This window comes from Cucumis melo, chromosome 12 (genome assembly GCF_025177605.1).
Source record: "Cucumis melo cultivar AY chromosome 12, USDA_Cmelo_AY_1.0, whole genome shotgun sequence".
Lineage (NCBI taxonomy): Eukaryota > Viridiplantae > Streptophyta > Magnoliopsida > Cucurbitales > Cucurbitaceae > Cucumis > Cucumis melo.
The window spans coordinates 1,607,919-1,711,505 of record NC_066868.1 but is presented as its reverse complement, the minus strand read 5'-3'; the positions used below and the strand labels follow the sequence as shown (position 1 = coordinate 1,711,505).

Here is a 103,587-nt window from a genome sequence, read left to right as displayed (position 1 = left end):
TCCTATATTCTTCTACTTGTGTTGTATTCTTGATGCTTAAAAGACATACTGATGTTGTGATATGTTGTGAGAGAGTTGATCGATGTGAGAGTTTGATATAGAATAATATCGTTTAGAGGTTTGTGATAGGGTCTCATGCATTTTGGTTGAGTATAGTATATGCGAGTCATCGAATGTTTCGAATAAGAATAGGTCAAGCAACAATTAATTAATGCATGGCTTAAGAATCATCAGTTGCCTTGAATAAAAATGATCAAGAGTTTGAGTGTTGTAAACAACGTTGTTGATGGCCTTGCATAAAAAGGTTCATGTGTCAACATATCTCATCGAAATCAATCTCAAATAGTTGGATGTGGAGTTTGGAAGATTAGTTGAGTTGATTAATTAGAGAAGTACCGTGAACTACGTGATGTGTTGGTTTATGTGTAAGCATTATCACGATCAGTACTTATTAATGATATACACATAATACTTGCATTATTGTATATTGTTTTTATGACTCTAGTTTTGCGGGTTATATTTTTTTGATTTTATTTCTTAATTTGTACTCTAGACTTCATTTTTAGAGGTATAATAATCCCAAACCGAAAATCATTCTTACTTTTTCTAAAACCACTCCGAACATGTTTTATTAGTAAATTCTCTAAATTAAGGAAGAGTTTAACTAAAATCACACGTATTATTCAAATGATATATAAATTGATACAATTATTAGTTTACTTATATTCAATTAAATAATTATATTCTACTATACCGACTTCAATATGCTCACTAATCAAATTCGTTCATTCATCGAAAATCTCCAATTTTTTCTACGAGTTATTATAATAAGTTGCAACCGTTTTAAAAAATTGCAAATGTAGAAATGTCTATAAACAATAGACATTTACATCTACAATGAGTGATAAATCGATACTTAAAATATGATTTATCAATAATAAACTTTTATTATCAATAAACGCTAACAAATTTTGGTATATAAGCTAATGGTTTGAATCTAATTTTTCTTTCTATATACCCTAAAAAACAAAACAAACAAAAGTTACCAATTTTGTACCCCAACAAATTTAAGAATTTTGATTCCAATAATATTCCACAAATTGAAAAGAGACAAATGAAAAAAGATGAAGTAAACTTCAAATAATTAGAACTTTCATACCGAATCAAACTTCACGACATCTATCTAAAATTAAACCACATATGTAAAATCAAATTTATCAAAATCAAGTCATCTAAATCTACACAATAGAAAAGTAGTTACATCGCTATTCAAATTTGAATGAAATTTAAAATTCAAACCTTACGACAAATAAGGTGAAAAAAAACAAAAATAGAAACATTTTGACAGCAACATATATCTATCTGTATAATGCATATGAATGCTAAACACTCACGGATTGTAAGTTTAGACAACGACTATGAATCCTAAACACCACTAAAAATCTTATGGAATATCTTCATAGTTCTTGCTTACAATTACAAAATTAAGAATCCTAAATCAAAACGATGAACAGTGAGAATAGAAAAATTACATGATGAATTATCCCTGAAATCTGAATCCAAAGCATTTCCAATTTACCATTTCCCCTCTTCCGTTTACAACTTGACATAAGCTGCAAAGAATTCCAACAACAAATTTCGTTTCTAATCCAATCCAAGAAAAATTCATCACAAACATTCAATACACTATTATAATATTTAATCTCAATTCCAGATTCCCACGTTATCCCTTCATCAACAACTAAGAGGAGGAAGATCAGAGGATTTACCAGAAACCGCTTCCGATCTCTTGAAAAATCTACTCCCAAACAAGAAAAAACCCAAGCAATGTCCACCAATTGCAACCAAAAGCACTCCAACATTGAACGACATCACCGCAAGCATCACTAAATACGCTAATCCAACCCTAACCGTATGCATCAGAGTCCGGATCAATCCTGCCGCCGCCTGGCTCGAATCTTCCTTAATCAATCGGCAATGTGTAAGCCATTCGACGAGAAAAGCAAGCACGAAGATCAAGATTAAGGCTAAAGCGTACATGCCGGAGCGCTCGCCAGGCCAGCGATGGAACAGAATCTCGGCGTTGGTTCCCCAAAAGAAGGTCATGTGCATCATCGTCTTGTGGTGCATCATTTCCGGGGATGCGGTGGAGGAGTCCGGTGGCGGTGTCATGCCGTGCATATGGTGGTTGTGAGCTTCGGCGACAGCGTCCATGGCAGCTACGGTGCCGGGAAATCTTCGTGTGTGGTATTGGGAAGGGCGATTGGTTTGTGATAAGTGATAAGAACGCCGTCTGTTTCAGTATTGAATGGATTTGTTCGTACACTCATTGCGACTTCTATGACTAGAACTCCATGATTCAGTGTACCGGCGGTTCATCATTTTTCATGTGTGTTCACCTCTCATGATTTGACACGTGTAGTTTCTTTTTAATTTTTGACATATTATTATTTGGAAAGTTTTCCAAAGAAAATTTTTAAATAATTAATGATGATCGGTGATTAATATCACAAATTTGAAGTAAATTTAAGTTAATCATCACATTTAAGTTGATTAGGTCGTTGGAAATAATCGTGTGTGATTATATAACCTGATCTCAGTATTAGAGTTACTGCATGACAGAGAGATGTTAAAGATGTAATATAAAGTTAGTGTTAACATTTTTTGCTTAGTAGTTTTAAATGTTCAAAATAGAACTATTGAGTTTTGCAATCGTAAATTTAAATGTTATATATATATATATATTCAACATTTGAGGAAACTCGAACTAAACTTTAATTTTAAAATATTATGATTATTTCATTGAATTGTTATTCATTTAGAAAATATTTTTTTCGAGCTTAAATGGTTAATTGGGCTTTGGTTTTGAAATTGTGTGCATAATAGTAATGTCCCTAGTTAAAGATCTTGAAAGTCGGGTTGTTATATATACCCACTACCCTCACGTGAAATCTAATGAAATCTAATACTTTAATCTCGTCAAAACACACTATTGCTTTTTCTTTAGTATCTCATTGAAGATGGTTATGTTTATCATAACTCTACCACGATAACCATGTCTATTGATCATTTTACTTTGTTGAGAACTAGTCATCCGTACATGAAAAACTCAATTTCCTATATCATGATCAAAATATAAACAAAATTTTCATATTCCTCCAATTTATTATGTGTCATGTTAACATACTTTTGAGAATAGGATGTGATCCACTGACATTAATGTGAGATCCACTAATATTTATGAGAACAAATTTATAGTGTGAACATAGAGAATATGATACTCACACATAGTACCGAAAAATTTAGTGAGATTCTTCTTAATTGCTTATTATAGATCGTGAACTATTATCGTTTGTTTATAGTAATATAATTTATGTTTGAAATAGAAAGTATAGTTTAGAATAATGACCTATAATAGTCCAAACACCTTTTAGTTCTTCATTTAAAATAAATGGTTATTTTTATATTTTATAGAGAGACATGTGATACATTATTTTAATAATTTCTTCACCTACCATGGATAAAAATATATCACATGTATTTTCACACACAGACACACACATATATATTAGCATAGTTTAACGTTGGATTGAGATCAGATATTGGAAAAAGGAAATAAAAAGTATAGTTTGTGATTTTAAATTAATAATCATTTTATTCTCTATCCTATGGAGATAAGAGACTTACCAAATGATGAAAAGAAAAAACAAGTAAAAAGGAAAAAACACTAAACATCTCATTACTAATTGTTTCTGCTTTTTATTTTGAAAATTAAACTTATAATTTCTTCGACATTCATTTATTGAAATGGTTTTTATTAATTTTTAGTAATGATTGAATTTTTAGTCAAATTTTAAAAACAAAAACAAGTATTTTAAAAAGTATATATAGGTTTCATATTTTAAAGCAAAAATCGAAAAATCAACGTTCTATTTAGTACCATTTTGTTTTTTTTTTTTTTCCTTTTTGTCTTTGTTTTTAAAACGTGATAGTGTATTGTATGTTTAATTTAAAAAGAGAAACTAAATGTCTCAAATGAAATCTAAATTATTATGAAAAAAAATATTATAATTATGATAAAAGAAAAAAAAAGACCGAGTATTAATATTAGTGTCAAATTCATATTTGATTAAGATAAGTCAGGGAAATTGGCTGGAAAATTGGATTATATTAGCCAATTTAAAGGTCCCATTTTGAAAAAGAAAAAAGAAAAAAGGAAAAAAAAGAAAAAAAGAAAAAGAAGAATAGTCAAATAAACAAATTTCTTCTTTGAAAACAAGTTTCTTTTTCTTATTCTTTTTTTTATTTATTTATAAATTTTAAAACTTGGTTAATTTTCTTTGAAAACTAAGTTTTTATAATTCGACAAATTTTAAAAATAAAAACGATTTTTTTAGTTTTCAAATTTTAACTTGACTTTTAAAACATGGATGAAACAAAAGAGATAATCAAGTAAAAAAGTTGAAGTTGGAGTAGTGTTTTTAAACAAAAGAAAAACAAAAATAACAAAATAGTTACCAAACAAAACCTTAAATATATATATATATAGTGTCAGTTGATTGATTTTTATTCATTTTGGTCCATTTTTTTTAAAAAATTACCTTTTTAGTCCTAGGTTTTGATGAATATGTGTTTGTTCGATAGTCCATGAATTTCTAAAAAACAAATTTAAATGGCCCCTTAAATTACTTTATATATTTTTGTTTTAAATAATTATATGACCTTTTAAATTAGAAGAACAACTTTTAAAATTCCTCTCTAAAACTAAGTTTAAAAATTTTAAGTATCATAAAATTATTTAAGAAAAAAAAACAAACATAAAATATTTTTAGGACTTTATAGACCTATTTTTTAAAATTCATGAACTAAAAAAGTACATTTTAAAAATTTAATAACCAAATTGGTCTATTGTTATAAACCTAAAGACTAAAAAGGATTCATTTTTAAAACTTAGAAACCGAAGAATACATATTTATCAAAAACTCACAAAATAAAAATGTAATTTTCCATTTATATACATACATATATATTATATACAGAGACATGTAGGATCGATTATTATTATATTTAGGAATAGAGATTTTCCAAACTTATCATGGGAAGAAAAAAATAGAGAAAAAGAAGTTGTATAAAAGATTTTGAAATTCATTGAAAATCTAAAAGTATAGAATGAATGCATTTAAAATTTTAAATTTTGTATATAATAATCTAAAAATAAAAGAAAGTTAAATAGTTTACTGATATAAGCTTTAAATTATAATTTGTAAATTGAAATAAGAATATGAAAATGGTAAAAATAAGTAATCTACCTCTAAATCCTAAAAATATAGATTTTAATTATGAAGTTTTTGAACCTTCAAATTCTTAGGTTAATATTTTAGTTTCTTGGAATTCAAATAGTTGATTAATTATTCGTTTTACACACTATTAAAGGACTTTCAATTAATAAGTTCTAAAAAAACGTAAAAAAAAATAAAAAAAAAAATCCCCAAACCACTATAAGAGCAATAAGGAAAAACTTCACGCTTCACAACATGATTAGCAACTTAGGAGCAACACAATAATAGGTTCCTGGAGACAAATTATGCTCACATTAAATATGATAGATAACATCACACCAAGCGGCTATACGAACCTTATGTCTCTACTTATTTTTAACCACAATAAAGTGACAAATTCAAATAAGTAATGTACCTTAGTGTATGAGGGTTCATGTGTGCCCCTTACATCCTAGCTAAAATGGCAATGAAAAAATAAATGATCCTCAACCTTAATTACACTCCACACTTATCATCATTGGGTTGGCTCAACTTGTGAAGGAACCAGATCCAAACCTAAGGGGGCGTTTGGGCGGCGGTTTAGGACTGTGGGGTTAGGGTTAAGTAACCCTAACCCGTGTTTGGCACTAGGGTTATGGAAACCCTAGTTTTAGGGTTTCCATTAACCCGATTTCTGCCTCTACCCCCTCCATTCTATCGTTTCGTGCTCTGTCGATTTCTCTCCCTCAACCCGGGTTCTTCAACCCGTGTTCACGAATCTCTTTAATCCGTCTTCACGAATCTCTTTAATCCGTGTTGCATGTCCATTCATCTTTTTCCTTCCATCATCGATTTCTTGTTCGTTGTTCTTGCTTCGCCTTCGTTCTTCTTCTTTTCCGGAAAACCCCCTTTCGACTTTACCGTTTCGACTTTTCCGGAAAACCCCTTTCGACTTTACCGTTTCAATCTCTACATCTCTCATCACCATCTCTGTGTCTCACTGTCCGAAGATCGAACGCTTTGTTGAAGGCTTGGCCGAAAGGTCTTGCCTCCAAAACGTTTCGATTTTAAGGTTTTGGGGTTTCGTTGACCGGCGGGGACCATTCCTTGCCTCCGGAATCCCCACTTACATCTTCGATCGGACTTCTCCGTGGTAATCCATGTTTGGGTTGGTCCGAATTGAAGGAGACCCCTTGCCGCTCCACTTACCGATTTGCCGCTTGGTGTTGCCCTTGCCGATTCGTTTTCCTGTCCTGATTTTGGATGGATGCTACACGCCACACTGTTTTCCGGCCAATGGGTGCGAGTGGAGCATGGTAGGGAGGTAACACTGTTGTTGTTGTATTTTGTTTATTCATTTTCAATAGCCGATGATGAGTGCTGTCATTGCTGATTGGATTTTCCTTTGTTTGCTAACACGAATTTGCTTTATTTACTTTATTTTGTACAATTTTGTTTGATAATTCCTTCAATTTTGTTTGATATTTCATTTCGGTTGAATTAGAAAAATATTTGATGTCTGTTTCTATTCATGTATTTCGGTTCTTCATTCCTTCTTTGTTCTGCCTCTGTGATGGTTTACTTTGTTCTTTATTTTCTTATTGTGTTCATGTTGCCCAAACCTACCATTTCCAAAGTGTTGTCCCTTCAATCTATATGACAATGTACTTTGTGTAGTAAATAGGTTACTGCCAATGTTAGGGTTTGACCAAATTTCTTACTTTTCATTGCTTTTACACTGTCATTTGTAGAGATTCCCTGGTTCTTTTTTTTGTGTTTGCTCATTCATATTAATTTCTCTCATCCACCCCTATATATTCACCTTTTCTCTTTTCTTTCACCACGCATCTTGGGATTTCTATTCCTTTCTTGTTCTGTCTTCTACTCCTTTCTTTTTGGTATGTAATTTTCTTCTTTGCATACTTATATCATTCTCCATCCGTGTTACTCTTGTTCTGCTTTGCTATCTGTTATGGTATTTTCTTACATTCCTTATATTCTAATTTATGTTTCTTTCCATATTACTACACCTTTCTTTTTCTATTCTGTCTTCTGTAATTTTTTTGTTCCTTATCTTATCATGTATGTTTACTTGAACAAGAGTTTTGGGGGAATAGTTCCTTATTTTGTTTTTTGCTTCTTTGTATTGATATGTAATTTTTTTTGTTTCCATATTCGCATCATTGTCCATCCCTGCACCATTCTTCTGCCTTGTTCTGTCTTATGGTTTTTTTTTTATACATTACTTCTATTGTAATGTATGTTTTGGTATAGCTTTCAGTATATAGGCTTTGACTCTCTTATGTCTCTTATGGTTTTTTTTATACATTACTTCTTTTTTTCTCTTTGCTGATTGTTCATTAGTGTTAGCATATATGTCCTCCTTTTCTTTTAGGTTATTGTCCTTTTTTTCTGTTATGTTTTTATGATCTTTTTCCTATACCTTTCTGTCCTTTACTTTTTTATCTGTAAATATGATGGAATTCCATTCATTATTTTGAATGGAATCAAAACTCTGAGGCTATTAATTTAAAAATAAACTTCTTGTTTCGGTTTCCCCATTCAATGTTCATGTTGAGTAACATTTGTCGTCATAAAAGGTATGTATATGTAATATTTATTTTTCATACTTTCTATATTGTGTGTTATGTACAAATATTAATCATCTTGTTGTCTTATGTAGGACGTTGCGACGAACGAGTTTATTATTTCAAGAGGTACTCTTGTAATGGCCGTTTGTAGGCTTTCTATACTGTATTTTTTATTTATTTATTTATTTTCGGTTTTGTATAATTTTATAATGAACATTTTATTTCGGTTTATAATATGTATATAGAACATTCAATTTAATTTTGTTAAATATTCTATCTTATTAATTTTCCCTTTTTTAACTTTTTTTTTTTTGTATATAGTAAGAACAATTTTAATTAACAAAATATGCAATTAATTCGGTAAAATATGATAATAAAGGGGATTTCAATATCATAATTCGGTAAAAATTTTAGTAATGCATATCAAAAACTCCATATGAACAACCCTTCCTAATTGTGTTTTTTTAATATCATCATAAATTTAAATATGAACAACTTTTTAGTAATAGTGTTTTTTCAATATAATCACAACTTTTGATATTAATTAAATTATATTAAGGGAATACACATTTCATAAACTTCTTCAATATGTCTTTAAGTACTATTGTTCGGTTTTTTTAAAAAAAGAAAAATAAAAATTAGGGGTGTTTTAAGAAAAAAAACACAAAAAGAAAAATTAGTTAAAAGGAATTGAGTTGAAAAATATTAAGAAAATAGGATAAACTTGTTGTCTTTATTGGAATTCTTTTTATTTTTTTCTTATATTTTTCTTTTCTTTTAACCTTTTCTCTGTTTTGTTTAAATTTTTTTATTTTCAACCAATTTAATTTCTATTTTTAAAATACTTAATTTAGAACTAAAATACATTGTAAAATTTGTTGAAAATAAAATAAAATTATAAATAAAAATTCCAAATTCCAAATTCCAAACTATTGTTCGGTTAATTTTATGTATCATTTTCAATGTTCTCGTCACTCATAATCTATTTTTTTTGTTTTATATTTATGGTTTTACTAAATACGGATATTACTAAGTTTATGGATCTTTTCACAATATATATCGATATTGTACTAATTTACTTAGTACATGTTTTTTAGGAAACTTTACATACATTGTAATGGATGAACAAACACTTATTGGAGTCCTAACTGCATTCACGTTGGCCCAACGTCAGATTTTACTAACGTTGGAGCTATTAATGAACAACAATAAGCGTCTCCCACATATACCGCCCGATACACGCCTAGAATTAGGGAGCTTGCTTACTTTCGCATGATACATGAGTCAGATCTTGTGTGTCGGCAGAGCACGCGGATGGATAGGCGAACATTCGCAATTATATGCCATTTACTTAGAAATGTGGCTGGTCTTTCTTCAACTGAGATTGTCGATGTTGAGGAAATGGTAGCAATGTTCTTGCACGTCCTCGCTCATGAAGAACCACGTCATCCAACGGGAATTTGTACGGTCCGGTGAGACAGTATCTCGACATTTTAACATCGTATTGTTGGCTGTTCTTCGACTGTACGAGGAGTTGATAAAGAGACCTATTCCTGTAACAAGTAACTACAATGATCAACGTTGGAAGTGTTTCGAGGTGGGCATCATAGAAGTTCACTATATTTCGCCTTGGCGCGTTAGACGGGACGTACATAAAGGTCAACGTCCCCGCAGGAGATCTGCCTACATTCAGAACGTGAAAGGGGATTTCGTTTATGTCCTCGCCGGTTGGGAAGGATCCGCAGCAGACTCGCGGATCCTATGTGATGCGCTTTCACGAGAAAATGGACTACAAGTGCCAAAGGGTATATCTTCTTTATAATAAAACACCGCCCTTCCTACTTACCTATTTAAAGATCATAAACAAACCATTTAATAACAGGATATTATTATCTGTGCGATGCGGGATATCCAAACGCAGAGGGGTTTCTCGCCCCGTACAGAGGCCAGCGGTACCATTTGCAAGAGTGGCGTGGTGCTGCAAATGCGCCAACAAATGCAAAGGAGTACTTCAACATGAAGCACTCCTCGACAAGGAATGTTATTGAGCGCGCGTTCGGTGTTCTCAAGGATCGTTGGGTCATTCTTCGTGGAAAGTCGTATTATCCCCTGTAAGTCCAGTGTCGCACCATTCGCGGACGTGGAGTCTAACGAGCCTGGTGGCGGATATGACAGATTTGACATGGGGGATGGAAACGAGGACTTCCTGCCCGTGTACAGCCAATGAATTGACCTCTCGCAGAACGATGTACGTGCATCCCGACCTTCTCGCGCTTCAGAGGGTAGGATCGGATCGAGTGGATCGAAGAGGAAGAGGAGAAGTCAGCGAGACTTCGATGTTGAAGCGATACATCTGGCGCTCGACCAAACAAACGAAAACTCAGGCAGATTGCAGAGTGGCCTGCACGCAACCTTGCAAATGACAACCATGTGCGTACGGAATTTTTCCCCATATTGCGTGAGATGCCAGAACTTACGAGTTTGGATAGGGCGTTATTGCAAAGGCATCTTTTGTCTCGTATGGACGACCTTCGGAGTTTCGTACTCATGCTTGAGGATGAGAGGGAGGGATTTTGTAGAGTCCTCCTACGAGACATAGAGAGATAGTTTATGTTTCTACGGACCTGGGTTGCTTATTATTTCCTTACTTTTTTTTTGTCTATGATGTTGACTATTTATGCATTTTCTATTGTAAAGAACTTATTTTGGTCATTGCTAATGTTTATTTTAAATGAAGGAAAATAGTCACAATTTCCCAAAGCGTTTTAACGACTACTTATATACGTTTAAAATAGGATGACATCGCTATCGCCGATTATAAATATTCAATAATTTTTTTGTCTTTCTAAAAAATTAATTGTAATAAATTTCTCACAATATGTTCTGAAATTCATTTTAATTTGGGCAACTGTATGTACTAATTTAATAACATTACACATACAACAAATAAAAAAAGGACAATAAGACGGATTTGAGGGTTTCGTAAAAAAGTATGCAATAATTTTTTTATGATATTTACAATTTAATTTAAAAAAAATTATACCACATAAAAAAAAATTATTAACCCAACCCATTTAACAATTTTCCCAAATAAAATTTATCACAAAATCCACATAAACCTACCCACCTAACCCTTCCCCCAAACACATTTTATCATAAAATTTCCATTAACTATTCCCACCTAACCCTTCTCCCAAACACATTTTATCATAAAATTCTCATTAACTATTCCCACCTAACCCTTTCCCCAAACACATTTTATCATAAAATTCCCATTAACTATTCCCACCTAACCCTTCCCCCAAACACATATTATCATAAAACTACATTTTTAAACCCTTCCCCTAAACAAGGGTTATGATAAAACTAGGTTTAACTTAACACTAACCCTTCCCTAAATCAACCCTTCCCCCAAACGCATCCTAAGGGTTTAAGACATTGTTTAGACTTTGATAGGATTGACCTAACCTTTTGGCTTGATTCTTTGGATCAAAAATTGTGTCGAGCTTGGTTTGGACTTGGACGTCCGTTGAATTGGCCCCTTGAATATTTATGATTTAATTATGTAAACACGCACGCGTATAATATATGAACATATATGTATGTGTATCTTTCCAGATTTGTTTTAATAAGTGTACGCTGTTGCCTCTATTCGTCCAATCAAACATACAGGTATAGAAAGTTGTGTTAAACCTTGAGGAACAACCGACCGACAATACGATTAACACCCAAGTCAAAGAAAATTTCACTATTGTTTGACATTCTAACATATATTTCCAATAAAAGTTATATAAAGTAGAGACGTATCAAAAAAAAAAAAGTGATAATTAAACTACTTTTTTATATATTGTAATTTTTGTTTGGTCCCATTTTAATCTCTATCCCTTCAAAATTTTGTAAACGTCTTTAACATTTCCGATCAATTTTAAAATTTGTCTTTTCTAAAAAATTTTAAAATTAATTTCTTCCATTAGTAATTTACACTCAAAATATAAAAGTTGTTAATTAATTTCTCTATAAATTTTAAGACATTAGTAACATTACATAGCTTTTTTTAAAAAAATTGTTAACAAACGAGAGATCCCGAATTAAATTTTCTTTAAGTATATTTAAAACGAATCTCAAAATATAAGGAATTGATTAATTGTTTTATGAATTATTGAAATATATTTCTTATTGAATCTTAGATGAAGTTAAAATGAGTAAACCGAATTAAAATTAAAATGGTACATAAAATTAATTGTACTATAAAGTCAAAATAAACAATTGGGTAAAAATTATGAAATTTAAATGATTAATATGCCATTATTTCTCATAAAATTTTCTAAAAACATGTTAATTAAAAGTTATATTTAATCTATATGTCTAGGAGAAAAAGAAACCTTCTCTAATTAATTTAATTTTTGCACCCTTTTCTAAATTAATTATTATATTTCACTTTTGTTTTTCCATATAAAAAAATAAAGCAAAAGACCCATCAAGTAGGTCATTTAAACTTTTATTTATTTATTAACTATTTTTTTATTTCAATTTATTGGTTGCAAAGATAACTATTTGATTAATTTCTAAGATTATTAAAATCGTCAAAATTAATTTTCTAACGAAAGACTTTAGTAAAGTATTTAGAATTGATGTAATTATATTAGTATTTATTGAAAAAGGAGACGAAAAACAAACACAATTTTTTTGTGGAAACTTTGGTTCAAGGAGAAAAATCACTTATTATTTTTTTATGTTAACAAATGATACGAGGGAAAATAAATAGACTACAGTAAGGATTAAAAATGAAAAAAAAGTATTCGATTAAATTTTTCTTTAGCTCAAGTCCACTAAACCTAACCGTATTCGTTTAATATTACATAAAAAGCCTAATAATATATAAACTTTAGTATTAATTAGTATTCAAGTAATGTATGGATTATTTGAGAAATCCTAACGACATCTTTTTCGCTTCTCTCTATTTTCTCTCATTGTTGTCTCCAAAATCAATCACTTTGACCAATAATTTTAATGAAATAGAAAAAACATTAGAATATATATATATATTATTAACAAAATAAAAACAATAAATGCTTAAAATTTTGAGAAGTTCTATAGGTTTAAAAATCCAAAAAATTACAACAAAATCACGAAAACTTAAAATTTCTCATCAAGTAATTTATTCCTTTTACTTCAAAATAAAATAGACAAATTCAATTTGAGGTTAATATTACTTTAATAAACCAATTAATTTTTTTTTTATCAACTCTCCAATCTATCTAATTATTTGTACTAGATGTTGCAATTTTTTCCAAGTTTTGTACTACACATATAGACAAATCACACATTACACTTTGCATATAAATAATATCTCAATTCCAAATAATTCTCCAATGAGTAGTGGTCATTATATTCTTTGAAAAGCAAACTTTTTAGCTATTTCATGGATTCATATTGGCCACTAAGGAGATTTGGGTATTAAATCATACTAAAAATTTGTATGGCTTTTAACCTAAATTTTTTATTGAAATCTTTTGCTTTTTCATTAAAACAACCAGCTTTTTCTAGTAATATTATTTATTTAATTAAATTACAAATTTATTCTTAAATTTTGACATGTATATACGAGTTCTCAAATTCTTAAGAATATTCAATAAAATGTTCAACTTTTTATTTTGTGTCTAATAGTTAAGTCTTCGAATTCTTAACTTTGCATAGGTCACTAAAAATATTTATATGTAAACTTTTGATTTTGCTTTTGATGCATATGAGGTTTTTCTTTATAAAAAATAATTGAAAGTTTAAGTAATAAATTTGTAATTTTAAAATTTTAGAAATCAAATCGATGTGGAATAATAATGTGGAATTGAGGATCGAGGTGACTAGATTTGTAATTTAATTTAATGGCTTATTAGAAGATTTAGTATAATAATTTGTGCTTATTAAGGAGACTTGTGATATAAAATTATAGACAAAATTAGCTCTATCTCTTTAAGCAGTAAGTCAAAAAGTATATATATGATAAGAAATCAAACATAGAGTTCCATATAAGGAAAAAAATGAAAAAGAAAAAGAAAAAAACATATTTAGTAATTTCGAATCTATTTGACACATTTTGCTTTATAATATTAATAGACAAATTTGTCAAATAGCTATCCTAAAATTAGGAAAATATACATAGGGAAGAGTTGTTTTCTCTTTTTTTTTTTTTTTTTTTTTTTTTGCATATTTTGCAAAAGGTTATTTCATAAATATCCTTGATTAAATTTTGATATATAAAAGAATGGGTTGTTAAAATCTTAACATTAAAAGGCTAGAATTGAAATTTGAGAAAGAAAAAAAGAATAGTTAACATGAATAATATAAAACAATTGGTTAAACATGAGGCATAACTTCCTTCTTGGTTTGTATATTAAAAACAATAAGAATGATGTTTTTATAAATTTTCTATTTTAAAAAATTATGCTTGTTTTTTTTAAAAAAAAAAAAAGAAAAAGAAAAATACTGTTGTTATTTTCGAATTTTTAGAAGTAATGTATCCTCTACACATATTATAAAATTTCAATTAAATACATGTATCTAACTTTTTCTAAATGTAATTTGTGTATATAAAAAACTTATTTGACACACAATTGAAAGTTTTTTTTGGTTCAATATAAAATTTGTCCAAACTTTTGAAAACACACATTTTTTTTTCTCTAAAAATTATTGTTTACATATGTCGACTCTCGACTCTAGTTCTCACTACTATAGAACAACAAATAAAGGTATGGGTCGAGAAGCAAAAAAAAAAAAAAAAACAAAAACCTAAACAGGTGAGAGCTAGAAAAACCTAAACCAATTGGTGACAGCTAGAAAATTAAGCGAGTGAAATTCATAAAAACTTAAATCCAAAAGAGTGAGATTCTAACCGATGTGCATGCACATGGATAATGGTCTATTGTCATATTGGGATGACTTAATTAAGAAAAATAACTTAAGAGTTGTTTGGTGGACACTATAATTAAATGAAATTGTAATGTAATGGAATAAAAAATAAGTTTAGACATTGGACTATTTGTAATATAAAATTTATTATGTTTCGATAAATTTTCGTATAATCCTCTTTTTTCCCCTGTTTACCATTTACGATATTTATTCCATCTTTAATTACTCTAACTTCCCAATACTCTCCCTCAATTTCCATTAATCTTAAATATTATTACATCTCAATAACTAAGTGCATCATTTCATTTCATTTGGAACCGAAATTTCATTAGACACATTTTTTAAGTGTTCAAATAGAATTTTAAATAAGCAAAAAGAAGCTTTAGTACTAGCAAATTTGTAGTACACTCAAGAGCTTTGTTTGACAGTACAATTCCAACTTCATTATTTCATTGCAATCCAAACAAGAAGGACCACAATGAAAATGGAAACCCACATGACATTTTATTGGGGAAAGACGGTGGAGATCCTCTTCGTCGGCTGGCCTGGTCGGAGCTTTTTCTCTTACACCGTTGCTTTAATCTTTGTTTTTCTTCTCGCCTTCACCGTGGAATGGCTCTCACACACTAAATTCACCACTCTCGTCGTTGGCAACCTCACTGCCGGCCTGGTTCAGACCATCCTATACGGTGTTCGGGTGGGATTGGCTTTCATTGTCATGCTGGCCGTCATGTCATATAATGTTGGAGTTTTGCTAGCGGCAGTAACTGGATATTCAATGGGGTTCTTGGTTTATGGGAGTGGAGTATTTAGTAGATCGAAAGTTGATCAAAATTTAAATTTAGATTTGTCTGATCTTCCACCACTTAATTGTTAGTACCATGACGAACCTCAATATTTTATGAAAGATATTTGTTTTAGATAAAAATATTTTGAGAAAAAGTCTTAAATATGTCTATTTTTTAAATTTCCATGTAAGAGAGAATTAATTACTTGAATTTCTACATTGAGATAATCAATTAACATTAACTAATTAACATCTAAATTTCCATCCCTCCAAATTCAACCTAGTTCACTACTACAACTTCGTGACTCACATACCAAAACAAAATTACACAGTTTCATCTTTCTAATTTTTGGACTTTGTCTCCTTTTTTCTCTAATGTCACGGATTCACCTCCAAATAAATCCAATCAAATTCCTTTGCCCACCTTCCAATATCCTGTCTTTATTTTAATCAATCAAATCTTATTTTAACGCATCAAATTTTCTTATGGGATAAAGAAATAAAAATTTTGTCTTAAAATTTTCAATTTCCTAACAACATCATTCAAATTGCCTCTTTCTAAAATGACTGGTATGTTATTATTTTATTATGATTCATAATTTAACTTCAAAAAATTATTTTAAAATTAATCATCTTATAATAAGTATTTGTTTAGTTTTTCTTTTTAAGTACTATAAATACTTTTTTTAGTAAATTTTAAATTCAAACGTTTTTAAGAATATATAGAAATAGAAAGAAAATTAAATATAAAGACTAAAAATGAAATTTTAAGATTGTGATGATCTAATTTTTACTACGCTAATTAACTACTTGATTCATTAGTTGATTTTCTAAATTTTATTTTTAACCAGAATATATAAGTTTTAATCCATGTTTTTTACACCGAATAACTTTCTAGACTAAAAAATATTTCTAACCCCGTAATTTTTAATAGAAAAAAAATGCAATTTAATGCAACTTTTAAATTTATAATTACAACCATGTTTAGTCTTTAAATTTTTTGGATAATAATTTAAGAAGTTTTTTAAAAAATATAATAAAACGATAAAATATTTACAATGTATAAAATAATTCTGAAAACAGCAAAAATTCATAGGCCACAATTGATGATACCAAAAATGCTCCATCAACCCCACCATTAACAATGACATAGTATATTTGGTACATATCGTTTAGATTTATTGTTTGGTTTAGATTTAATCATTTGATTTCAACATCATTTATATTTGGCCAAACCATTTTTTTAATATTCTTTGTACAGGATCGTCTAGAAAAAGGAAGAAGAGGAAGAGAAGAAATCTAAATGATTTTTATAAAGATTCTTTTGTTTTGACGTTTTTTCAAGATCTTTTATATTTAATATAGAATCTTGAACAACCAAATAACAGTTAAGAAAATAGATTTTTTTATTTGATACACGATCTTGAACCAATTAAATAAAAATTTGAAAAAAAAAGGAAGAGAAGACCGTCTAGAAAAAGGAAGAAGAGGAAGAGGAAGAGAAGAAAGTTAATGGGAAGAAAAAAAATCGAAGAGAAAGAGTAGAAGAAAGACGATAAAAGGGGAGGACAAACCTGAAATATTTAAAAAATAGTCAACTTTATGAATTTTTTCGTTTTGTTACACGGATTGTAAATATTTTACCTGTTTGTTATATTTATGAAAATTTCTCATAATTTAATATTTCATAGTGATTTGGTTTCTATCATTTTAAAGAGCCAAAAAAGATTTTTCTTTGAAAAAAACGGAAGAACTCCTTCTTTACGATAAAAGATTCCCATATACGAGGAAAATCTTTTTTCTTCTTCTTTAGATAAAGATCAACTGATCTTTTATCTTTCCTTTAATTAACTAAAACCTTTACCTATTTTTTAAATAAAAAGACAAGATAACTCCAACAGTATATAAACTATAAACTAAAAACTAATTTGTTAAGTAACAAAAATCTACACCCAAATGAAATTTTCACTTATAAAAATCAAATCTCGTATAAAGTATAATAATGGATTAATTCGTTAAGTAACTTAATAAAACTTAACGAATTAAATTGTTACAACTTTAAAAAAATATAAAAATTAAATCGTTACCGACACACTTTTTTTTTAAAAAAAAATTCTTTTAAACCTAATTTTTTTATGATATTGAAGAAGACACAGTCCCTTTGTCAGCACCTTCACATGCATGTTAAATTATATAACAACAAGAACAAAAAACCAAAACAGCTCCTGTGTAGTGCGTTTAGGTTGTGTTAGCAGCTGTCAAAGCTCCATTATTTAAAACCCTTAATTTTGCTTCTTCTTCTTCTTGTGGATGAAAAAGAAACAAAAGAAATAATGGAGAAGATAAGAGAAGTTGCAAAACAGCGACGTTTACTACTTGTGCCATGTCCATACCAAGGCCATATTAACCCAATGCTTCATCTAGCAACATACCTACACCGAAACGGCTTCTCTATAGCCATTGCTCACACATCCTTCAATTCCCTAAACCCTAATCGTCATCCGGACTTCACGTTCATCTGCCTCGATGACCGCCTACCTGATGACCTCGTCGCATCTTTGGATATCGCCAAGTTGTTGCTCGCTGTCAACGATAATTGCAAGGCTAGCTTGAAGGAAGCCATGGCCACTGTCCTTAGAGACGTCGTGTGTGTAATACACGATGAGATCATGCACTTTTGTGGAGAGGTGGCTAGTGGTTTTGGGGTTCGGAGTTTGGTGCTTCGAACAAACAGCATATCGACGTGTATTGCTCGGTCGGTCGTTTTGCAACTTCATGCGGAGGGTCGACTTCCTCTACTCGATGAAGGTATGGAGATATTTATTATTATTCATTTTCATTATTGTACCTCTTTTTTACTCTTTATAAGTTATTGGATTTTGATTTTGGTCATAAGTTTCAAAATGTAATTTTAATAATTTTGCTCTTGAATTTTGAGTTTAATTCTTGGGCAAGTCTTCATGTTTTAAAATATCACATTTTTATTAGCGTAGTGTTCAAGTTTTATTTTGGTTTGTTTCATAGATAGGTTTAATTTTTAAGATATTACATTTTTATACCTTTAGTTATTTTCCCTGAAACCTCACTTTCCCACTTTTGATGTTAATGTATTTTTTTTTTTTTCTTTTCCTTTTGAAGGATGTCTATTATTTTATTAAAAAAATTAAATTCACTTTTACTAATTTTATGGAACTCTTAAAATTATTTGAAAAAATAACATCCGAAGAACCAAAAGTGAGCATAATATATAACAACAAAAAGAATTAAATATCAGAATACATTTATGGATCAACATGAGTTCGACTCAACTAACACCTGTATACATACCTAAGGACTAGAGATCCCGAGTTCAAATCTCCCACTTCCAAGTTGTATTACAATACATTTTCAAAAGAAAAGTATTTTTTTTTTTTATAAAAGTGGAGTCTCAAGATGTGAGATTTAATAAACTATATATGGTTGGTTTTTCAAGTTAAAAGATAAACCTCATATAGAATAAAATAACATCTAAATAAAAAGTAGAAACAGCTTAAAACTCTTTATTGAGATAGCTAGGTAGGATGGATGTTATTTCTTTTCGTTATGAGATAGTTAGAACTCTATGTTTATCTAATATGATAAAAGAAGTCGATCCCATCTAATTAACAATAGTTAAACTGGAAAAGATAGTATATTTTATCTAATACCTCTATATATATACTGAATATTTAAAAGAATTATATAAAATAATCTCTCAAATTCTCACAATAATTTAACAGGGTCGTCCATGGAAGATGAGGTACCAAATCTCTATCCTTTGAGATACAAAGACTTACCAGTCTCAGCCCATTCAGATATCTACCAATCAACTAAACTAGTTCACAAAATGCACGATCTCACCACTTCTTCAGCTGTTATTTGGAACACAATCCCATTTCTTGAACCATCTGAATTAACCCAAATCAAAACCAAAATATACAACCAAATCCCTATTTTTGCAATTGGTCCAATCCACAAGATTTCACCAACCTCATCCTCTTCAAGTTTGCTCAATGAAGACTCCGCTTGCCTCTCATGGCTTCATAAAAAACCTTCCAACTCAGTCATCTATGTTAGCTTGGGCAGTGTTGCCCGCTTAACAAACCATGAACTCCAAGAGATGGCTTGGGGGTTGGTTAATAGCAATCAACCATTCTTGTGGGTCGTTCGCCCTGGCTCGGTTCGAGGCTCGGATGGGATTGGATTCATTTTGGAAGAATTTCAAAAGAAGGCTGGAGATAGAGGGTGTATTGTGGAATGGGCTCCACAAAAGGAAGTGTTGGCTCATAGCGCCATAGGTGGATTTTTGAGCCATTGCGGTTGGAATTCTACTCTTGAGAGTTTGAGTGAGGGTGTTCCAATGTTATGTAGGCCTTATTCAGGAGATCAAAGAGGAAATTCAAGGTATATCAGTTGTGTTTGGAGAGTGGGATTGACTTTGGAAGGTCATGAGTTGAATAGAAATGAATTGGAAAAGGGTATTAGAAAATTGATGGTGGAAGAAGAAGGGAAGAAAATGAGAGAAAAAGCAGTGGATTTCAAGAGAAAAATTGAAGATTGTTTAAGGGAAAATGGATCATGTGCTCGTAACTTGAAGGAGCTTGTTGATTTCATTATGTCTTTTTAGATCAACCTCTCTCCTTGATGAACATCTATTCTAACCAAGTATGTACCGATGTGAATTTTGTTTTAAACTCATATTTCTTCAAACAATATACTTACTCAATAAACGTTTGTATTACAGATATTGTTTATAACGGCTATTAATAGCTTCAAATGCAAGTATTATTTTTGAACAAAGGCATGGAATTCCATAAAGTGCAACTCCATGGCTTAACATAAGAGGTTAGTGCACCTAAAGGAAGGACCTCAGTGGAAGGTTCCTTTGTTACAGAACCCACGTCCTCAAACCTTTGATTCGGAATGGAATCTATATATTTCTCCATGAACGAAGACAAATTAGATAGAGAATTTATGATATGAAAATAAGTCGGAATGACAAGACTTGAAGCATCATTAGATGTTTACTTCCAAGCTAATTAAGTTTTCTAGCACTCTTCACCATAGCTTTGTCACTGTCATTTATTTTCTTATAACAGTTCTCTCTTTAATTATTTGAGAAGATTAGTCCTTAAGATTAAGGATGACTTTGTAATGTAGTTCTTTATTTATTTTTCGAGCTATTTCGAATCACTCATATTTCTCCCTGAAAGATATTAAAACAAAAACATTTTCACGCGTCACTTGATATATTTGTTGATACACTTGATGTGTTTTTGATACACATCTTACCAATTTCGGTAAAAGAGATAAGAAACAAATAAAAGATATAAGGAAGAACAAATCGTAGCCTTAATTTAAATAAATAATAAATATGAGCAATTCACAAAAAAAAAAGAAGAAGGAAAAGATGATGATCAAACTCACTTATCAATTTCGAACACCAATTAAAGAAATACGTACATAAATATAAGAAAAAATGATTAAGACTTTAAAAAAGGGGGAATAAATACATACATAATTGAATAAACAAATTGTTTTCCAACAAAGAAGGAGAATAGGGAGAAGAGGAGAAGAAGAGAAGGAGAAGACGATAAAAAGAGAAATAGACAAAGAAGAGAAACCATAAAAAAAAACGATGGTGAAGAGGAGAAGAAAACAAGAAGCAGCAAAGAGGAGAAAGCTAAAAGAAAAAGAAAACAGAAGAGGGAAAAGAAGAACAATAAAAAATAACAAGAGGGCAATTATTTTGTAGAGTCAATTATTTTGTGAGCACATGTATATAACAAGAACAAAAAGACAACAGCCGACCCCAATGCGCTTTAGGTTATTAGGTGACTCATTAATATATATTGTTTTGATAGCTCCCTTCTTAATAACAAACCCTAAACCTTTTTTGCTTCTTCTTCTTCTTGATGTGAATAAAAAACAATGGAGAAGACATTGGAAATTTCAAAACGACGGCGTTTACTGCTGGTGCCATGTCCATACCAAGGCCATATTAACCCAATGCTTCACTTAGCAACATACCTATACCAAAATGGCTTCACTATAACCATTGCTCAAACATTCTTCAACTCCATAGACCCTAACCATCACCCGTACTTCACGTTCGTCCGCCTCAACGACCGACTCTCTAATGACCTCATCGTGTCTTTGGATGTGGCCTCGGTGTTGCTCGCCATCAATGATAATTGCAAGACTAGCTTGGAGGAAGTCATGGCCAACATCGTCGAAGATGTCGTGTGTGTAATACACGATGAGGCCATGTACTTTTGTGAGGCAGTGGCTAGTGGTTTTGGGGTTCGAAGTCTGGTGGTTCGAACAACTAGCATAGCGGCGTGTATCAGTCGGCGGGTCGTTCTACAACTTCATGCAGAGGGTTGTCTTCCTATAATTCAAGGTGCAGACTATATATATAACTTTTATTTTGATCAATATTTTCGTAATGCAATTAAATCTGTACTCTTGAATTTAATTTTCGAAAACCTAAATTCATACTAAAATAATTTATCATTTAAGTACAATCAATTATTAGTTTACACTCTAAAGGTAGACTATTATAATCCACAAGAACTATAATGACAAACGCTCAATGTCCCACCAAATCGTCATTTGTCTTTTCTTTTCTTTTTTTTCTGAATATGTAAAAATAGTAAAAATAATCTTTAGATACTCAAAAATTATAGACAGAAGATGCTTAGGATATTTATTTTACTTTGTAGGAATATTTATGGGGGTATCTGGGAATATTTTGATGATTGTATTCGTCTTTATGACTTCTAAATGGTATATTAAATTTAGATTACGTTTCAAAAATACTCTTATGTATCTTTACTAATTTGATGTAACTTGAACTTAGGGTTCTTTTCATTTGATCAAATTGTTTACAAATATTAAAAAAGTGATAAAAACAATTATTGTCTTTTTTTTATTTTATTATATTTATTTTGGACGATTCTGCTATTTAAAATAAATGCACTTTGGATTGATATTACATATATTATTTTTAACCATTTTAATATCTTTTTAAAATCTATGAGGCGACACCTAGGATTTCAAAAATTTAAAATGTGTTTGGATTAATTTTTAAAGTATTTTAATTTGACAAAAAAATATTTAAAATTTTTTTGAAGTATTTGATAACTTTTCAAAATATATTTTTAAAAAAATAAGATTGAAAAGCAATTTATTTTAAAGAAAATACTCGAAATCAAATTGTGAGGAAAACCAAACATTTAAGTGTTTATATTTTAATTTCATTTTAAAAAATTGTTTAAAAGAAAATATATTCTTAAAAAACATATTTTTTTCCCTGGACAATCGAAATGCATTTTTATTTTCCAATCTTGAGTGGATTTTAAAAAAGTTACTTACTGTGATTCTTTTTTCATTTTTCAATAATTCCAGTCTAAGGTTCTTAAAATTTTGATTTTGTTATTTTTTACTTGTTTCTTTGTTTGTTTGGTTTTGGTGTCTTTTGTGGTTGTGAGTTTGTTGTTGGGTGTGTTGGAGGTGCATTTTTGTGTATATATATATATATGTGTGTGTTATTTTTCTCAACAAAATAATACTTTTCATAATTTTAATTCTTTTATAAGATATAGTTTGAATATATGCTTAAAAAAGTGATAATTGAACTACAATATAACTAACAAATGTTACATATATAGAAAAAAAACGGCTAAAAATATGTAAGATGAGATGCTCTAAACTCGAAAAACTAGAAAACCATTTTAAGATGACATCCAAACTCTAGAAATACCCTCCATAAGGAAATCCTATAATGCATGGAAATCCCCATATGTCAATTACATTTTTTAACCTATAGAACAAATGTCGTAATTCAATACCGATTCCATGAAAATGTAGAATCTCTTTGGAAACGATCTTAAAGATGTTTTCAAACACATGTATAAAGAAATTATTGCACAGGAGGAATCAGTTCACAAAACTCGAAAAATTATGAATTAATATCCCCTCAAATTTTCACTATTGAACAGGATCCATGGAAGATGAGGTACCAAATCTCCATCCTTTGAGATTCAAGGACTTGCCATTTTCAGTCCATTCAGATATCTCCAAAATGGAAAAAATAATCCTCAAGATGTACAGTATCACCACGTCTTCAGCTGTGATTTGGAACACAATCCCATGGCTTGAACCATCTGAATTCACCCAAATCAAAACCAAAATTTGCAACCAAGTCCCGATCTTTCCAATAGGCCCAGTTCACAAGATTTCCCCAACCTCATCCTCTTCAAGTCTACTCAGTGAAGACTCCACTTGCCTCTCATGGCTTCACAAACAACCCCCCAACTCAGTTATCTATGTCAGCTTAGGCAGCATTGCCCTCTTAACAAACCAAGAACTTCAAGAAATGGCTTGGGGCTTGGCTAATAGCAACCAACCGTTCTTGTGGGTCGTTCGCCCTGGCTCCATTCGAGGCTCAGATGGGACAGGATTCGTTTTGAAAGAATTCCAAAAGAAGGTTGGAGATGGAGGGTGCATTGTGGGTTGGGCTCCACAAAGGGAAGTGTTGGCCCATAGAGCTATAGGTGGATTTTGGAGTCATTGTGGTTGGAATTCTACACTTGAGAGCTTGAGTGAGGGTGTTCCAATGTTATGTAGGCCTTATTCAGGAGATCAAAGAGGAAACTCAAGGTATATCAGTTGTGTTTGGAGGGTGGGGTTGACTTTGGAAGGTCATGAGTTGAATAGAAATGAAGTGGAAAAGAGTGTTAAAAAATTGATGGTGGAAGAAGAAGGGAGGAAAATGAGAGAGAGAGCAATGGGTTTCAAGAGAAGAATTGAAGATAGTTTAAGGGAAGGTGGGTCATGTTCTCGTAACTTGAAAGAGCTTGTTGATTTTATTATATCCTTTTAGATCATATTAACCTAAATTATCTTTCATAAACCTCTATTGAACTATACATGTGTGTGTTACGTTAATTTTTGTTTGAAACTCTTATTTTCTTCAAACAATTTTCTTGATTATGACAAATGTTTGCATTCGTGAATACTGTTTCATAGGTACATACGGATATTAATCACATCAAATGTAAAGTATCTGCAAGCATAAATATTTGTGTTTAATAAGTGTGTATTCGTATATGTGGCTATATTTTGTAGAAGCATTCTCTACCACCAAATCTTAAAACAATTTTTTAAAAACAAAAATCAAACTTTCTGCCAAACATGTGGTTTGCAAAATTCAATGACTGTGGATTAAAATAAAATAAAATATGGAATCCTGGAAATCGAAAAAACCCAAACGGCAAACACCAATGGAGTGAGTACCAAACCTCAATTGATGGATTCCTAAAATTGAATTCAATATTCTATTCCCCACAACATCATCTTCGTCTCCTTTTCATTTCAATCTCACAATTAACTTCAAACTACTTCAATGGAGAAAGCTAAACAAACGGAAATTCCAAAACAACGGCGTATAGTCTTGGTCCCATGTCCGTACCAAGGCCATATAACTCCGATGCTTCAACTCGCTACTTTCCTCCACACCGTCGCCGGTTTCTCCATTACAATCGCTCACACTCGCTTCAACTCTCCCAATGCTTCTAACTTCCCGCATTTTCAATTCGTTTATTTGGACGATGGAATCGCAGCGCAGGAAGCGATTCCGACGGATTTGATTGCGGTTCTATTGGAACTCAATGTTAATTGCAGAGATAGTTTCGAAGCTGAAATGTGCAAACTGATGGCAGCTGAGGCGGAGGATTCTAGTGAGGTCATCGCCGGTGTTATTCATGATGAGATCATGTTCTTCTGTGAAGAAATTGCTAGTGATTTGAAGCTGAGGAGCTTTATTTTGCGAACTACCTCTGCTGCTACTTCTTTGGCTCGAATGGCTCTTGTTCGCCTCAATGATGATGGGATGGTAATTTGCTTTAGATTTTCTATTAGAAAATGAAAGGAAATGCTGATTCCCAATTACAAAATCTATGTTACAGGATCCAATACCAAAGTTGCATCCCTTGAGATTCAAAGATCTCCCAATCTCACTAACAGCAGACTTCACCAAATACTCAAGATTGATGAAAAAGACGTACAATATGGAAACACCCACCACAGCCAAGGCCATCATCTGGAACACTATGGAATGGCTCGAAGATTCAATCATGGCTAAAATCAGAAACAAATCCACAGTCCCAATCTTTCCCATCGGGCCTTTACATCGAATTATCTCTGCACAAACGAGTGTACTCAAAGAGGATTTCAACTGTTTATCATGGCTCGACGAGCAAGCAGACAATGTTGTTATCTATGTCGCCATGGGGAGCATAGCTTCATTGAATGAGAAGGCATTTGGAGAAATGGCATGGGGGCTAGCCAACAGCCAGCAACCATTCTTGTGGGTGGTTCAACCAGGAGCAATTCATGGCTCAGAGTGGATCGAGGCATTGCCTAAAGGTTTTCGAGAGGCAATTGGAGGGAGAGGATATATTGTGAAATGGGCTCCTCAGAAACAAGTGTTGGCACATAGGGCTGTTGGGGGATTTTGGAGCCATTGTGGATGGAATTCTAGTATGGAAAGTTTGAGTGAGGGAGTTCCTATGTTGTGTAGTCCATGTTTTGGGGATCAGAAAGTGAATGCAAGGTATCTAAGCTATGTTTGGAGGGTGGGGATTCAGTTGGAAAATGGGTTGGAGAGAGAAGAAATTGAAAAGGGAATTAGAAGACTAATGGTGGGAGAAGAAAGTAAAGAGATGAGAGAAAGAGCCAAGAATTTCAAGGAGAAAATTGAAGCCTATGTCCTTAAGGTAGAAGATCAAGGCTACTCACACACTTACTTGACAGAGCTTGTTAGCCTACTATGTTCGTCTTGATCATAACTATTGATGAGCTACACCATTAAAGTTTCTTATTATATCTTTTATTTGTAAACTTTTATGATGACATTTTTACGATATCATCATTGATTTAACAAAACAGACCTTGTGCTCACCTCTTCATGTGGAATTGAAAATCTACCTACCACTATCTAATTGGATTTTCAACTATCTTTCCACATAAAATTGTCAACCATCTTATGACAGACAATCTATCAAAGTGATTGCAAGGTATTTAAGCTATGTTTGGAGGATGGGGATTCAGTTGGAAAATGGGTTGGAGAGAGAAGAGATTGAAAAGGGAATTAGAAGACTAATGGTGGGAGAAGAAAGTAAAGAGATGAGAGAAAGAACCAAGAATTTCAAGGAGAAAATTGAAACCTATGTCCTTTAGGTAGAAGATCAAGGCTACTCACACGCTTACTTGACAGAGCTTGTTAGCCCATTATGATCATAACTATTGTTGAGCTAGACCATTAAAGTTTCTTATTATATCTTTTATTTGTAAACTTTTACAATGACGATATGATATCATCATTGATTTAATAAAACAGACTTTGTGTCCACCTCTTCACGTGGAATTAAAGATCTTCCTATCACTATCGTATTGGATTTTCAACGATCTTTCCACGTAAAATTATCAACCACCTTGTGACAGACAATCTATCAAAGACTAGACTAAATTACAAGTTTAGTTATTAAACTTAAATTTTCATGTTTGTATCCTAACATGTTCATGAACTATAAGAAGTATCTAGTAAATTTATTAAATTTGTATCTAACAAGTTCCCAAAATGTTTGATAACTTTCTGTCTAACAAGTCCTTAAACTCTCAAAATGTCTAATAGACCTTTGAGCTTTTAATTTAGTGTTTAATTGTTTCTTAAAATATTTGGAGGCTTATTTAGATCATAAAATTGAATTGTCACGCAGAATCATAAACGTCCATAACCTATCCATACCAAAAATCACACCAACATTTTTCAAAAAGGAATAACTGATGTTTCGTTGCACCTCGACACTCAAGTTAGAATCAAATCTGAAAATGACTCTATCAACAAAAATAAAAAATAGTAAGTTTTTTTGGCACACCTTTACTTGTCAATAGCTTTAATATTACATTCCCTCCACTACTATTGATTTTTATTTTAACTATTATCCACTCGAGCTATTATTACTCGAGTTCTTACAAGCTTTACCCTTAAATAGGCTTGACTCTTGCAACATTACATTCCTTCCACTATTAGTGATTTTTATTTTAACTGTCAACACCTGAGCTATTATTGTTCGAATTGTTACACGTTTCACCCTTCAATAGGCTCAACTCTTGGATAGACCTCCAGGGTCCTATTAACTAACCTCCATTAAAATATGATTACGCTTTTAATACTCTTTATGTTACATATATATGAAAAACTTATATAATATCAATTTCAAAAGTTAGTTTAGCAGTAAGACTGTCTTTCCACTCCTCTGAACCAAGTTCTATTATTAATAATCTATAAAACCCGCCATTGCTCACAAATATACTCAGACATGCATGCAAACATGCATGGCCAAGCAATACCACGAATGTTGCTTACATACATGCGTCATGCCACCTGCGTTGCTTACATACATCATTTCGAGCTGCGGACAACCGAAGTGGATTTGACTCAACCGTTTATTCTCGTTTATTTTATAGACTTTTAGCTACTCTAAAAAAATGTATATACAAATTTAGAGTTAGTGCATGAGATTTTTTTTTATCAACATGATCTACGTATGCTTTTTGAAATCTAGGAATTATTAGTGAAGTGGAAGTCAAAAGACTAGATACACTACTCCAAATAATAAGTAATATTACGAACACGACAAAAGAGAAAACAAAAAAAAGCAATTATACGTGATCAACTCAAACTTACTCCGCTAACAACAATTTTATTTGGGAGTTCACTTCTCTAAAACTAAGGCCAAGATCATAGATAATGTAAATATAAAGATAGCAAGTACGTATATAATTTACGTCCTTGGGAGCATCCTATTCCAACAAATAATTACAAATTTAACCTTTAAACAAACATTTTTTTTTTCTTTTTGTGAAAATTGGAATCGAAGTAGAAAACCGTCACAAATTTTATATTGATACAAATCTACATTCTAAGATAAACATAGAATCCATACATTTACACTACCACAGCCACGGAAACATTTTATCAAACACATGGTGAGCAATCCAACTTCAAAGTACAATACCACATACAATCATAAGCAGATTCTCATCCTAAACACAACATTGAAATTCAGAGTCTTACTTGTCTACAATGGCGAACTCTACTCCCCAGTAATCTCCACCACTCGTACATCGCGTCCACTCCGATCATCTTCGTCTTTAGGAACAAACACGGTGAGAACCCCAAAATCCATAAACGCACTCAACTCCTCAATTTTCCCACTCTCCGGAATCTTGAATCTACTAACAAAACCACCGCTTTCAGTGCTGATCTGAAGCATCCGATCATCCTGAAGCTCGACGAGAACGTCTTCACTGCCAAAGCCGGGAAGGGAAGCTCTGAGGACGTGAGCGTTAGGGGTCTCAGTCCAATCGAGGCGAGTGTTGACGGTGGCTCCCCAAGAGAAGGGATCGGAGATTGAGGAAGGGAAAGGGAAATCGTGCCATAGATCTAGAGGGAAGGGGAAATTTGGGAAGCGATTGAGGATGTTCGAAGGGGAAGGGTTGGAAACACGGCCGTCTTGACCGGTGATTGGAATTATGGACATTGTTGGTCAGGATCAGAAAGCTCCGCCGGCAAAATCGAGAGTGAACTTGAAGTGAAGAAGAGTGGAGATGGGGTTAAAAGGAAGGCGTAGTTGGTGGAGGTTGGAACAGAGTCCAAGCTTCTAGGACCTTCCAAGGCCTTCTAGTTCGTGGATAATGTCTTGCTATGGTGGAAAATCAGTCTATGTGTTCGGAAGATTTCAATTTCATAATCTTTTCAATTTTAATTTAATTTTTTTATATTTAAAAATATTATCAACCATTAAATCTAAATTTAATCATCAACAATGTTAAAATTTTAAATTTTTAATAAATATGTCAAAATTAACTAATGTTTTTAAATAAGGAGAAGATTCAAAATATCTATAAACTATATTAAACAAATTTATATAAAAATAATATTCTTTTTCGAGGATCGTCCAAAAGAATTAAAATTTTAATTTAGTTATTAAAAGTAAATGAAAATAATGGTAATAAGTAACACTTCTATACTTTAATATTTAAGTATATAGTAGTATTTTATATTAAATTTGGAATTCAATTTGTGATACTGTATAATGATATAAAAATTGAGTTGAGCAACTAAAGTCATACCAACTAAGATACCTATTATCACTAATACTTACTCTCAATCTACTAACCTATTATCTATTAATTAATGGAATAGAGTTAAATTAATTGTAGGGATTTTTTTAAAAAAATAGAAAAAAGAATATTTATTAAACAAATCATCGTTTTTATATGTTGTTAATTTTTTTATTTTTAACAGTTTTTCTTGGTTATAGAAATTAAGTTGATAACTGTCATAAATAAAAAATGATTAAAATAGAAAAAATTGTGCAATTCACCAAATAAAATTTTGTTAAGAATGAATAAAAATTAACCTCCTATACTTACTCAACATCACGAGCATTTACTAATTCATCTCTAAAAACCACTTAGATTCTAATTTCTAATACTAGATATAGCTACTTGACGTTCTATGCTCTATGTTTTATATTTATATACTATACGTTATATACTAGATATTCGATCATAGCCACTCCATGGTCGATGTTTATATTTAAGACTCGGATTATATATAATTCAATACATACTCTATGTTTTAATCAGTGTTATATATGTTTGTCAGTTTCCGATTTTAAAAAAAAAAGAATGATAAAAGAAAGTCAAAACAAAAGAAAAAAACATGAAAGAATATAAACTAAGAATGATATATATAAATATAATAGTAAGGTAATTATAATGAATAGATTTTACCATATAGAGAGATAACCAAGATGAATAATTTTGATGAAGAAAAAGGCTAGAGATAGATAAAGAACTAAGAAAATATATCGTGTTAATAATAATTAATTTATAGAAAAACAAAAAAGTGGCCAAGACAGAACCTATCCCTAACATCTTATCTCCTTGTAATTTTATAAAGTTAAAATTCAAACCAAAAAAGTAGATAATTAAAAAGAAGATAAACTTACATCACCTATGCGAACAACTTAATAACACATAAGTACCAACATTCTAAAACAAATACATTAAAATTTACGGCCATAGAAATCTATCACCCATGAATTTCATTATATATTTACAAATTTTCTAAGAAGTTACTATATATGTTAATTTGAAATTTTGTACTTCAAAATAAAAGTCTATAAATCAGAAAAGAAATGTCCAAACTGAAATAGTTCTGTGTAAGAGTTTGAAATAGCAACTCAGACTAGGATTGACATTAACTTCCAAAATACTATATCAGAATGGAGATTTTAAGAGAGAATGAACTACAATTTGGCGTCTAAGCATTAAGCAATCTCAATAGAAAAAGAAAAACTAAGATTATGATTCCAAAATCACAACGCAATACATTTACATCTTCAAAATAACCAAAAACACAAAATCCATTCAAACATTCTCAATTTGTTTAGCCGGAAATCTCAACAGACTTCACATCCGCCTTCTTTTCTTCCGCCTTAGGCACCGTCACAGTTAGAACTCCGTTCTCCATTGATGCCCTAATTTCCTCCATTTTCACATCCTCCGGCATCCTAAATCTCCTCTTAAACTTTCCACTGCTTCGCTCCATTCGATGCCATTTCTCGTTCTTATCCTCTTTCTCTACGCTCCGCTCGCCGCTAATCTGAATCACTTTTCCGTCTTCGATCTCCACTTTCACTTCCTCCTTCTTCAGTCCAGGCAGATCGGCTTTCAGAACATGAGCCTCCGGCGTCTCCTTCCAATCTACACGAGCGTTCACTATAGCTGAAGTTTCTCGAGCGATTTCGGGAAAGTGAGATGAGATTGAAGAAGGAAAGTGAAAATCGAATGGATCCGAGAGGTCGAACGTGGCAAATGGATCGAAGACGCTGCTCCGTCGGCCACCGAAAAAGCTTGGAATCATCGACATCTTCTTAGGTTTTGGTTTGAAGAACTTGAAAATCGACTTGGATGGGAAATTTGATAGCGCTTCGATTGATCTTGTTGATACGGAAATTTCGATTGGTGAGGAAATCGAATAAGGTGATAATTTATAGCCACTGGCCGAAGATTCGAGAATTGTCTGGAGAAATTTATTTTCGCTCTATTCACCTTCGTGTCTTCTCTCGTTAGTTCTCGAACGATATTGTTGGGTGGCAATTTTATTTACTTGTTTATTTATTTTGACAAAATATCAAATAACTATTAAAAAGATGAAGTTATTTTAATTTGTTTTTGGAACTTAATTATTAATAATTATATAAATATATATCAATTAAAGAATTTTGGGTATTTAAGTTAGTTAATTGAGTTACAAAATGTTGAGTAGGTTAGAGTTAACAAGTTGATTAAGACGAAAAATTGTTAATATCAATTTATATCTAATCGATTTATTAGGCATAAAATTTATATTTGTATTTGGGGATCAACTAATATTTGATTTTTTTAATCTTATTAAACATGAAGTCTCGTTAAATTGATTAGACACACACTATGTTTAAGATTGATTGAGCATTAGAATGTATTTATGTGTAAAGTTCATGACTAAAGAAATTTGGATTATTAATTTTCGAGATAGAAATCTGTATTGAGCCTATGAACAACGGAGTGAATGCTTGTGCAAGTATTTAGGGTCTAAATTTCATGTTTTCTAGTTGAAGCATTTGGTTGGCTCATTCTACTAAGGCACGTACAAAAATTGGATTTGTTGCTTGGATACTTATTATGTGTAGGGATCTTGGATATGGGTGACTCGTGATTATTTAGGACAAGTTCGCCTAGTTAGCATGTATTGCATTTCCTTTTGCAGAGATCAAAGTTTTTGAAGTACAACTACTTTACAATGGACTTGTTGAGGTATTATCATCTGAGTTGCAAACTCATTCAAATAAAATTTGACCGTTTGAATGTAGTTAAACTGATCAACGAAGATAAGTTTGATGTAAACAAAGTTGCTTTCTTCCTTAAAAAGCTAAAGATTCGATGCAAGTGTTAGGTGAAGTTCCTTTTTCCCATGTTCCGACCCCACAATGACTTAGCTCACAATCTAGCAACTAAGGCCTTGAAAGAGGGACATTCTAACTTTCTACTTACTTTCCCTTATTCTACATGGTTTTTCTTATTTAAATCTTGTGAAGTTGTATTGTAATTTCTTTGGCTAATTTAACTTTAAAAAATATTGTCATATCTACTAAACTGTAAGATGAAAGATTTGTTCAGAATACATTTTCAAATATCTAAGTTAAAAACAAGCTATTAAAAAAATAATAATAATAAGTGTTTGACAACCGTTCAAAATAAATTTTTAAAAATTTTTATCAAAAGGGTTTAAATAAAATGAGTTTTCTAAGAAACATCTATTCAAATGAATTCAAACATACCAGAAATCATTAATGACTATTTGTTTTGTAGACAATAGTCATCACACAAACTAGAATTGAAAAAAAATCACTATCCAGGGAACAACTCCTTAACAAACATGTAATAATATTAACTAGGATAATTGCATTAGATAGCACTATTGAGAATAATCATTAAGTATTTGTGAAAAAGCTATAAACATATCAGTAATATAATATGATAGGTTTCAAAAATTAAATCTAAACCTTGTTATATATGTGCTATACTACTCTAAACTTAGTGTTATATTTGCAACAACTTCAACAAATTTGGATAAATATAGTACTGATAATAGATTTTACTGTATACTATATATATTAATACATGTCTATATAGGAATATAAATGGATTGAGAAGAGTTTGGTTAGGGAACATTCTCAACTCAATTATATCATTGGTTGACAATCTTAATAACTCAAATTGTATTTCCAACAAGTTAATAATTCTAATAACTTAAATTGTATTTCCAACCCAATCTCAATTCAACATTAAAATATGGATTGAATTGTATTTTCCGACTTTCAAATTTATGTTTATAATATTTGTACTTTGGATCTTTATAAACTTCATATTAATCAAGCCCGTTATAAAATGATTGGGTGAAAGCCTAGAAGGTTCATATTCATACGATGACAAAAGCGATGATATTTCAAAGAATAGAGAAACCTTCTAGAAGAAACCAGAATCTTCGCCCACTTGCTATAATTTCTCGCCTCTTTCACTTTCTTCACCAGTCAGAAACTCCAAACCACTAATTCTACCAAGATCATTGTTGAATTCCATCAAAGCGCTTCTAAGTTTCGATTTCAATTCTCCAATTCAAGTCCGATTAAGTTGTTCAAACTAAACCTACGAAGATGTCGATGATTCCAAGCTTTTTCAATGGCCGACAGAGCAGTGTCTTCGATCCATTTGCCACGTTCGACCTCTCAGATCCATTCGATTTTCACTTCCCTTCTTCAATTTCATCTCACTTTCCCGAAATCGCTCGAGAAACTTCAGCTATAGTGAACGCTCGTGTAGATTGGAAGGAGACGCCGGAGGCTCATGTTCTGAAAGCCGATCTGCCTGGACTGAAGAAAGAGGAAGTGAAAGTGGAGATTGAAGACGGAAAAGTGATTCAGATTAGCGGCGAACGAAATGTAGAAAAAGAGGATAAGAACGAGAAATGGCATCGGATAGAACGAAGCAGTGGAAAGTTTCAGAGGAGATTTAGGATGCCGGAGGATGCGAAAACGGAGGAAATTAGGGCATCAATGGAAAACGGAGTTCTTACTGTGACGGTCCCGAAGGCGGAAGGAAAGAAAACAGATGTGAAATCCGTTGAGATTTCCGGCTAAACTCCGAGTTATCATGTGAATTTGTAACTAATGAATCCATGTAAACTGTCTTTGTGAAATCTGTACAAATTACTTTTGTTTAATATGAATAAAAGAATCCATATTGCTACAATTTTAACAAAAGGACTGGCAAAATAAATTTGAGACAGAAGTCTACAATACTTTATTTAACATTCCTCTTCAGCCATTAAAATCAAAGAATTGGCAAGGAAGATATTCAAGAGGCAAAGCATAGCCAGTAGGATCTTGAGGAACTAATAAAAGAAAGGGTATAGAGACCCAATCGAATATTTTCTAGAAATTTAAATTCATAGTTAATGGTGAAATGAAAACTATAAAATTGACAAGGAATGTGTCATTATCAATGCTTTCTCGGACAGAAAAACTAAATTATTTCATGAAATGGAGAACTAATCAGACCAAAAATGCTTAAACCAAAAGTTCTTCATTCCCAACTCACTGACAATTATACAAATCATGAATCAGCTCACATTGGAGGTCTACCAGACCCGAGTAGCTGGCCGATCAAATTGGTTACCTGAAGCACAACAAATTAAGAATCAATACCATTAAATAACTAATGAGATATATATTTAGGATGGATTCAATCAGTCAACAACAGATTATGCGAGTTCCGGCGAGACGTTTTATTGTAAACAAGCTGATTGAGAAAGTGATTTTCTCTCAAACTGGGGAGGAATGAGTTTAAAATTATGTTGAAGCTTTTTTAAGTTACAGGAGAAACTGTGGCCAAGAAATAGTCCCGTAGACTATGTATGCGCCTTAATCATGTCTTTGAATCATAATAACACGAAACACAAAATAGAACTTTATTTTAATATCAGAAGAAAACTACATCAATACTCAATCGTGTTTCGAGAGAGCTCTCTCTCTCAAAGTTCAACACTGGTCGATCGGCAAGGTAGTTCCTAACTCTCTATTTAAACCAAATACATCCTTAGCTAATTGCCATTAGGATCTTGCTAATATCCTGTTGATACCCCAAATATATCTGCTATTAAAAGCCAACTGATCGATCCAAGAGTTTCATCATTGAATGAAATTTGGAACTTTTTTTCTATTTTAATTTGGAATGCTGGAGAAGGAGAAATTCAGGTTGACACCAAAACATGACTGGTTTAAACATAACTCTTGACCTAGAGATTAGTGGTTTGAATCCCTCAACCTACATGTTTGTTGAACTTTGAAAGAAAATCCAGGGTAATAATAAGAGGAATTTACCAATGGTTTCTGTTTTATCATGAGACACCTGGTTTTATTTATCAAATGCGTCATGCCCCTAAGTCAAATATAATTGATATTACTATATTCATAACAAATGTTGATTTGTAAATCGGAAGTAGACAACAAAAACACATGGATTCATTTAAATTTCATTTCATAGACTACAAAGATTTTATTTAAGCATGATATTTCAATAAGAACAGTGTGATTAAGAAGAGCTAAATGAATTCGTCTCTGTACTTTCAATCACAATAGAGAATAAAGTCTTGTGTATAATTGGATCATCACATATCTCATAAACTAAACAACAGAGCATAGAAGATAGAAATCAGCTTACATGCCAGTACTTGGAGACGCAGCGGTCAATACAACTATTTTCACCCATATTCAGCTCAGATTCCTTATACCTAAAAAAGATGGTAGCTGTTAATTAACAAAAGACCATGCATAAATCTCAAAATGAATGAGACATAGGAAATTGAATTCCATGATTAGAAAGCATACAATATGCAAAGATAGATATGTAAGACAACTGCCCTACCTCTTATCAACACATTTGTTGAAACATGATTGTGTAAGCCTGAAAGACAAAAAGACAAAGGCATGACGTTCAAAGTCTATGAAGAAGGTAGAAAAAACATGAAGCTCAGATATCTAGAATGTTTTTTCATGTTTTTTCAATGAAAAAACTTCTATGTTTCTTTCATTTCCAAATATTTTTATTAAAAAGGTGAAATAATTAAAAGAAAATGTATAAAACCTACTTGTTGAACAATTCAACTCGATATTCCATCTCCTTTTCTGCCATACCAAATATCTGCTCCAATGCAAAAAAAAAAAAACAAAAAAAAAATCGAAAAAAATTCAAGTTGAAAATTATGAATTTATAATCTAAATTTAAGTTATATCATCACGATAAAGAATCATCAAAGGCTAATAAATTGAACATATTCATCACCAAATGGACAGAGTTCAGTAACAAAACATATCAAAGCATAAAAGATCATAAACTTAAGCATGAAAACCATCTGCCTAATGAGTGTCTTTCATTCAATTAATGAAAAAAATTATCCTACAACCATCCTTCATCTCTCTCCTTCGTGCCCTAACAATTACATTAGTTCAATTCGATAAAACCCACCACAATAAAACACATAGATTCCACTATTGACCTGGGATACTCTCAAAACACTCGATCCAAGTACTAGAATCCCACATCACGGCTATAAATTTTAAAAAACAGAGTAAAAAACTGAATAAATAAATCAAAACTAACCTGTTCCTTGTCGACAGCCGATGGCATATTGTTCGGAGAAGCCATTGAAACTATGAATCAAAAAAAAAATCTCAATCCCAAAAAGGAACGATTACACACCGAATAGGAACGATTGATATAGAACAAACCGAAAAGAAAATTTCTAGAAACTCACTTCAAAATGAAATGCCAAAGCAAATTTTCAAAAACGAAGCTCTGGGTTTTTATGGGTTTGATGAATCTGATCAGTAGTTGATAGGAGAAGGCAAAACCCCGCTGCTAAATCCCTATGACGATGTAATAGCAAAGTATTTTACAACATTCTTACTTCTTGATTTTAGGTTTAAAGAGTAGTACTTTCTAGGGGTGTTCAAAAAACACCGTAACCCGACCAATTCGACTACCCAACCCAAACCGTAAGGGTTGGGTTGGGTTAAATTATGTTTTGAGTTGGGTTGAGTTAAAAAATTGAAAAAAAAAAAAAAAGATGGGCCGGATTACCGGGTTGGGAAATTAAGGGCCGGGTTGACCCAACCCAACCCGGTTTAGGGGTATATATATAAAAAAAACCTAAATTCGTTTCGCCCAATCCCTTTAGCGCATTCAATCCCCCTTCGACAGTTCGACGTTCACATTTCGGCGATAAGATTCCGGCGACCTTTACATTCCGCCGCCGGCCTTTGCACATTTAGATCGTAAGTTCGACGGCACGATTCGCCTTTACACGTTCCAATCGCAAGTTCGACTGCACGTTCAGATCGCAAGTTCGACGGACTTCACATTTTGGGTTCTTCATCTTGTGTTGTCGGGTTCTTCATCTTGTTTTGTCCAAGGTTTGTTCATTGTTCCCATCTGACCTAACTTTCATTTTTTTTCTAATTGTTTTTTTGCTTTGAAAAATACTGCCGGAGATATTAATGATTTAGAGCAATATTTTGTTCAAACCTCAGTGTGTATTATTATTATTATTTTCAGCTTATTAATCACACATAGAAAAATAATAGAAATCCAAAGATTTTTCATGTGATGAATTAGATCCAAAAACATCCTTTGTAGATGATTTTATTTGAGGGGTGGCTTATGGAATTGAATATTTAGAAGTGTTTATAAAACAGGTGTTTGGGGGAGTACGTACATGTGCACTGTTTCCTTGACTCTATTTTTCTTTTAAATTAAAGAGTAAGATTTTGGGTTAATTGATATATAGTCCAAAGTGCCATTCTTGTATTGTTACATTGTTGTTTGTTGTTGAGTGAGTGATGAGAAGACCGACCATAAATTTGGATCTTGGAAACACTAATTTTGGTCGAACATCATTTTTAAATTAAAGTACTGGATTTTATCAATTGGACAGTGCCAAAGGTTGTGTGTCATTATAAATTCATCTAAAAATTAAGGCTTTAGTTGAATAGTTATACAATCATGTAATTTTAAGTTCTAATGCTTATATAAATTTGAGGAGTCATTTTGGTCCATGGTGGACATGGGGCATTGCGGACACAAATGGAAATTTTTTTTTATTAAACTTTGAACATTTTAATGTATTTTTAGTGGAAATTATTTAATTTTGAACTTTTGAATCTATTTTTGACATTATTAGACATTATTGACATTCCTATTTTATGTGATTATTACTTTTTATATCAATTTGAATTTTTGAATGTATTTTTAAATTTTAATGGACATTGCTATTTTGTGTGATTAATTTTTTGAATGATTTTGAACTTAAATTTCGAATTTGAAAAGAATATTAAAATTTGAGTTGAAAGACTATGAAAATGATGAAAATTAAATTCTTACCAATATAAAAATTTAAAGTATAATATAATTGAAAAAAATACCAACCCGCCAATCCAACCTGGCCTAACCCGGTCACATAGGGTTGGTCCACATTTTTTGGGTTGGGTTACCCTTGAGGATTGAATCAATAGGGTTCAATTTTTCCCAACCCGGTCACTTAGGGTTGGTCCACATCAAAACTCAGGAATCGGATTTTGGACGGTTCGGTTCAAACGGACCGGCGTGACCGAATCATCAAATCAAAAGGGCCTAAACCTTAAACCCCATACAACTTCTTTTTCGTTTTTGTGATTTATTCTCTCTCCCAGCGTCTCTGCTCTCCAACTCACCGGCTGGCCGGCCACCGACCGCAACTACTTGATCTTCTCGCCATTCTTCTCTCTTGGTAATCAGTTACTTGATCTTCTCGCCATTCTTCTCTCTTGGTAATCAGTTCTCTCTCGTATATACATATATGTGTATATATATGTATGTATTTATGTATGGTCAAGGCACCTATCAACAAGTGAGCTATGCGAATGTTTGTTGCTTATTCATGTGTTGTAAGCAATAGCTGTGTGGCATTGTTGAATTGAGTGATTTTTGCAGTTTTGGTTAGGAAGAATCTAATGGAATTTATGTTAAAAGATCGGTATTTCAAGACATCTAACTCTAGGTTATTTTTTCAATGTAATTTTCTTTGTGTTTAGGGCTATGTTAAAGTATGGTGCTGACATGAACTAAAGAATAGTGAATTGATTTGGAATTTTACTCATTAGTACTATCCTATAAGGGGAACTAGAATACATGAAAGAGGCCCTATGCTGCATGCCCAAAACCTGAAAAGTGAACTTAATGTTGTATTAGTTTTGGTTCACCATATCTGAATGTTATCGTGAAAGAGGTGATGATACTATTGGAGTTAGCTTAAGATCTCCTAAGTGGTAAGATTGAAACAGATTTAATCATGCCAATTTGATCATCGGTTCTTTTTAGATTAAAAAACTAATAGCTCTCTTGTAAAAGTGATGCCTTGTAAAAGTGGTTTCTCAAGGCACTCTATGAAACTAGACATGTTACTCTAACTCTTACATTCTGTTAAGAGAGTTGCAGTCAATTCTCCCTAAAAGTGTAATTGATAGGAAAGAATGAATGAGTAGTCATATATTTATTGCTCAATAGTGCATTCAAATCTTCTTCATACTTAGACCTAACACTTCAGTGGCTTCTCTTTCTAGCCTTTTAGGAGTAACATCCATACAAGTAAAGCTTGTAAGGATAGTAATATAGTCTTGACGAAATAACTCATCAAAATTTCTTCTTCAAGCTACGTATATGTATGTGCTATAGATCATTGAGGTTCGTGGGAATAGTTGAAGAATCATGAAAGCAGTCTAGCTAATCTTACATACCTGCACTTTTGTTAATGCCCGTAGATTGATATTTCAATTCTTAAGAGTTGGTGGAAAAGAGATTTCAACTTCTTGGCTCCATTGGTTTTGTAGAATTTTGTTTTTTTTCCTTGCGTTATCAATTTTTTGCTATTTTTGTAGACTTTTGGTTTATTTTCCTTGATGTTCTCAATTTATTTGCCTTCATTTTTAATCAGGATGTTGGTTTTGTCTGGTTTTTCTTTTTATTTATTTATTTATTATTATTATTATTATTTTTTTTTTGTTAGCAATGGAACATGGATCCTTTACAGATGAGACCAAATCAACATTTTCTATGGCTGATGAAGATCATACACTTGCAAATGCTCTCAGATACACTTTGAATCAAGAGTAGGAGCTCTTATTCAGTTATTCTTGAGTGAATACTTTGAAATGTCAACGCTCATTTTTTTTAACCATTTCATCTTGCTATTAATTCATGACATTAATAATTAAGTAGATTCTTGGTTCTTGTGAACATATAATTCACAAGGTCCTTAAAGAATTATTTAGGTTCTTGGATAATCCATGAGGCATAAATTGATAAATAATGTACAGCCATTGCATGCGTTAATGTGCGTTCTTTCATTGTCCATTCAGAAGAGTTATAAATATGTTGACATTTTTTTTCACCTATTAGAGCAATAGGAATTGATCATTTGGTTGTGGTTTCTTTCCCCTGTTAAAAAAAGCTGGTTTAGATTGTTGTTATACTTTAGTAAACCATATCTGATATACTTTTAAATAACTTGCAATATCATCTGGCAGTCCAAGAGTGACATTCTGTGGGTACAGCATCCCTCATCCTTCAGATAATCGAGTTAATATTAGAGTCCAGACAACAGGTAATATTTTAGGTTGTTCGACTCTCTAATTGGTTCACATTTCGGGAATTTTTTTCTAATGATTGGATTTGTTCTATCTTGATTTTTCTTCTTTATTTACATCTAATTTATGCATTCATGAGATATATAGCTTTTGGATCCATGCGAAGTCTGATCCTTGTAAGAAATTTTTTTTTCCAACAAAGTCGCCTTTTTTTTTAGAACACATGTTGGATCCTTGTAGCTTTGCTAGAACCCCGTTATTAAATTAAATAGAACTCAAGTAGACAGTTCTACAACATATAGAACTGACCCTGTTCAAGTAAGGTCATGGTAAAAAATAAATTTTAGTACTTGAACTTAGGGTTCTATAACTTTAACAAGATTCAATTATTTGTCCAAAATTTGAATAGCTATTGTACGGAGTTCTTACCATCAACACTGGTAACTCACATTGACATGATATATGTATTCGACAAATATTAGTTGATTAGGTGTAACATGACAGAAAAATAGTAGGAAGTATATAACTATAGAAAATAATATTAGCACATAAAAGGGATTTGATACGTTGCTTTGAAAAGATAGTATATTGCATATGCTTGTTTATTTTATTCAATTATCCACTTTTTTCCGCATTACAATGTTAATAAGTATGACTACACATTATTAATTACACTTCAAAGTTTGAAAGCCATATTTAAAACTTTTTAAAATGATAATATACCTATTAGGTACACTAGATCTCAAGAACATAGTCGTACAACCTAGAGAATAGATCCTATTCAAGTAGGGTCATAGATCTATAATTTAATCTTAAACATATATGCATGCCCATTTGCAATTGTAAAGTAAAACCCAACGTACCAAGATGTTTGAGGTTGAGGCCTAAACAAATAGTGTCACGAATGAATGGTCTTTACTCTTTCTCCATGGTTGGATTTGTTGAACCCAGTGATCTGCAGTTGAAAGTAGACAAAGCTATTATTGATTACTAGGGAAAAGCAAAGCACATGGGAAAATGGTAGGGGCAATATAGCAAACAGAAGGCTATTTATTGAAGTGACTATGCATTATTAGTAGCATTAGTAATAGCATTAGTGATCACTGATGAAAGGGGTTTCTGATTGAACATGGCAGGTGATCCTGCTAGAGAAGTTTTGAAAGATGCTTGTCAGAACTTGATGGTGGTGTGCCAGCATGTGAGGAACACATTTGACAAGGCTGTGCTTGATTTCAATCTCACCAAAGCAAAAGAAGAACCTGAGGGAGACATTAGTATCGAATAGAATGGGACCTTTGTTTTTTCTTTGCCTTGTAATTTTACCCTTTTTTTTTTTTTTTGTTAGTTTACAGTTTATTGAGATAGATTTGTTAGAAAGAGATTAATTCCGTTGAATTTTGCTTGCGTTTATTGGTATCTCAACTGATGGCTTATCCCTCCCTTCAGGGATTTCATGTTAAATAGTAGATTTGGTTGATTTTACGTCTTATTAGAAGAATGCAGATATATTAAGATTCATAAAAAAGGTAAAGAAACTTGTCTGGTCAAATTAGATTAAATGTCTTTGCGAGCGATCTCTGATATTTTTAACCACAAAAGAAAAAATGTTTTTAAGTCTTTTCTTTGAGTTTAATGATTGAGAGTATGTCAACTGATCCAATTATGTGGGTTGGTGTTTTGAAGTTGTTTCGAGATAATAAAATTTTGCAATAAATTTATGTACAAAAATTGTTTGGCAGTCTTTTCAAAATATTTAAAGACAAAAAAAAAAAAAAGGAAAGTAAATGAAGATTTATAAAACTACTCTTCTTTCTTTTTTAGTAGTATAATTCATGAGGTAGTTGTTTAGGCTTTTTTTTTTCGTTTTTAAATTTGCGAAGTCTATGATCCTTATTACTCAAAGAAAGGTGGAAAAATCTATCCTTTTGGGGTAATGGCAAATTCAAACACTCAAAATTTAACAAACATAATATTTAGATCTAAAAAATTAGATTTTTTTTTCTTTTTTTTTTAAAAGACTGCCAAACAATTTATGTACTTGTGTAGTTGCTCATGTCAACCAACACAGGTTTAGAGAAACGTATTTCTATGCATTCACTACACTACAACTGAGAGATGCCTAAATAAACCAACCCCTTCAAAATAAACTAATCAAACTGAAGTGAAAATATATATACAAAGGCCTGAAGAAAACCCAAATTGCCTCAAGAACTTGGAATGCCTCTAGATTTTTCTTTCTTCATTAATTTTCTTCCTTCTTCCTAAGTCTATGACATTAACTTGAAATGAAAAAGCCAGGACATTGCAAATGCGAGGAGCATGCAAGCAAGCAGAAAGTTCATAATGCGTCGACCGTGAAAGATTGTTCGTGTCTCGACTAGAGTTAGGGGTGCTGTCAAAGCTGAGGATGCTACTGCAGCCGCAACTGCATTGCTCGGTTCATTTATTTGTTGACTTGCCACATTTTGTGCAGTTGCCCCACATATCTCGCAAATTCTGCAAGGAAAAGATTGTATCACTTGTCAAGCTAATAGTCATATAAAGGTATCGTCAAATTTTCAACCTAAACATAATTCAATTGGTTCAAGGTTCAAATTTTTTGAAATGGGCAGAATCATATACATCAACCGGCCAAAAGAAATCTAAATTTGGCTAATTGGATGTTCTTATCTAGAGAGTTAGAATGACCTCCAGCACCTTCAAGATGTCTAACGGTATTTCTACATTCGAAAATAGTCGTTTTCATACAAACAATCATATACCTCATTTATATCCGATTAATACTTTCTCATACGACAAGACATAAATTTTTGAGGATCTGGCTCACCAACTTCCTTAGTTGTTCAACAAATCAACTTTCATAAATTTTACATATTTATCGAGAAATTTAATTTTAAACTCTGCACCTCAAATACCAATTTCCTACCATATTAACTTCATATTGCAACAAACACCCCTTAGTGACAATATACTCATTCTCAATAGTGAAGCTTTACACACAAAATCAAGTTGATGTAAGGTTTCTAACCCGAATTCTAATTTGTCTGCCCAACTTCGAAGTCTCTGAATGATTTACGTTATCACAAATAAAAGAATTAAAAAAAAAAGAGAAACCGATTAGCTATGGACAAGTTTGTAAGTTCAACTTCGACACATGGAAATTTATAGGAACATAAGTGTGACACCATCATATTCTGAAATGTAAAGGAAAAAAAGGAGATATCCAAGCTTCAGATATGTCATATATCATTCTTTTATTTTATCTACATGATACTATAATGATAAATGTTAACTTTGAACAACTTAGAAGTTACAACAGATGGAAGCCACCAAAATTGAGTTGATTACTTCTAGTACAATAAGGAAAACCAAATGCTGACAGCAGAAGATCCAGCTAACCACTTAAAGTTTGTAGTTATAATGAATTTACACAACACAACAAAGAGATGGAACTGTTTGAGGGCCAATTCATGGCAGAAGACTCAAGAGAATTGCTGCTAAAAGAAGAAGCAGAGAAAGTTTAGAAATCTTTTCAAAGCGAAAAACTCATCTTCTTATCTTTCAGGAGCTTAGATTTTCAATTTATCTCCAATTAAACTACTAGCAAGACTCAAGCTAATCTAAGTCTAGGTAAAACTTCAACAAAACCATTGATAATCAAAGGATTCTAAAATTAAGAATTGGGTTTCTGACGGGATGAAAGAAATCTGATAGGAAAAATGGGAGTTAATTAGAATGAATACTTACGTGTTTCCCTTGATTTTGAACCAAGTCTCAGCACATTGCTTGTGGGCAGTACCCAAATCACCTCGACAGCAACAACCAAGCTGAATTGGAGTATCAGAATTATCTCTTCCTCCACTGCTTTCCAGCTCTAAATGACAAATTCTGCAGTCCCTTTCGATCTTCCCCAAATGCACCTTCACCTCCAAATCCCCGCTCTCCAAATCCACCTCCGACGAGCTCTCAGAGATGAAATGACCCATTTCAGCGTCCAGAACGCCCTCTATCTCGCCGGAAAATTGACCCTCGCCGTGAGATCCCCAGGCTGTGGAGTCAAAAACCGAGTGCCACGACTGGTCGTCAGAATCATCAAGTACCGACATGTCGCTGCAGCTCCCAGCAGCTGAACGAGCATCGCGAAATGGCAAGGAGCTCGGATTCGCAGGGTCGGAATCACCACGGGGAGTTTCAACCGCCGACATCCTGTGAAACCCAGATGGAGAAATGGCATTCGACTGACGAAAAACCAAAAGATATGTATTAACAAACAGTACAGGAAAACATGGCGGTCCCAGCAAGATGAAAAGATTAAGAAGGGATCCGTGGTATTTATAAGTAATAACCATTTCTTTTCTCCCCTTCTTCTTTCCTTCTAAGTCCTAACCATGTACAGTTGCAATTCCCATACAGATTTCAGAATGTACAAGTAGAACACGAAATCAAATTTTAGAAGAAAATACCATACCACAATCAAGAATATGAAATTATCATAAACACACAGTAAATTAAGAGCTCATCCCTTTTAACAATGAGATTAGTGTAAAGTAAAACACCTTGGAATGAAGAGAAAGAAAGGGCAAACGTGGGGTTATGGGCTTTTGTCTGGTTGTTGATTTGTTGATTCTCTCTCTTTAGCAAAGATGATAATATCAGGTTCGTCTCTAACAAACAAATACAGACACAAAGTGAAACTCTTTTTCGGCGTGTCAGTATCGATTGTGGTTGTTCAGAGAGAAAAGGAAATTGGAAATTGGAAACTAAAAATTAAAAGAAAAAAGCGTGACAAGAACAGTGATTATTGAAGAAGACGCAAAAGAGGAAAGGGATGCGTGAGAGCCAGAATTTGCAGCTTTTTCCGATTATTTAAGGATCATGAAGCCACAGTCCCAATCTCTTTCCCATTTTATGCACACAGTTTTCACCTCAACAGTTTCTCTTGGAGTGAGATGAACTTTTCATTCTTCATCACAGTGTAGTACACAATTTAACCTTTGAATTTTCATCTTTAACAATCCAGTTCTTTAAAATTAACTTTAAAAATTTGTAACGATTTACTTTAGTTATTAACAATGGAGTATTTATAGTTTATAAATACATCCGTTTCAACTAAAGTTACTAACGTACACATCTACTGAGATTCTAAATTTTAGATGACTGAAGTTGAAGCTAAATTTTGGTTTCAAAAAAGTTGAAGGAGGGAAAGTTCTCCCAACCTTTAGCTTTCACCTATTTCTATTTAAAAAAAAAAACAATAAGAAATCATTTATTAAATTCAGGTACATATTTATATTCAATGTAAGGTACAAATAATTCTGTTCACTCACTACCCCACTACACCCATGGAACAGAGTCGTCATGTAAGACTTAGAAGTAATACCAAGACTCGGTCATAGCTACGCTGAGGTAGTTTAGCTCAAAGATGAGCTTGTGTCTTTACATACTAATATTTCTCTTTTATCTCATCTCATTTGATAAAATAATACTATTTTTCTACGATATGTCATATATTTGTTAGAAGAGCCAATAAAATTCTACATCAATTAGATGAGGAAGTGATTGTAGCTAGATATATAAGTGAGTATAATGATCTCCATTTGCATGGGATCTTTTAATGTAAAACACTTTTGTGTGAAATAAAATACAAAGCTATGAAAGTTAATATCATATCATTGTAAAGATACGTGGAGGTTTGTTGTCCTTCTCAATCGGTATCAGAGTCTTAACCTGCGGAAAAAATCCTCATGTTCAAAATAAAGAAATTTAGTGAATCTTGTTCGTCTTTTAGATTTAGTGTAAGCTCTCAGGATTAGGCAGGAACAAAATCTCACATTGTTTAGAGAAGGAAGTGATCGTGGGAATATGAGTGAGGACAATTATTTTCATTTATATATTATTTTTTGGGATTAAACCAAAAACAAAGTTATGAGAGTTTATGCTCAAAGTAGACAATATCATATCATTGTAAAATATAAGTAGATTTGTTGTCTTTATTAGAGCTGACCTCATGACAACTTAAATAATAACAATCACATAGATGAATTCAAAAGTAAATTGAGAAGGTAAGTATGGAAATGGCTAAATAGATTTAACTTTTTTTTTTTAACATAGAAAATGATTTTGCTCCTCTCCAATTATTTGTGTGTTTTTGGTAGACAATTTTATCCATCTTACATCAATGGGGTGTAGAGCATAAAGTTGTAAGTTATTTAGATTAAGTTTAGAAGGGGGAATCTTCAATAGAGATAAAGGAAGGATGTGTTGTGATTCAACATGAGAAATGAAGCAATTGTGATTATTTCCCCACACTTGGTGAGTGTGCTTAATAAGAAAGATAGTGCTCAAATAAAGTGGCTTAGAAGAGTGTGGCTTCATTTGGTCTTAGTGAATCACCACAAGTCGTCATCATAATATAGATGAGTTGAATAACACCTGAAACTGAAAAATTCTCAAATTAATGTATGTACAATACAACATAATATATATATATATATATATATATATATATATATATATATATATATATATATATATAAGAAATTCATTCAGTGTCTTTCTTTGTTTTATTAACTTTTTAATATAAACCAAAATTAGTTTACAAACACACAAAAATTTAACTCAAATATATATTCTGATGCACTCTATAATTTTGTTTTTTATTTAAAATAATTTCTTGATGAGATGATTATCTATAAAATATTAGAATGATATGAAAAATTATTTATTATTTACAATTAATTTTAAATTATATCTTAATATAGTTGTATGCTTTCAAACTTTTTTATAAAATTATAATTTATAAAATAGGTAAATTGAATTAAACTTTTTTATAAAATTAATTCAATTCATTTAGTAATTCATCCCTTCAAATAAAATAGGTAAATTTTTAATACAATGAACTACTAAATATTTATGGATAGTTGCAAATATAGCAATTATATTCAAAATAATTAAGTATTTAATAAAATTTTAAAAAAATTGCAAATATAGTAAAATCTGTCAAAATCTATCAATGATAGGAGTCTATCACTGATAGACCATGTAGCAAATGTTGGTCCATCACTGATAAACTACAAGAGTCTATCAATGATAGAAGTCTATCACCGATAGACTTTGCTATATTTGCAATTTTTTAAAAATATTGCTACATACTTAATAATTATTCTAAAAATTGTTATCTATTATAATTACCCTAAATGTTTATGCCAAGCCCGTTAACAATTTTTTAAATATTTCTTTCTTCTTTTTCTTCCTTCTGTTGCATTTTTTATCGTCTTTCTTCTTTTCCTCTTTTTTTTTCTTTTTTTTTTCGCTACGATTTCTTTTCATGATCTTTCTTCTTTTTATTCTTTTTTTTACGTCGTTTAGATTAGGGTAACCAAATCTAAAATATTGTGTATAAAGAATCATTTAGATTGAAGTAGTCAAATCTAAACGATCGTGTATCAAATAATCTTGAAAAAATAAACGATTGTGTACCAAAAGAATCTTAAAAATTTTCGTTTAGCCAAATTATAAATGATCGTGTACCAAATTTTGAAAAAAAAAATCGTTCAGATTTGGGGTAGCCAAATCTAAACGATCATTTAGTCAAATTTAAATGACCAAATCTAAACGATCTAAATATATTATGCGCGTTGTTGACGGCGAGATTGATAAGACATTTTTTGTATTTTCTATTGTGGGCTTGTGGACTTTTTCCGTTTTCAAAATTATTCTATATCGTATAAATATTTTGATGTATTGTTATATTTTTGAAAAGACCCTAATAAAATAAACAAATATTTTTTTAAACATTGATTAAAAATAATATTGATACCTAATAATTTGGATAGTTTTTAAATATAGAAAATAAATTAAATTTATTTACAAATAACCTCGCTATGTATCAATGTCTATTATTATCTATCACAAATAAATAGTGAGATTTTACTCTATTTCAAAATATTTTTAATAATTTTGTGGTTTAAACCCTCCTAAAATTTTAATTTAATTACAAAAGATAATTTCCAAAAGATAAAGCTAATTAGAATGAAAAATTAATAAGACTATACTATTACATTTCACAATAAAATAATTTCCCGTACAAGGGTCTTACGATGGACGCTTTTTAAAAACAAAAACTCAATAGATTATTTTAAACCCATTGTGCAATTCATGAAATCACAAATATTCAATATATAAAAACTCATTTATGGGTATAAAAAAAAAAAACATTGAATTAAAATAAAACAAAAGTTTTGGAAAAAATCATTTTTTGGATAGAGAAAGATGTAGGTGTGAACCAAGTGGCAGAAGTCAATGATGAGGCCTAGTTGGAACAAGTGCTGCCAAATCTCTCTTTATGCATCATAATATGTAATACGAGGAAGTTAGTGCTAGTTTAGTGTGTGGCCGTTGTAAGCAACTCACTCAACACTGATTTAAAGAAAGGGCTAAAATAGACCATAGTGGATAAGAAAAGGCATTTTTACTATAAAAGAAAAGCAATTGTTATCAATAGAAGTTGGGAATGCCCAAAGTGCCATAAACACCCATCCCAAAAGGGGGGAACCACTTTAGTATGATACTTCACTTTAGGTTTCACTTAGGCTCTTTTTGTTTCTTTGTTTTCTTTTATTTTAGTTTACAACAATCGAAGTCAAAGATTGAAATTTGAAAAATGAACTTTTAAGAACTTGTTTTTGTTTTTGAAATTTAACTAGGAATACAACTCTTCTTAAGATTGTTTTTTTAAGGTTGCCGCTTAGGTATTTGACGAGCCTAATTGGTGAAGAAAGAAAGCAAGTTGAAGCTTGCAAGTGGCTAGAATCAAATTGCTCGAGAGGGAGTAAACGTGGGTGTAAAGTGGGAGGAATAGAAGCACAAAAGGAGACTTAACCCCGAAGCAGTATTAGCACACTGGCGGCTTGAGAAAAGTAAGATGGAAAAGGTGCCAATAAGAATCCACCCAAAAGTAGGAATACTATGTTCCCAAAATAAAGAAGATACCACCGAAAGAGTGTTAAAAAGTGGATTTGCAAACTTTATCCAGTAAAGTTGCATCGTATCAAGTAGTTGGAAGGGACAAATTTGTCCAAGCAAAGGATAGATAAAAGTTCCATTAAATGGATCTTGGCCCAAGCCTGGAGTGGAGTGCAGCACAAGAGGGTCCATAAACAGTGGTCAGTAAACAAATCCAAGTTAACTAATATTCATTAGAAACGTAAACGGTGGACTAAATAGGGAAAATTTTACAATGATATATGGTGCATTGCACCTTCACAAGAAATAGCAAAGAACTAAATTTATCCACTATGACATGCCAAGTTAAAAGCTCAGGTTTTAATATTGGCTTCGATTCTTCCACCTACATTTTTTTTTTAAAAAAAAAGACATAATAAAGCTAAAGAGTGCATAAGAAACCGAAGCCATGCATTGACTCAATTAATGCATAGTACTTGTAAGATGCTATGCTATGCTATGCTCGATTATAAAAATAGTACAATTTAATGTCGTACTATTTTGAAAATTATTTGGCATCCACCTTCCATCAAATTGACTTAAAATCTACCTGAATGGTTAGTAGACCATGTCTTCATTTGTAGGCCCATGAGTTTTATAGCAGATGATCATCGTAAATGAAGAGTGCTTTGCTATATCTTCAAATATTTGTTTTTTTTTTTATTATTTGATATCTTAGGGCTAACTTCTATCATATCCTAAAAGATCTGGGTGTCATTCGTAGAAAATTAACTTCTAGGTAGATAGTTATTATAGATTGAATCATTAACCTCTTAGTCATTTATTGAGACCAAGTATCTTTTATATCTTTTGTATCTTTTTTACCATTAAATCAATACATGATTATTAATATTTGTTTTTGTTTTTAAACCCAATTGTAATTTGTTGTTGTTATTCATATTATTAGTTAGAACTCAAAGAGATAGTTGTACAACCTATAGAACAAATTTGTTCAAGTAAAGTTGTAATATTCATGTAGGTTTATCTTGAATCTTTGATCAACTATAATTATAACTAGTGATTCTTCATTTATTTTGCCAACGCTCTTTGACCACGATATCAGATTCTTTAGCATTGGTATTCAGTTTGGAACGAAAACTTATGTTTATCTTCCACAATGGAATTTCTTGTTAGCTCACACATTAGAAGGTAATTGTCTTACCGATGTCAATCGGCTTATAGGACCTTAGTTTGACTTACCACATTTGGTGTCAGTCTTCTCCAATCTTTGTGTCAAATTATATTTTAAATTTTTATAATTTTGTTGACTACTCTTTTCTCAATTTAATATCACAATAAGACGGGCACTATTGTACATAATGTCATTCTAATTAGGTTGTCCTAGTACATCTACTACCCAATTACTTACAGAAAAAAAAGGAAAGAATAACTAAACACCTTTTTTCTTTTTTATTTTGTTATGTAAGGTTTAACTATATGGAAAGAAACATCGTCTAGAAACCCATTTTTTTAAATTTAGATTTGGAAATCAAAAGGATCATATAAGAAAATGAGGTACATGTATGTTCCAGCAGAACCTACATCCATGTCTTTCGCATTCCACCATTTCTTGAGTGCTGCCAAACACCACATCTTTTTAGAATATTTCAAGTTTTCTCATGAGTAGGCCGAAAAGTGTTAAAGTGGAGGCTGAGACAGGTGGTATCAGGTTGTTCTTTTTATGAAGGCCTGCATGGACAAATCACACAAGTTATATATAGCATCTGCTCAAACTTCACATCTGCAGAGAAGGTAAATTGGCTAAGGAAACCACCAACTCTATAGATATCACTAATAACACATTTTGCAAATAATTTTTTTTAAAGTGCAATGGAACCATCCAACGTGATTCTTTTCCAATTAAGGATCTCCAACTGTACAGACTCAATAGACAAAACGCTACTATTTCCTCCTATCCCAAAGAGGTTATAAGGAATTCAGCATTACCTTCTAGTAAGAAGCTCTGCGACCTCTGTGATATTGATGAATGAAATTATCAAGATCAATAAACCCCAAAACCACCCTTGATGGATTACAGAAGAGATTGCTAATTATAAAATAGAAGGACCTTAAAAGGATGTGAACATTTACACCAATGATTAACAAAACACATTAAACAAAAGTAAATTCATTAAGCTCTAAAAAAGATGAATGAGTAAAACTAAAGATCCTTCCATTCCTTTCACAGCATATAAATACCAAAAGAATGAACCGTTTAAAGGCTAGCCATTACGCCTCTTTAAAAGAATGTTCCACAAAAACCAAAGATGATAAATTTTGATTTGAACGTTTCTAGGCATAATCATATGCCAAACAAAACCGTCCAAGATAAGGTTCCAATATCCTTGAGCAAAAGTGCAAGACCTGGAAAGATGCCAATGAGTTTCTGACTAAATATCAGTATACATTAAGAGTTATTCTTTCATATTTGAGATTCTACACTCCCAATTTTAAGCGTTTAATCAATAAGTAAAACCTGTGGCAATGATCCGACAATAATTCCACTTTCAAGGTGATTTTATAATTGTTCAACTAAGAACTAATAGCATATCTAATGCTTAACTCGGAGTTGATTGTCCAAACGAACTCAAACTACGAATAACAACATAAACGAAAACTTTGATAAGAGAACCTTACGGATAGACTAAAATTCAAATTATACAATAAAATGTGGTTAATTCAATTCCAGAACAATTTCAAGACATGCTCTAATGAAAGCTTCTACCCTGACGATAATTATACTCCTTACTATACACAAATATTCATGTCAATTTCCAGGGAACCTTACATTCCAGTAGAATCGTTGCCGGTGTACAATACAAGTCCCTTTTCAACAATCGAACTTCCTCTACCACCATCGAGAATATCTCGGCCTTCAACCTCCATAATGGCTGAACGAACGAATTCCCTTACATGATTCAAGTTCTCAGAAAAGAACAACAAAAAAAAATATAAATACATCAAATGAGAAAATGGAAAAGATATAATAAATAAATTTCAATTGATCGTTCAAACTCTTGGTTCGGAAATCGCGAGTCATATCGATAAGCATTTCGTCATAGGCAATCGTAATCATGAATTCAACAACGAGATGAGAAAATTAAATAGGCGTTATACAGCATTAGCGATTTTCCAGAAGAGATTTTGGTTGTTGTGTACATGATTTCGGTTCGAACGAAGAAAAATCTTTGAACAGCTTCTTGTACATTTCAAATTCATGGAGAAAATACAGAGATTAAAAAATGAACACTCTGAAAACAAGCTCATCACAATAACTTGCTACCACTGGAGCTCGGGCAATGCAACCTTCTGTATACTACAGAGACCTCCGTTGAAATGGTTCTTTGGAACGGTACCTCTCCATTGAAATGATTCTCTTTTTCTTACAAATGATATTGATACAAAGAATATTAGCATTTCTAGCTATTGCATTCTACAAAATTTATGTTATAAGCAACAAAATATCATTTTACAAGTTTTAAATGGGTAAATTGTTGGAAATATTTATTGATATAACGAAAATTTATATTTTTATAAATGAGATTTATAAAGTGATATTTATCTAAACGATGCCAAATAAAAATTTTCTATATTTGTAAATAAGTCATGGTGAAATGTTTATTTATTAAATTGGTCTAAATTTCTATATTAATATTCCTGACATCTAAAATTAGATCGACAATTCGTTGCGGGTTGGATTTAATCAATTTGTAAATTTTTTAATATTGCACTATATTTGCAATTATTTTGAGCTCAAGAGAATTTAAAGGTGCTGGTAAATAGTATGAATTTTTGTGTGCTTTATTTGAAAATGCTCTTTTTCTATTTTTAAGAAAAAACTTTTATTAGCTTTTTTATATTATATTTAATGACTAATTATAACATCATTCTATTCTCATGGTTTGAGTTAATTTTTAAATTTGGTTGATATGATTTTTTTTTTAATATTCAACAAATATTAGTTCCAACGATTATGAAACTAGTAGAAGATCGAACCATCGGTAAAATATGTTTTCAATGATTTCAAATTCTCAACACCATTGGTTAGAAAAATGAATGACCAATCATATATTTATTACCTAGTCTAAATTAACAATTTTTAAAATCAACTTCCAACCAACCCCTTGTGTAAGGTGGAGACTTTAACCACACCGATTTAACTTACAATAGAGGTTTGGAAATTTCAGACCATCTACTTGTTGAATTATGCTTGATTCGACAACATGAATTATACTACAATCTACGAACTACGAAGTTCTAGAATAGTCAAAATTCAAGCAAATACCAAAAGAAAATTAGCCTTAGAAATCGGTGAAATAAATAAAGCAACGGACAATCAACGAACAATCAACATCCCTCCCTACCACCATAAATAATTTTGATATGTTCTCAAGTTACAACAAATGCACTAGACGAACCCGTAAAATGTCGAATCGACCCAAAGAAACTTTTTGCTGCTCCAAAATGTCTGATTCTGTAGACACCTGACACTACGGTCTGTGGTATTCTCCACTCGATGGTTGCATAACTTTGAGCACTAAGTGGAGCAGGTCTTGACCACTTAAAGCGCAAGCAAAAGTCATCATCGTCGTAAGCTGGGACCCAAGTATTCTTCTGGAGGATTTCAACGAGAGCAAATGTTCCTTCAGTCATGAGATCATTTCGAGGGCATCCAGTCCAAAACGTTACTTTCACCAAGTTACCTCTCTTGAAGGAAGAGTTACGGGGTACATCGGATTTTACGTCCCCAAAGCTCACTCCAGGTGGAGTCATATCCAGGATAACTGGTGGAAGCAAGCTTATTTGCCTATCAAGGAGATCAGGGGGCTGTGGCCCTGGCACAATAGGTCTACCATCAATGAGAGATTGAGCAAGCTTCTTGAACTCTTGTATGTAGGCCTCCAATGTGTGTGGACCATACAATGTGGAGGCACCCTGAGATCAAAGAACAATGCCAAATGAAAGTAAGGATATAAATTTTATTTTATTTCCATTAACTTCTAAGCTTATTCGAATTTAAGCCTTAAACATTCAAACAGTTTACTTAGCAGATTAGGAATGATTTTGAAATGGTTAAAATTGTGTTTAAAGTCATTCTAAATTAGACTTCTAACCACTCAAGGTCAATTCAATGTTTAATTTTACTCTTTCAAACCCATTTTTCATACTATTAAAATTGATTTTGAATGATTAAAAGCATTTTTGGAGTGAATCACTACAAACTTCGAATGATTAAAAGCATTTTCATCATAATAACCAATATATACATAATATAGCTTAGAATACGTGTCTGTGGATACTGATATTCAATCAACAATTACAATATAAAACTTCTCCGTGATTCAATGGTGATTGATCACATTCAACAACAAAAGAAAATTACAAACACTTAATAACAGAACACCCAAACGAACAGAAATACTCAACTACTATTCTCAAGATGGAATTACGAAATCAAGAACAATACAAGGAACGTGGACCTTCTGCTTCTCCTTCTCTCCTGAAGAGGAATGCAACCCTTCTTCTTCTCCCAAAATGCTCCCTCCTCCTCCCCTCTCTTTCCTTCTTTATATCCTATTTTGCTAACTAATTAATGGGCCCCGCCAGAGTGGTCCCCAATTCCTTTACTTCCCCCCATACTCTCACGTGTGGCATTCATAATATATTTTATTTCTTCTACTATATTTAAGTAATGGGGCTCTAACAATACTCTCCTCCAAATCCACCTTGTCCTCGAGGGGGAAGTCTCGAAATTGCTGCTTGAAATCATCACACTTCCCAAGCAGCTTCATGTGGAAGTAACCCTTTCCAGCTAATTAGTACCTCCCATTCATTCGTGGCAGGGTTCTTTCGATATCCAAACACTTCCTCTCGTTGAGTTAGCCATTCATAGTTTTCATTTAAGTAAGAAACCAGCTGATGCACTTGAGTATGATCTCCGAGCACCTTTTTCAACTGTGATACATGAAAAACAGGATGTATGGCAGCTGAACTTGGAAGTTCCAGTTTGCATGCTACTGTTCTAATTCTTTCCAGCACCTTATAAGGCCCAAAATACTTGGGTAATAACTTCTCATTACGTTTCTTCCTTAGTGACGACTGTCTATAAGGCCTGATTTTTAGGAACATTTCTCCTACTTGAAACTCCACTTCCCTTCTTTTTAAATCAACATATTTCTTCATCTTTTCTTGTGCTGCTCAGAGATGCTCTTCAAGGCTCTCAACGCAATATCTCTCTCTTTCAGCTGCTGACCTAGTGTGGAATTAGGAGTCTCCATGCTTCCATATTGTATGAGGGGGTGGTTGCCTCCCGTAAACTATCTGGAAAGGAGTAATCCCAATAGGAACCATCGTACGTAGTATTGTACCAATATTCAGCCTAGTGTAACCAGTTGATCCACTCCTTTGACTTCTCCCTGCAAAAGCATCTCAAATAATCCTCCACACTCTTATTAACTACTTGGCATCAGATTGCGGATGGTATGCTGAACTTCTATACAACTTAGTCCCTACCAATAAGAACATTACATTCCTGACAAAAACTCTATCTCTATCTGAAACAATTGATGTTGGATAGTCGTGTAGTCTCACTACTTCCTTCACAAACACTTATGTCACTGACTTAGCTTCTTGTATAAGGGTGTTTGAGGGTTATGAATGAGCATATTTACTCATTCAATCAACCACTACCAGTATCACTTCCCATCCTGCCGATCTTGGTAACCTCTCTATGAAGTCCATTGAAATTTCACTCCATATTGTGTTAGGTATTTCCAGTGGCATCAATAACCCGGCCGGTGAAAGTGCTAATGTCTTATTTCTTTGACAAAAAGGCACTCCTCACAATATTTTTTAATGTCTTTCTTCATCCCCTCCTAGTTTAATTCCTCTGTTATCCTCTTGTAAGTTCTCAAAAAACTCGAATGACCTCTAAACACCGAGTCATGATAAGTATGCATAATGATGGGCAATAAGGTAGAAGTTTTTGAGATCACTAACCTTAATTTAAACTTCAAGACTCCCTGCTACACCGTGAAGTCTGAGATTTCCCCTCCTTGTTCTTCTATTTTATTTTTAATCTCTTGTAGACTTGGATCTTTCTCCACCTCATCTTGGATTACTACCAAGTCTAATAATGTTGGTGCTGAAAGATGGTTCAAATGCACTAAAAGAGGGACCTAGATAAGGCATCTGCTACTTTATTCTCTAGTCTCGGCTTATATACCACCTCAAATGAATAACCCAATAACTTGGCTATCCATTTTTGGTACTGTGGTTAAATTACTCTTTTTTTCGGTAGGAAATTTCAATGATCTCTAGACTGTTTTTACTATGAATTCTTTCCCAATAACTATGGCTGCCACCTTTGGACTGCAAACACCACGGCAATCAATTCCCTCTCATAGACTGATCTTGCCCTGTCCCTCATACACAATGTTCTAATGAAATAGGCTATAGGCCTTTGGCTTGTGTCAACACTGCTCTACTCCATATCCCGAGGCATCTGTCTCTATTTAGGATAGGTTGAAGTCTGGCATGGCCAAAAGCGGTAATGTCATCATGGCCATCTTCAGTTTTTCAAAAACCATATTTGCTTCTTCATTCCATTTGTAAGCTCTTACTTTCAACAATTGAGTCAACAGTCCAATAATACTCCCATAATTTTGGACAAACCTTCTGTAGTAACCGGTTAGCCCCAAGAATCCTCGAACCTCACAGATATTATTTGGGATTGGCCACTCCTTAATCGCTCTTTTCAGGATCAACTTCTATTCCCTTCTCAGATATAATATGGCCCCAAATACCCCACACAGCTCTTAGCAAAACTGCACTTGCCTAAATTTGCATATAATTGGTTCTCCCTCAGAATTTCTAGCACCACTTCTAATTGCTGCAGATGTTCCTCTAATCCCCTGGAGTATGTCATCAAAGAAGACCAGTACAAAAAGCCTCATATATATATCAAGGCTTGGAATGTGGAAGGAGCATTGGTCAACTCAAATGGCATAACCAAAAGCTCATAATGACCTTCATGCACGCATAAGGCTATCTTTTCAACATCTTCTGGGTGCATTCTAATTTGATGGTAACCACCAGCCTTTAGATCTATCTTCGAAAACATGTTGGCCCCATTTAATTCATCAAAAAGTTCCTCTATTACTATAATTAGAAACTTATCAGGGATAGTAACATTGTTCAAGGCCCTATAATCCACGCAAAATCTCCAACTACCATCTTTCTTTTTTACTTGCAACACCGGGCTAGAGCAAGGGCTTGTACTAGGATGTATAATCCCTAATGATAATATCTCATCTACTAATCTCTCCATCTCCTCCTTCTATTGGTGAGCATACCAGTATGGATGCACATTCACCATATTAGTCCCCTTCTTTAGGTGGATTTAGGTTTTAGGGTTTAGGGTGGTGGTTCTTTGTGGTGGTAGTTCTTTGGGCCATTCAAACACGTCATCATATTTGTTCAATAACAAAGGAATTGAGATCTCAACAGTTGGGGTACTACCTCCTCATCATACATTTCCTCCCCAGTCAACCCTCCTTCCATTGCATGACATTCAACCAAAAAGCCTTGATCATTGGCCTCCCATGTTTTTATCATGTTTTTTAGCCTCACTCTAGTTTTGGTTAAACTAGGATCTCCTCTGATCACAACTTTCCTTCCTTCATGCTGAAATGTCAAATTCCTCCAATCCACTTTAGTAACTCCTAACGAGTCCAGCCATTCCATCTCAAGGATGACATCTATCCCTCCCAACTCCAAGGGTAGAAATCTATCCGTCATCTTCCATTCTCCCACCATCAATTCAACTTTTCCACACACATGTGCCTTTAATAGTCATTCCCGATCCCAAAATTACCCCGTAATTTGATGTCTCCTTTATAGGTAAGCCTAGTGCATTCACCCACTTTTCTGAAATAAAATTGTGGGTGGCTCCACAATCAATGAATACTACCACATCTCCGTTTTGGATCTTCCCCTTCACCTTCATGGTCCCTGGGTTAGTTAACCATACCACCGAATTTATGGATAACTCAATATTTAAGTTCTCCACATTTTCTATTTCAATTGATTTCAATTGATTTAACATCAGCATCATAGTATTCCTCCTCAATGATCTCCATTTCTTCTCCATTCTCCTTGACCACCAACATTCGGAGTTCCTTTTTCTCTTTGTCTTTCCATTGTTGCCCTACGAGATACTTCTTTTCTCTTTGTGATTGGAATTCGGTATCGGATAATCTTTTTGTTGGCCCTTCCCGACGATTATCCCCTGTTGTCACTCCTCTGAGTGTTGTCGTTCTCATTGGAAAATTTCCATCGGCTTGTGTTTCATTAGCAGTCACTGTTGTAGTATTTTTTGCATTAGGTTTGAATGACAGTTTCCCTCTATAAACACTACTGAGCCCACATTCCTTCCTCACCATCTCTCTGTTTTCAATCTTCAAAGCTAATTTCATCATCTAGGCCAACCCAACAGGCTCCAAACATTCAACCTTGGTCTTCAACCATGGGCTTAGCCCATTCATAAAGGTTTCCTCCAATACCACTGTCTGAAGAAATGCTACCAAAGCAAGTAGCTTATCAAACCAATTTCTATACTCCTCCACCGTGGTCTCCTGCTTGATGGATAAGAATCTTCCCACCGATGTTCCATCTCTAATCGATCGGAATCGGATAAGCATCCTTTGCACCAGATCAGCCCAATCTTTAAATGCTTCCCGTTCATCGCGCGACCGGTACCAATCAAGTGCAGGACCATCAAAGCTGATGACGGCACCCATGAGCTTCAGTTAAGTCATGTATCTTGAAGAATCGATCGGTTCTGAATAACCAGGAGTGAAGATGAGCCTTCTGTATCCTTCATCTCCAATGATTTCTCTCATATTATACCTTCAATATACCTTAGTATTACTTGTTGTTGTTGACGTTTTTCGATTTGCGAGTTTATACGTTTATACTCTTCGATATTAAAGATAAGTTTTCTTCCATCATCGGCAATTTCTGAAAAGTTCTTGCACAACGACCTCCATCCTCTCTTCAACCTTCTTGGCCATATTCCTCTGTTTTCCCAGGTTTCAGTGCTCTGAGACAAATTTGTAAAGATACTACAGAAAGATCGTTGTATATTGATTCAATCAACAACTACAATATAAAACTTATCTGTGATCAATGGTGATTGATCACATTCAACAACTAAAGGAAATTACAAACACTTAATAACAGAACAGCCAAACAAACAGAAATACTCAACTACTATTCTCAAGATGGAATTATGAAATCAAGAACAATACAAGGAACCTGGACCCTCTCTCCTTCTCTCCCAAGGAGGAAGGCAGCCCTTCATCTTCTTCTCCCAAAATGCTCCCTCCTCCTCCCCTCTCTTTCCTTCTTCTTCTTCTCCCAAAATGATCCCTCCTCCTCCCCTCTCTTTCCTTTTTCTTCTTCTTATTCTGTTTTGCTAACTAACTAATGGACCCCACCGAAGTGGTCCCCAATTCCTTTACTTCCCCCTATACTCCCACATGTGGCTTTCGTAATATTTTTATTTCTTCTACTATATCTAAGCAATGTTGCTCTAACAGTGTCTTAGCATGCTGACATGAAATCTATTGAAGTCATACCGGTAGCTGAAGATGAAGATGATATCCTGTGAGCCATGGGGTAGAAGAATTGACAGCAAGATAACGGCAAGGAAGAAAATGAATTTTTTTTCATTTTTAAGTTTAGATATTAAAATAGACATTTTGAAAATTCATGGACCAAAATGGAATAAATAGAAAGTTCTAAAAGTAAGAAATAAGACATTAAAAATAGATGACAGGTACACAAAAGGCTGAAAGACCAATTCGCTAACCTCATATCTCTGCATCTTATATTCTTCAAAGGTGGTGACATATTGAGAATAGGTATTAGTCAAGCCTGCTATGACAACATGAACATTGCTATTGAATTCTTTATTGGCTCCAGTAGTTAACACTGTTTTTACAGCATCTCGAAGGCGTCTCCCCGCCATTGTTGTGAACTCTGAAGGATTTTTTAACAAAATTAACCATATTAAAACTAAAATTATGAAGGGAAATTTCTAGGAGAATCTGCAGAGGGAAAGAGAGGTACATGAGCTATCTATATTTTCTATTAAAAAAAATGAACATATTTATAGCTCGTGGAAATGTAACTCAAATAAGAGAGTGATCACTTTGACCTTTCCATTCCGAACTCATATAGGAAACGGAAGCAACATTATTCTAGTTTATTTGAAGCCAATAAATCTATGATCGGCAGTGGTTTTGCCAGGACCAAAACTGCTCCCTCGAACAGTCAAAACTCATGTTTTAATTTGATTTATAATAAATTGCTTTGTGAGATAGTGCTTTTGAGTTTGTGTAATTTATTGTACCTGTTTTTTTTCTCCTTGTACATATATTTTGTCTTCTTTTCAATAATTTACAACTGAATTTCATACATTGAAGTCCCACCTAACTTTATCTCCAACTGAGGTTGCATCAAAAAGTCTAAATGGACTAGTAATCATGAGTTTGTCAACAACCTCACCCCTCTAATACTATGAGAGCCAGTGCCCAATATATTACACAAAGTGGATTTACTCCAACTTTAAGAGTCAATGCCTATTAAATTATACTAAATGGAGTTTAGTCTGACTTAAGAGTCACTGCCCATTAATTACACAAAGTGGATTTAGTCTCTCATTTACCCAATTTACAAATTATTTATAAAAGGAACTAAACTATAAGATAATTAGTTGTTATAACATTAGGATTAACCCAGCTACAAATATAGATAGATATGTATAAATAACAAGGGAAGGTACTACCTCCAGGTACACTAAGAATGACAAGCTGCCCAATGCGGAGAATTTGAATTGGAAGTATCGTGGGCTGAAAATTCATTTGAGAAAGCAAGTTGTCAGGAAAATGTTAGGATCTCAATTAGAAGAAAACAACCCTGTACCTAAATTGTAATGTCAAAGAGAAATTACAATATCAAAAATCTTTCAAGAGGATTCTCTCCCTAGAATCCACCTACTACGGACTGATTTCTATCCATATCTCCCTGAATTCCTCTTTTACCAAGCAATTACCAATTTGTCACACTTCATATTCTGACTACATTTCCAACATATTCTCCCATCAATACACTGACATAAAATTTATCAAAATAACCTTTTATCGGATGAATTAATGAGGCAAATTGCAAAAACTAACACTGTCACAATTACACTCTAAAACTTTCAATTGTAAATTAAATTGAACTATCAAACTTACAGCGGTAGAAATTGGATCCCCAAATGATAAAAATTGAACTCTTAGGCTATACAATTCTTATAATTTCTACAACTACAACAATATAAGTTTGAAGGTTCAATTTTAACGCTTGTATAAGTTTGAGGGTTCAGTTTTTACAATTGAAAGTTTGAGGGTATAATTGCAACTACATCATATTTTAGGGGTGGTTTTTACCATTTGCCCAAAAGATGTAGTCTTTAGAATAAGGGAAAAAATAAAAACAATACAATAGATTATGTGCAACCACTTACAGCCCAGTCATATGGTATCTTCATCTCGCCGGTGTCAAGCAGAATGGGCTTGGGGCTTTGACAACTAATTTGTTCGTTGCCTGGTGCTTTGAGTAAATTGCGTACCAACTTCCAAAAAGGATTGCCCTTGAATAATTAGAAAAGAATAAAAGAAAATGTCATGGAAATTGGGACCAACCATTGGCAGTGAAAAAAATGAAAACATGCACTCTACTGAAACTGAAGAACTGCTTTCTAACAAAAGTTAATAAGCAAATGAATAAGAGAAACCTTGTCATCTCCTTGCTTAAAATCAAATGCTCCAGGTCCATCAGTTGTCCCAGCTGCAAACGCAAATCCCATAGCAGCAGGACATGTTTTTACCACCTCAGCGGCTCCTCCCTGTTTAGTAAGAGACACTTCAAGGTGGGAGAAGTCTACATAAGAGTGACGAAAGTCCACTTTCCCTGTGAGATGTTCCGACGCTTTTCCGAATAAATCTACGGCTTTTCTGAATTGCCTCTCACCAATAATACGTGTACTTTCAAATTCATCAGGGTAGCTGTAAGTTAAGTACATGACAATTGGGTTCACATCGTATGCAAATGATGATTAATTCTTGAAGAAAAGAAAAGAAGAATCTTCAATGCAGAGAGAAATGTACCCCGGTCCACGTCCATAACATAGCTCATTCTTTCCCCCGCAAGTACTGTGGTTAAAGTCACATGGCAGTTCAGTGTCTAGGCAGAATGCCCCAAGAGTATTTGGGCTAACATCACCACAGTTTGATTGACAAAAAGCAGATACAAACTGCGGCCTATCAGCCTGCCTGAGAACATTTCTAACACGGCTTGAAACGCTTAGAGCCCTGGTTGCTGGTCTACCTGGTTGTGACTGAAACGATGCTGCACGTTCCAACAACTCCTGCTCTGAAATGTGATATTATCAGGATAAGAAACCTTGTCTACAGACAATTTATAGCACATGGTATTTTCAATAAAATGTAACTTTCATGGACACTAGTAAATTTACAAGTTTGTTCCCTAAACTTTGAGGGATATGTTTAATAAGTATCTGCTAGACATAGCCCTGAAAGTTAAAGTATGTGAGAGACATAATTCCAACAATTAAACCAGATAAATTTGGATTGCACTGTGCCTGATTTCAAGATAGATAGAACTAATAAAGAATATTAAGTGACAAGTCACTTGAAGAAAGTCATGCTTTCCTAAGATATGAAATTTGATGAGCAACTGAGCATTTAAACATCTCTAAACAGATCGATTTTCTAACATTAAGAACTTAGTAACTTACTGTCTTTATATACTTCAGGAATAATGTTTGAGACTCTGCGCGGAATACTGTCAGCTTCAGATTCACCAGGGTGCAAAGTTCCAGTACCCTTTTGCTCAAACCAATCTTCCATAAATCTTGCAGCAGCACCCTTGTTATCGCCACTTATTAGTGAGTTTGTACGACTCATAGAAGTTCCATGAGTTGCAAACCAATTAAAGGTACCCACAGGACCCCATTCATCATCTATGAACTTCAAAAGTGTCATTTCTTTGTCAACGTCATATTTGTATTTGCTACGCTCAGAGGCAGGATTATTTAGGTAAGCACTCGGGCTGCGGTTCACACCAGCATCGATGAGTTCTCCTGTAAGAGTATTAATTATATTCCAAAAGGTTAAAGGTTTAAGCAACAAGTTTCTAAGTATTCCAAAAGCTGAAGCTGTTTACTAATCATTATAAGCGTGAATCTATACTCTCACTTGGAATAATCAGATTCACTAGTTGACAAGTACATGCTGATGATCATACAAGTGATGATTGTGACCTAAACACATCGAAAATACAAATTTTTGCAAGATCAAGAAAGAGATAAAGAATCTATCTATAGTAGGGAACTGAACTAACACCCAAATACTGTATTGCAGTCGTTAGGAGGCCACACTTCACAACAGCCAACTGACTGTACAAAAAAGAATGTCAGATTTAGGCTCATTTGTATGATTGTTGAGATATGGACAAACTGAAGTGAAAATTTAACCTCAACAAACGGGGGATAAATTTTATGCACCAAGAGAGAGTGTTTTGATCCATTATTACCCTTATTTATTAAAATTGATCCCGGCGAGAGATTTTCATGAGCTTGTATGATGCTCTTCTCGATACCATCCACAAGTACATCAAATGACTGGCGCACAAATCCAAGGGATGTCACGATATACACAATATACTGGAGATAACCACCTGGCCCAGCATGACTATGGATTCCACTAATAGCAACATTCTTTTCAGTGTATAAATCCCCATACCTAGAAGTGTTAGGATGAATGCTTTAGTCAAAACAATACTTGCAAGGTTTATATTTTTAAGATAATATGGTTCCCGGTTAGTCAACCTTTTGCTGACGTTGAAAACTTGAGCATCATAAGAAAAGATGCTCAGTATTAACATACAAACTGCGTTAGAACCTAGAACTCAAGAAAGAAACGTATTTCAGCAGATAAGAAATCATTATCGATGGAGAAGAAGAAACATAGCACGTACCTTGCCTTCAATCTCTCAAGCACCTTAATTGTCACAATCTGTGAGGCCATACAAGCATCAAGATTTACAAAAACAACCCTTTTTCCTTGAGGCTCTGCAACAATGAACGCACGAGCTCGTAATCTAAAGTGGACTCCAGATGCAATTTGTTCTGCATTTGCATATCCCATCATATTGACATCTGCTGCTGGTCCAGTGATGTCATGGCTTCCGAGACCAATTAGATACTTAGATTCCGAGAGTACACTTCTAGTGCTTTGTGAAAGCACTAACATATAAATACACAACCAGATAGTTCCCAATGATCTCCTAACAGTAAGATTAAATAGAGAAGATAGCTCCATCGCACTCCACCGAATAGATTTACGCTGTCTGTTCTTCTAATCACCCTTCATAGAATTTATATTACATATCATTTCATAATCATAACTCAAAATCTCAACCACAATAAGCCTCTTCCAACAAATGAAAAGAGGAAAGAAAAATGACAACAAGACAGACCCATGGACTCTTGGAGAGAAATACAAAGTGGGAGAAAGAGACAGCCAAACAAAATAAAACACATATACATTGCATGTACTGGTTGAAATGTTTGTTTGCTCTGAGCTTTCTTTATGCATAAAAATACCGTGCACATTTCCTTGACGCTTAAAATTCTCTCTTAAAGACACATCAAGCAGTCATGGAAAACGTATACAACACAGACCATACCACAGAGACATAACAGAAATCTCAGAATGAAACACGAAAATAAGAAGTGGGTATTGTTTAAGTTATCTAAAATGATCACAGTATTTCCAACTAACCCATAAATCCACAATCCGAAACGAACTACCAGACCAACGTCAACAACTCTCTTCAACGCCATTACTCCAGAGCTTACCATAGAAGAACCAACCCCTTCTCAATCAAATCAGCAATGAATCGACACACAAAACTTAGACTCAATGAGAAACAAGAAATTGAAATGAAGTTCCAAATCAAACCCAGATACTAAGATCGAATGAGAACAGAAATTACAGTACCTCTAGCCAGTTGCACGAACAAGAAAGTGCTTGAACACCAAGAAAAAATCAAATCGATGGAACTGGGGTTGTTCCTTTCACAATGATGAAGATGGATAGAGCTCACGCTACGTTTATAAGTGGAGTGGGAATGAAGGAAGATGAAGCAAAAAGCAAGTAAACGGGCATTACCGCGATCAATTCAGTAGTGGGTGTGAAAAATTAGTCAATAATGAAAAGAAAAAAAAAATTGAAGAAGAATCAGAAACGAACCCACCGAAGGATTCACACTGAATGAGTAAGATGGCGGTTAGTGGGGTCTATAAAGAATTATTATGATGATCGCACTGGGCTTGAGCTGTTAGTTGGAGAGGGATTTAAGGAAAATCCATAACTAAAAATAGAAAAAAGAAAAACTTCAACAAATTCCCACTTCTCTCTTTCAATTTTACTAAGAATGATTCCCTCTTTGTCTCATTTCTAGTTACGATAACAAAGTGCTGAGGCGGGGATTTTGTTAAGACCCGTCTGGAATTTTCTATTAAAACAATGAATACAAATCAGAGATGATTTAAATTTAGGAAAAATTAAGAAAGTGACCCATCGTTCCCTTCTTCCTTATTTGTTTTGACTTTGGAGTATAAAAAATAAAAGTAATAAAAATATGAACCAACAAAGTTAGAAAAAGTTTGTTGTTCCTTATCATTTAAAATTAATAATTTTCATACTGTTCCTCTTCATATAGTTCATACTATCCAAAAACAATCATTTACATAAATAAAATCCACAATTCTTTGGATAGATTCAAGTCATCAAAACTCGAGTCTCGTCAAATTCTTTTCTAGTAAAATAAATTTAAACTATAAAACAAAATAACTAACATACTACTTATACTTTCAAATTTTATTCTACCCCACACACATATAATATAATTAAAATAGAAAATTATCGCAAATATTTAGAAAGAATGGTAAAACTTTTAGATTATGTCAAATGATAGATTTTTATCGGTTTCTAACAAAGTCATATCAGTATCTTTCTTTTTCTTTATAAATTTTAACTATATTTACAATTTTTTAAAAATATTCTATATATTTAATTATTTTAAATATAATGGTAGTACATTTAAAATAAAACTTAATACAACGCATTTAAATTCTTCAAAAGGTATTGCATGAAGCAATAAATAGGAGGCACCGTTTAAAATAAAATAAAAACCGCCAAAATAAAAGACTTTATACTTTTTGGACAGAAACCTCCTCAATAAATCCTATTGGGCTATTCTATTCAAGAAAAAATAATTCATGAAGCAATCCTATTGGGCTATTCATCCAATATATATATATATATATTTATATCACTCCAATAAATATTATTTACCTAACCAGTATTGAACAATAACTTTTTTATCTACCATTACCTTCAAAAGATCACATTTATTGAAATTTAAAATCATTTAAACATTTATGTTATTTTGTATATACATTTCTTTTTAGACTCTTTTTACATTTGAGTTAGAAATCTTTATAAACAGAGATTAGAGAGAGAAGTCCCGTAACTTTCCAAATCTTTAAAATGGCCCTTGTTCTTTCTTTTTATAGTTTCAAGTTTTCAATCCGAAAATTTAGTTAAAGATTCGAGATCAAAGAATATGTGTCTTACCCGTTGAGTTTATACTACTCCTTATCTGTTTATTAAGTGTCAAACAATCTTTGGAGAAATAAATTGCAATTGAATTTTTGGAGGAACAAATAATAAAAGTGTGGGGGCAAATGTTTAGTTATTTAGGTCAGAAGGGTAAAAGAGAGAGCACAGTTGGGACAATTGGCAAAGAAACAAAAAAAAAATTATTAGGGGCAAACTGTCTGTCTTGGAAAGTCAAATTTTTTTCAAAAGCTATCATTTAGTGGCATTATTTTTGTTATAGACAATTTATTGCTTCTCATTTTATACAAATTAAATGGGTTCTTTGATATATAATTGTGGTAATATTCAACAATATTACACAAATATCCCATAAATAAACCATGCACTAATCTTTAATAGGTTTGTTATTTAGCATAACTTCAAATATCCATGCACTAATCTTTTTATCTAAGCCTAAGAAAACATAAGAAAACAAGAAAGTTTTATATGAACATAAAAAGGACGCTTGTAGTTATACCCAACTTTAAATTATAGAAGAACAAACAATTGATGACCCTACAAAAGTGAGAATTGATTTTTTTCAGTTAATTTATAAGAACTAGGAAATTTTGTCTCTCCTTTCACACGATCGATAGCTTCAAGTAGATTTTGGTCAAGTTGATGCCTTTGTCTAAACCGTTTCTTACAAGAAAGATATAGTACAAAAATGATATAAATTAGAATGGAGCAACACATCAAGAAGGTTGTCACGCCGCTCATTAATGAGTTCACATTAGTGACTATTTTTGAATTCATGACGAGTTAAAAGGTGAATTTAAATATTAATCTTGATAATGGAAACTTTTCACAAGGTTGATGTATATTTTTCTAAATTTTACAAAATCCAAAAGTCAATATATATATATATATATATATATATATATATATATATATATATATATATATATATATATATATATATATAAGAGAGAGATACATATTTACACGTTATATTTTTTAAATAAGTTAAGAAATTGATTTTTGAAAAAAAGTTACAAAAACTTACCATTATTGTAGTGTTCACATTAGGAGTAGTAAAAAAATTCATTCGTTCTCTCAATTTCAATAATTGGACACAGAGATTATCAAGGATTCAAGATCCAACTCTTTTCAACTCTAAAATGTCAAAAATAATTGCACGAATCTGATGGACAAGCAAAAGGACAGCAAAAAATGTGAACCAATGACAGAAATGTCAACAAAATTTGCCATGCACACCGATCATTATACATCTAGGGATATCCTTTGAAAAATAAAAAACAAATCCACCACAAAATTAAGGGAGGAAAGCATATGGAAGAAAATTTAATTACGAAAAGAGGGGTAATGGTTTATTACAGGATTATTAGAAAATAAGTCCGAGACATGGTCCCAAAAAAGGTCCGAAATGGACTCCAAGATTACAAAAAAGAAAAAGAAAGCAAGGGCAGCGACACCGAGATTGAAGAGTGCAGAGATGATTTTATAGCCACCTACTAATTCATTAAAATCAAATATGTTAAAACAGTTAGTCCATAATAATCATACAAATAATAAATAATACATATCACGAATCTCCCATTTTCTCTCGTCAAAGTTCACAATTAACTTTCCTCCAAATTTTGTTTTACAGGTTGAATGTAGCTTTGGTTCAATTTCATCTACTTTTCTTTTTTCACATTTTTATGAAGTATCAAAACTCCTTGTTTTATGTGAACTCTCTAAAATCTATGACAAAATTCTTGACCAAGTTCTGGGTTTTTTTGGAGGGTCTTTTTTCCCTATTCCTTCTGCAACCCAGTTCTTTTGAGTTCGAATCTAATGCAAATCAATGAAATGAAAAGGCTAATTGAAGATACTTAGTAAAAATAGTATTAAAATCTCAAACTAGTCCTAATTGCAAAAGGGTTGTCGCCAAAGTATTCTATCTACAAATTTTTTTATTTAATTTTTTAAAAAAAACACTCTACTAAAGCTGATATGTGTACAAAAGAGTATAATTTGGCGTTTTGGCTTCAAAGCAAATTGAAAATTCTTTATTGGTTTTGATCCACGACCAATCCTCTGTAATGCCTAGGATTTTTCAACTACCATTCATGCCTTCTCAAGGTTCAAAGCCAATGTCAAAATCCCTATCCTATATAGTTTTCTACTACCTGAAATCTTTAAAAAGATGTTACAAACAAATAGTTCGCAATTTTATTTCTAGCCCAGAAAATTAACTTATTCCACTAGAAACAAATTAAAACACCTGCTTATAATGAAAGCACAACTTCAATAAATAAATAAAAACTGTGGTGAATCGTAGCAACCAAAACACAAACTTGCCAGGTATAAGTATAATGTAAACTTACAGACATTTTAACCAAAGAAGATATAAAGTTGGTTGTATTCATGTGAAAATTAACGAAAATATGATTTAAACCCCAAACACCCCCACCCCCACCCCCCCAATCCCAATGAAAGAGTAGAAAATCTAATAAAAATCATGCAGAAAGGTTACTACTGGTCAATCAAGGGGAACAAGCAGAACCAGAAAAACCATCTGAAATGCTCGATGGTTAGATTCCAATTAGGCTCACAAGCAGTAAGTTGGGGCTTGAAGTACGGCACAACTAAAGCTAATCGGTTAATTCCATTTAGGAGTGGCACACCAAGCATCGCCTAAGTCAACCGATTGGAGGATAATCTTCTTTCCTTTCTTTTTAGTTTGTTTCCTACCTAGTATATTTACTGTATTTAGTTAGTATTTAGATTTAGCCACTCAAGGAAGCAACTGAATTGGAATGGTTAATCCCAAATCCATAAAACATGGTATTTTTCTTTTATTTCATAATTCTAATTCAATTTAAGAATTCCAACTTCAATTTTCATCAATCAACATTATTTAGAAAAAAGCACTAGCTGCAATGGAATCACATATCATATAGTCCATGGTCCACACTTGATTTGGGCATTTCTGTCGTTGATTGAAGTTTGAAGTAGAACTCTCAAGATCCATAACAATCCCATCGATGGCAACGACGCACATCCTTGCCAAGTCGATCGGTGTCATGCACACAGTTCAGTTGTTGACAGCACAGCAGTGAGCAGCCCAACCAATTGACAGTGCCTTTATTAATTAACTCTTTATGTACTAATTAACTCTTTTACACCAGACCCACCTTCATAGCATCCTCAAGCGCCTTAATTCAATAAGTGGTGAACAATTAACCTAACTTACCAAACCGTATATGTGATTTGGTAGGCATGGTCACAATTACAACTGCTGGGTGCTTCAGCTTCCATTGTTTTGTTTCCTTCGATAAACATATGGCTCGACTACAAGTTTACCCAAAAACTGAGGTAAATCAAACAGCCTACAGCCCATGGTCAAGAAACTCAGACCAACCCACGCAAAAGTATTTGATAACAATATTCTAAAAATACATAAATACATAAATAAATAAACAAATAAAGTCCCTCACGGTGGCCACTAACCATAACCATGCCTAAGAGCCTGAGGTCAAAGGGAATAATATTTTGCTTATCGGGTGTTGCCATTAGGGCTTTGATTTGGGGTACTTGGCTTGAAAGAAACAAAAGAATATTTTGATGATGAGTTTACCCCTTTTACTACTTTTTGGAATTTTATTTTATAATTCTGATTCCCTATTTCGTTGATCTTCTGTATTGGAGGGTTTTTTTTTCCTTTTAATAAGAAACATAACTTTCATTATCACAAAGAGCGATACAGAAGGAAGAGGAAATGAAGTACCCCCACACAAAAAAAAAATTACAAAAAAGAAGCCCAGCTGGTATAAATTTGGGTTAGAAAACCACGTACAAGCAAAAATAGTAACCAAACTACAGGAAAGAAAGTTCTCTTCAGGAGGAGGAGCTCTCTTCTCCTGCCCCTATTTGTTGGGTAATATATTTTCCCCATTCTAATAAAAAAATGTCAATGTCATCATGGTGTAAATGTATCCAAATTCAAGGTTTCACTTCAGCTACAAAGTACTCATTTAGAGAAAAAATCACTAGCTTCGTCCCACGACGGAGGTAGTAGAGGCTCATCCTGAAATGAGTGTCTTAACTTCATCTTGTTTAGGCGAACATAAGTAAAGGACTTCTTTCTTAAAAAAACAAACAGAAAGAGAGACATGCAAGCTGTAAAGTCACAAGATACCTTTCCAAAAGTTTAAAATTGGCACTACAAAAAGCTGTTCTAACATTTTCCAAACCTATCACATCTATTTTTCCCATGCGCAGGCAATCAGCTACAAATCGACGGGTGCCAATACTAAGAAATAGCGGAGAGCAACAATTGGGCATTTGAGCAAATGGAGTAATGGCCTTGCGTAAGACGGATTAGGCAGTTTCTTGAGGAAGCTAATCAATAAGGTCTGGATGCAATATTTATACAAACCACGAGAAGATGTGTTTCACTAAAAACTCTTGAACTTCACTTCTCTAAATGATATTGCAAGGTTCATGGAACGTTTGCCAAAAAAACCTCAACAAATACTCAAAAAGAATTACAAAAGGTGCGCCAGATTTCCAAAATAACAACCAATCAACATAAGATATGGTTTTGATCTTCACTTCCTTTTGGCTTTCATAAACTGCATACGAACAGCTGCTTCTAATGCAAGCAAAATGACTTCCATTAATAAATTTCGTCCGTTTTTGTGATTACTTTTTAGATCTCTCCTAGTTGGAAACTCACAATTTAGGGGCATTTTTGTGGGCTTGTTTTCTTTTTTCTTGTATGCCTTGGATTCTTTTTTTCTTTCTCCTCAATGAAAACAATTGTTTCTATCAAATAATAAAAAATAAATAAAATTTTAGCATTGTTTACCCTTTAGCAAGATCCAAATAAACACAATGAACTAATTGGGATTTTTAGACTTCCACCGGTGTTTTAAAAAGCCCTCTCAAGCAGGCACCTAGGCTCAAGGCACAAGTCTTGTGCCCCACCTTAGAAAGGCGAGGCTCACAAAATAAGGAGCTTTTTTCATTATTTTTAAAAAACAATAATAATTCAGGGTTTTCCTTCTAAAAGAACTAAAAGAATCAAGTTTACTAAGCCTAGGGGGCCTTCTTTCCAATATTTCCTCTTCAACTATCCTCTCTTTTTAATATAATATTTTCATATGTAGTGCACATCACAACAAAAAAAAAAAAAAGACCTGCACTTCTTGTGTGACTTGCGCCTAAGCTCCAAAAGGTCATTGCGCCCTTACTGCACTTTGGGCATTTAAAAACACTGCTTCCACCAAACATTTGCACAAAAACTAGGATAACAAGAGAAAGCCAAAAAGCTTAGTGACGACTAAGGAAAGCACAAGAAAATGTTAGGATACTTCCTAACAAGAATATAAATTAAGGTTTCAAAAAACCCAATGACCCAACAAAAGATCAACCCAACCTACACAACTTGTGTTGGGTTATCAACTCGTTTGTGTTGGTTTTGGTTCAAATAAATGAAATGTTTATGGATTGGGATGTTTCATAGGTTCACATAAAATAACTCGAACCAATCTGAACTTATTATTACTTCTAAAATGTATTTTTTTTTATACTTATGATACGATTATATATTCATAAATTTATTTTAGTTTTATTAAATTTATTATTTTTCAGATAATTTATTCTCCAACAATTCCTATAAATAGTTTTTTAGCACTTCGGAAAGAAACTTTTCATTATATGTGAAGTTGAACTTTTAATCTTAATTCAATATATGAAAATAATTAAATCAACTTTTTATGTACTAACATTTTACTTCTTCCTAGAATAATTTTTTTTAAAAAATGACCTGATTAACTAGAACCAACCCAACCTAAATGTTTCAAGGTTCTGTTAAGTTTGGTTCATTTTTTAATAAAGGTTGGTTGGTTGAAAGAAATTTACAACTCAAACAATTGGATTGGACTTCCAACCCAATCCATTCCAACCCACAGACACTCTTGGTATTGAGATATAAAGATGAAACTAGAAGATAGCCCGCGTAAAAAGGCACTTGGAATCTTTCTAGGTCACTCAACAATTCTCCATCATCCCTCCAATCCCCTCCCCTATATGTATAACCAAATACACTTGCTCCCTAACTAATTACCCTTATTCACTACCATTATGCCCTCTACCCAATACCATGCTAATATCCCTAACTAGTACTCTTACAGAAAACACCAGAAATACTCCTTTGCTTCAGATATACTATTCGAAATCTGGTAAACCTTCCAGCAAAGCAAGGAACTGAATTCCTGAATTTCCACTGGAAGATTTCTTCTGGTAACAAACTTAAGACTTCATTATTCTATCCAAACCCTTATAAATTAAACAAAGAATGCTAGAAACCATCTAAAGATTTGTAAATGTAGAAAATGTTTTGGGAGCATTCGGGACAAGAATTATCCTAAAGACTATAACAACCACCTCTCATTACGGTAAATACTATTTAAAAGTCTCCAATTGACTACAATCAACACTATTTCAAAGTCCCCCCATTTGTCACAGTTTTTACTATTTTACCTAACTTTTGCTACAGTGTTTACTATTCTCTTCTCAAACTAAAATAGTTTACACCTCATACACATATTATGATAACCCAAACTAAAATAATCCACATCTCAAACACAAACTAGGATAACCCAACTATAATAACTACTTGCCCGAAACGCTCCCTTAGTTTCTTACCAAATAACTTCCTAAAAATCAGTCCACCTTCCATCACCCACTATAAAACAAGAAAATTTGTCAAAGAAACACTCCACAATAATAAGTTATTCCACCCAAAACGAACTTCCACTATTACCTTAACCTTCCAAATAAGAAATATTGTTAAACATAAAGGAAGTATCTCAAACCATTGTCGGACCGAAGTTGGGGTGTAAGAGTAACCTGACAACTCAAATAACCCGAACTACCCAACCCATATTATAAGGGTTGGGGTGGGTTTGAAAAGTTCGGTTCAGCCCAACCCAACTCGAATTAATTAATTAATTAATTTATTTATTTATTTATTATTATTAATTTATTATTATAAAGAACTAGGTTACTCTGCCCTTATCTCTCTCAGTCTCACCGTCTCCTTCAGTCCTTCACATCTCTCACTCTCAGACTCTTCACGCAATGCCACGTCTCCCTGACTCATCGACTCCTTCTCACTTTCAGACTCTTCACGCCGCGCCACGTCTCTCTGACTCACCATCTCCTTCTCATTTCTCAGACTCTTCACACCGCACCTCATCTCTCTTACTCACCGTCTCCTTCTCATCTCTTAGACTCTTCACATCGTGCCTCATCTCTCTGATTAGCCATCTCCTTCTCATCTCTCAAAATCTTCACATTGTACCTCATCTCTTTTCACGCCTCGTCTCGGCCTCTCATCTTCGAAGTTCACCACCGGCCTCTCATTTATGGTGTTCACCATCTCCTTCTCAATCTCCGACTTCTGAATGTTAGTGATTATTTATTTTGAGCTTTTTCTTCATTAAAAATTTAGTAGATCTACATTTTTAGTAGATTTTCTGTGTTTTCACTAAGAGTGGAATGATGACATTAGAAAAGGAAAAGTTGAATCCAGAAATCCTACTCTCTTTTGCAAAATCTGTACAACCCAACCCATATTTTAAGGGTTGGGTTGGGTTGGAAATATTATTTGGGTTGCCAACCCAACCAACCCGAAAATATAGGTTGGGTTGGAAATGTCCCCCAACCCAACCCGTTTACACCCCTAGACTGAAGTAGGATATGGAAAGCAGATCCATGGGAAGAAGCCTGGATCGACAATCAATTCCCTAGGGCTACACTTCCTAATTTATGTGATAGAACCTTAAGCTAAAAACAGTAAGTGAACACTACGGTGAACAAATTAAGGCTTGAAAGTTGGAGAAAAAAAAGGAAACTGACCAACTTGAAACTCAAAGAGCTTAAAGATACTTAAATGCTGGAAAATATGGGTGAAGGATCCATACTGGGAGTGCTTTTCACCATGACGATAGTACTTAGTTAAACTTAAATGTGCTTCCTCCCTCAAAAGTTGGGCTTTATAAATACAATTTGAAAGCACCAATCAAAACATCAAATGCAAACTTAGAAGTGCTTCACAAAATAATAAATCATTGGTGCTTTAATCAAGTGTTTTTGGTTTACACAATCCCCCTGACTCATATTATTCCTTGATAATGTTCTATACACATTTTTCTCTCCTTAGTTTCCATCCCTACCTTCCTTCTTATACACTTTTTCTCACTAATCTCTCTTCACAAGCCTTCTCTTCTCTCATTAACTTCTCGTGGCAAACTCTCAGCATTTTCCCTCTGAACTTTATCTTGTCGCAACATAGAACTTTCTCACACCAATTACAACATAGTCTCGCTCCCATATACTATTTCTCTTTACATTCTCTGCCTCTCCCCATTATCTTGTTGTTTTTATAAATTTAATTATCATCTCAGCAAATTTTTAGCGAGCATCAAAACAAACTAGAAATAAGAATCCCCCGGGAAATTATTTTTTAATTTGAATGATACAAAAGGTATATACCAAATACCTGAATTGTTCTTTGGTTGGCATGAAACCAAAGGAATCACAAGAAAAGAGAGGAAGAAGAAAAAGTCAGTTCCACAGACTTGGGAGGGATAAAGAGGAGGAGGAGAAGCAAAAGACAAGAGACAGACAAAAAGGAAAAGAAAGACACGTATCTAAATGTGGTGAATGAAGGACTATGGTTAAAAAGATTTGGAAGGTTGTTTATGGCAAATAAATTTGGGCTGGCCTGGCAAGAGGTTCCAGAATTCTGCTGGCTATCATTTGTTGACAGTGCATTTCATAGTTCTCAATATAATAGCGCTCCCTCTGCAGTTATATCAAGTATTGGAGTGGGTTTTCTTGTAAACTCCAATAGGGAATAAATAGATTTTGGTTGTACCTTTTCACTAAATCAATACAGATAAAAGATTCGCTGCTTCCACAAAAATTATATCTGTAAGAGAAAGAATCAGCTGGTGCTTAAGATTTTTGCAAATTAGCAATTGCTTTATGACGTCCTTTCCCACTCTACTAATAAAGTGAAATCTATGTCATACATCTGTCTGTTTGGTTAATAAGAAACCAAACAAGTTTTTAGTACACGGCCATGGATTCAAAGAAATATGGGGATTAGTGTAGAACTTTATCTTATTCCTAGGGTGCACTTCCAGAACTAAGATGACATCCATTTCATTGCTTTTTGGTTTACACCCCTCACTCTATGCACTATTAGGGTAATGTATTTCATTTTTCTATCACAAAAAAAAGGAAGATCTAAGAATAGAGAGAGAGAGAGAGGAAGAGGAGGAGGAGGAGGAGGTTCCTCCCCTAATAATGAAAATTTGTGAGTGGAGCCTAAGTTTTATGACTTTAACGTCAAAAGAGTACAGGGCAAGAAACAACCATCAGTGCAAGATTAATGAATAGAGACACAGCAAAGTGATTTCCAACTAATGCATCTTTACATCAAACACATTCTTACCACCTCAAACAAAGATGACTTGCTAACCCTTCCCACTGAACTTTCAGCATTTTGGTAGTAGTCTGCTTCGCCCAGGAAAGTACAGGTTGAATTGAAAGATCTATTATGAAAAACAAATTTCACCAAAAAATAGAAAATAGAAAATCAACTCTAAATATTGACCGTGGAAGCTTAAAAGTTAAAATGGAATAATGATCAGATCTTCAATAAGAACATAAAATTGGTAATGGTAAAGAATTTCAACAACGAAATCTTACACATGCTCATTCCAAAAATCCTACAATAACTAACAAAAGAAAAGTATCATCCTTCTTTTGAAACGCCAATTGACTGTCAGCTATAGTTCATTCTATATATAAGAAGCCACTGATAGTCCAATAAGTATTGCAAGATTAACACACTTCCTATAGCAAGCTTCTCTTCGTATGTCGTTCTGAACAACTTCGTTAAACAATTATATATGAATCTCTCTTTACGTAAAAACGTTTTGATTTGTCATTAATAATGAAAACATGATAGTTATATGACTTCTAGGGGGTCTGTTTTTCAAAGGAAAAGCAAAGGTCTAGAGTTCTGCAGTTAAGAGTCCTCCTTCCACATATTTGGAAGGAAAGAAACCATAGGACTTTTTAAGACAGGTCGAGTTAGTTGGAGTCTTTATGCAGTAGTTTACAGAAAACAACTACTTGAGGGTGTTCTAACCCTAAAAAATACTGTTGTAATGATCATCTTCTCAGGATCATTAATAACTAGCTGAAAGGCCTTCTTTTGTAGTCTTCGGGAGGGCTTTGAAATCCAGGCCCTTAAATTGTAGGCCATCTTTTGACCAATACATTATTTCTTTTCAGAAAAAAAACCACCAAAAAAGGAGGAAAAAAAAACCTTCTTGTGTATCTGCCTCCAATCGTTTTCTAAACATATGACTCTCACAAAAGAAACAGTTCCTGTTGCTGAATTTCTTTCCATTCATACCTCACTCAGATCTAATCCACTAAAACAGAGTAGTGCATATGTCAAGGGTCGGTGCTCACAGTTTCAAAAGAAACTCGTATCTTATCTTAATATATATGAGGGTGTTTGGGGAAAATATTATCCAAGATTATAAGAACCACCTCTTGCCATAATAAATACTAATTTGTACACCTCAATTAGTTACAGTCAACACTATTTCAAAATTCGTCATTTGCTAAATTATTTACCATTTCCTACTGTTTTTACTATTTTCCATTCATCATTTTTTTGTCTTTACTACTGTGTTCACAAAGGAAACAGTTCCTGTTGCTGAATTTCTTTCCATTCACACCTCACTCAGATCTAATCCACTAAAACAGAGTAGTGCATACGTTAAGGGTCAGTGCTCACAGTTTCAAAAGAAACTCGTATCTTATCTTAATATATATGAGGGTGTTTGGGGCAAGTATTATCCAAAGATTATAAAAACCACCTCTTGCCATAGTAAATACTAATTTGTACTCCTCAATTAGTTACAGTCTAACACTATTTCAAAACTCGTCATTTGCTATATTATTTACCATTTCCTACTGTTTTTACTATTTTACATTCATCATTTTTTTTTTTACTACTGTGTTCACTATTTTCATCTCAAACTAAAATAGTTTACATCTATTATACCCAAACTAAAATAGGCTACACCTCAAACACAAACTATTATAACCCAACTATAATAACCTAGGACTATAATAACCAACTCTCTGTCACAAACAGAACTTAAACTTAGAATTGGCCACCCCAACAAATAAACAAAAGAAAACTGGTCAAAGTGATACAGTTTAGAAACATGCTTACGCTTACAATAAGTTCAAACAGTACTCAGGGGCTTGCCAATTGGTATATAGCTCCTATGCCACTCAGATTAACTAAACGCAAAGATGTCTAATCTATTATGAAGGTATTTCAGCTTTTACCCTCCCTAGTTTTTCTTTCCCACCAATTAATAAAAAAAATAAAAATAAAAATGAAGTACATTATTGGAAGCGCTTTTCTAGTGAAAAATTGGTCTGAACAAGGTATACCTTTTTTTTAACATTGAACAAGATATACTTGGCTTACAATGATGCAAGACATGAGTTGTACCAAGCATAGCCAGTTCAGGTACTCATTTAAGGACTCTCCCAGACAACAAGAATCGCCTACCCTAATGCTAAAGGGTCCGGACAACTTTATTTAGCTTCTTTTGCTAGGATATATCTTTTTTTATAGGAGACAACATTATTTCATTTCAGCACTGAAAACAAAACCTACGTGAAAAACATATTATGTTTCCACGAATGTTGATAAAAGGAACACCATGGATTTAGATGAAATGGCATTTAAAGGAGGAGGATGGAAAGAACATGCCACACAATGAAGTGATAGTCATATACTAAACTTCTACAACATAATGTTGATGTCAACATGAACCCATCCCAGAACCAAATATATAACCTATAGATAAAACCAACAAACTTAACTGCCAGCGAACTTCATCCTCAAAAATCATCTCCAAACATGGCAGATCAACCCTGAAATAACAAAACTAGAATAAACCACCCAAATTAAGAAAAGAAGTATAGATGGGGAATCACCTATATCACTAGATGCAACAAGACCAAGGAAACAAAATTGGCCCCTGTAAAACGAAGTCCATGAGTGTGAGAAGAGTTGCAAATTTAATGCTTTTTCCCGCGGCTCTCAAGACCAACATTCTTTGATTTGCCATCCTCGGAGGAATGATCATTTGAAGTTCTACAAGGAAGTAATATACATCAAATTACAATTAACATGAACTCAGAAGAATAAGACAGCAGCAATTATACCAAAAGGACGTCAAACTTACACTTTATGTTTCTTTGCATTTTGTTTGATGCTCTGCACCATATCCATAGCCATCTTCTGGTGCTCTCTAGTTTGTGAATGTAGTTCCAAGCCTTCAACTGTTTCGCAATCAACTTTGCAAATCCTACACCATCCCATGCTGGTTGGTTTCCTCTTCCTTGAGTTATCAAAAGATTCAACGTCTCCCTGAAAATTTTCATTTTCAGAAAACAAAGGATAGAAATAGAAATGCAGAAAGAAATAACAAATTATAACATGAAACTTAACTGCAAAAAATCTCCCATCATCTGCAAGCCCCTGACGAGAAAAACTGCTTCTAAACCCTGGTTCACCAAGCCGAGGATGATTTGGCCTATGCCCTCCACCAAATGGCTCAAAGTTACCAAGCACAGATAGATCTCCTATCCGAGAATGACCAGGATGAGAACCAAAAGCAGTCAGCTCACCCAAGCGTAAATGCCCAGGCAAGCTTCGAGGTCCAAAATGTCTATCTTGTCCAATTAAGTCACCAGTTCTCAGATGTTCACTCATCCTAAAATTACCGGGGCTCTCAAAATCACCTCTTTGCAGATGGCTTCGAAAAATAGGAAATCTAGACTCACGAAATGAAAGTGGATCACCAAAATGACGAGGGAAGTCTTGACCATCAATTTCCTCAACACCCGTAAACCCACGACCTCCAAACCCACGTCCATGATATTCATGCAGAGGACTTCTTGGACCAAATCCATCTACAAAACGCCTGCCATAACCTCCTGGTGCAGGAAAGTCAGAATGGCCACGAGCTCGATCTGCTGGTCCAGTAGGATCTTCATAGAAAGCAATTGGTCTCTCAGCATCTGTAGGATGTAATGCACCACCTATATGACGAGGAGGCAAAACTCTTGAAGCAGCTGCACCATCAATGGTTAAGCCAGTATCAAAATTTTGCCCATGCACACCCCTGTCAAAAGGTCTCAAAGAGTAATTCCCAATTCTCTGAGCAAGTTCAGATTCCAAATGAGAAGGCCGGGGAAATTGCCTGAGAATATCTTCAGCATCTGTCTGATTAATAGGACGACGAACTGTATCCAGCGGAAAGGGATTCAACTGTTCTTCATGCATCAGTTTGAATCTTTCGTCCCTCAAGCCAAGTTTGGAAGAGGAATCAGGACCAGGGGCACCATTCAAAGGCAACACATTAGGAGGAATCCCAGTGAGATGTGGTGGATGATGTTCCCTGGTCCCAGGAAGATGAGAATCAAGTCTTGGCCTTTGATTTGAAAATATCTCAGCCTCCAAAGGATGAATGGGGCGCTGAACACCAATTTGAGCTTCAGGAGCATGCAACAGTTCCCTTGAATCAAAAGCCCCAGGAAGCTTTGAACGGAAGTGCGCTCCAACTGGATCACCTAGAGACATCTTCGAACCCCCTTGAGAAGCAGATGGTTGGCTTAGACTATAGGTTGCTTGAGAACCAATGGATCGCTCCAAAGCTTGCTGAGGACCATACTGACCTAGCCCTCTACCAAAAGATGAGGCAGAACCAGATTCTGGAATGCCACCCGGATGAAATGGTTCAGATGGATTGAAAGGTTGTCCAGGATGAACCACCAAGCCAGGGGCCCGTGGCCTAACTTGCATGGACGGATTATTTGAAAATTGTGCTTGATGATAAGGTCCTGGAGGAGGTCCTGGTAATGACGGTGCTGCCACACCTTGTTGAAGTGCAGATGACACATAACTACTGGGTGGTGTCTGATGTCTTGTGTGAGCAACTAGAGAAGCTGGATGAGAAGTCACTGCTGCGCCAATTTGAGTGCCCCCAGTTTGAGGTGGAATTTTATCTTGATAGCCATGTTGATTCAACATGCCAGGGCTACCAAGTATTAAAGATGATGTAGTAGTGGCACCTTGTTGGCCCTCATTTGTACCAGAGGGAGGGTGTGGAGTTCCACTAGTGTCATTCTGCATCCTCTTGCTTTGTTCTTCACGTAGTTCAGTGTCTTGTGATGAGATATTAAATTCTTCCTGATTTCCTTTATTCTCAATAACAAGATCCTCCATTTTCTTAGGTTCAGTGCCAAGATCTTTCTGGTCCTGAATACTAACTTCCCCCAACTTATCATTGCTTGGATGATCAAAAGTACCTTCTGTTGCTTCTGTCTTTATCTTTAGCTCAACCTGCTTGGTCTTACCACTGTCACCTACATGTAAATTAGAGTCCATCGCTCCATTTTGTGGAGTACGTTCAGTAGATGTATCAGCATGAATAGATTTGTCCCCAATAGCATATCTACCTTTATCAGCTTCGGATTTTTCAGTCTTCAACCCACCAGCATTTGCCCCCATAGTAGATGACACATCCAAATGATTTGCAGCTCTTTTGGCATCCTTTTGAGAAGATGATCCACTCTCTCGCCCATCTAGGCCTTTTTCTAATTTGCGTTCACCAAATCCATCCGGCAACTGCACCTGGTTACTATTTTTACCAAATGTGGGTCCCTGTTTTATAGTAGGCTGGTTAGCACCAGGCTGTATTGCTCTTACTGGAACACCAACCATGGACTGTGAATAAGGAATAGATTGTGCTCCTTGGTTAGGCAATAAAGGCCTTCCTTCGGAACTTTGAGAAGAATTGTGTTGCATGCCATGAGGTAGATTGGCATTGTGCTGCAAGTGCGCATAGGCATGATTATGTTGAGACAAAGAATTTGGAGGTCCAGGTAGACGCATTTGAGGTGTCATATGCAGTTGATGCTGTATAAACTGCCCTTGCTGTCCAAAATGCTGGTGTTGATGCACAACTTGCTGGGATGTAGACTGTTGCACTAGCTGCATGACAGGACGCTGGTTGGCTGCCTGTCCAGGGCCTCCAGGTTGTTGAGCATGGGAGTGTATATGTAGTTGTTGAGCAGAGGAAACATTTTGAACCTGATTGGAGGACGGCAATATTGGTGGTTGTTGCTGGTTTTGGTACAGAGGTGGTTGGGATGGGCGCATGGGAGGTGGTTGGGGCAATTGAGACTGAATTTGAACTAGCGGTTGGGATTGTTGGTGGGCCCCACCTTGCGGTGCCGATGGGACATTCTGAGGAACTCCCAACTGCATTTGCTGGTGATGTTGTGGCTGGGGATAAGAAGGATAGCCTGTTGCAGCATATGTTGGTGGATTTTGCGTTTGGGGTTGTGCATTAGGCGTCAAGGATAGAGATTGATTGATCTGTGGGTTAGGAAGCTGAGAATGGTGTTGAGCGGTGGCTTGTGACTGGGATGGTGGCTGAGAAACAGAATGGTGAGGCGGATGGAAAGGAGGATGCACCTGTTGCTGAATCTGAGCCTGGGAATGAGACTGCTGATACTGGGGCATATGTACGGCTTGCTGCGAAGTAGGCTGAACTTGAGGATATGAGTGAGGTTGAGATTGTGCTTGGCCAGGCGCAGGTGGGTGTCCTTGCTGTTGGATTTGAGAATGCAGGGTTGCAGCATGATAAATCTGCTGTTGAGGGTTGACCTGTCCGTGGTTTTGAGATTGACCAACAGCAGGTGTTTGGGCATGCATATGTAATTGAGACTGTCCAAGTGGCTGAGATAATGGTTGAGACTGTGATAGAGATTGAGGTTGGGCCTGGGTTTGGGTTTGGGGTTGGGGTTGGGGTTGGTGATGGACTGGAACTTGGGTTTGAGGTTGGGGTTGAGGCTGAGGCTGAGGCTGTGTCTGTGTCTGTGGCTGTGGCTGTGGCTGTGGCTGTGGCTGCGGCTGCAGCTGAGTCTGGGGTTGAATGTACGCCTGAGATGGATGCTGAGTGGCTACTTGTGAAGGAAGAGCATGGGATGGCTGCGAATGCTGATAAGGTACACCAGCTTGCTGCTGGTAAGGATAGTAGTTCTGGTACTGCTGTTGATAAGAATCATATCCAGGATACTGCTGGTAGTACTGTTGATACTGTTGTTGCTGCTGTTGATACCACTGTTCTGAAGTCGGCAAAGCAGCTTGAACAACAGCTGGACCCTGGGAAGTGGCGTTAGCCTGCTGATTGGGATCCTGTGCAGGAGCACTGACTCCTACACTCTGTGAAGATTGGGCTTGACCTTGAGACTTTCCCATTCCAGAAGACTGGGCTTGATCGGTAGCAGCTGCCGTCCCACTGACTGTGGTACCTTGAGCAACGTCTGCTTGTTGTGCTTGAGGCTGCTGCACACCCTGCCATTTTAACAACATAAACAAAAATCAACAAACAAGAATAAAAATAAAAATACGTATATTTCTATCTTTAGTTCTCAAAGCTGGAAGATAATTTGAACAAAAGCAACACTTCACTCACTGGACAAGTTTGTGCGTGCTCCTGTACTTGCCGGTGTACAAGTTGAATCCCACAACGATTGCATAAAACAGGGGAATTACCGAAAGCACATCCAGAACAATGAGTTACACAATCAGACAATGGCCCTTGCCAAGTGCATCCACTCCTATGATACAGGCAATGAACGGCTATTTTTCCGATGGTCTCAGCAAGAGTTTTATTTGATTCAACCAGTGGCTGCAAGAAGTAGTGAAATTGGGTGCATCAGTATAGATAGATGGTAACACGAGTACGAGAGTTCATGGCCACATAAATAACAGATATAACCTTAGAATCGGCTTCTGTAACCAAGTATCCGTCATATGGACAAGCCCTGGTGGTGCTAACCACATACGTTAAACAAGGCTTGCAATATAAGTGAGTGCACTGTGACTGCAACGCTTCATGTGGGTAAACAAGCAAGCGGCAAACTGGACAGAAATATTCCCCAGCAAGAGACTGAATGTTCAATATGCACTCGTTGTCAAACCCCATACTGAAGTTGGCTTCCTGCAGTAATTCCTAGCGCATCAACCTGAGTTCCCATGAGAAATCAGTAGAATTCGTTGTACAACATTGACAATGAATACCCAGAAACAAATAAATCAATCGATCGTATGTGATAAATAATAATGAAAGTCACTTAAGCACAAACTTTGAAAATGAACTCCACTGGTGTCCGCTGTAGACGAACAAACACTAAAGATTGCAATCAATTACAAACCACATTTTCAGAATGAAGAAGCCAATCAGTGCAGAAGACGAGTAAATGAACATAACGCGACGAAGAACGCATAAAAATAGTGATTGACAGCACAAAAATCAATCAAATGAGAGGGTCTGATCAAAGATCAAAAAACAAAGTCATACACAAATTTCAAACGCAACCATTTCGTACCCCAAGAAACAATAAACAGGATTTCAGATTTCGACAAGCGCTTATAAAATCATCAACACTGCGGAAGCCGAAAATTGGAAGTCATCAACAAGAAAATGTTAGGGTTTGGATTACCGAACAAGTCATCAAAATGGAAGGGGGGAATACAAAGAAAGAAAATCAAGAAATCAATTTGAGATTAGGGAAATGGCTAGAAATGGAAAAAAGGTTCCTTCGAGCTTGGTAGGAAAGCAGTGAAGGAACTTCGAAGAAAAAAGCTATGGCGGTGAAAAACAAGAGAGATGAGTCTCTTCAGCCCTAAACTAGGCCGTGGGCTGTAGAAATGGTATACCAAGTTCCCCTTGACCTGTTGACGGCGTTTGTGGAAATGCGGCAAATGCCCTATCAACTTAACTGCTGGACGGCGTTTTGAGATTCTTCCGTAACTGTGGTTTAAGGTTAAATCGACGAAATTAACTTTGGGATATTAAATTTATACTCAATTTTTCTATATCCTTCATCATGGTTGGTCTCATCCTAATCCTATACCATTTGGGTATCAATAAAAGTGTAAAAAATTAAATCATGGCTACCATAGATTATACTCAAATTTAAAATATAATTTTCAAAATATTTACATCCTAATATGACAAAACATGATAGACATAAATAATAGTTTATTATAGTCTATTGATATTTTATTATATTTTAAAAACATTTTGATTTATTTTACTATATTTAAAAATAACTTAATTTTATCTTTCATATATACCCTAACCAAGATAATAATTAAAAGATATTAAATGTGGAGTTAAATCCTATTTTTAAGATTTTAAATATTTAAAATAAAATAAATCTAGTTTATGGGCCTTTGATATAATTTAACTAGATTTTGAGTTTTCAATTTAAATATGTTTTTCGGATGTTTAGTTTGAAAAATAAGTTTATTATATTAAGCTAGACTAACGTTATACTTGAATAGTTTAGTTTGAAAAAATAGTTATTTTAAGGGAAAAACACGATATGCAACCACTCGAAATAGGATTTGAAATGCATTTTAGATATTTTTCATTGAAATAGATTCAATAGATATTAATTTTTTTTAAAAAAATCTCAAATCAATTGAAACAGCCTTAAACTTCACTTCGTCATTTGTTATAATAAATACTTATATTATATTAAAAGTAAGAATATTGCAACGTAATTTTATGAATCTATAGACCCATATTTGACCCAACTTATTTTGCTCGACCCACATGTCTCAAAGCTTTGTTTCTTAAGAACCTTAACAATTTCCAATGACCCAAAATTATTTTCACACATACTCTCGAGGGCTTCTTTAATTAATTTGAATACTTTTACTCAAGCCTAATGAAGTTGGTCTAACCATATATTATTAGATGAGTTTATTCCATTCCTTGTTTGCTTTACTTGTCTTTTTAAAACTTAACACGGAGTTTCTTTTTGCGGGATAGAATGATGTAGAAATAGTATGATTATTCTAGGTGAATTACCTAATTACCAAGTTGTAACCGACTTTATAAATACAAGTTTTCCTCTCTTTGATGAAACATCTAACAAACTAATTGTAAAATATTTTTTAGCCATTTATAGTTAGGTTGGGAAGCAAGCAAATTTTTCAAGGAAATAAAAACAAAAAAAAAAATAGATGTTAAGTTTGGCTTATTTGACCTTTAAGAGAAGTTTAAGTGCTTAGATTGAGTTAAAAATCATTTTACTATAACTAGTCGGTTGATATTAGTTCTTTAATTAATTCAAGTTAGTTTGTATAACATTCCTAGTTAGAAACTCTATGGTAGTACTGAAACCTCTATTGTACTCTTATTCTCTCGACAAAGGTTGTTTGTGATACTATGAGGTCTTTCATGGATCCTCCTAAATTCTCATGGACTTCTAAGGTCCTCAGGTCCATCATGGATTCTCTTTTAAGTTTTCATATGGGTTCTATTAAAGTTCATCATTGGTCTTTTGAGTTTCCTCGTAGGTCATATCCAATCTACTCAAATTGGACTTCTGACACCATAAATGGTTATTGGTTGGCCATTGGCTTAATTATCGTTGATCTTCCCTCTCAATTTATCTCCATCCTTAGATCTTCATCTCTAGAACATCTCTCTTGACCCATCATCTCGGTAAATCTATCCATACATTAATTTGTTTTCAACAAAAACGTATGTTGAAAGAGTTATGTTCAGATGAATGACAAAAGACAACCGGAGCGTGATTGTAAAAATTGAAAGATGTATTGATCATTCTTTATACAACCACATTTTTAGTTTCAACTATAAATATGGCCAGAACCATTGTTATCCTTCGTCCCATTAAAAAAAAAACATTGTCGATGTCTTTTACCACATCATTCACATTATTAATTAATAACTATGTAGTCAAATTGAACTCATGATCTTTTAGTTAGTCACTGAAACTTTGTTTTGTTTTTTTTTTTTTTATCACCAAGCCAACTCATGATGGTTTAAGGTTGGACAACAAATACCCTATCTAGCTTAATGGTTGGACGACATTTTGAGATTTTTCTGTAACTGTGGTTTAAGGTTAAATTGATGAAATTAACATTGGGTTATCAAATCTATACTCAATTATTTTTATATGTGATTATCTGGGTCAGTTTACGCACACTTCGACTAATCTCACTGCATAACCCGTCTAACCCTACATATATGTCAAGAAAACTTGTAGGAAATTAATTAGTGGCCACCATGGATTATACTCCAATTTTGAAAATTTATTTTAAATACAATTCTAAACAATATTTACACCGTTTAAATTTAGATTGGATGAATCTCACTTATGAGCATTTGATCTAATTTAACTAAATTTTAAGTTTTTAATTTGAATATGTTTTTGAGTGTTTAGTTTGAAAAATAAGTTTAGTTTGAGATTATATTAAACTAGACTAACGTTGTACTTTGGATAGTTTAGTTTGAAAAAATAGTTACTTTAGGGGGAAAATACAATGTAGCAACCACTCGAAATAGGATTTGAAATGCATTTTAGATATTTTTCATCAAAATAGTTTCAATCAAAATTAATTTGAAAAAATATATTTTTTCTCAAGTCAATTCAAACGGGCCTTAAACTTCATCATTTGTTATAATAAATACTTATATTATATTAAAAGTAAGAATATTGCAATGTGTAACTTTATGAATGTTTACTTACAGTAGCAAATGTCTCAAACACTTGTGTTTCTTTTTAAAGGTTGTTGTGGATCGACCCATATTTAACCCAACTTTTTTTGCTCGACCCACATGTCTCAAACTTTTGTTTTTTAAGATTCTTAACGATTTCATATGACCGAAAATTATTTTTCCCACAATCTCTTGAGGGCTTCTTTAATTAATTTGAATATTTTTGCTCAAGTCGAATGAAGTTGGTTTGACCATATATTATTGAACAAGTTTATTTCATTCCTTGTTTGGTTTACTTTTATTTTTAGAACTCAACACGAAGTTTCTTTTTGCGGGGATAGAATGATGTAGGAATAGTATGACTATTCTATGTGAATTCCCTAATTACCCAAGTTGTAATGGACTTTATAAATACAATTCTTCCTCTATTTGATGAAACATCTAACAAATTAACTTGAGCTTTGGGTTGTTTGGGTTGTGTGAATTGTGAAATATTTTTTTAGCCATTTATAGGTAGGTTGGGAAGCAATCAAAATTTGCAAGGAAATAAGAATAAAAAGAAATAGATGTTAAGTTTGACTTATTTGACCTTTCAAAAGTTAAAGTGCTTAGATTGAGCTAAAAATCATTTTACTAAAAATTTTGATCTTTATGAAATAAATCGAGAGAACTCTGTTTTTTTAATAGTCGGTGTGAACTAACCAATTGATATTAGTTCTTTAATTAATTCAAATTAGTTTGTATAACATTCATAGTTAAAAATTCCATGGTAGGACTGAAACCTCTATTGTACTCTTATTCTCTCGACAAAGGTTGTTTGTGATACTACGAGATCTTCCATGGATTCTCCTAAATTCTCATGGACTACTAACATCTTCGGGTCCATCATGGGTTCTCCTTTAAGTTCTCATATGGGTTCTATTGAAGTTCGTCATTCGTCTTTTGAATTCCATCCTAAGTCATGCCCAATCTACTCAAATTGGTCTTATGATACCATGGATGGTTATTGGTTGGCCATTGGCTCAATTATCGTTGATCTTCCCTCTCAATTTATTTCCATCTTTAGATCTTCATCTCTAGAACATCGCCCTTGATCCATTGTCTCTGTAAATCTATCTATACATTAATTTATTTTCAACAAAAATGTATGTTGAAAGAGTTATGTTTAGATGAATGACAAAAGACGACTAGAACATGATTAAAAATTGAAAGACATATTGATTATCATTTATACAACCACAATTTTAGTTTCAACTATAAATATGGCTAGAACATTGTTATCCTCCGCCCATTAAAATAAAAAAAAACATTGTCGACGTCTTTTATTACATCATTCATGTTGTTAGTTAATAGTTATATGGTCAAATTGAACTAATGACCTCTTAGTTAGTCACTAGGATTATATTTTGTTTATTTATCAACAAGCCAACCCATGAGATGGTTAGTTTTTATACTTGACTTGTCACATCAATATCACGAATACTAATCTAAGCAACGGCACAGATGTCTTCCAAGTTCTAAACATCAAATGAGTATATTACGTCTTAGTTGATTTCTTCTTTCTCTTGGCATGTTGCATGTCCAAGGCTCTTTTTAAGGCACTTAGCGTGCATCCAAAAATAATCCTGCTCCAATCATAATTATTAAATGTATTCCAATCATCAACAATCTTGAAAAAATCCCGGTCCACTTTGGTTCGCCTATTTTTTCCTAACAAAAAATAGCTCTATAAAGTACACCAAAGCTAATTTCACCATATCATCATCGTCACCCTCGTATTCCAAAAATATATCCTCTAAGTCGCTTACATAAATACACTCTTTATCTTTGAATAACTTCTCCAACAATCTACTATTCCCAACCAACTAAATAGACTCCTCTTTAATACCCCATAGACCCGTTATGATGTTAAACTCTCTCCTACCAAAAGTACAATCCTTTCCTTCATCTTCCACCTCCCTTAACAATAAGTAGTGGATGAGTGGCCCATTAAAAACAATATTTAGGTCCAAAAGGTGCCCAAACTTTATTTTCCTAAATAAGGTTAATTGATCCGGTTTGAGTTTGGCTTTAATATTAGTCTTTTCTAAATGAAATAAACAACTTACTAGGGCATAAAAATGATGGAAATGATTAATCTTGTACACGGGTCCGTCAGACGATGTCGTAATTGAAGCATGAACAAAATAGAAACAAATGAAATATAATTGCATAGGAGACTTACTAAACATGTCATAAGATCGTGGTGAAAGTTTGGAATGTGCAAGATGTATGCGAGATACGTGCGAGAAATGTGCGAGATAAACCATGAGGGCCTAAAAGACTTACTAAGCATGCAAAGAATCACTCCAAATGGATTAGGAGGTGTATCAATTTGATTTTGAAATAAATAGTGAAAGTTTGAAATGTGCGAGATACGTGTGAGATATGTGCGAGATAAACCATGAAGGCCTAAGAGACTTACTAAACATGCAAAGAATCACTTCAAATGGATTAGAAGGTGTACCAATTTGATTTTGAAATAAATAGTGAAAGTTTGAAATGTGCGAGATACATGCGAGATAAACCATGAGGGCCTAAGAGACTTACCAAACATGCATAGAATCACTCCAAATGGATTAGGAGGGATACCAATTTCATTTTGAAATAAATAGTGAAAATTTAGAATGTGCGAGATATGTGTGATATACGTGCGAGATAAACCATTTAAAAAATCTAAAGGTATTTTACGGTTGTTTTTTCCTTGTTATCCTTATTTCATTTTATGGATTGTTTAATTTATTCTTTTAGAACAATCCAAGACACAATTAAATGGATATGTTGATGTCTTTTGACTTGAGTTTAGTTTAGAATATGTTTATGTCTAGTTTTATGATTTGACTTTAGTTTTATTCTCCTTCTATTTATCTTTAGTAAGTAAGATTCAAACCCTTGACCTCAAACAAAAAATGTGATGTATCATTTATATTATTTTCGCATTCAATTTACAAGTATCAATTTATATAAATGTTAAAATTTACACGACTTGCTCAAATGTTTGACATTCAATTATTGATTGTGTTAAATTACCGAGAAATGATGACATTTGAAAGACAATAAATATAGATAGGAGATTTGAATCATATCTCATATTAAACACAATTGTGTATCCATTAAGTTAGTGCTCGATTTGACAAAATAAACAAAACAAATCTCACCCAAAACTAATGTAGAAGTATTCTTTTCATTTTTTCGAGAGTTTAACCTATTCTTATCATAGAGTACAAAAATTACGGTTATTCTGTATAATTTAGCCGCAACCAATGCATTGACATTTATAAAGTATTTACACTCCACATCAAAATTAGAGGTCTTTTCAAAAATATAAAAAAGCGCTAAAATATTTACACTGTATAAAACAATTCAAAAAACGGAAAAAGCCTAGAGGCCCACCGTGTAAAATACCGAAACATGGCTACAAGTCGATCGTTTAAATATGGTTATAATTTATACGCGATCATTTAGATATGGTTCAATATATCATTTAGATATGACTATAATTTATACGCGATCGTTTAGATATGGTTACAATTTATACGCCATCGTTTAGATATGTAGATATGACTACAATTTATCTTTTTAATTCAATCGTTTAATTTTGTTACACGATCGTTTAGATTTGAGACCCAAATCTAAATGATTATCTAAATGATTTTTTTTTTAAAATTTGTTACCCAATTTTTTTAATTCTTTTGTACACGACCTAAAAAAAAGACTATGAAAGAAATAGCGGATAAATCGCTTGAAGGGAAGGACAAACTTGTAATATTTAAAAAATGGCTAACTTTATGGTTTGTTACATAAGTTTCCCTCAAAATTATTTGTAATTGATATTTGTCCTCAAAGCTAGTTCTTGCCATGAAGTTTTAATATTTCGTTTTATTTTATGATTTTTTAATACAACATTTATTAGGATCATTTTTCAAATATAACAAAATAAACCAAAATATTTATAAAATACAGTAAAATTCAAATCATATACATGGATATACTTTTATCGGTGTCTATCAATATTATTTATAGAGTTTGTTAATACACTTCTATCAATATCTATAGTATTTATCAATGATATATTCTAAAATTTTGCAATAATTTTCACATTTTTTTCGTTTATAATAATTTCAACATTTTTTTTAGATAAACGGTCAAAAATAAAAAAGTTCACCAGAAATTTACAAAATTATGCGTAATAAATCTTATTTTTTTAACATTTTTTTCTTCCATAGGTATAAATAATTTTTATATATTATTTTTGAAAAACTTCTTTCCTTTTATTATTATTATTTTTTAAAGTACCCCTTAGAAGGAGAAAAACCAATACAATACATTATAGGATGTTCCCACGATACATTTCAAGCTTCCAGTGGAACGCCACCGCGCGACGTTGCGAAGGTGTCCATAGTTTTTAACCCAAGGTCTCGTCACTCCAACTCCAGCAGCAACACACCGGAGAGCAGCAACCAAATTCAGAGCTCACTGCAACATCCAATCCCTGTATTTTCTACCCACCAATTCGCCATGGAGAAGAAGCAGCTGAAAGAAATGTCCGTCCAAGAGTATCTTGACAAGTACATGCTCTCCCGGAAGATCGAGGAAGCGGTCAATGCTGCTGTTAGGGCGAAAACTCCCGATCCTGTTCTCTTCATCGTAATTTCTCCTTTCCCCTCCCTCTGTGTTGTCTTCCTTGGAAATGTGGTGGAAATTTATTTGAATTGTTTTTTCTTACAATCAATCATCGAAACTGGAGGGAATTGCGTTCAATTTATTTTTGTCGTTGTTCACTCCTCGTCTCTGTTTACTTTTTTTTTTCTTTTTCAAACAGTCGAATCATATGAAGAAAGCAATTCCTTCGGTGATTACAAAAATTAAAGCTCGGCAGATCCTTGATAGTAGAGGAATTCCGACTGTTGAAGTCGATTTATACACCAACAAAGGAGTTTTCCACGCTTCCGTGCCCAGTGGCGATCCGGCTGGCATGTAAGGTTCCATGGATATTAGCATAAGCTTCTACTTGAAAGAGAACGATTATCTTCATTTCAAAAGCTTTTGTTAGAGGATGTCTTGCGAACTTTTCTGGTGGCATTTTTAGTTTCAATGAACGAAAAATGGCTTCCTTATACCTCTCGAGTTCCTATACATTTATTTTTAGCTGGATTTTGAGTGTATTGTTTATTTTTCCAGGTATGAGGCTGTAGAGCTACGCGATGGAGACAAGGGAACATACCTTGGAAATAGTGTCACTAAAGCAGTAAAAAATATCAACGAGAAGATATCGGAAGCATTGATTGGTAGGGATCCTACGCAACAATATGAAATTGACCAGGCCATGAAAGATTTGGATACGACAGAAAAGAAGGTGGTAGTTCATCAATTTTCCTGATCTCACGAACTTGATGCGAGTGTTACTTGTATGCTAACTTCTGCCTCATTCTGTGCTCTGGGATATCTGGTATGTGTGAGCATTAATGAAATGTTAATGGATTGAAAGTAAACATGGTCCTCATCCTTTCGGCTGGTTAGCTAAAGGGGTTTAAGGCACCCATCGGAATCTTTGGAAAGATATTTTGAAAGAGCTCCCATATTTTATTCCTTGGGTCGGGAGTGTTGTGGGGGGAGACTGGAGAGAAGAGAGACGTATATTTGGGAAGATCTATGGGTGGGGGAAAGACCTCTTTGTGGGTTATTCCCTCGTTTGCATCATTTGTCTTTGTTGAATAATCATTTTGTGGCTGACTTTTTGGTGTGGACTGGGAGCTCCTGCACTTTTTCCATTGGGTTCCGTCACACTTCGATAGGGAAACAATGGACATGGTGGCGGCTCTCATTTTCCTTCTCAAGAGTCATTCTTTCTGTCTTGGAAGGAGAGATATGTGGGTTTGGAGCCCTTCTCCTTTAGAAGGGTTCTCGTGCAAGTCTTTCTTTTAGTGTCTGGTTAACCCTACCCTGTGGGCAAGTCGTCCTTTTCTTTGGTTCGATGGATTAAGGTTCCTAGAAAGGTAAGATTCTTTCTTTGGGAGGTTCTTCTTGACCGTTGGTATGTTGGACAAACTTTCTAGAAAATTACCTTTACTAGTTGGTCCTTTCTGTTGTATTTTGTGTCAGAAGGCAGAGGAAGACTTGGACCATGTTCTCTGGCATTGTAAGCTGGCAAACTATGTTTGGGACGTCTTTTTTTCAGACGTTTGAGTTTTGCGTATGCTCGACATAGAGATGTTAGAGGGATGATTGAGGAGTTCCTCTTCAATAATCTGTTGTTCGGGGAGAAAGGCTGTTTGCTGTGGTGCGCATGTGTGCGCGCGATTATGTGGGTGTTGTGGGATGAGAGAAATAGGAGTGTGTTTAGGGGGGTTGAAAGGGGGAGCGGGGAGATTTTGTCGGTTGTTCGGTTTCATATTTCTCATTGGGCTTGGATTTCGAAGATCTTTTGTAATTATCTTTTAGACTAGATTTTGTATGGCTGGATCCCCTTCTTGTAGAGGGGGTCTCCTATTCTTGTGGGCTTGGTTTTTTGTGTGCCCCTATCTTCCTTCATTTTTTTTTCCTTAATGAAAGCTTTTTATTCTATAAAAAAATAGAAAAAAATGTTAAAGGATTGAGAACATTGAATTTAGTTTAGATCCTATACTGCACTGTCTATTGGGAAGTGGGACTAAGTATTTGTTTATGCTGAATTTTTTTATCACGTGCTTCCGATCATAGTTTCCATTTTGTCATAAATTTAAATTCCAGCCCACCTTGAAGATTCTCTTAGCAAAGTTTCTGCTTATGCCGATACTGATTTGCTAAATTTGACAATCAGTTATGAGTTAAAAGAGTCTACCTACGATATCTCAGATTCTCAATTCAATATGAAAGAAGAAAGAATTAGCATTTATGTTGATTTAGAGTCACATGGACTGGTATGTTATACGTTTTACGTGAAACAGGACGCAATAGTTTTTTCTTTATTTATCTTTTAAGTCCTTTACTATTTTGGGTGTTTCACTATGATAATGTTCATGTTTGTTTGCATAATAGATGGTTTATGATTAGAAGATAATCTGATTGGATTGTTCTGTACACAAGAATTTATTTTCTAAGGTGGTCTATTTAGATGCCTTTTCATTTAGTAGTTTTATTGCCAATACATACTGCAGGGTGAACTTGGAGCAAATGCTATACTTGCCGTGTCAATTGCAGTTTGCAGAGCTGGTGCTGCTGAAAAGGAGGCATGCATTTTATTAATCTCTTTTATATAGATTTATTTGTTGTTGTTTTCCCCCATTTTTTTATGGGTATTTGTAGAATCCTGTACAAAGATTCTTAAACAAAGTATTTTCAGGTTCCACTCTATAAGCATATTGCAGACCTTGCTGGCAAAACAAACTTGATCCTTCCTGTCCCAGCCTTCACTGTACTTAGCGGAGGAAAACATGCTGGCAATAATCTGGCCATTCAGGTATGCTGTGGTAAGGATCAAAGTAGTCATGATCATTTTTTTGTTTCTTCTTCTTTTTTTGTTAGATGCGAGGGTTCTTTAAGCATCCCATATAGGCTATAGCAAATAATCAGTTCAAGAAACCATCAACTCTGTGTGTACCCTGTGTCTAGTAATTCAATCTATACACAATTATATAAATGGAGGCTATTGTGGCTTGCAACTATACTAGTTTAGACTGACTGGAACTGTTATCAGGAAATCATGATTCTTCCAATTGGTGCTAGCAAGTTTGAAGAGGCATTAAAAATGGGCTCTGAAACTTTCCATCACTTAAAGGTGTGATTCCATTTATCTACTGCCCGATCTCTGGGTTTATTACTTCACCTTGTCAATGCATTCAATTATATCAGTTCATATATTTTGTAAAAGTAATATCTTCTAGTTTGTCTTCTTCTTTCTCTACATGATTGTTTAATATTTTCATGACAAGGATCTAGGATATTTATTATGTATATCCATATTATCAAATGACAAATAGGTAGTATTGCTATTTTAATTTCGTTGAGGTTTTTTTAGTATTACACCACACTGAATGATCTAATTAATATCAAAAGTATCTCTTTAATCCTATATTATACCTTTTAAATTCTTTTTATGGTATATTGCATGCATTGCACCAATTTTAGGGATTCGTAGTCATTCATTTACGCATTCTGTCTCATGGCATGCTCTTTTTTTGTTTTCCGAGCTGTCTTAGGTACCCAAACCATTATTGAAGCTTACCAAGTGTGTTCAACTTACTGACAAACATGTTGCAAAGTTGCGCATGGTCTACCCACTTATCAATCTATTTAAAAATAATGTCATTATATTTTCCTGTGGGTTTTTATTGGAACTCCAACCAACGAAGTTTGCTCTGTTTGGAAGCTACATTGTTAATTATGCCATATATTATTAAAAATGTGATTCCTTTGGAAAAAATGGCAGGCTGTAATTACTGAAAAGCATGGTGCCCATGATTGTAATTTTGGTGAAGATGGTGGATTTGCCCCAAATATATCCAGGCAAGATACTGGATCAAATTTTTTTTGGTTTGCTTATATGGATCTGTGGACCTAGTTTCTTCCGCCATGATGAACAGCATTCTAGTATGAGAAGGATAGAACACTACATATTATGTACTTTTATAGTTGTTGGCTGCTTTGTTGAGTCGGGTCATTGAGATAACACTCAGCCAAAACCATGTTTTTAATTAGTTGTTCTCTATTGACAGTTTTAAAGAAGCCCTGGATCTTGTAGAAGAGGCTATTAACAGAGGAGGGTATAACGAGAGAATCAAGATAGCAATAGATGTTGCTGCTACTAATTTCTGCATGGGTGAGTGAAAAGTTCCTGAAAAAGAGCCTAATTTGAACAGTTGGAATTTGAAAAACTGAAGAAATGGTTCTCAAGATGATTAACATGCATAATACGTGTTGATGATGATAATCCACGGGCATCCCTCTTTCTCCAATTATTTTCCTTGCTTGAATAAACCCATTAATTTGCTTACATGAAATGTTTCCTGCCCTGCATCAACATTTCCCATGGTTTACATCTTTTGTTCGCTGAAGGTACCAAATATGATCTTGACTTCAAAGCCCCAAACAAGTCGGTTCAAAATTTCAAGTCAGGAAAGGATATGATAGATATGTACAAAGAACTATGTGCTGGTATATACATCTCTTGTACAACTTTATCATTATACGTTTTTGTTACTTGTTTTCAACAGTGGGCTTATTTCCTCTACTCTTTTGTTTTAGACTATCCTATTGTATCAATTGAAGATCCATTTGACCGGGAGGACTGGGATCACACCAAACATTTTTCTAGCCTTGGAATTTGTCAGGTTTCTCCTCATACTTGTATCTAAAGCATCCACCGGAAGTATATTTATTTTAACTCAAAGGGCTGGAGATTGTGGTTGAAAATCTGGAGTCGGGGGGTTGAACATAATAGTTAAAAGATAAATTATGATCAAGACCCAAAAGTTATGAGTTCAATTCCCCCAACATCACTTGTAAATTTATAATATCTGTATGCCCTTAGTTTCTTGCCTGGCCATGCAGGTGTCAGATTATTCTTCTTCTTTGCAAGCCTGATGAGCTTGTAGAATGTCAATTTGACTACCCTTTTAAACATCAAATTGCTAGCAATTTGTAGAATACAGTTAACCAAACTGTCAAAGAATCAGACAACTTGGTTGCTTTGGCTCTTACAGTAGTATAGGAGGCCTTTTGATATCTTTCTAACTGAAAGAAAAAAGAAGAGGAAGAGGAGGATGAGGTCCTTTCTATTATACTCGAGTTCAATGTTTCCTTGACCTTTGAAATCCGATGTTTCTGTTTCTGTTTAATTTTCTTACCTATAAGTTTACTTAATCCTGTACCGTTCTATTCTTTAGCTAGTATCACTACCCAGTGCTTCTTCAATAATTTTGATTTTTTGTAGGTAGTGGGAGGTGACTTGTTAATGTCAAACAAAAAGCGCATTGAGAGAGCAATTGATGAGTTCACTTGTAATGCCCTCCTCCTCAAGGTAAAAACGTCCTCTTTTTTCTTTTTGGTTTATATTTACAAATGTAGTATTTCTTTGATTATCTTCTTTTATTTACATATTGTGGAATATTCTCATGTCTTAAGTCTGTCCATAAAATCATTAATCCTACGAGGCTATGGAGAATTGAAACTAAAACACCATACTGACTTTTTTTTGCATCCTTTTTGGTGCAAAAAGCACCGTCAACAGTGAAGCCTGATTTGCTAGATATATGAAAAAGTCTTTGCGTGTCATAGTGTAAAGGCATGATTTTAAAATGATCCTAATCACTTATGTCATGTTAGTCCGAAGCTCGTTTTTAATCATTCCAAATTAATTTAAAAGTATTGAAAGCAATTAACAACAACCCGAGACTTACGTGGAAACCCGAGAACCGGGAGAAAAACCACGATACTTTAGTTTTTATTATTTTTCTTATGAACTGAATACAATAGGTACAAAGGGAGAATAAATAGAGTACAATGGGAATAAGAAAGGAAAAGATCTAGGAAATATTTAGGAAATAAAATCTTATATATTATTCTTTCCAAAAGTATTCTAGGGCAAAACCCTACTAATTCTTTCTAACAGAAAGCATGTTTTTTTGCAATTGTAGACATGATAACAGTGATTTTAACCATTCACTGTCACCCCCAAATATAGCCGTAAAATCTCACCAATTTGGCTGTCTAAGTTTGATAATTTCATGAGACGAAATGTAGGTAAATCAGATTGGTACGGTTACTGAAGCCATTGAAGTCGTGAAGCTTGCTAAGGACGCCCAATGGGCAGTTGTGGCATCTCACAGATGTGGAGAAACAGACGATACTTTCCTAGCCGATTTATCGGTTGGACTTTCCACATGTCAGATCAAAGCGGGTGCACCTTGTAGAGGAGAACGGCTAGCCAAATATAATCAGGTCTAATTCCTTGGAATATTTTTCTCACTTGCCTAATATAATACAACTCAACTTGAGAATCTTTAATGCTTTTTAATCACACGATACCTGATAAAAACCTTTTGTAGTAGCTGATAGTGAAATCATAGTAGACTCGTATTGTCAATTTCATTTCTCATAATAACAATATTACAATTTCATTAACTACACATGACTAATAATCCCTGAGGTTAATGCAGTTGCTCCGTATTGAAGAAGAGCTTGGAGATCAAGCAATTTATGCTGGTGAAGATTGGAGGGCAGCTTGCTGATTCTTGTTTGTTCCATACCTCAAATTTATGCGGATCCATACGATTTCCTTCCCATGACTTGACAGCAGGGTACGACTCCGACCACAGTGCTGTTTCTTCTATTCTCTCCTTGTTTCACCAGAATAGAAACTTTAGAACAATAGGCCACACGATATATTGTGTGTTTATTATTTTTCTTTCTAATTTTGAAGTTTTGTGATTTGAAGAGCAAGTTAGGCAATACCAAGCGATTCTGGAGTAGGAAGATTATATCTATAATTGTTTCCTTAGCAGCTGTTTCGTCATACCTTATTGATAATTGGTTCTTAAAACCTGTGGTTTATCGAGCTGTTTAGTTACTATTGTTTCACCATATCTATGATTGTGAATGTGACTTAAAAAGAATAATTTAGGGACTGTTTGGTAACGAAGGTATCGACACGGAAAAAAATTCAGGTAAGATGGAAATTGACATGTTTGTGAAGGATTCCATTTACGTTATAATTTGGCACATAATTAAATGATATAATAATTTGTTTTGTGGAGTCTGCATTGTTCTTAAATGCTAATATCATAGCAAGCAACAAATTTAGGGTAGTTTGAACCATTCTTCATTCTACAACTTTTCCCTATTCTACTTCTAAAGATGGGCAATGATCAACTCAAATTTTAAAGGCTCGACTTGGAATAACCATCGATATATACGTACCCATGTATTTTGATGGTATAATTTGATCTCACAAAATGTTGATTGGCATTGGGCTATGCTTGGACATCTTTATAAATTGAAAAATAAAGGGAAGTCAATGGCGTTATAAATTATAATTGTAGTTTTTCTAGCTTTTATCTAATCAATAAATATCTACCTGGACAACATTTGAAGCCTTCTCTAGTTGGTCAAGTTTTCTCTCTCCCTCTCTCTCTCAAATCACTCTACCAAACTAATGGTTTGATCTTTAGCTTTTATAGACATTGAAATTTTGCACTTATTCTTAGTTGATTTGTATGAAAGCATAATCGTACTGGTATGGTGACCACATTTCATTGATTAAATTGTTTTTACATAGATTAAATTGTTTTAAAATCGGAATACATAGACCATACGATCACAAATCAAATTTTATAGAGTAAATTGTTACCCACGGAAGTTTAATAATTTATAATCCAAAATTAGCTCCTAACCTAGGAAGGTTGAAACTAATTGTTTAAATATAAGGTTAAAAGATCATTTTTTTTAATTAATTGTATTGTATTTTATTTTAGTCTACACTTCTTTAAAAAAAAATAAATCAAATTTAATAATGGGAAACTTACATAAATGTAACAAAACTGTAAACTATTTACAATCCGTATAACAAGTCCATTAAGATAAATTATCTTTTCAGAATTCCTTATTTATCCTTAATCTTTTATAACGATCTTTCAAATTTGATGTTCTTCTTCTTCTCGATTTTTTTACGATCGTCGTTCTCAAGTTATTCATCCCGTCTTTTATATATCTTTTATCTCAATCATTCTTTGCTTTTTTTCGTAATTTTCGACAACATTCGCTCTCACATCCATCATCTTTGATAACATCGCTTCTCTTCTTGTCATCTTGGACAATCAAGATGGTGTATATTGCTCTGTTAATATCGTCTCAGTGATTTTGGTTTTAGTGAGTATTCTAAATATTGTTTTTTCTTTGAACTATTTAGTTGATTATAAAATTTCATTCAAAATTATATATTTCGACGTGAAGATAGAATGTTTAGAATATGTAGGTATTACTGTAATACATCATGTATTTAGTTATGAAGATCGTTGAAGATTTTGATTACTGTTTACGTCGATTTAAGAATTTATATTTCAGTATGAACGTCGTTTTTGTTTTTTGTTGTTTGTATGAATTTAAAGTTTTTTTTTCATTTTGAACTTTTAAGAATCATTGTAAGAATTGTGTATTTCATTATGAAGATCGATAGTTTGTAGTTTTTCAGGATAATTTTCATTGAATTACTTGATCGTTTACGTCTATCAACATTATCATTTAGCAATATACAGACGATCGTTTTGCTATATGAACACGATTGTTCATCTTTATGAACATGAAAATTTTTAATATTTTGTATGATCAGCATCTTTAAACGATCGTGTATCAGAATCAATACAATGGTTTAAACGATCAGCGTCTTTAAACGACCATGTATCAAATACAATACGATGGTTTAAACGATCAGTGTCTTTAAACGATCGTCTATAGCTTATTCTATACGATAATTTAATTTTTTATATACGATCGTCTATTGATGTTAAACAATTGTTTAGTATTTATTAACTTCTTTGCACGATCGTTTAGTATTCTCTTATTACATCTAAATACTTAATTATATATATATACATATTAGAATGTCTATTCCTATTGTTGTTTTTTATGGAGATCAATGGAATGTCTGCAATGTTTATGAGAATTACTCAGTGTCCGAAATTCTAGTAGATATGCGAGTCAGCTTTAACTCTTTGGTTGTTTTAACATGTGAACAACTTGAATTGGATGAATCAGTAGAATTATCTGTTTTACTTGATTTTGGTAAAAGTAATGTTCAAACTGTTGTGCCAATAAAGAAGGACAATGATGTTGCTTGGTAATTAGCTTTTGCTAAAGATGCAACTAGCAGACATCCATTAGTTGTCCATGTAAGTATTAATTGTTTGGGAATGTCTTCTTCATCTAGAAGTGTACGGAAGAATGTTGATATGTCACTGAATATAGGTTTTTCTTCTTCTGTTTCAAATGATGAAGTTATAAGAGATATCTCTTATTATTCTGATTTGAAGGAAAAAAGTTTATTTGAAAGTAAAGAAGTGCTTTCAAAGTGCTTTTGCATAATAGTAGTGAAGAACAACTTTCAATTTATGACTACAGTATCAAATTTGAGGTCTCTTGAATTTATATATATGCAAGAAGGTTGCAAATGGTATGCAAGGCATCTAGTTATAAGAAGAGTGATTTGTGAATGCTATGAAAATACACTTCTGACCATGATTGTTCATTAAGTACTGCCTAAAGTTCTCACATGCAAGCTTTTTCAACAGTAATTGTTAATTGTTTGATAGATGATTTTAGATTCATGTCTACTGATATTTCCATTCCTAAAGAGATTGTGCATAAGGCTCGTACAAATTTTGGAGTTAATATAAGTTACCTAAAAACTTGGAGGGCGAAAGAACATATGGTAAAGATATTACATGGTGACATAGTTGAATTGTATGCATTGATAAATTGGTTGAATCTAACCCAGGTATGATCGGTTTTGCATATCAAATTTAAATTGATTTGCAGATAGATGTGGATAGACTAATATCATAGTCTATCTAGATAGACCAATATTGACATTTTTCATATTCTTTCTGTTCTTTTTTGTTTGTAGTGATAGAAATGCGTTTTTAATTATTATAGGTACATGCACTACTTTAGAAATATATGATAGTGGTCATTTCAAGTTTTGCTTTATGGCTTTTGATGCAACAATTGATGGGTAAAAATATTGTAGACCTACTATTGCTGTTGATGAGAAATTTTTGAAATGTAAGTTTGGTGGTATCCTATTAACAACCTCATCACAAGATGGTAACAATCAAATCTTCCCTCTTGCTTTTGCCATTGTAGATTCTGAAAATGATGTATCATGGACATAGTTTTTTGAGAAGATACGAGGTAGTTTTTCAGAGCGGGCTAATTTAGTCGTTGTTTCTGATATGCATCTTACCATCCCCAAAGGAGTTTTAAGAGTGTTTCCTGATGTTGAATATTGTGTGTGCACAAAACATCTTTTAAGTAACTTGAAACTCCATTTTAAGGATCCACTACTTGATAAGTATTTCTTTAGCTGTGCTTATGCCTACACTGTTGAAGAATTTGAGTACCACATGAGATGCATGAAGTCTGTTTGTTCAAATATTAGAATTGTCTTAGTAGTGTT

The 103,587-nt window shown here is 33.5% G+C and overlaps 14 protein-coding genes and 1 long non-coding RNA gene across 33 annotated transcripts; 7 read left to right on the top strand and 8 right to left on the bottom strand.

Moving 5' to 3' along the window:
- Positions 1-1,339: 1,339 nt before the first annotated feature.
- On the bottom strand, positions 1,340-2,563 carry LOC103497118 (copper transporter 1). The gene is made up of 2 exons (XM_008459205.3): positions 1,770-2,563; positions 1,340-1,613 (listed from the first exon to the last, which is right to left on the bottom strand). Exons 1-2 carry the CDS (start codon positions 2,212-2,214, stop codon positions 1,597-1,599), a joined length of 462 nt encoding a protein of 153 aa, XP_008457427.2. The 5' UTR covers positions 2,215-2,563; the 3' UTR covers positions 1,340-1,596.
- A 12,688-nt stretch (positions 2,564-15,251) lies between these two features.
- On the top strand, positions 15,252-15,632 carry LOC127144386 (copper transporter 1-like). The gene has a single exon (XM_051080294.1). It carries the CDS (start codon positions 15,252-15,254, stop codon positions 15,630-15,632), a length of 381 nt encoding a protein of 126 aa, XP_050936251.1.
- Positions 15,633-17,769: 2,137 nt separating this feature from the next.
- On the top strand, positions 17,770-20,731 carry LOC103497115 (UDP-glucose iridoid glucosyltransferase-like). Its single transcript, XM_008459202.3, has 3 exons — positions 17,770-18,350; positions 19,301-20,225; positions 20,305-20,731. The coding sequence occupies exons 1-2, from the start codon at positions 17,876-17,878 to the stop codon at positions 20,185-20,187; spliced, it is 1,362 nt and encodes a 453-aa protein (XP_008457424.2). The 5' UTR covers positions 17,770-17,875; the 3' UTR covers positions 20,188-20,225; positions 20,305-20,731.
- A 138-nt stretch (positions 20,732-20,869) lies between these two features.
- LOC103497116 (UDP-glucose iridoid glucosyltransferase-like) lies at positions 20,870-24,584 on the top strand. The gene is made up of 2 exons (XM_008459203.3): positions 20,870-21,963; positions 23,564-24,584. Exons 1-2 carry the CDS (start codon positions 21,492-21,494, stop codon positions 24,445-24,447), a joined length of 1,356 nt encoding a protein of 451 aa, XP_008457425.2. The 5' UTR covers positions 20,870-21,491; the 3' UTR covers positions 24,448-24,584.
- A 66-nt stretch (positions 24,585-24,650) lies between these two features.
- LOC103497113 (UDP-glucose iridoid glucosyltransferase-like) lies at positions 24,651-26,996 on the top strand. The gene is made up of 2 exons (XM_008459199.3): positions 24,651-25,458; positions 25,532-26,996. Exons 1-2 carry the CDS (start codon positions 24,970-24,972, stop codon positions 26,405-26,407), a joined length of 1,365 nt encoding a protein of 454 aa, XP_008457421.1. The 5' UTR covers positions 24,651-24,969; the 3' UTR covers positions 26,408-26,996.
- Positions 26,997-28,723: 1,727 nt separating this feature from the next.
- Positions 28,724-29,170, bottom strand: LOC103497114 (17.5 kDa class I heat shock protein-like). The gene has a single exon (XM_008459201.3). The coding sequence runs from the start codon at positions 29,168-29,170 to the stop codon at positions 28,724-28,726; it is 447 nt and encodes a 148-aa protein (XP_008457423.1).
- Positions 29,171-30,981: 1,811 nt separating this feature from the next.
- Positions 30,982-31,769, bottom strand: LOC103497112 (18.5 kDa class I heat shock protein-like). Its single transcript, XM_008459198.3, has one exon. The coding sequence runs from the start codon at positions 31,567-31,569 to the stop codon at positions 31,087-31,089; it is 483 nt and encodes a 160-aa protein (XP_008457420.1). The 5' UTR covers positions 31,570-31,769; the 3' UTR covers positions 30,982-31,086.
- A 2,003-nt stretch (positions 31,770-33,772) lies between these two features.
- Positions 33,773-37,222, bottom strand: LOC103497109 (mitochondrial import inner membrane translocase subunit TIM10). Its single transcript, XM_008459196.3, has 6 exons — positions 37,054-37,222; positions 36,900-36,949; positions 36,388-36,440; positions 36,165-36,203; positions 35,961-36,030; positions 33,773-34,916 (listed from the first exon to the last, which is right to left on the bottom strand). The coding sequence occupies exons 2-6, from the start codon at positions 36,942-36,944 to the stop codon at positions 34,866-34,868; spliced, it is 258 nt and encodes an 85-aa protein (XP_008457418.1). The 5' UTR covers positions 36,945-36,949; positions 37,054-37,222; the 3' UTR covers positions 33,773-34,865.
- On the top strand, positions 33,896-34,501 carry LOC103497111 (18.5 kDa class I heat shock protein-like). The gene has a single exon (XM_008459197.3). It carries the CDS (start codon positions 33,896-33,898, stop codon positions 34,376-34,378), a length of 483 nt encoding a protein of 160 aa, XP_008457419.1. The 3' UTR covers positions 34,379-34,501.
- Positions 37,223-37,448: 226 nt separating the features above from the next.
- Positions 37,449-42,400, top strand: LOC103497108 (uncharacterized). Of its 3 annotated transcripts, none has more exons than XM_051080397.1 (5): positions 37,449-37,711; positions 38,987-39,063; positions 40,339-40,441; positions 40,859-40,935; positions 42,055-42,400. In XM_051080397.1, the coding sequence occupies exons 3-5, from the start codon at positions 40,341-40,343 to the stop codon at positions 42,201-42,203; spliced, it is 327 nt and encodes a 108-aa protein (XP_050936354.1). In that variant the 5' UTR covers positions 37,449-37,711; positions 38,987-39,063; positions 40,339-40,340; the 3' UTR covers positions 42,204-42,400. The 3 variants fall into 3 exon arrangements, with proteins under 3 accessions (XP_050936354.1, XP_008457417.2, XP_008457416.2); XM_008459195.3 differs by having other exon boundaries at positions 38,987-39,103; XM_008459194.3 differs by lacking the exon at positions 38,987-39,063.
- A 490-nt stretch (positions 42,401-42,890) lies between these two features.
- Positions 42,891-45,267, bottom strand: LOC103497107 (uncharacterized). The gene is made up of 2 exons (XM_008459192.3): positions 44,666-45,267; positions 42,891-43,414 (listed from the first exon to the last, which is right to left on the bottom strand). Exons 1-2 carry the CDS (start codon positions 45,265-45,267, stop codon positions 43,186-43,188), a joined length of 831 nt encoding a protein of 276 aa, XP_008457414.2. The 3' UTR covers positions 42,891-43,185.
- Positions 45,268-51,308: 6,041 nt separating this feature from the next.
- LOC127144444 (uncharacterized) lies at positions 51,309-53,298 on the bottom strand. Its single transcript, XR_007816083.1, has 2 exons — positions 52,710-53,298; positions 51,309-51,610 (listed from the first exon to the last, which is right to left on the bottom strand). It is a non-coding gene; the product is annotated as an uncharacterized LOC127144444 (long non-coding RNA).
- An 895-nt stretch (positions 53,299-54,193) lies between these two features.
- On the bottom strand, positions 54,194-66,605 carry LOC103497106 (neutral ceramidase 2-like). Of its 3 annotated transcripts, none has more exons than XM_008459190.3 (10): positions 66,055-66,605; positions 65,030-65,418; positions 64,586-64,794; positions 63,789-64,133; positions 63,139-63,403; positions 62,766-63,036; positions 62,496-62,621; positions 61,773-61,836; positions 60,795-60,964; positions 54,194-54,856 (listed from the first exon to the last, which is right to left on the bottom strand). In XM_008459190.3, the coding sequence occupies exons 2-10, from the start codon at positions 65,371-65,373 to the stop codon at positions 54,311-54,313; spliced, it is 2,340 nt and encodes a 779-aa protein (XP_008457412.2). In that variant the 5' UTR covers positions 65,374-65,418; positions 66,055-66,605; the 3' UTR covers positions 54,194-54,310. The 3 variants fall into 3 exon arrangements, with proteins under 3 accessions (XP_008457412.2, XP_008457413.2, XP_050936353.1); XM_051080396.1 differs by lacking the exon at positions 54,194-54,856 and adding an exon at positions 55,195-60,023 and having other exon boundaries at positions 66,055-66,554; XM_008459191.3 differs by lacking the exons at positions 65,030-65,418; positions 66,055-66,605 and adding an exon at positions 64,881-64,993.
- A 2,406-nt stretch (positions 66,606-69,011) lies between these two features.
- Positions 69,012-85,597, bottom strand: LOC103497105 (uncharacterized). 15 transcript variants are annotated; one of them, XR_007816074.1, is made up of 8 exons: positions 85,252-85,597; positions 84,642-84,888; positions 84,336-84,551; positions 80,288-84,214; positions 80,034-80,218; positions 79,669-79,942; positions 72,870-77,297; positions 69,012-72,495 (listed from the first exon to the last, which is right to left on the bottom strand). XR_007816074.1 is itself a non-coding variant. In XM_051080394.1 (6 exons), the coding sequence occupies exons 2-6, from the start codon at positions 84,846-84,848 to the stop codon at positions 79,867-79,869; spliced, it is 4,611 nt and encodes a 1,536-aa protein (XP_050936351.1). In that variant the 5' UTR covers positions 84,849-84,888; positions 85,252-85,597; the 3' UTR covers positions 79,553-79,866. The 15 variants fall into 15 exon arrangements, 3 of the variants coding, with proteins under 3 accessions (XP_050936351.1, XP_050936352.1, XP_008457409.2); XR_007816075.1 differs by having other exon boundaries at positions 69,012-71,057; XR_007816076.1 differs by having other exon boundaries at positions 69,012-71,057; positions 77,198-77,297.
- A 7,147-nt stretch (positions 85,598-92,744) lies between these two features.
- LOC103497104 (cytosolic enolase 3) lies at positions 92,745-99,998 on the top strand. The gene is made up of 13 exons (XM_008459186.3): positions 92,745-93,086; positions 93,262-93,416; positions 93,621-93,795; positions 95,576-95,647; positions 95,761-95,877; positions 96,115-96,195; positions 96,847-96,923; positions 97,133-97,236; positions 97,473-97,571; positions 97,662-97,747; positions 98,350-98,436; positions 99,159-99,356; positions 99,575-99,998. Exons 1-13 carry the CDS (start codon positions 92,958-92,960, stop codon positions 99,644-99,646), a joined length of 1,452 nt encoding a protein of 483 aa, XP_008457408.1. The 5' UTR covers positions 92,745-92,957; the 3' UTR covers positions 99,647-99,998.
- The last annotated feature ends 3,589 nt before the right edge of the window (positions 99,999-103,587 follow it).

Coding starts and splice junctions, on each gene's coding strand:
- LOC103497118 (XM_008459205.3), bottom strand. CDS start 2,214: ATGGACGCTGTCGCCGAAGCTCACAACCACCATATGCACGGCATGACA.
- LOC127144386 (XM_051080294.1), top strand. CDS start 15,252: ATGACATTTTATTGGGGAAAGACGGTGGAGATCCTCTTCGTCGGCTGG.
- LOC103497115 (XM_008459202.3), top strand. CDS start 17,876: ATGGAGAAGATAAGAGAAGTTGCAAAACAGCGACGTTTACTACTTGTG. Junction 18,351..19,300: donor ACTTCCTCTACTCGATGAAG/GTATGGAGATAT, acceptor ATAATTTAACAG/GGTCGTCCATGGAAGATGAG.
- LOC103497116 (XM_008459203.3), top strand. CDS start 21,492: ATGGAGAAGACATTGGAAATTTCAAAACGACGGCGTTTACTGCTGGTG. Junction 21,964..23,563: donor TTGTCTTCCTATAATTCAAG/GTGCAGACTATA, acceptor ACTATTGAACAG/GATCCATGGAAGATGAGGTA.
- LOC103497113 (XM_008459199.3), top strand. CDS start 24,970: ATGGAGAAAGCTAAACAAACGGAAATTCCAAAACAACGGCGTATAGTC. Junction 25,459..25,531: donor GCCTCAATGATGATGGGATG/GTAATTTGCTTT, acceptor TCTATGTTACAG/GATCCAATACCAAAGTTGCA.
- LOC103497114 (XM_008459201.3), bottom strand. CDS start 29,170: ATGTCCATAATTCCAATCACCGGTCAAGACGGCCGTGTTTCCAACCCT.
- LOC103497112 (XM_008459198.3), bottom strand. CDS start 31,569: ATGTCGATGATTCCAAGCTTTTTCGGTGGCCGACGGAGCAGCGTCTTC.
- LOC103497111 (XM_008459197.3), top strand. CDS start 33,896: ATGTCGATGATTCCAAGCTTTTTCAATGGCCGACAGAGCAGTGTCTTC.
- LOC103497109 (XM_008459196.3), bottom strand. CDS start 36,944: ATGGCTTCTCCGAACAATATGCCATCGGCTGTCGACAAGGAACAG. Junction 36,441..36,899: donor CGGCTGTCGACAAGGAACAG/GTTAGTTTTGAT, acceptor GCATTGGAGCAG/ATATTTGGTATGGCAGAAAA. Junction 34,917..35,960: donor GCGTCTCCAAGTACTGGCAT/GTAAGCTGATTT, acceptor GTTGTGCTTCAG/GTAACCAATTTGATCGGCCA.
- LOC103497108 (XM_008459194.3), top strand. CDS start 40,341: ATGGAACATGGATCCTTTACAGATGAGACCAAATCAACATTTTCTATG. Junction 40,442..40,858: donor AGATACACTTTGAATCAAGA/GTAGGAGCTCTT, acceptor ATCATCTGGCAG/TCCAAGAGTGACATTCTGTG. Junction 40,936..42,054: donor TATTAGAGTCCAGACAACAG/GTAATATTTTAG, acceptor TGAACATGGCAG/GTGATCCTGCTAGAGAAGTT.
- LOC103497107 (XM_008459192.3), bottom strand. CDS start 45,267: ATGGTTATTACTTATAAATACCACGGATCCCTTCTTAATCTTTTCATC. Junction 43,415..44,665: donor TTCAAAATCAAGGGAAACAC/GTAAGTATTCAT, acceptor TTTTCCTTGCAG/AATTTGCGAGATATGTGGGG.
- LOC103497106 (XM_008459190.3), bottom strand. CDS start 65,373: ATGGAGCTATCTTCTCTATTTAATCTTACTGTTAGGAGATCATTGGGA. Junction 64,795..65,029: donor CTTGAGAGATTGAAGGCAAG/GTACGTGCTATG, acceptor TAACACTTCTAG/GTATGGGGATTTATACACTG. Junction 64,134..64,585: donor ATCAATTTTAATAAATAAGG/GTAATAATGGAT, acceptor ATACTCTTACAG/GAGAACTCATCGATGCTGGT.
- LOC103497105 (XM_051080394.1), bottom strand. CDS start 84,848: ATGGGGTTTGACAACGAGTGCATATTGAACATTCAGTCTCTTGCTGGG. Junction 84,552..84,641: donor TTACAGAAGCCGATTCTAAG/GTTATATCTGTT, acceptor TACTTCTTGCAG/CCACTGGTTGAATCAAATAA. Junction 80,219..80,287: donor TTTTTGCAGTTAAGTTTCAT/GTTATAATTTGT, acceptor GAAAATTTTCAG/GGAGACGTTGAATCTTTTGA.
- LOC103497104 (XM_008459186.3), top strand. CDS start 92,958: ATGGAGAAGAAGCAGCTGAAAGAAATGTCCGTCCAAGAGTATCTTGAC. Junction 93,796..95,575: donor TGGATACGACAGAAAAGAAG/GTGGTAGTTCAT, acceptor TACATACTGCAG/GGTGAACTTGGAGCAAATGC. Junction 96,196..96,846: donor AAACTTTCCATCACTTAAAG/GTGTGATTCCAT, acceptor AAAAAATGGCAG/GCTGTAATTACTGAAAAGCA.